We start from the raw sequence: 142,143 nt of genomic DNA, 5'->3' as shown, positions 1-142,143 counted from the left end.
GGCGCAGACAGTTTATGAAGATTTGATAAGGTAACACTAAACAGAAGCGGAAGATGGAAAAAGTCCAATGTGTCTCTCGTTCCCGACACAGAACTGCTCCAGGAGGGTCTCCCCTGCCAGGGGAGCCACCAGGGAGTTGCCAAACTGGGGCCCTCAAACTCACACTTCCTTCCTTCCTTCCTTCCTTCCTTCCTTCCTTCCTTCCTTCCTCCGTTCCTTCCTTCCTTCCTCCGTTCCTCGCTTCTTCCCATCCCTGTGGAAACCCAGGGCAAGGGGAATATCCCCTTGTCTGCCCTGGGGTGATCTGATTCCTAGGAGAACACTGATTTTGACCCTCATTCATGGTGAAGGCCGCCTAAGCCTCAAAGTAAATTAATGACCACAAAAATGTGAAATAGATTGCAGAAATTGTAGAGAGTAGTTTAGTATGTCTCATGGTGAGAAATTTAGGTTTTAGGATGTTTTAATATGTTATAGATGGGTTCAATATGGAGGATATAGGGTGTTTTCTCTTGTTCCTTTCTTCTCTATTCTTCTTCCTCTCTTGGCTTTAGGTGGTATCTTGTAATTGGGTAGAAAAATCTCCATTGCTGGTCTTTAGGGGTCAGTTATTGGGCTAGAAAGGAAAATAATTTAGGTTCCACTGCTTAATTGGGTAGTTTATTTTTTGATTAGACTTAAAAAGACCTTGCAGCACCAATTTGTTGGCCATTTTTGTGCTGTTTTCACTCATGCAAGGTCTGGGCGCAGACAGTTTGATGAAGATTTGATAAGGTAACACTAAACAGAAGCGGAAGATGGAAAAAGTCCAATGTGTCTCTCGTTCCCGACACAGAACTGCTCCAGGAGGGTCTCCGCTGCCAGGGGAGCCACCAGGGAGTTGCCAAACTTGGGGCCCTCAAACTCACACTTCCTTCCTTCCTTCCTTCCTTCCTTCCTTCCTTCCTTCCTTCCTCCGTTCCTTCCTTCCTTCCTTCCTCCGTTCCTTCCTTCCTTCCTCCGTTCCTCGCTTCTTCCCTTCCCTGTGGATACCCAGGGCAAGGGGAATATCCCCTTGTCTGCCCTGGGGTGATCTGATTCCTAGGAGAACACTGATTTTGACCCTCATTCATGGTGAAGGCCGCCTAAGCCTCAAAGTAAATTAATGACCACAAAAATGTGAAATAGATTGCAGAAATTGTAGAGAGTAGTTTAGTATGTCTCATGGTGAGAAATTTAGGTTTTAGGATGTTTTAATATGTTATAGATGGGTTCAATATGGAGGATATAGGGTGTTTTCTCTTGTTCCTTTCTTCTCTATTCTTCTTCCTCTCTTGGCTTTAGGTGGTATCTTGTAATTGGGTAGAAAAATCTCCATTGCTGGTCTTTAGGGGTCAGTTATTGGGCTAGAAAGGAAAATAATTTAGGTTCCACTGCTTAATTGGGTAGTTTATTTTTTGATTAGACTTAAAAAGACCTTGCAGCACCAATTTGTTGGCCATTTTTGTGCTGTTTTCACTCATGCAAGGTCTGGGCGCAGACAGTTTGATGAAGATTTGATAAGGTAACACTAAACAGAAGCGGAAGATGGAAAAAGTCCAATGTGTCTCTCGTTCCCGACACAGAACTGCTCCAGGAGGGTCTCCGCTGCCAGGGGAGCCACCAGGGAGTTGCCAAACTTGGGGCCCTCAAACTCACACTTCCTTCCTTCCTTCCTTCCTTCCTTCCTTCCTTCCTTCCTTCCTCCGTTCCTTCCTTCCTTCCTTCCTCCGTTCCTTCCTTCCTTCCTCCGTTCCTCGCTTCTTCCCTTCCCTGTGGATACCCAGGGCAAGGGGAATATCCCCTTGTCTGCCCTGGGGTGTTCTGATTTTTAGGAGAACACTGATTTTGACCCTCATTCATGGTGAAGTCCGCCTAAGCCTCAAAGTAAATTAATGACCACAAAAATGTGAAATAGATTGCACAAATTGTAGAGAGTAGTTTAGTATGTCACATGGTGAGAAATTTAGGTTTTAGGATGTTTTCGTATGTTATAGATGGCTTCAATATGGAGGATATAGGGTGTTTTCTCTTGTTCCTTTCTTCTCTATTCTTCTTCCTCTCTTGGCTTTAGGTGGTATCTTGTAATTGGGTAGAAAAATCTCCATTGCTGGTCTTTAGGGGTCAGATATTGGGTTGGAAAGGAAAATAATTTAGGTGCCATTACTTAATTGGGTAGTTTATTTTTTGATTAGACTTAAAAAGACCTTGCAGCACGAATTTGTTGGCCATTTTTGTGCTGTTTTCACTCATGCAAGGTCTGGGCGCAGACAGTTTGATGAAGATTTGATAAGGTAACACTAAACAGAAGCGGAAGATGGAAAAAGTCCAATGTGTCTCTCGTTCCCGACACAGAACTGCTCCAGGAGGGTCTCCCCTGCCAGGGGAGCCACCAGGGAGTTGCCAAACTTGGGGCCCTCAAACTCACACTTCCTTCCTTCCTTCCTTCCTTCCTTCCTTCCTTCCTTCCTTCCTCCGTTCCTTCCTTCCTTCCTCCGTTCCTCGCTTCTTCCCTTCCCTGTGGAAACCCAGGGCAAGGGGAATATCCCCTTGTCTGCCCTGGGGTGATCTGATTCCTAGGAGAACACTGATTTTGACCCTCATTCATGGTGAAGGCCGCCTAAGCCTCAAAGTAAATTAATGACCACAAAAATGTGAAATAGATTGCAGAAATTGTAGAGAGTAGTTTAGTATGTCTCATGGTGAGAAATTTAGGTTTTAGGATGTTTTAATATGTTATAGATGGGTTCAATATGGAGGATATAGGGTGTTTTCTCTTGTTCCTTTCTTCTCTATTCTTCTTCCTCTCTTGGCTTTAGGTGGTATCTTGTAATTGGGTAGAAAAATCTCCATTGCTGGTCTTTAGGGGTCAGTTATTGGGCTAGAAAGGAAAATAATTTAGGTTCCACTGCTTAATTGGGTAGTTTATTTTTTGATTAGACTTAAAAAGACCTTGCAGCACGAATTTGTTGGCCATTTTTGTGCTGTTTTCACTCATGCAAGGTCTGGGCGCAGACAGTTTGATGAAGATTTGATAAGGTAACACTAAACAGAAGCGGAAGATGGAAAAAGTCCAATGTGTCTCTCGTTCCCGACACAGAACTGCTCCAGGAGGGTCTCCGCTGCCAGGGGAGCCACCAGGGAGTTGCCAAACTTGGGGCCCTCAAACTCACACTTCCTTCCTTCCTTCCTTCCTTCCTCCGTTCCTTCCTTCCTTCCTTCCTTCCTTCCTCCGTTCCTTCCTTCCTTCCTTCCTCCGTTCCTTCCTTCCTTCCTCCGTTCCTCGCTTCTTCCCTTCCCTGTGGAAACCCAGGGCAAGGGGAATATCCCCTTGTCTGCCCTGGGGTGTTCTGATTTTTAGGAGAACACTGATTTTGACCCTCATTCATGGTGAAGTCCGCCTAAGCCTCAAAGTAAATTAATGACCACAAAAATGTGAAATAGATTGCACAAATTGTAGAGAGTAGTTTAGTATGTCACATGGTGAGAAATTTAGGTTTTAGGATGTTTTCGTATGTTATAGATGGCTTCAATATGGAGGATATAGGGTGTTTTCTCTTGTTCCTTTCTTCTCTATTCTTCTTCCTCTCTTGGCTTTAGGTGGTATCTTGTAATTGGGTAGAAAAATCTCCATTGCTGGTCTTTAGGGGTCAGATATTGGGTTGGAAAGGAAAATAATTTAGGTGCCATTACTTAATTGGGTAGTTTATTTTTTGATTAGACTTAAAAAGACCTTGCAGCACGAATTTGTTGGCCATTTTTGTGCTGTTTTCACTCATGCAAGGTCTGGGCGCAGACAGTTTGATGAAGATTTGATAAGGTAACACTAAACAGAAGCGGAAGATGGAAAAAGTCCAATGTGTCTCTCGTTCCCGACACAGAACTGCTCCAGGAAGGTCTCCCCTGCCACGGGAGCCACCAGGGAGTTGCCAAACTTGGGGCCCTCAAACTCACACTTCCTTCCTTCCTTCCTTCCTTCCTTCCTTCCTTCCTTCCTTCCTTCCTTCCTTCCTTCCTTCCTTCCTTCCTTCCTTCCATCCTTCCTCCGTTCCTTCCTTCCTTCCTCCGTTCCTCGCTTCTTCCCATCCCTGTGGAAACCCAGGGCAAGGGGAATATCCCCTTGTCTGCCCTGGGGTGATCTGATTCCTAGGAGAACACTGATTTTGACCCTCATTCATGGTGAAGGCCGCCTAAGCCTCAAAGTAAATTAATGACCACAAAAATGTGAAATAGATTGCAGAAATTGTAGAGAGTAGTTTAGTATGTCTCATGGTGAGAAATTTAGGTTTTAGGATGTTTTAATATGTTATAGATGGGTTCAATATGGAGGATATAGGGTGTTTTCTCTTGTTCCTTTCTTCTCTATTCTTCTTCCTCTCTTGGCTTTAGGTGGTATCTTGTAATTGGGTAGAAAAATCTGCATTGCTGGTCTTTAGGGGTCAGTTATTGGGCTAAAAAGGAAAATAATTTAGGTGCCATTACTTAATTGGGTAGTTTATTTTTTGATTAGACTTAAAAAGACCTTGCAGCACGAATTTGTTGGCCATTTTTGTGCTGTTTTCACTCATGCAAGGTCTGGGCGCAGACAGTTTGATGAAGATTTGATAAGGTAACACTAAACAGAAGCGGAAGATGGAAAAAGTCCAATGTGTCTCTCGTTCCCGACACAGAACTGCTCCAGGAGGGTCTCCGCTGCCAGGGGAGCCACCAGGGAGTTGCCAAACTTGGGGCCCTCAAACTCACACTTCCTTCCTTCCTTCCTTCCTTCCTTCCTTCCTTCCTTCCTTCCTTCCTTCCTTCCTTCCTTCCTTCCTTCTTTCCTCCGTTCCTCGCTTCTTCCCTTCCCTGTGGAAACCCAGGGCAAGGGGAATATCCCCTTGTCTGCCCTGGGGTGTTCTGATTTTTAGGAGAACACTGATTTTGACCCTCATTCATGGTGAAGTCCGCCTAAGCCTCAAAGTAAATTAATGACCACAAATTGTGAAATAGATTGCAGAAATTGTAGAGAGTAGTTTAGTATGTCTCATGGTGAGAAATTTAGGTTTTAGGATGTTTTAATATGTTATAGATGGGTTCAATATGGAGGATATAGGGTGTTTTCTCTTGTTCCTTTCTTCTCTATTCTTCTTCCTCTCTTGGCTTTAGGTGGTATCTTGTAATTGGGTAGAAAAATCTCCATTGCTGGTCTTTAGGGGTCAGATATTGGGTTGGAAAGGAAAATAATTTAGGTGCCATTACTTAATTGGGTAGTTTATTTTTTGATTAGACTTAAAAAGACCTTGCAGCACGAATTTGTTGGCCATTTTTGTGCTGTTTTCACTCATGCAAGGTCTGGGCGCAGACAGTTTGATGAAGATTTGATAAGGTAACACTAAACAGAAGCGGAAGAAGGAAAAAGTCCAATGTGTCTCTCGTTCCCGACACAGAACTGCTCCAGGAGGGTCTCCCCTGCCAGGGGAGCCACCAGGGAGTTGCCAAACTTGGGGCCCTCAAACTCACACTTCCTTCCTTCCTTCCTTCCTTCCTTCCTTCCTTCCTTCCTTCCTTCCTTCCTTCCTTCCTCTGTTCCTCGCTTCTTCCCTTCCCTGTGGAAACCCAGGGCAAGGGGAATATCCCCTTGTCTGCCCTGGGGTGATCTGATTCCTAGGAGAACACTGATTTTGACCCTCATTCATGGTGAAGGCCGCCTAAGCCTCAAAGTAAATTAATGACCACAAAAATGTGAAATAGATTGCAGAAATTGTAGAGAGTAGTTTAGTATGTCACATGGTGAGAAATTTAGGTTTTAGGATGTTTTAATATGTTATAGATGGGTTCAATATGGAGGATATAGGGTGTTTTCTCTTGTTCCTTTCTTCTCTATTCTTCTTCCTCTCTTGGCTTTAGGTGGTATCTTGTAATTGGGTAGAAAAATCTCCATTGCTGGTCTTTAGGGGTCAGATATTGGGTTGGAAAGGAAAATAATTTAGGTGCCATTACTTAATTGGGTAGTTTATTTTTTGATTAGACTTAAAAAGACCTTGCAGCACGAATTTGTTGGCCATTTTTGTGCTGTTTTCACTCATGCAAGGTCTGGGCGCAGACAGTTTGATGAAGATTTGATAAGGTAACACTAAACAGAAGCGGAAGATGGAAAAAGTCCAATGTGTCTCTCGTTCCCGACACAGAACTGCTCCAGGAGGGTCTCCCCTGCCAGGGGAGCCACCAGGGAGTTGCCAAACTTGGGGCCCTCAAACTCACACTTCCTTCCTTCCTTCCTTCCTTCCTTCCTTCCTTCCTTCCTTCCTTCCTTCCTTCCTTCCTTCCTTCCTCCGTTCCTTCCTTCCTTCCTCCGTTCCTCGCTTCTTCCCATCCCTGTGGAAACCCAGGGCAAGGGGAATATCCCCTTGTCTGCCCTGGGGTGATCTGATTCCTAGGAGAACACTGATTTTGACCCTCATTCATGGTGAAGGCCGCCAAAGCCTCAAAGTAAATTAATGACCACAAAAATGTGAAATAGATTGCAGAAATTGTAGAGAGTAGTTTAGTATGTCTCATGGTGAGAAATTTAGGTTTTAGGATGTTTTAATATGTTATAGATGGGTTCAATATGGAGGATATAGGGTGTTTTCTCTTGTTCCTTTCTTCTCTATTCTTCTTCCTCTCTTGGCTTTAGGTGGTATCTTGTAATTGGGTAGAAAAATCTGCATTGCTGGTCTTTAGGGGTCAGTTATTGGGCTAGAAAGGAAAATAATTTAGGTTCCACTGCTTAATTGGGTAGTTTATTTTTTGATTAGACTTAAAAAGACCTTGCAGCACGAATTTGTTGGCCATTTTTGTGCTGTTTTCACTCATGCAAGGTCTGGGCGCAGACAGTTTGATGAAGATTTGATAAGGTAACACTAAACAGAAGCGGAAGATGGAAAAAGTCCAATGTGTCTCTCGTTCCCGACACAGAACTGCTCCAGGAGGGTCTCCGCTGCCAGGGGAGCCACCAGGGAGTTGCCAAACTTGGGGCCCTCAAACTCACACTTCCTTCCTTCCTTCCTTCCTTCCTTCCTTCCTTCCTTCCTTCCTTCCTTCCTTCCTTCCTTCTTTCCTCCGTTCCTCGCTTCTTCCCATCCCTGTGGAAACCCAGGGCAAGGGGAATATCCCCTTGTCTGCCCTGGGGTGTTCTGATTTTTAGGAGAACACTGATTTTGACCCTCATTCATGGTGAAGTCTGCCTAAGCCTCAAAGTAAATTAATGACCACAAATTGTGAAATAGATTGCAGAAATTGTAGAGAGTAGTTTAGTATGTCTCATGGTGAGAAATTTAGGTTTTAGGATGTTTTAATATGTTATAGATGGGTTCAATATGGAGGATATAGGGTGTTTTCTCTTGTTCCTTTCTTCTCTATTCTTCTTCCTCTCTTGGCTTTAGGTGGTATCTTGTAATTGGGTAGAAAAATCTCCATTGCTGGTCTTTAGGGGTCAGATATTGGGTTGGAAAGGAAAATAATTTAGGTGCCATTACTTAATTGGGTAGTTTATTTTTTGATTAGACTTAAAAAGACCTTGCAGCACGAATTTGTTGGCCATTTTTGTGCTGTTTTCACTCATGCAAGGTCTGGGCGCAGACAGTTTGATGAAGATTTGATAAGGTAACACTAAACAGAAGCGGAAGAAGGAAAAAGTCCAATGTGTCTCTCGTTCCCGACACAGAACTGCTCCAGGAGGGTCTCCCCTGCCAGGGGAGCCACCAGGGAGTTGCCAAACTTGGGGCCCTCAAACTCACACTTCCTTCCTTCCTTCCTTCCTTCCTTCCTTCCTTCCTTCCTTCCTTCCTTCCTTCCTTCCTTCCTTCCTCCGTTCCTCGCTTCTTCCCTTCCCTGTGGAAACCCAGGGCAAGGGGAATATCCCCTTGTCTGCCCTGGGGTGATCTGATTCCTAGGAGAACACTGATTTTGACCCTCATTCATGGTGAAGGCCGCCTAAGCCTCAAAGTAAATTAATGACCACAAAAATGTGAAATAGATTGCAGAAATTGTAGAGAGTAGTTTAGTATGTCACATGGTGAGAAATTTAGGTTTTAGGATGTTTTAATATGTTATAGATGGGTTCAATATGGAGGATATAGGGTGTTTTCTCTTGTTCCTTTCTTCTCTATTCTTCTTCCTCTCTTGGCTTTAGGTGGTATCTTGTAATTGGGTAGAAAAATCTCCATTGCTGGTCTTTAGGGGTCAGATATTGGGTTGGAAAGGAAAATAATTTAGGTGCCATTACTTAATTGGGTAGTTTATTTTTTGATTAGACTTAAAAAGACCTTGCAGCACGAATTTGTTGGCCATTTTTGTGCTGTTTTCACTCATGCAAGGTCTGGGCGCAGACAGTTTGATGAAGATTTGATAAGGTAACACTAAACAGAAGCGGAAGATGGAAAAAGTCCAATGTGTCTCTCGTTCCCGACACAGAACTGCTCCAGGAGGGTCTCCCCTGCCAGGGGAGCCACCAGGGAGTTGCCAAACTTGGGGCCCTCAAACTCACACTTCCTTCCTTCCTTCCTTCCTTCCTTCCTTCCTTCCTTCCTTCCTTCCTTCCTTCCTTCTTTCCTCCGTTCCTCGCTTCTTCCCTTCCCTGTGGAAACCCAGGGCAAGGGGAATATCCCCTTGTCTGCCCTGGGGTGTTCTGATTTTTAGGAGAACACTGATTTTGACCCTCATTCATGGTGAAGTCCGCCTAAGCCTCAAAGTAAATTAATGACCACAAATTGTGAAATAGATTGCAGAAATTGTAGAGAGTAGTTTAGTATGTCACATGGTGAGAAATTTAGGTTTTAGGATGTTTTCGTATGTTATAGATGGGTTCAATATGGAGGATATAGGGTGTTTTCTCTTGTTCCTTTCTTCTCTATTCTTCTTCCTCTCTTGGCTTTAGGTGGTATCTTGTAATTGGGTAGAAAAATCTCCATTGCTGGTCTTTAGGGGTCAGATATTGGGTTGGAAAGGAAAATAATTTAGGTGCCATTACTTAATTGGGAAGTTTATTTTTTGATTAGACTTAAAAAGACCTTGCAGCACGAATTTGTTGGCCATTTTTGTGCTGTTTTCACTCATGCAAGGTCTGGGCGCAGACAGTTTATGAAGATTTGATAAGGTAACACTAAACAGAAGCGGAAGATGGAAAAAGTCCAATGTGTCTCTCGTTCCCGACACAGAACTGCTCCAGGAGGGTCTCCCCTGCCAGGGGAGCCACCAGGGAGTTGCCAAACTTGGGGCCCTCAAACTCACACTTCCTTCCTTCCTTCCTTCCTTCCTTCCTTCCTTCCTTCCTTCCTTCCTTCCTTCCTTCCTCCATTCCTTCCTTCCTTCCTCTGTTCCTCGCTTCTTCCCATCCCTGTGGAAACCCAGGGCAAGGGGAATATCCCCTTGTCTGCCCTGGGGTGATCTGATTCCTAGGAGAACACTGATTTTGACCCTCATTCATGGTGAAGGCCGCCTAAGCCTCAAAGTAAATTAATGACCACAAAAATGTGAAATAGATTGCAGAAATTGTAGAGAGTAGTTTAGTATGTCTCATGGTGAGAAATTTAGGTTTTAGGATGTTTTAATATGTTATAGATGGGTTCAATATGGAGGATATAGGGTGTTTTCTCTTGTTCCTTTCTTCTCTATTCTTCTTCCTCTCTTGGCTTTAGGTGGTATCTTGTAATTGGGTAGAAAAATCTCCATTGCTGGTCTTTAGGGGTCAGATATTGGGTTGGAAAGGAAAATAATTTAGGTGCCATTACTTAATTGGGTAGTTTATTTTTTGATTAGACTTAAAAAGACCTTGCAGCACGAATTTGTTGGCCATTTTTGTGCTGTTTTCACTCATGCAAGGTCTGGGCGCAGACAGTTTGATGAAGATTTGATAAGGTAACACTAAACAGAAGCGGAAGATGGAAAAAGTCCAATGTGTCTCTCGTTCCCGACACAGAACTGCTCCAGGAGGGTCTCCCCTGCCAGGGGAGCCACCAGGGAGTTGCCAAACTTGGGGCCCTCAAACTCACACTTCCTTCCTTCCTTCCTTCCTTCCTTCCTTCCTTCCTTCCTTCCTTCCTTCCTTCTTTCCTCCGTTCCTCGCTTCTTCCCTTCCCTGTGGAAACCCAGGGCAAGGGGAATATCCCCTTGTCTGCCCTGGGGTGTTCTGATTTTTAGGAGAACACTGATTTTGACCCTCATTCATGGTGAAGTCCGCCTAAGCCTCAAAGTAAATTAATGACCACAAATTGTGAAATAGATTGCAGAAATTGTAGAGAGTAGTTTAGTATGTCACATGGTGAGAAATTTAGGTTTTAGGATGTTTTCGTATGTTATAGATGGGTTCAATATGGAGGATATAGGGTGTTTTCTCTTGTTCCTTTCTTCTCTATTCTTCTTCCTCTCTTGGCTTTAGGTGGTATCTTGTAATTGGGTAGAAAAATCTCCATTGCTGGTCTTTAGGGGTCAGATATTGGGTTGGAAAGGAAAATAATTTAGGTGCCATTACTTAATTGGGAAGTTTATTTTTTGATTAGACTTAAAAAGACCTTGCAGCACGAATTTGTTGGCCATTTTTGTGCTGTTTTCACTCATGCAAGGTCTGGGCGCAGACAGTTTATGAAGATTTGATAAGGTAACACTAAACAGAAGCGGAAGATGGAAAAAGTCCAATGTGTCTCTCGTTCCCGACACAGAACTGCTCCAGGAGGGTCTCCCCTGCCAGGGGAGCCACCAGGGAGTTGCCAAACTTGGGGCCCTCAAACTCACACTTCCTTCCTTCCTTCCTTCCTTCCTTCCTTCCTTCCTTCCTTCCTTCCTCCATTCCTTCCTTCCTTCCTCTGTTCCTCGCTTCTTCCCATCCCTGTGGAAACCCAGGGCAAGGGGAATATCCCCTTGTCTGCCCTGGGGTGATCTGATTCCTAGGAGAACACTGATTTTGACCCTCATTCATGGTGAAGGCCGCCTAAGCCTCAAAATAAATTAATGACCACAAAAATGTGAAATAGATTGCAGAAATTGTAGAGAGTAGTTTAGTATGTCTCATGGTGAGAAATTTAGGTTTTAGGATGTTTTAATATGTTATAGATGGGTTCAATATGGAGGATATAGGGTGTTTTCTCTTGTTCCTTTCTTCTCTATTCTTCTTCCTCTCTTGGCTTTAGGTGGTATCTTGTAATTGGGTAGAAAAATCTCCATTGCTGGTCTTTAGGGGTCAGATATTGGGTTGGAAAGGAAAATAATTTAGGTGCCATTACTTAATTGGGTAGTTTATTTTTTGATTAGACTTAAAAAGACCTTGCAGCACGAATTTGTTGGCCATTTTTGTGCTGTTTTCACTCATGCAAGGTCTGGGCGCAGACAGTTTGATGAAGATTTGATAAGGTAACACTAAACAGAAGCGGAAGATGGAAAAAGTCCAATGTGTCTCTCGTTCCCGACACAGAACTGCTCCAGGAGGGTCTCCCCTGCCAGGGGAGCCACCAGGGAGTTGCCAAACTTGGGGCCCTCAAACTCACACTTCCTTCCTTCCTTCCTTCCTTCCTTCCTTCCTTCCTTCCTTCCTTCCTTCCTTCCTTCCTCCGTTCCTCGCTTCTTCCCTTCCCTGTGGAAACCCAGGGCAAGGGGAATATCCCCTTGTCTGCCCTGGGGTGTTCTGATTTTTAGGAGAACACTGATTTTGACCCTCATTCATGGTGAAGGCCGCCTAAGCCTCAAAGTAAATTAATGACCACAAATTGTGAAATAGATTGCAGAAATTGTAGAGAGTAGTTTAGTATGTCTCATGGTGAGAAATTTAGGTTTTAGGATGTTTTCGTATGTTATAGATGGGTTCAATATGGAGGATATAGGGTGTTTTCTCTTGTTCCTTTCTTCTCTATTCTTCTTCCTCTCTTGGCTTTAGGTGGTATCTTGTAATTGGGTAGAAAAATCTCCATTGCTGGTCTTTAGGGGTCAGTTATTGGGCTAGAAAGGAAAATAATTTAGGTGCCATTACTTAATTGGGTAGTTTATTTTTTGATTAGACTTAAAAAGACCTTGCAGCACGAATTTGTTGGCCATTTTTGTGCTGTTTTCACTCATGCAAGGTCTGGGCGCAGACAGTTTGATGAAGATTTGATAAGGTAACACTAAACAGAAGCGGAAGATGGAAAAAGTCCAATGTGTCTCTCGTTCCCGACACAGAACTGCTCCAGGAGGGTCTCCCCTGCCAGGGGAGCCACCAGGGAGTTGCCAAACTTGGGGCCCTCAAACTCACACTTCCTTCCTTCCTTCCTTCCTTCCTTCCTTCCTTCCTTCCTTCCTTCTTTCCTTCCTCCGTTCCTCGCTTCTTCCCTTCCCTGTGGAAACCCAGGGCAAGGGGAATATCCCCTTGTCTGCCCTGGGGTGTTCTGATTTTTAGGAGAGCACTGATTTTGACCCTCATTCATGGTGAAGTCCGCCTAAGCCTCAAAGTAAATTAATGACCACAAATTGTGAAATAGATTGCAGAAATTGTAGAGAGTAGTTTAGTATGTCACATGGTGAGAAATTTAGGTTTTAGGATGTTTTCGTATGTTATAGATGGGTTCAATATGGAGGATATAGGGTGTTTTCTCTTGTTCCTTTCTTCTCTATTCTTCTTCCTCTCTTGGCTTTAGGTGGTATCTTGTAATTGGGTAGAAAAATCTGCATTGCTGGTCTTTAGGGGTCAGATATTGGGTTGGAAAGGAAAATAATTTAGGTGCCATTACTTAATTGGGTAGTTTATTTTTTGATTAGACTTAAAAAGACCTTGCAGCACGAATTTGTTGGCCATTTTTGTGCTGTTTTCACTCATGCAAGGTCTGGGCGCAGACAGTTTATGAAGATTTGATAAGGTAACACTAAACAGAAGCGGAAGATGGAAAAAGTCCAATGTGTCTCTCGTTCCCGACACAGAACTGCTCCAGGAGGGTCTCCCCTGCCAGGGGAGCCACCAGGGAGTTGCCAAACTTGGGGCCCTCAAACTCACACTTCCTTCCTTCCTTCCTTCCTTCCTTCCTTCCTTCCTTCCTTCCTTCCTTCCTTCCTCCATTCCTTCCTTCCTTCCTCTGTTCCTCGCTTCTTCCCATCCCTGTGGAAACCCAGGGCAAGGGGAATATCCCCTTGTCTGCCCTGGGGTGATCTGATTCCTAGGAGAACACTGATTTTGACCCTCATTCATGGTGAAGGCCGCCTAAGCCTCAAAGTAAATTAATGACCACAAAAATGTGAAATAGATTGCAGAAATTGTAGAGAGTAGTTTAGTATGTCACATGGTGAGAAATTTAGGTTTTAGGATGTTTTAATATGTTATAGATGGGTTCAATATGGAGGATATAGGGTGTTTTCTCTTGTTCCTTTCTTCTCTATTCTTCTTCCTCTCTTGGCTTTAGGTGGTATCTTGTAATTGGGTAGAAAAATCTCCATTGCTGGTCTTTAGGGGTCAGATATTGGGTTGGAAAGGAAAATAATTTAGGTGCCATTACTTAATTGGGTAGTTTATTTTTTGATTAGACTTAAAAAGACCTTGCAGCACGAATTTGTTGGCCATTTTTGTGCTGTTTTCACTCATGCAAGGTCTGGGCGCAGACAGTTTGATGAAGATTTGATAAGGTAACACTAAACAGAAGTGGAAGATGGAAAAAGTCCAATGTGTCTCTCGTTCCCGACACAGAACTGCTCCAGGAGGGTCTCCCCTGCCAGGGGAGCCACCAGGGAGTTGCCAAACTTGGGGCCCTCAAACTCACACTTCCTTCCTTCCTTCCTTCCTTCCTTCCTTCCTTCCTTCCTTCCTTCCTTCCTTCCTTCCTTCCTTCCTTCCTTCCTTCCTTTCTTCCTTCCTTCCTCCGTTCCTCGCTTCTTCCCTTCCCTGTGGAAACCCAGGGCAAGGGGAATATCCCCTTGTCTGCCCTGGGGTGTTCTGATTCCTAGGAGAACACTGATTTTGACCCTCATTCATGGTGAAGTTCGCCTAAGCCTCAAAGTAAATTAATGACCACAAATTGTGAAATAGATTGCAGAAATTGTAGAGAGTAGTTTAGTATGTCACATGGTGAGAAATTTAGGTTTTAGGATGTTTTCGTATGTTATAGATGGGTTCAATATGGAGGATATAGGGTGTTTTCTCTTGTTCCTTTCTTCTCTATTCTTCTTCCTCTCTTGGCTTTAGGTGGTATCTTGTAATTGGGTAGAAAAATCTCCATTGCTGGTCTTTAGGGGTCAGATATTGGGTTGGAAAGGAAAATAATTTAGGTGCCATTACTTAATTGGGTAGTTTATTTTTTGATTAGACTTAAAAAGACCTTGCAGCACGAATTTGTTGGCCATTTTTGTGCTGTTTTCACTCATGCAAGGTCTGGGCGCAGACAGTTTGATGAAGATTTGATAAGGTAACACTAAACAGAAGCGGAAGATGGAAAAAGTCCAATGTGTCTCTCGTTCCCGACACAGAACTGCTCCAGGAGGGTCTCCCCTGCCAGGGGAGCCACCAGGGAGTTGCCAAACTTGGGGCCCTCAAACTCACACTTCCTTCCTTCCTTCCTTCCTTCCTTCCTTCCTTCCTTCCTTCCTTCCTCCGTTCCTCGCTTCTTCCCTTCCCTGTGGAAACCCAGGGCAAGGGGAATATCCCCTTGTCTGCCCTGGGGTGTTCTGATTTTTAGGAGAACACTGATTTTGACCCTCATTCATGGTGAAGTCCGCCTAAGCCTCAAAGTAAATTAATGACCACAAATTGTGAAATAGATTGCAGAAATTGTAGAGAGTAGTTTAGTATGTCTCATGGTGAGAAATTTAGGTTTTAGGATGTTTTCGTATGTTATAGATGGGTTCAATATGGAGGATATAGGGTGTTTTCTCTTGTTCCTTTCTTCTCTATTCTTCTTCCTCTCTTGGCTTTAGGTGGTATCTTGTAATTGGGTAGAAAAATCTCCATTGCTGGTCTTTAGGGGTCAGTTATTGGGCTAGAAAGGAAAATAATTTAGGTGCCATTACTTAATTGGGTAGTTTATTTTTTGATTAGACTTAAAAAGACCTTGCAGCACGAATTTGTTGGCCATTTTTGTGCTGTTTTCACTCATGCAAGGTCTGGGCGCAGACAGTTTGATGAAGATTTGATAAGGTAACACTAAACAGAAGCGGAAGATGGAAAAAGTCCAATGTGTCTCTCGTTCCCGACACAGAACTGCTCCAGGAGGGTCTCCCCTGCCAGGGGAGCCACCAGGGAGTTGCCAAACTTGGGGCCCTCAAACTCACACTTCCTTCCTTCCTTCCTTCCTTCCTTCCTTCCTTCCTTCCTTCCTTCCTTCTTTCCTTCCTCCGTTCCTCGCTTCTTCCCTTCCCTGTGGAAACCCAGGGCAAGGGGAATATCCCCTTGTCTGCCCTGGGGTGTTCTGATTTTTAGGAGAGCACTGATTTTGACCCTCATTCATGGTGAAGTCCGCCTAAGCCTCAAAGTAAATTAATGACCACAAATTGTGAAATAGATTGCAGAAATTGTAGAGAGTAGTTTAGTATGTCACATGGTGAGAAATTTAGGTTTTAGGATGTTTTCGTATGTTATAGATGGGTTCAATATGGAGGATATAGGGTGTTTTCTCTTGTTCCTTTCTTCTCTATTCTTCTTCCTCTCTTGGCTTTAGGTGGTATCTTGTAATTGGGTAGAAAAATCTGCATTGCTGGTCTTTAGGGGTCAGATATTGGGTTGGAAAGGAAAATAATTTAGGTGCCATTACTTAATTGGGTAGTTTATTTTTTGATTAGACTTAAAAAGACCTTGCAGCACGAATTTGTTGGCCATTTTTGTGCTGTTTTCACTCATGCAAGGTCTGGGCGCAGACAGTTTATGAAGATTTGATAAGGTAACACTAAACAGAAGCGGAAGATGGAAAAAGTCCAATGTGTCTCTCGTTCCCGACACAGAACTGCTCCAGGAGGGTCTCCCCTGCCAGGGGAGCCACCAGGGAGTTGCCAAACTTGGGGCCCTCAAACTCACACTTCCTTCCTTCCTTCCTTCCTTCCTTCCTTCCTTCCTTCCTTCCTTCCTTCCTTCCTCCATTCCTTCCTTCCTTCCTCTGTTCCTCGCTTCTTCCCATCCCTGTGGAAACCCAGGGCAAGGGGAATATCCCCTTGTCTGCCCTGGGGTGATCTGATTCCTAGGAGAACACTGATTTTGACCCTCATTCATGGTGAAGGCCGCCTAAGCCTCAAAATAAATTAATGACCACAAAAATGTGAAATAGATTGCAGAAATTGTAGAGAGTAGTTTAGTATGTCTCATGGTGAGAAATTTAGGTTTTAGGATGTTTTAATATGTTATAGATGGGTTCAATATGGAGGATATAGGGTGTTTTCTCTTGTTCCTTTCTTCTCTATTCTTCTTCCTCTCTTGGCTTTAGGTGGTATCTTGTAATTGGGTAGAAAAATCTCCATTGCTGGTCTTTAGGGGTCAGATATTGGGTTGGAAAGGAAAATAATTTAGGTGCCATTACTTAATTGGGTAGTTTATTTTTTGATTAGACTTAAAAAGACCTTGCAGCACGAATTTGTTGGCCATTTTTGTGCTGTTTTCACTCATGCAAGGTCTGGGCGCAGACAGTTTGATGAAGATTTGATAAGGTAACACTAAACAGAAGCGGAAGATGGAAAAAGTCCAATGTGTCTCTCGTTCCCGACACAGAACTGCTCCAGGAGGGTCTCCCCTGCCAGGGGAGCCACCAGGGAGTTGCCAAACTTGGGGCCCTCAAACTCACACTTCCTTCCTTCCTTCCTTCCTTCCTTCCTTCCTTCCTTCCTTCCTTCCTTCCTTCCTCCGTTCCTCGCTTCTTCCCTTCCCTGTGGAAACCCAGGGCAAGGGGAATATCCCCTTGTCTGCCCTGGGGTGTTCTGATTTTTAGGAGAACACTGATTTTGACCCTCATTCATGGTGAAGTCCGCCTAAGCCTCAAAGTAAATTAATGACCACAAATTGTGAAATAGATTGCAGAAATTGTAGAGAGTAGTTTAGTATGTCACATGGTGAGAAATTTAGGTTTTAGGATGTTTTCGTATGTTATAGATGGGTTCAATATGGAGGATATAGGGTGTTTTCTCTTGTTCCTTTCTTCTCTATTCTTCTTCCTCTCTTGGCTTTAGGTGGTATCTTGTAATTGGGTAGAAAAATCTCCATTGCTGGTCTTTAGGGGTCTGATATTGGGTTGGAAAGGAAAATAATTTAGGTGCCATTACTTAATTGGGTAGTTTATTTTTTGATTAGACTTAAAAAGACCTTGCAGCACGAATTTGTTGGCCATTTTTGTGCTGTTTTCACTCATGCAAGGTCTGGGCGCAGACAGTTTGATGAAGATTTGATAAGGTAACACTAAACAGAAGTGGAAGATGGAAAAAGTCCAATGTGTCTCTCGTTCCCGACACAGAACTGCTCCAGGAGGGTCTCCCCTGCCAGGGGAGCCACCAGGGAGTTGCCAAACTTGGGGCCCTCAAACTCACACTTCCTTCCTTCCTTCCTTCCTTCCTTCCTTCCTTCCTTCCTTCCTTCCTTCCTTCCTTCCTTCCTTCCTTCCTTCCTCGCTTCTTCCCTTCCCTGTGGAAACCCAGGGCAAGGGGAATATCCCCTTGTCTGCCCTGGGGTGTTCTGATTTTTAGGAGAACACTGATTTTGACCCTCATTCATGGTGAAGGCCGCCTAAGCCTCAAAGTAAATTAATGACCACAAAAATGTGAAATAGATTGCAGAAATTGTAGAGAGTAGTTTAGTATGTCTCATGGTGAGAAATTTAGGTTTTAGGATGTTTTAATATGTTATAGATGGGTTCAATATGGAGGATATAGGGTGTTTTCTCTTGTTCCTTTCTTCTCTATTCTTCTTCCTCTCTTGGCTTTAGGTGGTATCTTGTAATTGGGTAGAAAAATCTCCATTGCTGGTCTTTAGGGGTCAGATATTGGGTTGGAAAGGAAAATAATTTAGGTGCCATTACTTAATTGGGTAGTTTATTTTTTGATTAGACTTAAAAAGACCTTGCAGCACGAATTTGTTGGCCATTTTTGTGCTGTTTTCACTCATGCAAGGTCTGGGCGCAGACAGTTTGATGAAGATTTGATAAGGTAACACTAAACAGAAGCGGAAGATGGAAAAAGTCCAATGTGTCTCTCGTTCCCGACACAGAACTGCTCCAGGAGGGTCTCCCCTGCCAGGGGAGCCACCAGGGAGTTGCCAAACTTGGGGCCCTCAAACTCACACTTCCTTCCTTCCTTCCTTCCTTCCTTCCTTCCTTCCTTCCTTCCTTCCTTCCTTCCTCCGTTCCTCGCTTCTTCCCTTCCCTGTGGAAACCCAGGGCAAGGGGAATATCCCCTTGTCTGCCCTGGGGTGTTCTGATTTTTAGGAGAACACTGATTTTGACCCTCATTCATGGTGAAGTCCGCCTAAGCCTCAAAGTAAATTAATGACCACAAATTGTGAAATAGATTGCAGAAATTGTAGAGAGTAGTTTAGTATGTCACATGGTGAGAAATTTAGGTTTTAGGATGTTTTCGTATGTTATAGATGGGTTCAATATGGAGGATATAGGGTGTTTTCTCTTGTTCCTTTCTTCTCTATTCTTCTTCCTCTCTTGGCTTTAGGTGGTATCTTGTAATTGGGTAGAAAAATCTCCATTGCTGGTCTTTAGGGGTCAGTTATTGGGCTAGAAAGGAAAATAATTTAGGTGCCATTACTTAATTGGGTAGTTTATTTTTTGATTAGACTTAAAAAGACCTTGCAGCACGAATTTGTTGGCCATTTTTGTGCTGTTTTCACTCATGCAAGGTCTGGGCGCAGACAGTTTGATGAAGATTTGATAAGGTAACACTAAACAGAAGCGGAAGATGGAAAAAGTCCAATGTGTCTCTCGTTCCCGACACAGAACTGCTCCAGGAGGGTCTCCCCTGCCAGGGGAGCCACCAGGGAGTTGCCAAACTTGGGGCCCTCAAACTCACACTTCCTTCCTTCCTTCCTTCCTTCCTTCCTTCCTTCCTTCCTTCCTTCCTTCCTTCCTTCCTTCCTTCCTTCCTTCCTCCATTCCTTCCTTCCTTCCTCTGTTCCTCGCTTCTTCCCATCCCTGTGGAAACCCAGGGCAAGGGGAATATCCCCTTGTCTGCCCTGGGGTGATCTGATTCCTAGGAGAACACTGATTTTGACCCTCATTCATGGTGAAGGCCGCCTAAGCCTCAAAGTAAATTAATGACCACAAAAATGTGAAATAGATTGCAGAAATTGTAGAGAGTAGTTTAGTATGTCACATGGTGAGAAATTTAGGTTTTAGGATGTTTTAATATGTTATAGATGGCTTCAATATGGAGGATATAGGGTGTTTTCTCTTGTTCCTTTCTTCTCTATTCTTCTTCCTCTCTTGGCTTTAGGTGGTATCTTGTAATTGGGTAGAAAAATCTCCATTGCTGGTCTTTAGGGGTCAGATATTGGGTTGGAAAGGAAAATAATTTAGGTGCCATTACTTAATTGGGTAGTTTATTTTTTGATTAGACTTAAAAAGACCTTGCAGCACGAATTTGTTGGCCATTTTTGTGCTGTTTTCACTCATGCAAGGTCTGGGCGCAGACAGTTTGATGAAGATTTGATAAGGTAACACTAAACAGAAGCGGAAGATGGAAAAAGTCCAATGTGTCTCTCGTTCCCGACACAGAACTGCTCCAGGAGGGTCTCCCCTGCCAGGGGAGCCACCAGGGAGTTGCCAAACTTGGGGCCCTCAAACTCACACTTCCTTCCTTCCTTCCTTCCTTCCTTCCTTCCTTCCTTCCTTCCTTCCTTCCTTCCTCTGTTCCTTCCTTCCTTCCTCCGTTCCTCGCTTCTTCCCATCCCTGTGGAAACCCAGGGCAAGGGGAATATCCCCTTGTCTGCCCTGGGGTGATCTGATTCCTAGGAGAACACTGATTTTGACCCTCATTCATGGTGAAGGCCGCCTAAGCCTCAAAGTAAATTAATGACCACAAAAATGTGAAATAGATTGCAGAAATTGTAGAGAGTAGTTTAGTATGTCTCATGGTGAGAAATTTAGGTTTTAGGATGTTTTAATATGTTATAGATGGGTTCAATATGGAGGATATAGGGTGTTTTCTCTTGTTCCTTTCTTCTCTATTCTTCTTCCTCTCTTGGCTTTAGGTGGTATCTTGTAATTGGGTAGAAAAATCTCCATTGCTGGTCTTTAGGGGTCAGATATTGGGTTGGAAAGGAAAATAATTTAGGTGCCATTACTTAATTGGGTAGTTTATTTTTTGATTAGACTTAAAAAGACCTTGCAGCACGAATTTGTTGGCCATTTTTGTGCTGTTTTCACTCATGCAAGGTCTGGGCGCAGACAGTTTGATGAAGATTTGATAAGGTAACACTAAACAGAAGCGGAAGATGGAAAAAGTCCAATGTGTCTCTCGTTCCCGACACAGAACTGCTCCAGGAGGGTCTCCGCTGCCAGGGGAGCCACCAGGGAGTTGCCAAACTTGGGGCCCTCAAACTCACATTTCCTTCCTTCCTTCCTTCCTTCCTTCCTTCCTTCCTTCCTTCCTTCCTTCCTTCCTTCCTTCCTTCCTTCTTTCCTCCGTTCCTCGCTTCTTCCCTTCCCTGTGGAAACCCAGGGCAAGGGGAATATCCCCTTGTCTGCCCTGGGGTGTTCTGATTTTTAGGAGAACACTGATTTTGACCCTCATTCATGGTGAAGTCCGCCTAAGCCTCAAAGTAAATTAATGACCACAAATTGTGAAATAGATTGCAGAAATTGTAGAGAGTAGTTTAGTATGTCACATGGTGAGAAATTTAGGTTTTAGGATGTTTTCGTATGTTATAGATGGGTTCAATATGGAGGATATAGGGTGTTTTCTCTTGTTCCTTTCTTCTCTATTCTTCTTCCTCTCTTGGCTTTAGGTGGTATCTTGTAATTGGGTAGAAAAATCTCCATTGCTGGTCTTTAGGGGTCAGATATTGGGTTGGAAAGGAAAATAATTTAGGTGCCATTACTTAATTGGGTAGTTTATTTTTTGATTAGACTTAAAAAGACCTTGCAGCACGAATTTGTTGGCCATTTTTGTGCTGTTTTCACTCATGCAAGGTCTGGGCGCAGACAGTTTGATGAAGATTTGATAAGGTAACACTAAACAGAAGCGGAAGATGGAAAAAGTCCAATGTGTCTCTCGTTCCCGACACAGAACTGCTCCAGGAGGGTCTCCCCTGCCAGGGGAGCCACCAGGGAGTTGCCAAACTTGGGGCCCTCAAACTCACACTTCCTTCCTTCCTTCCTTCCTTCCTTCCTTCCTTCCTTCCTTCCTTCCTTCCTTCCTTCCTTCCTTCCTTCCTTCCTTCTTTCCTCCGTTCCTCGCTTCTTCCCTTCCCTGTGGAAACCCAGGGCAAGGGGAATATCCCCTTGTCTGCCCTGGGGTGTTCTGATTTTTAGGAGAACACTGATTTTGACCCTCATTCATGGTGAAGTCCGCCTAAGCCTCAAAGTAAATTAATGACCACAAATTGTGAAATAGATTGCAGAAATTGTAGAGAGTAGTTTAGTATGTCACATGGTGAGAAATTTAGGTTTTAGGATGTTTTCGTATGTTATAGATGGGTTCAATATGGAGGATATAGGGTGTTTTCTCTTGTTCCTTTCTTCTCTATTCTTCTTCCTCTCTTGGCTTTAGGTGGTATCTTGTAATTGGGTAGAAAAATCTCCATTGCTGGTCTTTAGGGGTCAGATATTGGGTTGGAAAGGAAAATAATTTAGGTGCCATTACTTAATTGGGTAGTTTATTTTTTGATTAGACTTAAAAAGACCTTGCAGCACGAATTTGTTGGCCATTTTTGTGCTGTTTTCACTCATGCAAGGTCTGGGCGCAGACAGTTTGATGAAGATTTGATAAGGTAACACTAAACAGAAGCGGAAGATGGAAAAAGTCCAATGTGTCTCTCGTTCCCGACACAGAACTGCTCCAGGAGGGTCTCCCCTGCCAGGGGAGCCACCAGGGAGTTGCCAAACTTGGGGCCCTCAAACTCACACTTCCTTCCTTCCTTCCTTCCTTCCTTCCTTCCTTCCTTCCTTCCTTCCTTCCTTCCTTCCTTCCTTCCTTCCTTCCTTCCTCCATTCCTTCCTTCCTTCCTCTGTTCCTCGCTTCTTCCCTTCCCTGTGGAAACCCAGGGCAAGGGGAATATCCCCTTGTCTGCCCTGGGGTGATCTGATTCCTAGGAGAACACTGATTTTGACCCTCATTCATGGTGAAGGCCGCCTAAGCCTCAAAGTAAATTAATGACCACAAAAATGTGAAATAGATTGCAGAAATTGTAGAGAGTAGTTTAGTATGTCACATGGTGAGAAATTTAGGTTTTAGGATGTTTTAATATGTTATAGATGGGTTCAATATGGAGGATATAGGGTGTTTTCTCTTGTTCCTTTCTTCTCTATTCTTCTTCCTCTCTTGGCTTTAGGTGGTATCTTGTAATTGGGTAGAAAAATCTCCATTGCTGGTCTTTAGGGGTCAGATATTGGGTTGGAAAGGAAAATAATTTAGGTGCCATTACTTAATTGGGTAGTTTATTTTTTGATTAGACTTAAAAAGACCTTGCAGCACGAATTTGTTGGCCATTTTTGTGCTGTTTTCACTCATGCAAGGTCTGGGCGCAGACAGTTTGATGAAGATTTGATAAGGTAACACTAAACAGAAGCGGAAGATGGAAACAGTCCAATGTGTCTCTCGTTCCCGACACAGAACTGCTCCAGGAGGGTCTCCCCTGCCAGGGGAGCCACCAGGGAGTTGCCAAACTTGGGGCCCTCAAACTCACACTTCCTTCCTTCCTTCCTTCCTTCCTTCCTTCCTTCCTTCCTTCCTTCCTTCCTTCCTTCCTTCTTCCGTTCCTTCCTTCCTTCCTCCGTTCCTCGCTTCTTCCCATCCCTGTGGAAACCCAGGGCAAGGGGAATATCCCCTTGTCTGCCCTGGGGTGATCTGATTCCTAGGAGAACACTGATTTTGACCCTCATTCATGGTGAAGGCCGCCTAAGCCTCAAAGTAAATTAATGACCACAAAAATGTGAAATAGATTGCAGAAATTGTAGAGAGTAGTTTAGTATGTCTCATGGTGAGAAATTTAGGTTTTAGGATGTTTTAATATGTTATAGATGGGTTCAATATGGAGGATATAGGGTGTTTTCTCTTGTTCCTTTCTTCTCTATTCTTCTTCCTCTCTTGGCTTTAGGTGGTATCTTGTAATTGGGTAGAAAAATCTCCATTGCTGGTCTTTAGGGGTCAGTTATTGGGCTAGAAAGGAAAATAATTTAGGTTCCACTGCTTAATTGGGTAGTTTATTTTTTGATTAGACTTAAAAAGACCTTGCAGCACGAATTTGTTGGCCATTTTTGTGCTGTTTTCACTCATGCAAGGTCTGGGCGCAGACAGTTTGATGAAGATTTGATAAGGTAACACTAAACAGAAGCGGAAGATGGAAAAAGTCCAATGTGTCTCTCGTTCCCGACACAGAACTGCTCCAGGAGGGTCTCCCCTGCCAGGGGAGCCACCAGGGAGTTGCCAAACTTGGGGCCCTCAAACTCACACTTCCTTCCTTCCTTCCTTCCTTCCTTCCTTCCTTCCTTCCTTCCTTCCTCCGTTCCTTCCTTCCTTCCTTCCTCCGTTCCTTCCTTCCTTCCTCCGTTCCTCGCTTCTTCCCTTCCCTGTGGATACCCAGGGCAAGGGGAATATCCCCTTGTCTGCCCTGGGGTGTTCTGATTTTTAGGAGAACACTGATTTTGACCCTCATTCATGGTGAAGTCCGCCTAAGCCTCAAAGTAAATTAATGACCACAAAAATGTGAAATAGATTGCACAAATTGTAGAGAGTAGTTTAGTATGTCACATGGTGAGAAATTTAGGTTTTAGGATGTTTTCGTATGTTATAGATGGCTTCAATATGGAGGATATAGGGTGTTTTCTCTTGTTCCTTTCTTCTCTATTCTTCTTCCTCTCTTGGCTTTAGGTGGTATCTTGTAATTGGGTAGAAAAATCTCCATTGCTGGTCTTTAGGGGTCAGATATTGGGTTGGAAAAGAAAATAATTTAGGTGCCATTACTTAATTGGGTAGTTTATTTTTTGATTAGACTTAAAAAGACCTTGCAGCACGAATTTGTTGGCCATTTTTGTGCTGTTTTCACTCATGCAAGGTCTGGGCGCAGACAGTTTGATGAAGATTTGATAAGGTAACACTAAACAGAAGCGGAAGATGGAAAAAGTCCAATGTGTCTCTCGTTCCCGACACAGAACTGCTCCAGGAGGGTCTCCCCTGCCAGGGGAGCCACCAGGGAGTTGCCAAACTTGGGGCCCTCAAACTCACACTTCCTTCCTTCCTTCCTTCCTTCCTTCCTTCCTTCCTTCCTTCCTTCCTTCCTCCGTTCCTTCCTTCCTTCCTCCGTTCCTCGCTTCTTCCCTTCCCTGTGGAAACCCAGGGCAAGGGGAATATCCCCTTGTCTGCCCTGGGGTGATCTGATTCCTAGGAGAACACTGATTTTGACCCTCATTCATGGTGAAGGCCGCCTAAGCCTCAAAGTAAATTAATGACCACAAAAATGTGAAATAGATTGCAGAAATTGTAGAGAGTAGTTTAGTATGTCTCATGGTGAGAAATTTAGGTTTTAGGATGTTTTAATATGTTATAGATGGGTTCAATATGGAGGATATAGGGTGTTTTCTCTTGTTCCTTTCTTCTCTATTCTTCTTCCTCTCTTGGCTTTAGGTGGTATCTTGTAATTGGGTAGAAAAATCTGCATTGCTGGTCTTTAGGGGTCAGTTATTGGGCTAGAAAGGAAAATAATTTAGGTTCCACTGCTTAATTGGGTAGTTTATTTTTTGATTAGACTTAAAAAGACCTTGCAGCACGAATTTGTTGGCCATTTTTGTGCTGTTTTCACTCATGCAAGGTCTGGGCGCAGACAGTTTGATGAAGATTTGATAAGGTAACACTAAACAGAAGCGGAAGATGGAAAAAGTCCAATGTGTCTCTCGTTCCCGACACAGAACTGCTCCAGGAGGGTCTCCGCTGCCAGGGGAGCCACCAGGGAGTTGCCAAACTTGGGGCCCTCAAACTCACACTTCCTTCCTTCCTTCCTTCCTTCCTTCCTTCCTTCCTTCCTTCCTTCTTTCCTCCGTTCCTCGCTTCTTCCCTTCCCTGTGGAAACCCAGGGCAAGGGGAATATCCCCTTGTCTGCCCTGGGGTGTTCTGATTTTTAGGAGAACACTGATTTTGACCCTCATTCATGGTGAAGTCCGCCTAAGCCTCAAAGTAAATTAATGACCACAAATTGTGAAATAGATTGCAGAAATTGTAGAGAGTAGTTTAGTATGTCTCATGGTGAGAAATTTAGGTTTTAGGATGTTTTAATATGTTATAGATGGGTTCAATATGGAGGATATAGGGTGTTTTCTCTTGTTCCTTTCTTCTCTATTCTTCTTCCTCTCTTGGCTTTAGGTGGTATCTTGTAATTGGGTAGAAAAATCTCCATTGCTGGTCTTTAGGGGTCAGATATTGGGTTGGAAAGGAAAATAATTTAGGTGCCATTACTTAATTGGGTAGTTTATTTTTTGATTAGACTTAAAAAGACCTTGCAGCACGAATTTGTTGGCCATTTTTGTGCTGTTTTCACTCATGCAAGGTCTGGGCGCAGACAGTTTGATGAAGATTTGATAAGGTAACACTAAACAGAAGCGGAAGAAGGAAAAAGTCCAATGTGTCTCTCGTTCCCGACACAGAACTGCTCCAGGAGGGTCTCCCCTGCCAGGGGAGCCACCAGGGAGTTGCCAAACTTGGGGCCCTCAAACTCACACTTCCTTCCGTCCTTCCTTCCTTCCTTCCTTCCTTCCTTCCTTCCTTCCTTCCTTCCTTCCTTCCTTCCTCTGTTCCTCGCTTCTTCCCTTCCCTGTGGAAACCCAGGGCAAGGGGAATATCCCCTTGTCTGCCCTGGGGTGATCTGATTCCTAGGAGAACACTGATTTTGACCCTCATTCATGGTGAAGGCCGCCTAAGCCTCAAAGTAAATTAATGACCACAAAAATGTGAAATAGATTGCAGAAATTGTAGAGAGTAGTTTAGTATGTCACATGGTGAGAAATTTAGGTTTTAGGATGTTTTAATATGTTATAGATGGGTTCAATATGGAGGATATAGGGTGTTTTCTCTTGTTCCTTTCTTCTCTATTCTTCTTCCTCTCTTGGCTTTAGGTGGTATCTTGTAATTGGGTAGAAAAATCTCCATTGCTGGTCTTTAGGGGTCAGATATTGGGTTGGAAAGGAAAATAATTTAGGTGCCATTACTTAATTGGGTAGTTTATTTTTTGATTAGACTTAAAAAGACCTTGCAGCACGAATTTGTTGGCCATTTTTGTGCTGTTTTCACTCATGCAAGGTCTGGGCGCAGACAGTTTGATGAAGATTTGATAAGGTAACACTAAACAGAAGCGGAAGATGGAAAAAGTCCAATGTGTCTCTCGTTCCCGACACAGAACTGCTCCAGGAGGGTCTCCCCTGCCAGGGGAGCCACCAGGGAGTTGCCAAACTTGGGGCCCTCAAACTCACACTTCCTTCCTTCCTTCCTTCCTTCCTTCCTTCCTTCCTTCCTTCCTTCCTTCCTTCCTTCCTTCCTTCCTTCCTCCGTTCCTTCCTTCCTTCCTCCGTTCCTCGCTTCTTCCCATCCCTGTGGAAACCCAGGGCAAGGGGAATATCCCCTTGTCTGCCCTGGGGTGATCTGATTCCTAGGAGAACACTGATTTTGACCCTCATTCATGGTGAAGGCCGCCAAAGCCTCAAAGTAAATTAATGACCACAAAAATGTGAAATAGATTGCAGAAATTGTAGAGAGTAGTTTAGTATGTCTCATGGTGAGAAATTTAGGTTTTAGGATGTTTTAATATGTTATAGATGGGTTCAATATGGAGGATATAGGGTGTTTTCTCTTGTTCCTTTCTTCTCTATTCTTCTTCCTCTCTTGGCTTTAGGTGGTATCTTGTAATTGGGTAGAAAAATCTCCATTGCTGGTCTTTAGGGGTCAGATATTGGGTTGGAAAGGAAAATAATTTAGGTGCCATTACTTAATTGGGTAGTTTATTTTTTGATTAGACTTAAAAAGACCTTGCAGCACGAATTTGTTGGCCATTTTTGTGCTGTTTTCACTCATGCAAGGTCTGGGCGCAGACAGTTTGATGAAGATTTGATAAGGTAACACTAAACAGAAGCGGAAGAAGGAAAAAGTCCAATGTGTCTCTCGTTCCCGACACAGAACTGCTCCAGGAGGGTCTCCCCTGCCAGGGGAGCCACCAGGGAGTTGCCAAACTTGGGGCCCTCAAACTCACACTTCCTTCCTTCCTTCCTTCCTTCCTTCCTTCCTTCCTTCCTTCCTTCCTTCCTTCCTTCCTTCCTTCCTCCGTTCCTCGCTTCTTCCCTTCCCTGTGGAAACCCAGGGCAAGGGGAATATCCCCTTGTCTGCCCTGGGGTGATCTGATTCCTAGGAGAACACTGATTTTGACCCTCATTCATGGTGAAGGCCGCCTAAGCCTCAAAGTAAATTAATGACCACAAAAATGTGAAATAGATTGCAGAAATTGTAGAGAGTAGTTTAGTATGTCACATGGTGAGAAATTTAGGTTTTAGGATGTTTTAATATGTTATAGATGGGTTCAATATGGAGGATATAGGGTGTTTTCTCTTGTTCCTTTCTTCTCTATTCTTCTTCCTCTCTTGGCTTTAGGTGGTATCTTGTAATTGGGTAGAAAAATCTCCATTGCTGGACTTTAGGGGTCAGATATTGGGTTGGAAAGGAAAATAATTTAGGTGCCATTACTTAATTGGGTAGTTTATTTTTTGATTAGACTTAAAAAGACCTTGCAGCACGAATTTGTTGGCCATTTTTGTGCTGTTTTCACTCATGCAAGGTCTGGGCGCAGACAGTTTGATGAAGATTTGATAAGGTAACACTAAACAGAAGCGGAAGATGGAAAAAGTCCAATGTGTCTCTCGTTCCCGACACAGAACTGCTCCAGGAGGGTCTCCCCTGCCACGGGAGCCACCAGGGAGTTGCCAAACTTGGGGCCCTCAAACTCACACTTCCTTCCTTCCTTCCTTCCTTCCTTCCTCCATTCCTTCCTTCCTTCCTCTGTTCCTCGCTTCTTCCCATCCCTGTGGAAACCCAGGGCAAGGGGAATATCCCCTTGTCTGCCCTGGGGTGATCTGATTCCTAGGAGAACACTGATTTTGACCCTCATTCATGGTGAAGGCCGCCTAAGCCTCAAAGTAAATTAATGACCACAAAAATGTGAAATAGATTGCAGAAATTGTAGAGAGTAGTTTAGTATGTCTCATGGTGAGAAATTTAGGTTTTAGGATGTTTTAATATGTTATAGATGGGTTCAATATGGAGGATATAGGGTGTTTTCTCTTGTTCCTTTCTTCTCTATTCTTCTTCCTCTCTTGGCTTTAGGTGGTATCTTGTAATTGGGTAGAAAAATCTCCATTGCTGGTCTTTAGGGGTCAGTTATTGGGCTAGAAAGGAAAATAATTTAGGTTCCACTGCTTAATTGGGTAGTTTATTTTTTGATTAGACTTAAAAAGACCTTGCAGCACGAATTTGTTGGCCATTTTTGTGCTGTTTTCACTCATGCAAGGTCTGGGCGCAGACAGTTTGATGAAGATTTGATAAGGTAACACTAAACAGAAGCGGAAGATGGAAAAAGTCCAATGTGTCTCTCGTTCCCGACACAGAACTGCTCCAGGAGGGTCTCCCCTGCCAGGGGAGCCACCAGGGAGTTGCCAAACTTGGGGCCCTCAAACTCACACTTCCTTCCTTCCTTCCTTCCTTCCTTCCTTCCTTCCTTCCTTCCTTCCTCCGTTCCTTCCTTCCTTCCTCCGTTCCTCGCTTCTTCCCTTCCCTGTGGATACCCAGGGCAAGGGGAATATCCCCTTGTCTGCCCTGGGGTGTTCTGATTTTTAGGAGAACACTGATTTTGACCCTCATTCATGGTGAAGTCCGCCTAAGCCTCAAAGTAAATTAATGACCACAAAAATGTGAAATAGATTGCACAAATTGTAGAGAGTAGTTTAGTATGTCACATGGTGAGAAATTTAGGTTTTAGGATGTTTTCGTATGTTATAGATGGCTTCAATATGGAGGATATAGGGTGTTTTCTCTTGTTCCTTTCTTCTCTATTCTTCTTCCTCTCTTGGCTTTAGGTGGTATCTTGTAATTGGGTAGAAAAATCTCCATTGCTGGTCTTTAGGGGTCAGATATTGGGTTGGAAAAGAAAATAATTTAGGTGCCATTACTTAATTGGGTAGTTTATTTTTTGATTAGACTTAAAAAGACCTTGCAGCACGAATTTGTTGGCCATTTTTGTGCTGTTTTCACTCATGCAAGGTCTGGGCGCAGACAGTTTGATGAAGATTTGATAAGGTAACACTAAACAGAAGCGGAAGATGGAAAAAGTCCAATGTGTCTCTCGTTCCCGACACAGAACTGCTCCAGGAGGGTCTCCCCTGCCAGGGGAGCCACCAGGGAGTTGCCAAACTTGGGGCCCTCAAACTCACACTTCCTTCCTTCCTTCCTTCCTTCCTTCCTTCCTTCCTTCCTTCCTTCCTTCCTTCCTTCCTCCGTTCCTTCCTTCCTTCCTCCGTTCCTCGCTTCTTCCCTTCCCTGTGGAAACCCAGGGCAAGGGGAATATCCCCTTGTCTGCCCTGGGGTGATCTGATTCCTAGGAGAACACTGATTTTGACCCTCATTCATGGTGAAGGCCGCCTAAGCCTCAAAGTAAATTAATGACCACAAAAATGTGAAATAGATTGCAGAAATTGTAGAGAGTAGTTTAGTATGTCTCATGGTGAGAAATTTAGGTTTTAGGATGTTTTAATATGTTATAGATGGGTTCAATATGGAGGATATAGGGTGTTTTCTCTTGTTCCTTTCTTCTCTATTCTTCTTCCTCTCTTGGCTTTAGGTGGTATCTTGTAATTGGGTAGAAAAATCTCCATTGCTGGTCTTTAGGGGTCAGTTATTGGGCTAGAAAGGAAAATAATTTAGGTTCCACTGCTTAATTGGGTAGTTTATTTTTTGATTAGACTTAAAAAGACCTTGCAGCACGAATTTGTTGGCCATTTTTGTGCTGTTTTCACTCATGCAAGGTCTGGGCGCAGACAGTTTGATGAAGATTTGATAAGGTAACACTAAACAGAAGCGGAAGATGGAAAAAGTCCAATGTGTCTCTCGTTCCCGACACAGAACTGCTCCAGGAGGGTCTCCGCTGCCAGGGGAGCCACCAGGGAGTTGCCAAACTTGGGGCCCTCAAACTCACACTTCCTTCCTTCCTTCCTTCCTTCCTCCGTTCCTTCCTTCCTTCCTTCCTTCCTTCCTCCGTTCCTTCCTTCCTTCCTTCCTCCGTTCCTTCCTTCCTTCCTCCGTTCCTCGCTTCTTCCCTTCCCTGTGGAAACCCAGGGCAAGGGGAATATCCCCTTGTCTGCCCTGGGGTGTTCTGATTTTTAGGAGAACACTGATTTTGACCCTCATTCATGGTGAAGTCCGCCTAAGCCTCAAAGTAAATTAATGACCACAAAAATGTGAAATAGATTGCACAAATTGTAGAGAGTAGTTTAGTATGTCACATGGTGAGAAATTTAGGTTTTAGGATGTTTTCGTATGTTATAGATGGCTTCAATATGGAGGATATAGGGTGTTTTCTCTTGTTCCTTTCTTCTCTATTCTTCTTCCTCTCTTGGCTTTAGGTGGTATCTTGTAATTGGGTAGAAAAATCTCCATTGCTGGTCTTTAGGGGTCAGATATTGGGTTGGAAAGGAAAATAATTTAGGTGCCATTACTTAATTGGGTAGTTTATTTTTTGATTAGACTTAAAAAGACCTTGCAGCACGAATTTGTTGGCCATTTTTGTGCTGTTTTCACTCATGCAAGGTCTGGGCGCAGACAGTTTGATGAAGATTTGATAAGGTAACACTAAACAGAAGCGGAAGATGGAAAAAGTCCAATGTGTCTCTCGTTCCCGACACAGAACTGCTCCAGGAAGGTCTCCCCTGCCACGGGAGCCACCAGGGAGTTGCCAAACTTGGGGCCCTCAAACTCACACTTCCTTCCTTCCTTCCTTCCTTCCTTCCTTCCTTCCTTCCTTCCTTCCTTCCTTCCTTCCTTCCTTCCTTCCTTCCTTCCTTCCTTCCTTCCTTCCATCCTTCCTCCGTTCCTTCCTTCCTTCCTCCGTTCCTCGCTTCTTCCCATCCCTGTGGAAACCCAGGGCAAGGGGAATATCCCCTTGTCTGCCCTGGGGTGATCTGATTCCTAGGAGAACACTGATTTTGACCCTCATTCATGGTGAAGGCCGCCTAAGCCTCAAAGTAAATTAATGACCACAAAAATGTGAAATAGATTGCAGAAATTGTAGAGAGTAGTTTAGTATGTCTCATGGTGAGAAATTTAGGTTTTAGGATGTTTTAATATGTTATAGATGGGTTCAATATGGAGGATATAGGGTGTTTTCTCTTGTTCCTTTCTTCTCTATTCTTCTTCCTCTCTTGGCTTTAGGTGGTATCTTGTAATTGGGTAGAAAAATCTGCATTGCTGGTCTTTAGGGGTCAGTTATTGGGCTAAAAAGGAAAATAATTTAGGTGCCATTACTTAATTGGGTAGTTTATTTTTTGATTAGACTTAAAAAGACCTTGCAGCACGAATTTGTTGGCCATTTTTGTGCTGTTTTCACTCATGCAAGGTCTGGGCGCAGACAGTTTGATGAAGATTTGATAAGGTAACACTAAACAGAAGCGGAAGATGGAAAAAGTCCAATGTGTCTCTCGTTCCCGACACAGAACTGCTCCAGGAGGGTCTCCGCTGCCAGGGGAGCCACCAGGGAGTTGCCAAACTTGGGGCCCTCAAACTCACACTTCCTTCCTTCCTTCCTTCCTTCCTTCCTTCCTTCTTTCCTCCGTTCCTCGCTTCTTCCCTTCCCTGTGGAAACCCAGGGCAAGGGGAATATCCCCTTGTCTGCCCTGGGGTGTTCTGATTTTTAGGAGAACACTGATTTTGACCCTCATTCATGGTGAAGTCCGCCTAAGCCTCAAAGTAAATTAATGACCACAAATTGTGAAATAGATTGCAGAAATTGTAGAGAGTAGTTTAGTATGTCTCATGGTGAGAAATTTAGGTTTTAGGATGTTTTAATATGTTATAGATGGGTTCAATATGGAGGATATAGGGTGTTTTCTCTTGTTCCTTTCTTCTCTATTCTTCTTCCTCTCTTGGCTTTAGGTGGTATCTTGTAATTGGGTAGAAAAATCTCCATTGCTGGTCTTTAGGGGTCAGATATTGGGTTAGAAAGGAAAATAATTTAGGTGCCATTACTTAATTGGGTAGTTTATTTTTTGATTAGACTTAAAAAGACCTTGCAGCACGAATTTGTTGGCCATTTTTGTGCTGTTTTCACTCATGCAAGGTCTGGGCGCAGACAGTTTGATGAAGATTTGATAAGGTAACACTAAACAGAAGCGGAAGAAGGAAAAAGTCCAATGTGTCTCTCGTTCCCGACACAGAACTGCTCCAGGAGGGTCTCCCCTGCCAGGGGAGCCACCAGGGAGTTGCCAAACTTGGGGCCCTCAAACTCACACTTCCTTCCGTCCTTCCTTCCTTCCTTCCTTCCTTCCTTCCTTCCTTCCTTCCTTCCTTCCTTCCTCTGTTCCTCGCTTCTTCCCTTCCCTGTGGAAACCCAGGGCAAGGGGAATATCCCCTTGTCTGCCCTGGGGTGATCTGATTCCTAGGAGAACACTGATTTTGACCCTCATTCATGGTGAAGGCCGCCTAAGCCTCAAAGTAAATTAATGACCACAAAAATGTGAAATAGATTGCAGAAATTGTAGAGAGTAGTTTAGTATGTCACATGGTGAGAAATTTAGGTTTTAGGATGTTTTAATATGTTATAGATGGGTTCAATATGGAGGATATAGGGTGTTTTCTCTTGTTCCTTTCTTCTCTATTCTTCTTCCTCTCTTGGCTTTAGGTGGTATCTTGTAATTGGGTAGAAAAATCTCCATTGCTGGTCTTTAGGGGTCAGATATTGGGTTGGAAAGGAAAATAATTTAGGTGCCATTACTTAATTGGGTAGTTTATTTTTTGATTAGACTTAAAAAGACCTTGCAGCACGAATTTGTTGGCCATTTTTGTGCTGTTTTCACTCATGCAAGGTCTGGGCGCAGACAGTTTGATGAAGATTTGATAAGGTAACACTAAACAGAAGCGGAAGATGGAAAAAGTCCAATGTGTCTCTCGTTCCCGACACAGAACTGCTCCAGGAGGGTCTCCCCTGCCAGGGGAGCCACCAGGGAGTTGCCAAACTTGGGGCCCTCAAACTCACACTTCCTTCCTTCCTTCCTTCCTTCCTTCCTTCCTTCCTTCCTTCCTTCCTTCCTTCCTTCCTTCCTTCCTTCCTTCCTTCCTTCCTTCCTTCCTTCCTTCCTTCCTTCCTTCCTCCGTTCCTTCCTTCCTTCCTCCGTTCCTCGCTTCTTCCCATCCCTGTGGAAACCCAGGGCAAGGGGAATATCCCCTTGTCTGCCCTGGGGTGATCTGATTCCTAGGAGAACACTGATTTTGACCCTCATTCATGGTGAAGGCCGCCAAAGCCTCAAAGTAAATTAATGACCACAAAAATGTGAAATAGATTGCAGAAATTGTAGAGAGTAGTTTAGTATGTCTCATGGTGAGAAATTTAGGTTTTAGGATGTTTTAATATGTTATAGATGGGTTCAATATGGAGGATATAGGGTGTTTTCTCTTGTTCCTTTCTTCTCTATTCTTCTTCCTCTCTTGGCTTTAGGTGGTATCTTGTAATTGGGTAGAAAAATCTCCATTGCTGGTCTTTAGGGGTCAGATATTGGGTTGGAAAGGAAAATAATTTAGGTGCCATTACTTAATTGGGTAGTTTATTTTTTGATTAGACTTAAAAAGACCTTGCAGCACGAATTTGTTGGCCATTTTTGTGCTGTTTTCACTCATGCAAGGTCTGGGCGCAGACAGTTTGATGAAGATTTGATAAGGTAACACTAAACAGAAGCGGAAGAAGGAAAAAGTCCAATGTGTCTCTCGTTCCCGACACAGAACTGCTCCAGGAGGGTCTCCCCTGCCAGGGGAGCCACCAGGGAGTTGCCAAACTTGGGGCCCTCAAACTCACACTTCCTTCCTTCCTTCCTTCCTTCCTTCCTTCCTTCCTTCCTTCCTTCCTTCCTTCCTTCCTCCGTTCCTCGCTTCTTCCCTTCCCTGTGGAAACCCAGGGCAAGGGGAATATCCCCTTGTCTGCCCTGGGGTGATCTGATTCCTAGGAGAACACTGATTTTGACCCTCATTCATGGTGAAGGCCGCCTAAGCCTCAAAGTAAATTAATGACCACAAAAATGTGAAATAGATTGCAGAAATTGTAGAGAGTAGTTTAGTATGTCACATGGTGAGAAATTTAGGTTTTAGGATGTTTTAATATGTTATAGATGGGTTCAATATGGAGGATATAGGGTGTTTTCTCTTGTTCCTTTCTTCTCTATTCTTCTTCCTCTCTTGGCTTTAGGTGGTATCTTGTAATTGGGTAGAAAAATCTGCATTGCTGGTCTTTAGGGGTCAGATATTGGGTTGGAAAGGAAAATAATTTAGGTGCCATTACTTAATTGGGTAGTTTATTTTTTGATTAGACTTAAAAAGACCTTGCAGCACGAATTTGTTGGCCATTTTTGTGCTGTTTTCACTCATGCAAGGTCTGGGCGCAGACAGTTTGATGAAGATTTGATAAGGTAACACTAAACAGAAGCGGAAGATGGAAAAAGTCCAATGTGTCTCTCGTTCCCGACACAGAACTGCTCCAGGAGGGTCTCCCCTGCCACGGGAGCCACCAGGGAGTTGCCAAACTTGGGGCCCTCAAACTCACACTTCCTTCCTTCCTTCCTTCCTTCCTTCCTTCCTTCCTTCCTTCCTTCCTTCCTTCCTTCCTTCCTTCCTTCCTTCCTTCCTTCCTTCCTCTGTTCCTTCCTTCCTTCCTCCGTTCCTCGCTTCTTCCCATCCCTGTGGAAACCCAGGGCAAGGGGAATATCCCCTTGTCTGCCCTGGGGTGATCTGATTCCTAGGAGAACACTGATTTTGACCCTCATTCATGGTGAAGGCCGCCTAAGCCTCAAAGTAAATTAATGACCACAAAAATGTGAAATAGATTGCAGAAATTGTAGAGAGTAGTTTAGTATGTCTCATGGTGAGAAATTTAGGTTTTAGGATGTTTTAATATGTTATAGATGGGTTCAATATGGAGGATATAGGGTGTTTTCTCTTGTTCCTTTCTTCTCTATTCTTCTTCCTCTCTTGGCTTTAGGTGGTATCTTGTAATTGGGTAGAAAAATCTGCATTGCTGGTCTTTAGGGGTCAGTTATTGGGCTAGAAAGGAAAATAATTTAGGTGCCATTACTTAATTGGGTAGTTTATTTTTTGATTAGACTTAAAAAGACCTTGCAGCAAGAATTTGTTGGCCATTTTTGTGCTGTTTTCACTCATGCAAGGTCTGGGCGCAGACAGTTTGATGAAGATTTGATAAGGTAACACTAAACAGAAGCGGAAGATGGAAAAAGTCCAATATGTCTCTCGTTCCCGACACAGAACTGCTCCAGGAGGGTCTCCGCTGCCAGGGGAGCCACCAGGGAGTTGCCAAACTTGGGGCCCTCAAACTCACACTTCCTTCCTTCCTTCTTTCCTTCCTTCCTTCCTTCCTTCCTTCCTTCCTTCCTTCCTTCCTTCCTTCCTTCCTTCCTTCCTTCCTTCCTTCCTTCCTTCTTTCCTCCGTTCCTCGCTTCTTCCCTTCCCTGTGGAAACCCAGGGCAAGGGGAATATCCCCTTGTCTGCCCTGGGGTGTTCTGATTTTTAGGAGAACACTGATTTTGACCCTCATTCATGGTGAAGTCCGCCTAAGCCTCAAAGTAAATTAATGACCACAAATTGTGAAATAGATTGCAGAAATTGTAGAGAGTAGTTTAGTATGTCACATGGTGAGAAATTTAGGTTTTAGGATGTTTTCGTATGTTATAGATGGGTTCAATATGGAGGATATAGGGTGTTTTCTCTTGTTCCTTTCTTCTCTATTCTTCTTCCTCTCTTGGCTTTAGGTGGTATCTTGTAATTGGGTAGAAAAATCTGCATTGCTGGTCTTTAGGGGTCAGTTATTGGGCTAGAAAGGAAAATAATTTAGGTGCCATTACTTAATTGGGTAGTTTATTTTTTGATTAGACTTAAAAAGACCTTGCAGCACGAATTTGTTGGCCATTTTTGTGCTGTTTTCACTCATGCAAGGTCTGGGCGCAGACAGTTTGATGAAGATTTGATAAGGTAACACTAAACAGAAGCGGAAGATGGAAAAAGTCCAATATGTCTCTCGTTCCCGACACAGAACTGCTCCAGGAGGGTCTCCGCTGCCAGGGGAGCCACCAGGGAGTTGCCAAACTTGGGGCCCTCAAACTCACATTTCCTTCCTTCCTTCCTTCCTTCCTTCCTTCCTTCCTTCCTTCCTTCCTTCCTTCCTTCCTTCCTTCCTTCCTTCCTTCTTTCCTCCGTTCCTCGCTTCTTCCCTTCCCTGTGGAAACCCAGGGCAAGGGGAATATCCCCTTGTCTGCCCTGGGGTGTTCTGATTTTTAGGAGAACACTGATTTTGACCCTCATTCATGGTGAAGTCCGCCTAAGCCTCAAAGTAAATTAATGACCACAAATTGTGAAATAGATTGCAGAAATTGTAGAGAGTAGTTTAGTATGTCACATGGTGAGAAATTTAGGTTTTAGGATGTTTTCGTATGTTATAGATGGGTTCAATATGGAGGATATAGGGTGTTTTCTCTTGTTCCTTTCTTCTCTATTCTTCTTCCTCTCTTGGCTTTAGGTGGTATCTTGTAATTGGGTAGAAAAATCTCCATTGCTGGTCTTTAGGGGTCAGATATTGGGTTGGAAAGGAAAATAATTTAGGTGCCATTACTTAATTGGGTAGTTTATTTTTTGATTAGACTTAAAAAGACCTTGCAGCACGAATTTGTTGGCCATTTTTGTGCTGTTTTCACTCATGCAAGGTCTGGGCGCAGACAGTTTGATGAAGATTTGATAAGGTAACACTAAACAGAAGCGGAAGATGGAAAAAGTCCAATGTGTCTCTCGTTCCCGACACAGAACTGCTCCAGGAGGGTCTCCCCTGCCAGGGGAGCCACCAGGGAGTTGCCAAACTTGGGGCCCTCAAACTCACACTTCCTTCCTTCCTTCCTTCCTTCCTTCCTTCCTTCCTTCCTTCCTTCCTTCCTTCCTTCCTTCCTTCCTCCATTCCTTCCTTCCTTCCTCTGTTCCTCGCTTCTTCCCTTCCCTGTGGAAACCCAGGGCAAGGGGAATATCCCCTTGTCTGCCCTGGGGTGATCTGATTCCTAGGAGAACACTGATTTTGACCCTCATTCATGGTGAAGGCCGCCTAAGCCTCAAAGTAAATTAATGACCACAAAAATGTGAAATAGATTGCAGAAATTGTAGAGAGTAGTTTAGTATGTCACATGGTGAGAAATTTAGGTTTTAGGATGTTTTAATATGTTATAGATGGGTTCAATATGGAGGATATAGGGTGTTTTCTCTTGTTCCTTTCTTCTCTATTCTTCTTCCTCTCTTGGCTTTAGGTGGTATCTTGTAATTGGGTAGAAAAATCTGCATTGCTGGTCTTTAGGGGTCAGATATTGGGTTGGAAAGGAAAATAATTTAGGTGCCATTACTTAATTGGGTAGTTTATTTTTTGATTAGACTTAAAAAGACCTTGCAGCACGAATTTGTTGGCCATTTTTGTGCTGTTTTCACTCATGCAAGGTCTGGGCGCAGACAGTTTGATGAAGATTTGATAAGGTAACACTAAACAGAAGCGGAAGATGGAAAAAGTCCAATGTGTCTCTCGTTCCCGACACAGAACTGCTCCAGGAGGGTCTCCCCTGCCAGGGGAGCCACCAGGGAGTTGCCAAACTTGGGGCCCTCAAACTCACACTTCCTTCCTTCCTTCCTTCCTTCCTTCCTTCCTTCCTTCCTTCCTTCTTCCATTCCTTCCTTCCTTCCTCCGTTCCTCGCTTCTTCCCATCCCTGTGGAAACCCAGGGCAAGGGGAATATCCCCTTGTCTGCCCTGGGGTGATCTGATTCCTAGGAGAACACTGATTTTGACCCTCATTCATGGTGAAGGCCGCCTAAGCCTCAAAGTAAATTAATGACCACAAAAATGTGAAATAGATTGCAGAAATTGTAGAGAGTAGTTTAGTATGTCTCATGGTGAGAAATTTAGGTTTTAGGATGTTTTAATATGTTATAGATGGGTTCAATATGGAGGATATAGGGTGTTTTCTCTTGTTCCTTTCTTCTCTATTCTTCTTCCTCTCTTGGCTTTAGGTGGTATCTTGTAATTGGGTAGAAAAATCTCCATTGCTGGTCTTTAGGGGTCAGTTATTGGGCTAGAAAGGAAAATAATTTAGGTTCCACTGCTTAATTGGGTAGTTTATTTTTTGATTAGACTTAAAAAGACCTTGCAGCACGAATTTGTTGGCCATTTTTGTGCTGTTTTCACTCATGCAAGGTCTGGGCGCAGACAGTTTGATGAAGATTTGATAAGGTAACACTAAACAGAAGCGGAAGATGGAAAAAGTCCAATGTGTCTCTCGTTCCCGACACAGAACTGCTCCAGGAGGGTCTCCCCTGCCAGGGGAGCCACCAGGGAGTTGCCAAACTTGGGGCCCTCAAACTCACACTTCCTTCCTTCCTTCCTTCCTTCCTTCCTTCCTTCCTTCCTTCCTTCCTTCCTTCCTTCCTCCGTTCCTTCCTTCCTTCCTTCCTCCGTTCCTTCCTTCCTTCCTCCGTTCCTCGCTTCTTCCCTTCCCTGTGGATACCCAGGGCAAGGGGAATATCCCCTTGTCTGCCCTGGGGTGTTCTGATTTTTAGGAGAACACTGATTTTGACCCTCATTCATGGTGAAGTCCGCCTAAGCCTCAAAGTAAATTAATGACCACAAAAATGTGAAATAGATTGCACAAATTGTAGAGAGTAGTTTAGTATGTCACATGGTGAGAAATTTAGGTTTTAGGATGTTTTCGTATGTTATAGATGGCTTCAATATGGAGGATATAGGGTGTTTTCTCTTGTTCCTTTCTTCTCTATTCTTCTTCCTCTCTTGGCTTTAGGTGGTATCTTGTAATTGGGTAGAAAAATCTCCATTGCTGGTCTTTAGGGGTCAGATATTGGGTTGGAAAAGAAAATAATTTAGGTGCCATTACTTAATTGGGTAGTTTATTTTTTGATTAGACTTAAAAAGACCTTGCAGCACGAATTTGTTGGCCATTTTTGTGCTGTTTTCACTCATGCAAGGTCTGGGCGCAGACAGTTTGATGAAGATTTGATAAGGTAACACTAAACAGAAGCGGAAGATGGAAAAAGTCCAATGTGTCTCTCGTTCCCGACACAGAACTGCTCCAGGAGGGTCTCCCCTGCCAGGGGAGCCACCAGGGAGTTGCCAAACTTGGGGCCCTCAAACTCACACTTCCTTCCTTCCTTCCTTCCTTCCTTCCTTCCTTCCTCCGTTCCTTCCTTCCTTCCTCCGTTCCTCGCTTCTTCCCTTCCCTGTGGAAACCCAGGGCAAGGGGAATATCCCCTTGTCTGCCCTGGGGTGATCTGATTCCTAGGAGAACACTGATTTTGACCCTCATTCATGGTGAAGGCCGCCTAAGCCTCAAAGTAAATTAATGACCACAAAAATGTGAAATAGATTGCAGAAATTGTAGAGAGTAGTTTAGTATGTCTCATGGTGAGAAATTTAGGTTTTAGGATGTTTTAATATGTTATAGATGGGTTCAATATGGAGGATATAGGGTGTTTTCTCTTGTTCCTTTCTTCTCTATTCTTCTTCCTCTCTTGGCTTTAGGTGGTATCTTGTAATTGGGTAGAAAAATCTCCATTGCTGGTCTTTAGGGGTCAGTTATTGGGCTAGAAAGGAAAATAATTTAGGTTCCACTGCTTAATTGGGTAGTTTATTTTTTGATTAGACTTAAAAAGACCTTGCAGCACGAATTTGTTGGCCATTTTTGTGCTGTTTTCACTCATGCAAGGTCTGGGCGCAGACAGTTTGATGAAGATTTGATAAGGTAACACTAAACAGAAGCGGAAGATGGAAAAAGTCCAATGTGTCTCTCGTTCCCGACACAGAACTGCTCCAGGAGGGTCTCCGCTGCCAGGGGAGCCACCAGGGAGTTGCCAAACTTGGGGCCCTCAAACTCACACTTCCTTCCTTCCTTCCTTCCTTCCTCCGTTCCTTCCTTCCTTCCTTCCTTCCTTTCTCCGTTCCTTCCTTCCTTCCTTCCTCCGTTCCTTCCTTCCTTCCTCCGTTCCTCGCTTCTTCCCTTCCCTGTGGAAACCCAGGGCAAGGGGAATATCCCCTTGTCTGCCCTGGGGTGTTCTGATTTTTAGGAGAACACTGATTTTGACCCTCATTCATGGTGAAGTCCGCCTAAGCCTCAAAGTAAATTAATGACCACAAAAATGTGAAATAGATTGCACAAATTGTAGAGAGTAGTTTAGTATGTCTCATGGTGAGAAATTTAGGTTTTAGGATGTTTTCGTATGTTATAGATGGGTTCAATATGGAGGATATAGGGTGTTTTCTCTTGTTCCTTTCTTCTCTATTCTTCTTCCTCTCTTGGCTTTAGGTGGTATCTTGTAATTGGGTAGAAAAATCTCCATTGCTGGTCTTTAGGGGTCAGATATTGGGTTGGAAAGGAAAATAATTTAGGTGCCATTACTTAATTGGGTAGTTTATTTTTTGATTAGACTTAAAAAGACCTTGCAGCACGAATTTGTTGGCCATTTTTGTGCTGTTTTCACTCATGCAAGGTCTGGGCGCAGACAGTTTGATGAAGATTTGATAAGGTAACACTAAACAGAAGCGGAAGATGGAAAAAGTCCAATGTGTCTCTCGTTCCCGACACAGAACTGCTCCAGGAAGGTCTCCCCTGCCACGGGAGCCACCAGGGAGTTGCCAAACTTGGGGCCCTCAAACTCACACTTCCTTCCTTCCTTCCTTCCTTCCTTCCTTCCTTCCTTCCTTCCTTCCTTCCTTCCTTCCTTCCTTCCTTCCTTCCATCCTTCCTCCGTTCCTTCCTTCCTTCCTCCGTTCCTCGCTTCTTCCCATCCCTGTGGAAACCCAGGGCAAGGGGAATATCCCCTTGTCTGCCCTGGGGTGATCTGATTCCTAGGAGAACACTGATTTTGACCCTCATTCATGGTGAAGGCCGCCTAAGCCTCAAAGTAAATTAATGACCACAAAAATGTGAAATAGATTGCAGAAATTGTAGAGAGTAGTTTAGTATGTCTCATGGTGAGAAATTTAGGTTTTAGGATGTTTTAATATGTTATAGATGGGTTCAATATGGAGGATATAGGGTGTTTTCTCTTGTTCCTTTCTTCTCTATTCTTCTTCCTCTCTTGGCTTTAGGTGGTATCTTGTAATTGGGTAGAAAAATCTGCATTGCTGGTCTTTAGGGGTCAGTTATTGGGCTAAAAAGGAAAATAATTTAGGTGCCATTACTTAATTGGGTAGTTTATTTTTTGATTAGACTTAAAAAGACCTTGCAGCACGAATTTGTTGGCCATTTTTGTGCTGTTTTCACTCATGCAAGGTCTGGGCGCAGACAGTTTGATGAAGATTTGATAAGGTAACACTAAACAGAAGCGGAAGATGGAAAAAGTCCAATGTGTCTCTCGTTCCCGACACAGAACTGCTCCAGGAGGGTCTCCGCTGCCAGGGGAGCCACCAGGGAGTTGCCAAACTTGGGGCCCTCAAACTCACACTTCCTTCCTTCCTTCCTTCCTTCCTTCCTTCCTTCCTTCTTTCCTCCGTTCCTCGCTTCTTCCCTTCCCTGTGGAAACCCAGGGCAAGGGGAATATCCCCTTGTCTGCCCTGGGGTGTTCTGATTTTTAGGAGAACACTGATTTTGACCCTCATTCATGGTGAAGTCCGCCTAAGCCTCAAAGTAAATTAATGACCACAAATTGTGAAATAGATTGCAGAAATTGTAGAGAGTAGTTTAGTATGTCTCATGGTGAGAAATTTAGGTTTTAGGATGTTTTAATATGTTATAGATGGGTTCAATATGGAGGATATAGGGTGTTTTCTCTTGTTCCTTTCTTCTCTATTCTTCTTCCTCTCTTGGCTTTAGGTGGTATCTTGTAATTGGGTAGAAAAATCTCCATTGCTGGTCTTTAGGGGTCAGATATTGGGTTGGAAAGGAAAATAATTTAGGTGCCATTACTTAATTGGGTAGTTTATTTTTTGATTAGACTTAAAAAGACCTTGCAGCACGAATTTGTTGGCCATTTTTGTGCTGTTTTCACTCATGCAAGGTCTGGGCGCACACAGTTTGATGAAGATTTGATAAGGTAACACTAAACAGAAGCGGAAGAAGGAAAAAGTCCAATGTGTCTCTCGTTCCCGACACAGAACTGCTCCAGGAGGGTCTCCCCTGCCAGGGGAGCCACCAGGGAGTTGCCAAACTTGGGGCCCTCAAACTCACACTTCCTTCCGTCCTTCCTTCCTTCCTTCCTTCCTTCCTTCCTTCCTTCCTTCCTTCCTTCCTCTGTTCCTCGCTTCTTCCCTTCCCTGTGGAAACCCAGGGCAAGGGGAATATCCCCTTGTCTGCCCTGGGGTGATCTGATTCCTAGGAGAACACTGATTTTGACCCTCATTCATGGTGAAGGCCGCCTAAGCCTCAAAGTAAATTAATGACCACAAAAATGTGAAATAGATTGCAGAAATTGTAGAGAGTAGTTTAGTATGTCACATGGTGAGAAATTTAGGTTTTAGGATGTTTTAATATGTTATAGATGGGTTCAATATGGAGGATATAGGGTGTTTTCTCTTGTTCCTTTCTTCTCTATTCTTCTTCCTCTCTTGGCTTTAGGTGGTATCTTGTAATTGGGTAGAAAAATCTCCATTGCTGGTCTTTAGGGGTCAGATATTGGGTTGGAAAGGAAAATAATTTAGGTGCCATTACTTAATTGGGTAGTTTATTTTTTGATTAGACTTAAAAAGACCTTGCAGCACGAATTTGTTGGCCATTTTTGTGCTGTTTTCACTCATGCAAGGTCTGGGCGCAGACAGTTTGATGAAGATTTGATAAGGTAACACTAAACAGAAGCGGAAGATGGAAAAAGTCCAATGTGTCTCTCGTTCCCGACACAGAACTGCTCCAGGAGGGTCTCCCCTGCCAGGGGAGCCACCAGGGAGTTGCCAAACTTGGGGCCCTCAAACTCACACTTCCTTCCTTCCTTCCTTCCTTCCTTCCTTCCTTCCTTCCTTCCTTCCTTCCTTCCTTCCTTCCTTCCTTCCTTCCTCCGTTCCTTCCTTCCTTCCTCCGTTCCTCGCTTCTTCCCATCCCTGTGGAAACCCAGGGCAAGGGGAATATCCCCTTGTCTGCCCTGGGGTGATCTGATTCCTAGGAGAACACTGATTTTGACCCTCATTCATGGTGAAGGCCGCCAAAGCCTCAAAGTAAATTAATGACCACAAAAATGTGAAATAGATTGCAGAAATTGTAGAGAGTAGTTTAGTATGTCTCATGGTGAGAAATTTAGGTTTTAGGATGTTTTAATATGTTATAGATGGGTTCAATATGGAGGATATAGGGTGTTTTCTCTTGTTCCTTTCTTCTCTATTCTTCTTCCTCTCTTGGCTTTAGGTGGTATCTTGTAATTGGGTAGAAAAATCTCCATTGCTGGTCTTTAGGGGTCAGATATTGGGTTGGAAAGGAAAATAATTTAGGTGCCATTACTTAATTGGGTAGTTTATTTTTTGATTAGACTTAAAAAGACCTTGCAGCACGAATTTGTTGGCCATTTTTGTGCTGTTTTCACTCATGCAAGGTCTGGGCGCAGACAGTTTGATGAAGATTTGATAAGGTAACACTAAACAGAAGCGGAAGAAGGAAAAAGTCCAATGTGTCTCTCGTTCCCGACACAGAACTGCTCCAGGAGGGTCTCCCCTGCCAGGGGAGCCACCAGGGAGTTGCCAAACTTGGGGCCCTCAAACTCACACTTCCTTCCTTCCTTCCTTCCTTCCTTCCTTCCTTCCTTCCTTCCTTCCTTCCTTCCTTCCTTCCTCCGTTCCTCGCTTCTTCCCTTCCCTGTGGAAACCCAGGGCAAGGGGAATATCCCCTTGTCTGCCCTGGGGTGATCTGATTCCTAGGAGAACACTGATTTTGACCCTCATTCATGGTGAAGGCCGCCTAAGCCTCAAAGTAAATTAATGACCACAAAAATGTGAAATAGATTGCAGAAATTGTAGAGAGTAGTTTAGTATGTCACATGGTGAGAAATTTAGGTTTTAGGATGTTTTAATATGTTATAGATGGGTTCAATATGGAGGATATAGGGTGTTTTCTCTTGTTCCTTTCTTCTCTATTCTTCTTCCTCTCTTGGCTTTAGGTGGTATCTTGTAATTGGGTAGAAAAATCTCCATTGCTGGTCTTTAGGGGTCAGATATTGGGTTGGAAAGGAAAATAATTTAGGTGCCATTACTTAATTGGGTAGTTTATTTTTTGATTAGACTTAAAAAGACCTTGCAGCACGAATTTGTTGGCCATTTTTGTGCTGTTTTCACTCATGCAAGGTCTGGGCGCAGACAGTTTGATGAAGATTTGATAAGGTAACACTAAACAGAAGCGGAAGATGGAAAAAGTCCAATGTGTCTCTCGTTCCCGACACAGAACTGCTCCAGGAGGGTCTCCCCTGCCAGGGGAGCCACCAGGGAGTTGCCAAACTTGGGGCCCTCAAACTCACACTTCCTTCCTTCCTTCCTTCCTTCCTTCCTTCCTTCCTTCCTTCCTTCCTTCTTTCCTCCGTTCCTCGCTTCTTCCCTTCCCTGTGGAAACCCAGGGCAAGGGGAATATCCCCTTGTCTGCCCTGGGGTGTTCTGATTTTTAGGAGAACACTGATTTTGACCCTCATTCATGGTGAAGTCCGCCTAAGCCTCAAAGTAAATTAATGACCACAAATTGTGAAATAGATTGCAGAAATTGTAGAGAGTAGTTTAGTATGTCACATGGTGAGAAATTTAGGTTTTAGGATGTTTTCGTATGTTATAGATGGGTTCAATATGGAGGATATAGGGTGTTTTCTCTTGTTCCTTTCTTCTCTATTCTTCTTCCTCTCTTGGCTTTAGGTGGTATCTTGTAATTGGGTAGAAAAATCTCCATTGCTGGTCTTTAGGGGTCAGATATTGGGTTGGAAAGGAAAATAATTTAGGTGCCATTACTTAATTGGGAAGTTTATTTTTTGATTAGACTTAAAAAGACCTTGCAGCACGAATTTGTTGGCCATTTTTGTGCTGTTTTCACTCATGCAAGGTCTGGGCGCAGACAGTTTATGAAGATTTGATAAGGTAACACTAAACAGAAGCGGAAGATGGAAAAAGTCCAATGTGTCTCTCGTTCCCGACACAGAACTGCTCCAGGAGGGTCTCCCCTGCCAGGGGAGCCACCAGGGAGTTGCCAAACTTGGGGCCCTCAAACTCACACTTCCTTCCTTCCTTCCTTCCTTCCTTCCTTCCTTCCTTCCTTCCTCCATTCCTTCCTTCCTTCCTCTGTTCCTCGCTTCTTCCCATCCCTGTGGAAACCCAGGGCAAGGGGAATATCCCCTTGTCTGCCCTGGGGTGATCTGATTCCTAGGAGAACACTGATTTTGACCCTCATTCATGGTGAAGGCCGCCTAAGCCTCAAAGTAAATTAATGACCACAAAAATGTGAAATAGATTGCAGAAATTGTAGAGAGTAGTTTAGTATGTCTCATGGTGAGAAATTTAGGTTTTAGGATGTTTTAATATGTTATAGATGGGTTCAATATGGAGGATATAGGGTGTTTTCTCTTGTTCCTTTCTTCTCTATTCTTCTTCCTCTCTTGGCTTTAGGTGGTATCTTGTAATTGGGTAGAAAAATCTCCATTGCTGGTCTTTAGGGGTCAGATATTGGGTTGGAAAGGAAAATAATTTAGGTGCCATTACTTAATTGGGTAGTTTATTTTTTGATTAGACTTAAAAAGACCTTGCAGCACGAATTTGTTGGCCATTTTTGTGCTGTTTTCACTCATGCAAGGTCTGGGCGCAGACAGTTTGATGAAGATTTGATAAGGTAACACTAAACACAAGCGGAAGATGGAAAAAGTCCAATGTGTCTCTCGTTCCCGACACAGAACTGCTCCAGGAGGGTCTCCCCTGCCAGGGGAGCCACCAGGGAGTTGCCAAACTTGGGGCCCTCAAACTCACACTTCCTTCCTTCCTTCCTTCCTTCCTTCCTTCCTTCCTTCCTTCCTTCCTTCCTTCCTTCCTCCGTTCCTCGCTTCTTCCCTTCCCTGTGGAAACCCAGGGCAAGGGGAATATCCCCTTGTCTGCCCTGGGGTGTTCTGATTTTTAGGAGAACACTGATTTTGACCCTCATTCATGGTGAAGTCCGCCTAAGCCTCAAAGTAAATTAATGACCACAAATTGTGAAATAGATTGCAGAAATTGTAGAGAGTAGTTTAGTATGTCTCATGGTGAGAAATTTAGGTTTTAGGATGTTTTCGTATGTTATAGATGGGTTCAATATGGAGGATATAGGGTGTTTTCTCTTGTTCCTTTCTTCTCTATTCTTCTTCCTCTCTTGGCTTTAGGTGGTATCTTGTAATTGGGTAGAAAAATCTCCATTGCTGGTCTTTAGGGGTCAGTTATTGGGCTAGAAAGGAAAATAATTTAGGTGCCATTACTTAATTGGGTAGTTTATTTTTTGATTAGACTTAAAAAGACCTTGCAGCACGAATTTGTTGGCCATTTTTGTGCTGTTTTCACTCATGCAAGGTCTGGGCGCAGACAGTTTGATGAAGATTTGATAAGGTAACACTAAACAGAAGCGGAAGATGGAAAAAGTCCAATGTGTCTCTCGTTCCCGACACAGAACTGCTCCAGGAGGGTCTCCCCTGCCAGGGGAGCCACCAGGGAGTTGCCAAACTTGGGGCCCTCAAACTCACACTTCCTTCCTTCCTTCCTTCCTTCCTTCCTTCCTTCCTTCCTTCCTTCCTTCTTTCCTTCCTCCGTTCCTCGCTTCTTCCCTTCCCTGTGGAAACCCAGGGCAAGGGGAATATCCCCTTGTCTGCCCTGGGGTGTTCTGATTTTTAGGAGAGCACTGATTTTGACCCTCATTCATGGTGAAGTCCGCCTAAGCCTCAAAGTAAATTAATGACCACAAATTGTGAAATAGATTGCAGAAATTGTAGAGAGTAGTTTAGTATGTCACATGGTGAGAAATTTAGGTTTTAGGATGTTTTCGTATGTTATAGATGGGTTCAATATGGAGGATATAGGGTGTTTTCTCTTGTTCCTTTCTTCTCTATTCTTCTTCCTCTCTTGGCTTTAGGTGGTATCTTGTAATTGGGTAGAAAAATCTGCATTGCTGGTCTTTAGGGGTCAGATATTGGGTTGGAAAGGAAAATAATTTAGGTGCCATTACTTAATTGGGTAGTTTATTTTTTGATTAGACTTAAAAAGACCTTGCAGCACGAATTTGTTGGCCATTTTTGTGCTGTTTTCACTCATGCAAGGTCTGGGCGCAGACAGTTTATGAAGATTTGATAAGGTAACACTAAACAGAAGCGGAAGATGGAAAAAGTCCAATGTGTCTCTCGTTCCCGACACAGAACTGCTCCAGGAGGGTCTCCCCTGCCAGGGGAGCCACCAGGGAGTTGCCAAACTTGGGGCCCTCAAACTCACACTTCCTTCCTTCCTTCCTTCCTTCCTTCCTTCCTTCCTTCCTTCCTTCCTTCCTCCATTCCTTCCTTCCTTCCTCTGTTCCTCGCTTCTTCCCATCCCTGTGGAAACCCAGGGCAAGGGGAATATCCCCTTGTCTGCCCTGGGGTGATCTGATTCCTAGGAGAACACTGATTTTGACCCTCATTCATGGTGAAGGCCGCCTAAGCCTCAAAGTAAATTAATGACCACAAAAATGTGAAATAGATTGCAGAAATTGTAGAGAGTAGTTTAGTATGTCACATGGTGAGAAATTTAGGTTTTAGGATGTTTTAATATGTTATAGATGGGTTCAATATGGAGGATATAGGGTGTTTTCTCTTGTTCCTTTCTTCTCTATTCTTCTTCCTCTCTTGGCTTTAGGTGGTATCTTGTAATTGGGTAGAAAAATCTCCATTGCTGGTCTTTAGGGGTCAGATATTGGGTTGGAAAGGAAAATAATTTAGGTGCCATTACTTAATTGGGTAGTTTATTTTTTGATTAGACTTAAAAAGACCTTGCAGCACGAATTTGTTGGCCATTTTTGTGCTGTTTTCACTCATGCAAGGTCTGGGCGCAGACAGTTTGATGAAGATTTGATAAGGTAACACTAAACAGAAGTGGAAGATGGAAAAAGTCCAATGTGTCTCTCGTTCCCGACACAGAACTGCTCCAGGAGGGTCTCCCCTGCCAGGGGAGCCACCAGGGAGTTGCCAAACTTGGGGCCCTCAAACTCACACTTCCTTCCTTCCTTCCTTCCTTCCTTCCTTCCTTCCTTCCTTCCTTCCTTCCTTCCTTCCTCGCTTCTTCCCTTCCCTGTGGAAACCCAGGGCAAGGGGAATATCCCCTTGTCTGCCCTGGGGTGTTCTGATTTTTAGGAGAACACTGATTTTGACCCTCATTCATGGTGAAGGCCGCCTAAGCCTCAAAGTAAATTAATGACCACAAAAATGTGAAATAGATTGCAGAAATTGTAGAGAGTAGTTTAGTATGTCACATGGTGAGAAATTTAGGTTTTAGGATGTTTTAATATGTTATAGATGGGTTCAATATGGAGGATATAGGGTGTTTTCTCTTGTTCCTTTCTTCTCTATTCTTCTTCCTCTCTTGGCTTTAGGTGGTATCTTGTAATTGGGTAGAAAAATCTCCATTGCTGGTCTTTAGGGGTCAGATATTGGGTTGGAAAGGAAAATAATTTAGGTGCCATTACTTAATTGGGTAGTTTATTTTTTGATTAGACTTAAAAAGACCTTGCAGCACGAATTTGTTGGCCATTTTTGTGCTGTTTTCACTCATGCAAGGTCTGGGCGCAGACAGTTTGATGAAGATTTGATAAGGTAACACTAAACAGAAGTGGAAGATGGAAAAAGTCCAATGTGTCTCTCGTTCCCGACACAGAACTGCTCCAGGAGGGTCTCCCCTGCCAGGGGAGCCACCAGGGAGTTGCCAAACTTGGGGCCCTCAAACTCACACTTCCTTCCTTCCTTCCTTCCTTCCTTCCTTCCTTCCTTCCTTCCTTCCTTCCTTCCTTCCTTCCTTCCTTCCTTCCTCGCTTCTTCCCTTCCCTGTGGAAACCCAGGGCAAGGGGAATATCCCCTTGTCTGCCCTGGGGTGTTCTGATTTTTAGGAGAACACTGATTTTGACCCTCATTCATGGTGAAGGCCGCCTAAGCCTCAAAGTAAATTAATGACCACAAAAATGTGAAATAGATTGCAGAAATTGTAGAGAGTAGTTTAGTATGTCTCATGGTGAGAAATTTAGGTTTTAGGATGTTGTAATATGTTATAGATGGGTTCAATATGGAGGATATAGGGTGTTTTCTCTTGTTCCTTTCTTCTCTATTCTTCTTCCTCTCTTGGCTTTAGGTGGTATCTTGTAATTGGGTAGAAAAATCTCCATTGCTGGTCTTTAGGGGTCAGATATTGGGTTGGAAAGGAAAATAATTTAGGTGCCATTACTTAATTGGGTAGTTTATTTTTTGATTAGACTTAAAAAGACCTTGCAGCACGAATTTGTTGGCCATTTTTGTGCTGTTTTCACTCATGCAAGGTCTGGGCGCAGACAGTTTGATGAAGATTTGATAAGGTAACACTAAACAGAAGCGGAAGATGGAAAAAGTCCAATGTGTCTCTCGTTCCCGACACAGAACTGCTCCAGGAGGGTCTCCCCTGCCAGGGGAGCCACCAGGGAGTTGCCAAACTTGGGGCCCTCAAACTCACACTTCCTTCCTTCCTTCCTTCCTTCCTTCCTTCCTTCCTTCCTTCCTTCCTTCCTTCCTTCCTTCCTTCCTCCGTTCCTTCCTTCCTTCCTCCGTTCCTCGCTTCTTCCCATCCCTGTGGAAACCCAGGGCAAGGGGAATATCCCCTTGTCTGCCCTGGGGTGATCTGATTCCTAGGAGAACACTGATTTTGACCCTCATTCATGGTGAAGGCCGCCTAAGCCTCAAAGTAAATTAATGACCACAAAAATGTGAAATAGATTGCAGAAATTGTAGAGAGTAGTTTAGTATGTCACATGGTGAGAAATTTAGGTTTTAGGATGTTTTAATATGTTATAGATGGGTTCAATATGGAGGATATAGGGTGTTTTCTCTTGTTCCTTTCTTCTCTATTCTTCTTCCTCTCTTGGCTTTAGGTGGTATCTTGTAATTGGGTAGAAAAATCTCCATTGCTGGTCTTTAGGGGTCAGATATTGGGTTGGAAAGGAAAATAATTTAGGTGCCATTACTTAATTGGGTAGTTTATTTTTTGATTAGACTTAAAAAGACCTTGCAGCACGAATTTGTTGGCCATTTTTGTGCTGTTTTCACTCATGCAAGGTCTGGGCGCAGACAGTTTGATGAATATTTGATAAGGTAACACTAAACAGAAGCGGAAGATGGAAAAAGTCCAATGTGTCTCTCGTTCCCGACACAGAACTGCTCCAGGAGGGTCTCCCCTGCCAGGGGAGCCACCAGGGAGTTGCCAAACTTGGGGCCCTCAAACTCACACTTCCTTCCTTCCTTCCTTCCTTCCTTCCTTCCTTCCTTCCTTCCTTCCTTCCTTCCTTCCTTCCTTCCTCCGTTCCTTCCTTCCTTCCTCCGTTCCTCGCTTCTTCCCATCCCTGTGGAAACCCAGGGCAAGGGGAATATCCCCTTGTCTGCCCTGGGGTGATCTGATTCCTAGGAGAACACTGATTTTGACCCTCATTCATGGTGAAGGCCGCCTAAGCCTCAAAGTAAATTAATGACCACAAATTGTGAAATAGATTGCAGAAATTGTAGAGAGTAGTTTAGTATGTCACATGGTGAGAAATTTAGGTTTTAGGATGTTTTCGTATGTTATAGATGGGTTCAATATGGAGGATATAGGGTGTTTTCTCTTGTTCCTTTCTTCTCTATTCTTCTTCCTCTCTTGGCTTTAGGTGGTATCTTGTAATTGGGTAGAAAAATCTCCATTGCTGGTCTTTAGGGGTCAGATATTGGGTTGGAAAGGAAAATAATTTAGGTGCCATTACTTAATTGGGTAGTTTATTTTTTGATTAGACTTAAAAAGACCTTGCAGCACGAATTTGTTGGCCATTTTTGTGCTGTTTTCACTCATGCAAGGTCTGGGCGCAGACAGTTTGATGAAGATTTGATAAGGTAACACTAAACAGAAGTGGAAGATGGAAAAAGTCCAATGTGTCTCTCGTTCCCGACACAGAACTGCTCCAGGAGGGTCTCCCCTGCCAGGGGAGCCACCAGGGAGTTGCCAAACTTGGGGCCCTCAAACTCACACTTCCTTCCTTCCTTCCTTCCTTCCTTCCTTCCTTCCTTCCTTCCTTCCTTCCTTCCTTCCTTCCTTCCTTCCTTCCTCGCTTCTTCCCTTCCCTGTGGAAACCCAGGGCAAGGGGAATATCCCCTTGTCTGCCCTGGGGTGTTCTGATTTTTAGGAGAACACTGATTTTGACCCTCATTCATGGTGAAGGCCGCCTAAGCCTCAAAGTAAATTAATGACCACAAAAATGTGAAATAGATTGCAGAAATTGTAGAGAGTAGTTTAGTATGTCTCATGGTGAGAAATTTAGGTTTTAGGATGTTGTAATATGTTATAGATGGGTTCAATATGGAGGATATAGGGTGTTTTCTCTTGTTCCTTTCTTCTCTATTCTTCTTCCTCTCTTGGCTTTAGGTGGTATCTTGTAATTGGGTAGAAAAATCTCCATTGCTGGTCTTTAGGGGTCAGATATTGGGTTGGAAAGGAAAATAATTTAGGTGCCATTACTTAATTGGGTAGTTTATTTTTTGATTAGACTTAAAAAGACCTTGCAGCACGAATTTGTTGGCCATTTTTGTGCTGTTTTCACTCATGCAAGGTCTGGGCGCAGACAGTTTGATGAAGATTTGATAAGGTAACACTAAACAGAAGCGGAAGATGGAAAAAGTCCAATGTGTCTCTCGTTCCCGACACAGAACTGCTCCAGGAGGGTCTCCCCTGCCAGGGGAGCCACCAGGGAGTTGCCAAACTTGGGGCCCTCAAACTCACACTTCCTTCCTTCCTTCCTTCCTTCCTTCCTTCCTTCCTTCCTTCCTTCCTTCCTTCCTTCCTTCCTTCCTTCCTCCGTTCCTTCCTTCCTTCCTCCGTTCCTCGCTTCTTCCCATCCCTGTGGAAACCCAGGGCAAGGGGAATATCCCCTTGTCTGCCCTGGGGTGATCTGATTCCTAGGAGAACACTGATTTTGACCCTCATTCATGGTGAAGGCCGCCTAAGCCTCAAAGTAAATTAATGACCACAAATTGTGAAATAGATTGCAGAAATTGTAGAGAGTAGTTTAGTATGTCACATGGTGAGAAATTTAGGTTTTAGGATGTTTTCGTATGTTATAGATGGGTTCAATATGGAGGATATAGGGTGTTTTCTCTTGTTCCTTTCTTCTCTATTCTTCTTCCTCTCTTGGCTTTAGGTGGTATCTTGTAATTGGGTAGAAAAATCTCCATTGCTGGTCTTTAGGGGTCAGATATTGGGTTGGAAAGGAAAATAATTTAGGTGCCATTACTTAATTGGGAAGTTTATTTTTTGATTAGACTTAAAAAGACCTTGCAGCACGAATTTGTTGGCCATTTTTGTGCTGTTTTCACTCATGCAAGGTCTGGGCGCAGACAGTTTGATGAAGATTTGATAAGGTAACACTAAACAGAAGTGGAAGATGGAAAAAGTCCAATGTGTCTCTCGTTCCCGACACAGAACTGCTCCAGGAGGGTCTCCCCTGCCAGGGGAGCCACCAGGGAGTTGCCAAACTTGGGGCCCTCAAACTCACACTTCCTTCCTTCCTTCCTTCCTTCCTTCCTTCCTTCCTTCCTTCCTTCCTTCCTTCCTTCCTTCCTCGCTTCTTCCCTTCCCTGTGGAAACCCAGGGCAAGGGGAATATCCCCTTGTCTGCCCTGGGGTGTTCTGATTTTTAGGAGAACACTGATTTTGACCCTCATTCATGGTGAAGGCCGCCTAAGCCTCAAAGTAAATTAATGACCACAAAAATGTGAAATAGATTGCAGAAATTGTAGAGAGTAGTTTAGTATGTCTCATGGTGAGAAATTTAGGTTTTAGGATGTTTTAATATGTTATAGATGGGTTCAATATGGAGGATATAGGGTGTTTTCTCTTGTTCCTTTCTTCTCTATTCTTCTTCCTCTCTTGGCTTTAGGTGGTATCTTGTAATTGGGTAGAAAAATCTCCATTGCTGGTCTTTAGGGGTCAGATATTGGGTTGGAAAGGAAAATAATTTAGGTGCCATTACTTAATTGGGTAGTTTATTTTTTGATTAGACTTAAAAAGACCTTGCAGCACGAATTTGTTGGCCATTTTTGTGCTGTTTTCACTCATGCAAGGTCTGGGCGCAGACAGTTTGATGAAGATTTGATAAGGTAACACTAAACAGAAGCGGAAGATGGAAAAAGTCCAATGTGTCTCTCGTTCCCGACACAGAACTGCTCCAGGAGGGTCTCCCCTGCCAGGGGAGCCACCAGGGAGTTGCCAAACTTGGGGCCCTCAAACTCACACTTCCTTCCTTCCTTCCTTCCTTCCTTCCTTCCTTCCTTCCTTCCTTCCTTCCTCCATTCCTTCCTTCCTTCCTCTGTTCCTCGCTTCTTCCCATCCCTGTGGAAACCCAGGGCAAGGGGAATATCCCCTTGTCTGCCCTGGGGTGATCTGATTCCTAGGAGAACACTGATTTTGACCCTCATTCATGGTGAAGGCCGCCTAAGCCTCAAAGTAAATTAATGACCACAAAAATGTGAAATAGATTGCAGAAATTGTAGAGAGTAGTTTAGTATGTCACATGGTGAGAAATTTAGGTTTTAGGATGTTTTAATATGTTATAGATGGGTTCAATATGGAGGATATAGGGTGTTTTCTCTTGTTCCTTTCTTCTCTATTCTTCTTCCTCTCTTGGCTTTAGGTGGTATCTTGTAATTGGGTAGAAAAATCTCCATTGCTGGTCTTTAGGGGTCAGATATTGGGTTGGAAAGGAAAATAATTTAGGTGCCATTACTTAATTGGGTAGTTTATTTTTTGATTAGACTTAAAAAGACCTTGCAGCACGAATTTGTTGGCCATTTTTGTGCTGTTTTCACTCATGCAAGGTCTGGGCGCAGACAGTTTGATGAAGATTTGATAAGGTAACACTAAACAGAAGTGGAAGATGGAAAAAGTCCAATGTGTCTCTCGTTCCCGACACAGAACTGCTCCAGGAGGGTCTCCCCTGCCAGGGGAGCCACCAGGGAGTTGCCAAACTTGGGGCCCTCAAACTCACACTTCCTTCCTTCCTTCCTTCCTTCCTTCCTTCCTTCCTTCCTTCCTTCCTTCCTTCCTTCCTTCCTTCCTTCCTTCCTCGCTTCTTCCCTTCCCTGTGGAAACCCAGGGCAAGGGGAATATCCCCTTGTCTGCCCTGGGGTGTTCTGATTTTTAGGAGAACACTGATTTTGACCCTCATTCATGGTGAAGGCCGCCTAAGCCTCAAAGTAAATTAATGACCACAAAAATGTGAAATAGATTGCAGAAATTGTAGAGAGTAGTTTAGTATGTCTCATGGTGAGAAATTTAGGTTTTAGGATGTTGTAATATGTTATAGATGGGTTCAATATGGAGGATATAGGGTGTTTTCTCTTGTTCCTTTCTTCTCTATTCTTCTTCCTCTCTTGGCTTTAGGTGGTATCTTGTAATTGGGTAGAAAAATCTCCATTGCTGGTCTTTAGGGGTCAGATATTGGGTTGGAAAGGAAAATAATTTAGGTGCCATTACTTAATTGGGTAGTTTATTTTTTGATTAGACTTAAAAAGACCTTGCAGCACGAATTTGTTGGCCATTTTTGTGCTGTTTTCACTCATGCAAGGTCTGGGCGCAGACAGTTTGATGAAGATTTGATAAGGTAACACTAAACAGAAGCGGAAGATGGAAAAAGTCCAATGTGTCTCTCGTTCCCGACACAGAACTGCTCCAGGAGGGTCTCCCCTGCCAGGGGAGCCACCAGGGAGTTGCCAAACTTGGGGCCCTCAAACTCACACTTCCTTCCTTCCTTCCTTCCTTCCTTCCTTCCTTCCTTCCTTCCTTCCTTCCTTCCTTCCTTCCTTCCTCCGTTCCTTCCTTCCTTCCTCCGTTCCTCGCTTCTTCCCATCCCTGTGGAAACCCAGGGCAAGGGGAATATCCCCTTGTCTGCCCTGGGGTGATCTGATTCCTAGGAGAACACTGATTTTGACCCTCATTCATGGTGAAGGCCGCCTAAGCCTCAAAGTAAATTAATGACCACAAATTGTGAAATAGATTGCAGAAATTGTAGAGAGTAGTTTAGTATGTCACATGGTGAGAAATTTAGGTTTTAGGATGTTTTCGTATGTTATAGATGGGTTCAATATGGAGGATATAGGGTGTTTTCTCTTGTTCCTTTCTTCTCTATTCTTCTTCCTCTCTTGGCTTTAGGTGGTATCTTGTAATTGGGTAGAAAAATCTCCATTGCTGGTCTTTAGGGGTCAGATATTGGGTTGGAAAGGAAAATAATTTAGGTGCCATTACTTAATTGGGAAGTTTATTTTTTGATTAGACTTAAAAAGACCTTGCAGCACGAATTTGTTGGCCATTTTTGTGCTGTTTTCACTCATGCAAGGTCTGGGCGCAGACAGTTTGATGAAGATTTGATAAGGTAACACTAAACAGAAGTGGAAGATGGAAAAAGTCCAATGTGTCTCTCGTTCCCGACACAGAACTGCTCCAGGAGGGTCTCCCCTGCCAGGGGAGCCACCAGGGAGTTGCCAAACTTGGGGCCCTCAAACTCACACTTCCTTCCTTCCTTCCTTCCTTCCTTCCTTCCTTCCTTCCTTCCTTCCTTCCTTCCTTCCTTCCTTCCTCGCTTCTTCCCTTCCCTGTGGAAACCCAGGGCAAGGGGAATATCCCCTTGTCTGCCCTGGGGTGTTCTGATTTTTAGGAGAACACTGATTTTGACCCTCATTCATGGTGAAGGCCGCCTAAGCCTCAAAGTAAATTAATGACCACAAAAATGTGAAATAGATTGCAGAAATTGTAGAGAGTAGTTTAGTATGTCTCATGGTGAGAAATTTAGGTTTTAGGATGTTTTAATATGTTATAGATGGGTTCAATATGGAGGATATAGGGTGTTTTCTCTTGTTCCTTTCTTCTCTATTCTTCTTCCTCTCTTGGCTTTAGGTGGTATCTTGTAATTGGGTAGAAAAATCTCCATTGCTGGTCTTTAGGGGTCAGATATTGGGTTGGAAAGGAAAATAATTTAGGTGCCATTACTTAATTGGGTAGTTTATTTTTTGATTAGACTTAAAAAGACCTTGCAGCACGAATTTGTTGGCCATTTTTGTGCTGTTTTCACTCATGCAAGGTCTGGGCGCAGACAGTTTGATGAAGATTTGATAAGGTAACACTAAACAGAAGCGGAAGATGGAAAAAGTCCAATGTGTCTCTCGTTCCCGACACAGAACTGCTCCAGGAGGGTCTCCCCTGCCAGGGGAGCCACCAGGGAGTTGCCAAACTTGGGGCCCTCAAACTCACACTTCCTTCCTTCCTTCCTTCCTTCCTTCCTTCCTTCCTTCCTTCCTTCCTCCATTCCTTCCTTCCTTCCTCTGTTCCTCGCTTCTTCCCATCCCTGTGGAAACCCAGGGCAAGGGGAATATCCCCTTGTCTGCCCTGGGGTGATCTGATTCCTAGGAGAACACTGATTTTGACCCTCATTCATGGTGAAGGCCGCCTAAGCCTCAAAGTAAATTAATGACCACAAAAATGTGAAATAGATTGCAGAAATTGTAGAGAGTAGTTTAGTATGTCACATGGTGAGAAATTTAGGTTTTAGGATGTTTTAATATGTTATAGATGGGTTCAATATGGAGGATATAGGGTGTTTTCTCTTGTTCCTTTCTTCTCTATTCTTCTTCCTCTCTTGGCTTTAGGTGGTATCTTGTAATTGGGTAGAAAAATCTCCATTGCTGGTCTTTAGGGGTCAGATATTGGGTTGGAAAGGAAAATAATTTAGGTGCCATTACTTAATTGGGTAGTTTATTTTTTGATTAGACTTAAAAAGACCTTGCAGCACGAATTTGTTGGCCATTTTTGTGCTGTTTTCACTCATGCAAGGTCTGGGCGCAGACAGTTTGATGAAGATTTGATAAGGTAACACTAAACAGAAGTGGAAGATGGAAAAAGTCCAATGTGTCTCTCGTTCCCGACACAGAACTGCTCCAGGAGGGTCTCCCCTGCCAGGGGAGCCACCAGGGAGTTGCCAAACTTGGGGCCCTCAAACTCACACTTCCTTCCTTCCTTCCTTCCTTCCTTCCTTCCTTCCTTCCTTCCTTCCTTCCTTCCTTCCTTCCTTCCTTCCTTCCTTCCTCGCTTCTTCCCTTCCCTGTGGAAACCCAGGGCAAGGGGAATATCCCCTTGTCTGCCCTGGGGTGTTCTGATTTTTAGGAGAACACTGATTTTGACCCTCATTCATGGTGAAGGCCGCCTAAGCCTCAAAGTAAATTAATGACCACAAAAATGTGAAATAGATTGCAGAAATTGTAGAGAGTAGTTTAGTATGTCTCATGGTGAGAAATTTAGGTTTTAGGATGTTGTAATATGTTATAGATGGGTTCAATATGGAGGATATAGGGTGTTTTCTCTTGTTCCTTTCTTCTCTATTCTTCTTCCTCTCTTGGCTTTAGGTGGTATCTTGTAATTGGGTAGAAAAATCTCCATTGCTGGTCTTTAGGGGTCAGATATTGGGTTGGAAAGGAAAATAATTTAGGTGCCATTACTTAATTGGGTAGTTTATTTTTTGATTAGACTTAAAAAGACCTTGCAGCACGAATTTGTTGGCCATTTTTGTGCTGTTTTCACTCATGCAAGGTCTGGGCGCAGACAGTTTGATGAAGATTTGATAAGGTAACACTAAACAGAAGCGGAAGATGGAAAAAGTCCAATGTGTCTCTCGTTCCCGACACAGAACTGCTCCAGGAGGGTCTCCCCTGCCAGGGGAGCCACCAGGGAGTTGCCAAACTTGGGGCCCTCAAACTCACACTTCCTTCCTTCCTTCCTTCCTTCCTTCCTTCCTTCCTTCCTTCCTTCCTTCCTTCCTTCCTTCCTTCCTTCCTTCCTCCGTTCCTTCCTTCCTTCCTCCGTTCCTCGCTTCTTCCCATCCCTGTGGAAACCCAGGGCAAGGGGAATATCCCCTTGTCTGCCCTGGGGTGATCTGATTCCTAGGAGAACACTGATTTTGACCCTCATTCATGGTGAAGGCCGCCTAAGCCTCAAAGTAAATTAATGACCACAAAAATGTGAAATAGATTGCAGAAATTGTAGAGAGTAGTTTAGTATGTCACATGGTGAGAAATTTAGGTTTTAGGATGTTTTAATATGTTATAGATGGGTTCAATATGGAGGATATAGGGTGTTTTCTCTTGTTCCTTTCTTCTCTATTCTTCTTCCTCTCTTGGCTTTAGGTGGTATCTTGTAATTGGGTAGAAAAATCTCCATTGCTGGTCTTTAGGGGTCAGATATTGGGTTGGAAAGGAAAATAATTTAGGTGCCATTACTTAATTGGGTAGTTTATTTTTTGATTAGACTTAAAAAGACCTTGCAGCACGAATTTGTTGGCCATTTTTGTGCTGTTTTCACTCATGCAAGGTCTGGGCGCAGACAGTTTGATGAAGATTTGATAAGGTAACACTAAACAGAAGCGGAAGATGGAAAAAGTCCAATGTGTCTCTCGTTCCCGACACAGAACTGCTCCAGGAGGGTCTCCCCTGCCAGGGGAGCCACCAGGGAGTTGCCAAACTTGGGGCCCTCAAACTCACACTTCCTTCCTTCCTTCCTTCCTTCCTTCCTTCCTTCCTTCCTTCCTTCCTCCGTTCCTTCCTTCCTTCCTCCGTTCCTCGCTTCTTCCCATCCCTGTGGAAACCCAGGGCAAGGGGAATATCCCCTTGTCTGCCCTGGGGTGATCTGATTCCTAGGAGAACACTGATTTTGACCCTCATTCATGGTGAAGGCCGCCTAAGCCTCAAAGTAAATTAATGACCACAAATTGTGAAATAGATTGCAGAAATTGTAGAGAGTAGTTTAGTATGTCACATGGTGAGAAATTTAGGTTTTAGGATGTTTTAATATGTTATAGATGGGTTCAATATGGAGGATATAGGGTGTTTTCTCTTGTTCCTTTCTTCTCTATTCTTCTTCCTCTCTTGGCTTTAGGTGGTATCTTGTAATTGGGTAGAAAAATCTCCATTGCTGGTCTTTAGGGGTCAGATATTGGGTTGGAAAGGAAAATAATTTAGGTGCCATTACTTAATTGGGAAGTTTATTTTTTGATTAGACTTAAAAAGACCTTGCAGCACGAATTTGTTGGCCATTTTTGTGCTGTTTTCACTCATGCAAGGTCTGGGCGCAGACAGTTTGATGAAGATTTGATAAGGTAACACTAAACAGAAGCGGAAGATGGAAAAAGTCCAATGTGTCTCTCGTTCCCGACACAGAACTGCTCCAGGAGGGTCTCCCCTGCCAGGGGAGCCACCAGGGAGTTGCCAAACTTGGGGCCCTCAAACTCACACTTCCTTCCTTCCTTCCTTCCTTCCTTCCTTCCTTCCTTCCTTCCTTCCTTCCTTCCTTCCTTCCTTCTTTCCTTCCTCCGTTCCTCGCTTCTTCCCTTCCCTGTGGAAACCCAGGGCAAGGGGAATATCCCCTTGTCTGCCCTGGGGTGTTCTGATTTTTAGGAGAACACTGATTTTGACCCTCATTCATGGTGAAGTCCGCCTAAGCCTCAAAGTAAATTAATGACCACAAATTGTGAAATAGATTGCAGAAATTGTAGAGAGTAGTTTCCTTCCTTCCTTCCTTCCTCCGTTCCTCGCTTCTTCCCTTCCCTGTGGAAACCCAGGGCAAGGGGAATATCCCCTTGTCTGCCCTGGGGTGTTCTGATTTTTAGGAGAACACTGATTTTGACCCTCATTCATGGTGAAGTCCGCCTAAGCCTCAAAGTAAATTAATGACCACAAATTGTGAAATAGATTGCAGAAATTGTAGAGAGTAGTTTAGTATGTCTCATGGTGAGAAATTTAGGTTTTAGGATGTTTTCGTATGTTATAGATGGGTTCAATATGGAGGATATAGGGTGTTTTCTCTTGTTCCTTTCTTCTCTATTCTTCTTCCTCTCTTGGCTTTAGGTGGTATCTTGTAATTGGGTAGAAAAATCTCCATTGCTGGTCTTTAGGGGTCAGTTATTGGGTTAGAAAGGAAAATAATTTAGGTGCCATTACTTAATTGGGTAGTTTATTTTTTGATTAGACTTAAAAAGACCTTGCAGCACGAATTTGTTGGCCATTTTTGTGCTGTTTTCACTCATGCAAGGTCTGGGCGCAGACAGTTTGATGAAGATTTGATAAGGTAACACTAAACAGAAGCGGAAGATGGAAAAAGTCCAATGTGTCTCTCGTTCCCGACACAGAACTGCTCCAGGAGGGTCTCCCCTGCCAGGGGAGCCACCAGGGAGTTGCCAAACTTGGGGCCCTCAAACTCACACTTCCTTCCTTCCTTCCTTCCTTCCTTCCTTCCTTCCTTCCTTCCTTCCTTCTTTCCTTCCTCCGTTCCTCGCTTCTTCCCTTCCCTGTGGAAACCCAGGGCAAGGGGAATATCCCCTTGTCTGCCCTGGGGTGTTCTGATTTTTAGGAGAGCACTGATTTTGACCCTCATTCATGGTGAAGTCCGCCTAAGCCTCAAAGTAAATTAATGACCACAAATTGTGAAATAGATTGCAGAAATTGTAGAGAGTAGTTTAGTATGTCACATGGTGAGAAATTTAGGTTTTAGGATGTTTTCGTATGTTATAGATGGGTTCAATATGGAGGATATAGGGTGTTTTCTCTTGTTCCTTTCTTCTCTATTCTTCTTCCTCTCTTGGCTTTAGGTGGTATCTTGTAATTGGGTAGAAAAATCTGCATTGCTGGTCTTTAGGGGTCAGATATTGGGTTGGAAAGGAAAATAATTTAGGTGCCATTACTTAATTGGGTAGTTTATTTTTTGATTAGACTTAAAAAGACCTTGCAGCACGAATTTGTTGGCCATTTTTGTGCTGTTTTCACTCATGCAAGGTCTGGGCGCAGACAGTTTATGAAGATTTGATAAGGTAACACTAAACAGAAGCGGAAGATGGAAAAAGTCCAATGTGTCTCTCGTTCCCGACACAGAACTGCTCCAGGAGGGTCTCCCCTGCCAGGGGAGCCACCAGGGAGTTGCCAAACTTGGGGCCCTCAAACTCACACTTCCTTCCTTCCTTCCTTCCTTCCTTCCTTCCTTCCTTCCTTCCTTCCTTCCTTCCTTCCTTCCTCCATTCCTTCCTTCCTTCCTCTGTTCCTCGCTTCTTCCCATCCCTGTGGAAACCCAGGGCAAGGGGAATATCCCCTTGTCTGCCCTGGGGTGATCTGATTCCTAGGAGAACACTGATTTTGACCCTCATTCATGGTGAAGGCCGCCTAAGCCTCAAAGTAAATTAATGACCACAAAAATGTGAAATAGATTGCAGAAATTGTAGAGAGTAGTTTAGTATGTCACATGGTGAGAAATTTAGGTTTTAGGATGTTTTAATATGTTATAGATGGGTTCAATATGGAGGATATAGGGTGTTTTCTCTTGTTCCTTTCTTCTCTATTCTTCTTCCTCTCTTGGCTTTAGGTGGTATCTTGTAATTGGGTAGAAAAATCTCCATTGCTGGTCTTTAGGGGTCAGATATTGGGTTGGAAAGGAAAATAATTTAGGTGCCATTACTTAATTGGGAAGTTTATTTTTTGATTAGACTTAAAAAGACCTTGCAGCACGAATTTGTTGGCCATTTTTGTGCTGTTTTCACTCATGCAAGGTCTGGGCGCAGACAGTTTGATGAAGATTTGATAAGGTAACACTAAACAGAAGCGGAAGATGGAAAAAGTCCAATGTGTCTCTCGTTCCCGACACAGAACTGCTCCAGGAGGGTCTCCCCTGCCAGGGGAGCCACCAGGGAGTTGCCAAACTTGGGGCCCTCAAACTCACACTTCCTTCCTTCCTTCCTTCCTTCCTTCCTTCCTTCCTTCCTTCCTTCCTTCCTTCCTTCCTTCCTTCCTTCCTTCTTTCCTTCCTCCGTTCCTCGCTTCTTCCCTTCCCTGTGGAAACCCAGGGCAAGGGGAATATCCCCTTGTCTGCCCTGGGGTGTTCTGATTTTTAGGAGAACACTGATTTTGACCCTCATTCATGGTGAAGTCCGCCTAAGCCTCAAAGTAAATTAATGACCACAAATTGTGAAATAGATTGCAGAAATTGTAGAGAGTAGTTTCCTTCCTTCCTTCCTTCCTCCGTTCCTCGCTTCTTCCCTTCCCTGTGGAAACCCAGGGCAAGGGGAATATCCCCTTGTCTGCCCTGGGGTGTTCTGATTTTTAGGAGAACACTGATTTTGACCCTCATTCATGGTGAAGTCCGCCTAAGCCTCAAAGTAAATTAATGACCACAAATTGTGAAATAGATTGCAGAAATTGTAGAGAGTAGTTTAGTATGTCTCATGGTGAGAAATTTAGGTTTTAGGATGTTTTCGTATGTTATAGATGGGTTCAATATGGAGGATATAGGGTGTTTTCTCTTGTTCCTTTCTTCTCTATTCTTCTTCCTCTCTTGGCTTTAGGTGGTATCTTGTAATTGGGTAGAAAAATCTCCATTGCTGGTCTTTAGGGGTCAGTTATTGGGTTAGAAAGGAAAATAATTTAGGTGCCATTACTTAATTGGGTAGTTTATTTTTTGATTAGACTTAAAAAGACCTTGCAGCACGAATTTGTTGGCCATTTTTGTGCTGTTTTCACTCATGCAAGGTCTGGGCGCAGACAGTTTGATGAAGATTTGATAAGGTAACACTAAACAGAAGCGGAAGATGGAAAAAGTCCAATGTGTCTCTCGTTCCCGACACAGAACTGCTCCAGGAGGGTCTCCCCTGCCAGGGGAGCCACCAGGGAGTTGCCAAACTTGGGGCCCTCAAACTCACACTTCCTTCCTTCCTTCCTTCCTTCCTTCCTTCCTTCCTTCCTTCCTTCCTTCCTTCCTTCCTTCTTTCCTTCCTCCGTTCCTCGCTTCTTCCCTTCCCTGTGGAAACCCAGGGCAAGGGGAATATCCCCTTGTCTGCCCTGGGGTGTTCTGATTTTTAGGAGAGCACTGATTTTGACCCTCATTCATGGTGAAGTCCGCCTAAGCCTCAAAGTAAATTAATGACCACAAATTGTGAAATAGATTGCAGAAATTGTAGAGAGTAGTTTAGTATGTCACATGGTGAGAAATTTAGGTTTTAGGATGTTTTCGTATGTTATAGATGGGTTCAATATGGAGGATATAGGGTGTTTTCTCTTGTTCCTTTCTTCTCTATTCTTCTTCCTCTCTTGGCTTTAGGTGGTATCTTGTAATTGGGTAGAAAAATCTGCATTGCTGGTCTTTAGGGGTCAGATATTGGGTTGGAAAGGAAAATAATTTAGGTGCCATTACTTAATTGGGTAGTTTATTTTTTGATTAGACTTAAAAAGACCTTGCAGCACGAATTTGTTGGCCATTTTTGTGCTGTTTTCACTCATGCAAGGTCTGGGCGCAGACAGTTTATGAAGATTTGATAAGGTAACACTAAACAGAAGCGGAAGATGGAAAAAGTCCAATGTGTCTCTCGTTCCCGACACAGAACTGCTCCAGGAGGGTCTCCCCTGCCAGGGGAGCCACCAGGGAGTTGCCAAACTTGGGGCCCTCAAACTCACACTTCCTTCCTTCCTTCCTTCCTTCCTTCCTTCCTTCCTTCCTTCCTTCCTTCCTTCCTTCCTCCATTCCTTCCTTCCTTCCTCTGTTCCTCGCTTCTTCCCATCCCTGTGGAAACCCAGGGCAAGGGGAATATCCCCTTGTCTGCCCTGGGGTGATCTGATTCCTAGGAGAACACTGATTTTGACCCTCATTCATGGTGAAGGCCGCCTAAGCCTCAAAGTAAATTAATGACCACAAAAATGTGAAATAGATTGCAGAAATTGTAGAGAGTAGTTTAGTATGTCACATGGTGAGAAATTTAGGTTTTAGGATGTTTTAATATGTTATAGATGGGTTCAATATGGAGGATATAGGGTGTTTTCTCTTGTTCCTTTCTTCTCTATTCTTCTTCCTCTCTTGGCTTTAGGTGGTATCTTGTAATTGGGTAGAAAAATCTCCATTGCTGGTCTTTAGGGGTCAGATATTGGGTTGGAAAGGAAAATAATTTAGGTGCCATTACTTAATTGGGTAGTTTATTTTTTGATTAGACTTAAAAAGACCTTGCAGCACGAATTTGTTGGCCATTTTTGTGCTGTTTTCACTCATGCAAGGTCTGGGCGCAGACAGTTTGATGAAGATTTGATAAGGTAACACTAAACAGAAGTGGAAGATGGAAAAAGTCCAATGTGTCTCTCGTTCCCGACACAGAACTGCTCCAGGAGGGTCTCCCCTGCCAGGGGAGCCACCAGGGAGTTGCCAAACTTGGGGCCCTCAAACTCACACTTCCTTCCTTCCTTCCTTCCTTCCTTCCTTCCTTCCTTCCTTCCTTCCTTCCTTCCTTCCTTCCTTCCTTCCTTCCTTCCTTCCTCGCTTCTTCCCTTCCCTGTGGAAACCCAGGGCAAGGGGAATATCCCCTTGTCTGCCCTGGGGTGTTCTGATTTTTAGGAGAACACTGATTTTGACCCTCATTCATGGTGAAGGCCGCCTAAGCCTCAAAGTAAATTAATGACCACAAAAATGTGAAATAGATTGCAGAAATTGTAGAGAGTAGTTTAGTATGTCTCATGGTGAGAAATTTAGGTTTTAGGATGTTTTAATATGTTATAGATGGGTTCAATATGGAGGATATAGGGTGTTTTCTCTTGTTCCTTTCTTCTCTATTCTTCTTCCTCTCTTGGCTTTAGGTGGTATCTTGTAATTGGGTAGAAAAATCTCCATTGCTGGTCTTTAGGGGTCAGATATTGGGTTGGAAAGGAAAATAATTTAGGTGCCATTACTTAATTGGGTAGTTTATTTTTTGATTAGACTTAAAAAGACCTTGCAGCACGAATTTGTTGGCCATTTTTGTGCTGTTTTCACTCATGCAAGGTCTGGGCGCAGACAGTTTGATGAAGATTTGATAAGGTAACACTAAACAGAAGCGGAAGATGGAAAAAGTCCAATGTGTCTCTCGTTCCCGACACAGAACTGCTCCAGGAGGGTCTCCCCTGCCAGGGGAGCCACCAGGGAGTTGCCAAACTTGGGGCCCTCAAACTCACACTTCCTTCCTTCCTTCCTTCCTTCCTTCCTTCCTTCCTTCCTTCCTTCCTTCCTTCCTCCGTTCCTCGCTTCTTCCCTTCCCTGTGGAAACCCAGGGCAAGGGGAATATCCCCTTGTCTGCCCTGGGGTGTTCTGATTTTTAGGAGAACACTGATTTTGACCCTCATTCATGGTGAAGTCCGCCTAAGCCTCAAAGTAAATTAATGACCACAAATTGTGAAATAGATTGCAGAAATTGTAGAGAGTAGTTTAGTATGTCACATGGTGAGAAATTTAGGTTTTAGGATGTTTTCGTATGTTATAGATGGGTTCAATATGGAGGATATAGGGTGTTTTCTCTTGTTCCTTTCTTCTCTATTCTTCTTCCTCTCTTGGCTTTAGGTGGTATCTTGTAATTGGGTAGAAAAATCTCCATTGCTGGTCTTTAGGGGTCAGATATTGGGTTGGAAAGGAAAATAATTTAGGTGCCATTACTTAATTGGGTAGTTTATTTTTTGATTAGACTTAAAAAGACCTTGCAGCACGAATTTGTTGGCCATTTTTGTGCTGTTTTCACTCATGCAAGGTCTGGGCGCAGACAGTTTGATGAAGATTTGATAAGGTAACACTAAACAGAAGCGGAAGATGGAAAAAGTCCAATGTGTCTCTCGTTCCCGACACAGAACTGCTCCAGGAGGGTCTCCCCTGCCAGGGGAGCCACCAGGGAGTTGCCAAACTTGGGGCCCTCAAACTCACACTTCCTTCCTTCCTTCCTTCCTTCCTTCCTTCCTTCCTTCCTTCCTTCCTCCGTTCCTTCCTTCCTTCCTCTGTTCCTCGCTTCTTCCCATCCCTGTGGAAACCCAGGGCAAGGGGAATATCCCCTTGTCTGCCCTGGGGTGATCTGATTCCTAGGAGAACACTGATTTTGACCCTCATTCATGGTGAAGGCCGCCTAAGCCTCAAAGTAAATTAATGACCACAAAAATGTGAAATAGATTGCAGAAATTGTAGAGAGTAGTTTAGTATGTCACATGGTGAGAAATTTAGGTTTTAGGATGTTTTAATATGTTATAGATGGGTTCAATATGGAGGATATAGGGTGTTTTCTCTTGTTCCTTTCTTCTCTATTCTTCTTCCTCTCTTGGCTTTAGGTGGTATCTTGTAATTGGGTAGAAAAATCTCCATTGCTGGTCTTTAGGGGTCAGATATTGGGTTGGAAAGGAAAATAATTTAGGTGCCATTACTTAATTGGGTAGTTTATTTTTTGATTAGACTTAAAAAGACCTTGCAGCACGAATTTGTTGGCCATTTTTGTGCTGTTTTCACTCATGCAAGGTCTGGGCGCAGACAGTTTGATGAAGATTTGATAAGGTAACACTAAACAGAAGCGGAAGATGGAAAAAGTCCAATGTGTCTCTCGTTCCCGACACAGAACTGCTCCAGGAGGGTCTCCCCTGCCAGGGGAGCCACCAGGGAGTTGCCAAACTTGGGGCCCTCAAACTCACACTTCCTTCCTTCCTTCCTTCCTTCCTTCCTTCCTTCCTTCCTTCCTTCCTTCCTTCCTTCCTCCGTTCCTTCCTTCCTTCCTCCGTTCCTCGCTTCTTCCCATCCCTGTGGAAACCCAGGGCAAGGGGAATATCCCCTTGTCTGCCCTGGGGTGATCTGATTCCTAGGAGAACACTGATTTTGACCCTCATTCATGGTGAAGGCCGCCTAAGCCTCAAAGTAAATTAATGACCACAAAAATGTGAAATAGATTGCAGAAATTGTAGAGAGTAGTTTAGAATGTCTCATGCTGAGAAATTTAGGTTTTAGGATGTTTTAATATGTTATAGATGGGTTCAATATGGAGGATATAGGGTGTTTTCTCTTGTTCCTTTCTTCTCTATTCTTCTTCCTCTCTTGGCTTTAGGTGGTATCTTGTAATTGGGTAGAAAAATCTCCATTGCTGGTCTTTAGGGGTCAGATATTGGGTTGGAAAGGAAAATAATTTAGGTGCCATTACTTAATTGGGTAGTTTATTTTTTTATTAGACTTAAAAAGACCTTGCAGCACGAATTTGTTGGCCATTTTTGTGCTGTTTTCACTCATGCAAGGTCTGGGCGCAGACAGTTTGATGAAGATTTGATAAGGTAACACTAAACAGAAGCGGAAGATGGAAAAAGTCCAATGTGTCTCTCGTTCCCGACACAGAACTGCTCCAGGAGGGTCTCCCCTGCCAGGGGAGCCACCAGGGAGTTGCCAAACTTGGGGCCCTCAAACTCACACTTCCTTCCTTCCTTCCTTCCTTCCTTCCTTCCTTCCTTCCTTCCTTCCTTCCTCCGTTCCTTCCTTCCTTCCTCCGTTCCTCGCTTCTTCCCATCCCTGTGGAAACCCAGGGCAAGGGGAATATCCCCTTGTCTGCCCTGGGGTGATCTGATTCCTAGGAGAACACTGATTTTGACCCTCATTCATGGTGAAGGCCGCCTAAGCCTCAAAGTAAATTAATGACCACAAAAATGTGAAATAGATTGCAGAAATTGTAGAGAGTAGTTTAGAATGTCTCATGCTGAGAAATTTAGGTTTTAGGATGTTTTAATATGTTATAGATGGGTTCAATATGGAGGATATAGGGTGTTTTCTCTTGTTCCTTTCTTCTCTATTCTTCTTCCTCTCTTGGCTTTAGGTGGTATCTTGTAATTGGGTAGAAAAATCTCCATTGCTGGTCTTTAGGGGTCAGATATTGGGTTGGAAAGGAAAATAATTTAGGTGCCATTACTTAATTGGGTAGTTTATTTTTTGATTAGACTTAAAAAGACCTTGCAGCACGAATTTGTTGGCCATTTTTGTGCTGTTTTCACTCATGCAAGGTCTGGGCGCAGACAGTTTGATGAAGATTTGATAAGGTAACACTAAACAGAAGCGGAAGATGGAAAAAGTCCAATGTGTCTCTCGTTCCCGACACAGAACTGCTCCAGGAGGGTCTCCCCTGCCAGGGGAGCCACCAGGGAGTTGCCAAACTTGGGGCCCTCAAACTCACACTTCCTTCCTTCCTTCCTTCCTTCCTTCCTTCCTTCCTTCCTTCCTTCCTTCCTTCCTTCCTTCCTTCCTTCCTCCGTTCCTTCCTTCCTTCCTCCGTTCCTTCCTTCCTTCCTCCGTTCCTCGCTTCTTCCCATCCCTGTGGAAACCCAGGGCAAGGGGAATATCCCCTTGTCTGCCCTGGGGTGATCTGATTCCTAGGAGAACACTGATTTTGACCCTCATTCATGGTGAAGGCCGCCTAAGCCTCAAAGTAAATTAATGACCACAAAAATGTGAAATAGATTGCAGAAATTGTAGAGAGTAGTTTAGTATGTCTCATGGTGAGAAATTTAGGTTTTAGGATGTTTTAATATGTTATAGATGGGTTCAATATGGAGGATATAGGGTGTTTTCTCTTGTTCCTTTCTTCTCTATTCTTCTTCCTCTCTTGGCTTTAGGTGGTATCTTGTAATTGGGTAGAAAAATCTCCATTGCTGGTCTTTAGGGGTCAGATATTGGGTTGGAAAGGAAAATAATTTAGGTGCCATTACTTAATTGGGTAGTTTATTTTTTGATTAGACTTAAAAAGACCTTGCAGCACGAATTTGTTGGCCATTTTTGTGCTGTTTTCACTCATGCAAGGTCTGGGCGCAGACAGTTTGATGAAGATTTGATAAGGTAACACTAAACAGAAGCGGAAGATGGAAAAAGTCCAATGTGTCTCTCGTTCCCGACACAGAACTGCTCCAGGAGGGTCTCCCCTGCCAGGGGAGCCACCAGGGAGTTGCCAAACTTGGGGCCCTCAAACTCACAATTCCTTCCTTCCTTCCTTCCTTCCTTCCTTCCTTCCTTCCTTCCTTCCTTCCTTCCTTCCTTCCTTCCTCCGTTCCTCGCTTCTTCCCTTCCCTGTGGAAACCCAGGGCAAGGGGAATATCCCCTTGTCTGCCCTGGGGTGTTCTGATTTTTAGGAGAACACTGATTTTGACCCTCATTCATGGTGAAGGCCGCCTAAGCCTCAAAGTAAATTAATGACCACAAAAATGTGAAATAGATTGCAGAAATTGTAGAGAGTAGTTTAGAATGTCTCATGCTGAGAAATTTAGGTTTTAGGATGTTTTAATATGTTATAGATGGGTTCAATATGGAGGATATAGGGTGTTTTCTCTTGTTCCTTTCTTCTCTATTCTTCTTCCTCTCTTGGCTTTAGGTGGTATCTTGTAATTGGGTAGAAAAATCTCCATTGCTGGTCTTTAGGGGTCAGATATTGGGTTGGAAAGGAAAATAATTTAGGTGCCATTACTTAATTGGGTAGTTTATTTTTTGATTAGACTTAAAAAGACCTTGCAGCACGAATTTGTTGGCCATTTTTGTGCTGTTTTCACTCATGCAAGGTCTGGGCGCAGACAGTTTGATGAAGATTTGATAAGGTAACACTAAACAGAAGCGGAAGATGGAAAAAGTCCAATGTGTCTCTCGTTCCCGACACAGAACTGCTCCAGGAGGGTCTCCCCTGCCAGGGGAGCCACCAGGGAGTTGCCAAACTTGGGGCCCTCAAACTCACACTTCCTTCCTTCCTTCCTTCCTTCCTTCCTTCCTTCCTTCCTTCCTTCCTTCCTTCCTTCCTTCCTTCCTTCCTCCGTTCCTTCCTTCCTTCCTCCGTTCCTCGCTTCTTCCCATCCCTGTGGAAACCCAGGGCAAGGGGAATATCCCCTTGTCTGCCCTGGGGTGATCTGATTCCTAGGAGAACACTGATTTTGACCCTCATTCATGGTGAAGGCCGCCTAAGCCTCAAAGTAAATTAATGACCACAAAAATGTGAAATAGATTGCAGAAATTGTAGAGAGTAGTTTAGTATGTCTCATGGTGAGAAATTTAGGTTTTAGGATGTTTTAATATGTTATAGATGGGTTCAATATGGAGGATATAGGGTGTTTTCTCTTGTTCCTTTCTTCTCTATTCTTCTTCCTCTCTTGGCTTTAGGTGGTATCTTGTAATTGGGTAGAAAAATCTCCATTGCTGGTCTTTAGGGGTCAGATATTGGGTTGGAAAGGAAAATAATTTAGGTGCCATTACTTAATTGGGTAGTTTATTTTTTGATTAGACTTAAAAAGACCTTGCAGCACGAATTTGTTGGCCATTTTTGTGCTGTTTTCACTCATGCAAGGTCTGGGCGCAGACAGTTTGATGAAGATTTGATAAGGTAACACTAAACAGAAGCGGAAGATGGAAAAAGTCCAATGTGTCTCTCGTTCCCGACACAGAACTGCTCCAGGAGGGTCTCCCCTGCCAGGGGAGCCACCAGGGAGTTGCCAAACTTGGGGCCCTCAAACTCACAATTCCTTCCTTCCTTCCTTCCTTCCTTCCTTCCTTCCTTCCTTCCTTCCTTCCTTCCTTCCTTCCTTCCTCCGTTCCTCGCTTCTTCCCTTCCCTGTGGAAACCCAGGGCAAGGGGAATATCCCCTTGTCTGCCCTGGGGTGTTCTGATTTTTAGGAGAACACTGATTTTGACCCTCATTCATGGTGAAGTCCGCCTAAGCCTCAAAGTAAATTAATGACCACAAATTGTGAAATAGATTGCAGAAATTATAGAGAGTAGTTTAGTATGTCTCATGGTGAGAAATTTAGGTTTTAGGATGTTTTCGTATGTTATAGATGGGTTCAATATGGAGGATATAGGGTGTTTTCTCTTGTTCCTTTCTTCTCTATTCTTCTTCCTCTCTTGGCTTTAGGTGGTATCTTGTAATTGGGTAGAAAAATCTCCATTGCTGGTCTTTAGGGGTCAGTTATTGGGCTAGAAAGGAAAATAATTTAGGTGCCATTACTTAATTGGGTAGTTTATTTTTTGATTAGACTTAAAAAGACCTTGCAGCACGAATTTGTTGGCCATTTTTGTGCTGTTTTCACTCATGCAAGGTCTGGGCGCAGACAGTTTGATGAAGATTTGATAAGGTAACACTAAACAGAAGCGGAAGATGGAAAAAGTCCAATGTGTCTCTCGTTCCCGACACAGAACTGCTCCAGGAGGGTCTCCCCTGCCAGGGGAGCCACCAGGGAGTTGCCAAACTTGGGGCCCTCAAACTCACACTTCCTTCCTTCCTTCCTTCCTTCCTTCCTTCCTTCCTTCCTTCCTTCCTTCCTTCCTTCCTTCCTTCCTTCCTTCCTCGCTTCTTCCCTTCCCTGTGGAAACCCAGGGCAAGGGGAATATCCCCTTGTCTGCCCTGGGGTGTTCTGATTTTTAGGAGAACACTGATTTTGACCCTCATTCATGGTGAAGGCCGCCTAAGCCTCAAAGTAAATTAATGACCACAAAAATGTGAAATAGATTGCAGAAATTGTAGAGAGTAGTTTAGTATGTCTCATGGTGAGAAATTTAGGTTTTAGGATGTTTTAATATGTTATAGATGGGTTCAATATGGAGGATATAGGGTGTTTTCTCTTGTTCCTTTCTTCTCTATTCTTCTTCCTCTCTTGGCTTTAGGTGGTATCTTGTAATTGGGTAGAAAAATCTCCATTGCTGGTCTTTAGGGGTCAGATATTGGGCTAGAAAGGAAAATAATTTAGGTGCCATTACTTAATTGGGTAGTTTATTTTTTGATTAGACTTAAAAAGACCTTGCAGCACGAATTTGTTGGCCATTTTTGTGCTGTTTTCACTCATGCAAGGTCTGGGCGCAGACAGTTTGATGAAGATTTGATAAGGTAACACTAAACAGAAGCGGAAGATGGAAAAAGTCCAATGTGTCTCTCGTTCCCGACACAGAACTGCTCCAGGAGGGTCTCCCCTGCCAGGGGAGCCACCAGGGAGTTGCCAAACTTGGGGCCCTCAAACTCACACTTCCTTCCTTCCTTCCTTCCTTCCTTCCTTCCTTCCTTCCTTCCTTCCTTCCTTCCTTCCTTCCTTCTTTCCTTCCTCCGTTCCTCGCTTCTTCCCTTCCCTGTGGAAACCCAGGGCAAGGGGAATATCCCCTTGTCTGCCCTGGGGTGTTCTGATTTTTAGGAGAACACTGATTTTGACCCTCATTCATGGTGAAGTCCGCCTAAGCCTCAAAGTAAATTAATGACCACAAATTGTGAAATAGATTGCAGAAATTGTAGAGAGTAGTTTAGTATGTCACATGGTGAGAAATTTAGGTTTTAGGATGTTTTCGTATGTTATAGATGGGTTCAATATGGAGGATATAGGGTGTTTTCTCTTGTTCCTTTCTTCTCTATTCTTCTTCCTCTCTTGGCTTTAGGTGGTATCTTGTAATTGGGTAGAAAAATCTCCATTGCTGGTCTTTAGGGGTCAGATATTGGGTTGGAAAGGAAAATAATTTAGGTGCCATTACTTAATTGGGTAGTTTATTTTTTGATTAGACTTAAAAAGACCTTGCAGCACGAATTTGTTGGCCATTTTTGTGCTGTTTTCACTCATGCAAGGTCTGGGCGCAGACAGTTTATGAAGATTTGATAAGGTAACACTAAACAGAAGCGGAATATGGAAAAAGTCCAATGTGTCTCTCGTTCCCGACACAGAACTGCTCCAGGAGGGTCTCCCCTGCCAGGGGAGCCACCAGGGAGTTGCCAAACTTGGGGCCCTCAAACTCACACTTCCTTCCTTCCTTCCTTCCTTCCTTCCTTCCTTCCTTCCTTCCTTCCTTCCTTCCTTCCTTCCTTCCTCCATTCCTTCCTTCCTTCCTCTGTTCCTCGCTTCTTCCCATCCCTGTGGAAACCCAGGGCAAGGGGAATATCCCCTTGTCTGCCCTGGGGTGATCTGATTCCTAGGAGAACACTGATTTTGACCCTCATTCATGGTGAAGGCCGCCTAAGCCTCAAAGTAAATTAATGACCACAAAAATGTGAAATAGATTGCAGAAATTGTAGAGAGTAGTTTAGTATGTCACATGGTGAGAAATTTAGGTTTTAGGATGTTTTAATATGTTATAGATGGGTTCAATATGGAGGATTTAGGGTGTTTTCTCTTGTTCCTTTCTTCTCTATTCTTCTTCCTCTCTTGGCTTTAGGTGGTATCTTGTAATTGGGTAGAAAAATCTCCATTGCTGGTCTTTAGGGGTCAGATATTGGGTTGGAAAGGAAAATAATTTAGGTGCCATTACTTAATTGGGTAGTTTATTTTTTGATTAGACTTAAAAAGACCTTGCAGCACGAATTTGTTGGCCATTTTTGTGCTGTTTTCACTCATGCAAGGTCTGGGCGCAGACAGTTTGATGAAGATTTGATAAGGTAACACTAAACAGAAGCGGAAGATGGAAAAAGTCCAATGTGTCTCTCGTTCCCGACACAGAACTGCTCCAGGAGGGTCTCCCCTGCCAGGGGAGCCACCAGGGAGTTGCCAAACTTGGGGCCCTCAAACTCACACTTCCTTCCTTCCTTCCTTCCTTCCTTCCTTCCTTCCTTCCTTCCTTCCTTCCTTCTTTCCTTCCTCCGTTCCTCGCTTCTTCCCTTCCCTGTGGAAACCCAGGGCAAGGGGAATATCCCCTTGTCTGCCCTGGGGTGTTCTGATTTTTAGGAGAACACTGATTTTGACCCTCATTCATGGTGAAGTCCGCCTAAGCCTCAAAGTAAATTAATGACCACAAATTGTGAAATAGATTGCAGAAATTGTAGAGAGTAGTTTAGTATGTCACATGGTGAGAAATTTAGGTTTTAGGATGTTTTCGTATGTTATAGATGGGTTCAATATGGAGGATATAGGGTGTTTTCTCTTGTTCCTTTCTTCTCTATTCTTCTTCCTCTCTTGGCTTTAGGTGGTATCTTGTAATTGGGTAGAAAAATCTCCATTGCTGGTCTTTAGGGGTCAGATATTGGGTTGGAAAGGAAAATAATTTAGGTGCCATTACTTAATTGGGTAGTTTATTTTTTGATTAGACTTAAAAAGACCTTGCAGCACGAATTTGTTGGCCATTTTTGTGCTGTTTTCACTCATGCAAGGTCTGGGCGCAGACAGTTTATGAAGATTTGATAAGGTAACACTAAACAGAAGCGGAATATGGAAAAAGTCCAATGTGTCTCTCGTTCCCGACACAGAACTGCTCCAGGAGGGTCTCCCCTGCCAGGGGAGCCACCAGGGAGTTGCCAAACTTGGGGCCCTCAAACTCACACTTCCTTCCTTCCTTCCTTCCTTCCTTCCTTCCTTCCTTCCTTCCTTCCTTCCTTCCTTCCTCCATTCCTTCCTTCCTTCCTCTGTTCCTCGCTTCTTCCCATCCCTGTGGAAACCCAGGGCAAGGGGAATATCCCCTTGTCTGCCCTGGGGTGATCTGATTCCTAGGAGAACACTGATTTTGACCCTCATTCATGGTGAAGGCCGCCTAAGCCTCAAAGTAAATTAATGACCACAAAAATGTGAAATAGATTGCAGAAATTGTAGAGAGTAGTTTAGTATGTCACATGGTGAGAAATTTAGGTTTTAGGATGTTTTAATATGTTATAGATGGGTTCAATATGGAGGATTTAGGGTGTTTTCTCTTGTTCCTTTCTTCTCTATTCTTCTTCCTCTCTTGGCTTTAGGTGGTATCTTGTAATTGGGTAGAAAAATCTCCATTGCTGGTCTTTAGGGGTCAGATATTGGGTTGGAAAGGAAAATAATTTAGGTGCCATGACTTAATTGGGTAGTTTATTTTTTGATTAGACTTAAAAAGACCTTGCAGCACGAATTTGTTGGCCATTTTTGTGCTGTTTTCAGTCATGCAAGGTCTGGGCGCAGACAGTTTGATGAAGATTTGATAAGGTAACACTAAACAGAAGCGGAAGATGGAAAAAGTCCAATGTGTCTCTCGTTCCCGACACAGAACTGCTCCAGGAGGGTCTCCCCTGCCAGGGGAGCCACCAGGGAGTTGCCAAACTTGGGGCCCTCAAACTCACACTTCCTTCCTTCCTTCCTTCCTTCCTTCCTTCCTTCCTTCCTTCCTTCCTTCCTTCCTTCCTTCCTTCCTTCCTTCCTCCGTTCCTTCCTTCCTTCCTCCGTTCCTCGCTTCTTCCCATCCCTGTGGAAACCCAGGGCAAGGGGAATATCCCCTTGTCTGCCCTGGGGTGATCTGATTCCTAGGAGAACACTGATTTTGACCCTCATTCATGGTGAAGGCCGCCTAAGCCTCAAAGTAAATTAATGACCACAAAAATGTGAAATAGATTGCAGAAATTGTAGAGAGTAGTTTAGTATGTCACATGGTGAGAAATTTAGGTTTTAGGATGTTTTAATATGTTATAGATGGGTTCAATATGGAGGATTTAGGGTGTTTTCTCTTGTTCCTTTCTTCTCTATTCTTCTTCCTCTCTTGGCTTTAGGTGGTATCTTGTAATTGGGTAGAAAAATCTCCATTGCTGGTCTTTAGGGGTCAGATATTGGGTTGGAAAGGAAAATAATTTAGGTGCCATTACTTAATTGGGTAGTTTATTTTTTGATTAGACTTAAAAAGACCTTGCAGCACGAATTTGTTGGCCATTTTTGTGCTGTTTTCAGTCATGCAAGGTCTGGGCGCAGACAGTTTGATGAAGATTTGATAAGGTAACACTAAACAGAAGCGGAAGATGGAAAAAGTCCAATGTGTCTCTCGTTCCCGACACAGAACTGCTCCAGGAGGGTCTCCCCTGCCAGGGGAGCCACCAGGGAGTTGCCAAACTTGGGGCCCTCAAACTCACACTTCCTTCCTTCCTTCCTTCCTTCCTTCCTTCCTTCCTTCCTTCCTTCCTTCCTTCCTTCCTTCCTTCCTCCGTTCCTTCCTTCCTTCCTCCGTTCCTCGCTTCTTCCCATCCCTGTGGAATCCCAGGGCAAGGGGAATATCCCCTTGTCTGCCCTGGGGTGATCTGATTCCTAGGAGAACACTGATTTTGACCCTCATTCATGGTGAAGGCCGCCTAAGCCTCAAAGTAAATTAATGACCACAAAAATGTGAAATAGATTGCAGAAATTGTAGAGAGTAGTTTAGAATGTCTCATGCTGAGAAATTTAGGTTTTAGGATGTTTTAATATGTTATAGATGGGTTCAATATGGAGGATATAGGGTGTTTTCTCTTGTTCCTTTCTTCTCTATTCTTCTTCCTCTCTTGGCTTTAGGTGGTATCTTGTAATTGGGTAGAAAAATCTCCATTGCTGGTCTTTAGGGGTCAGATATTGGGTTGGAAAGGAAAATAATTTAGGTGCCATTACTTAATTGGGTAGTTTATTTTTTGATTAGACTTAAAAAGACCTTGCAGCACGAATTTGTTGGCCATTTTTGTGCTGTTTTCACTCATGCAAGGTCTGGGCGCAGACAGTTTGATGAAGATTTGATAAGGTAACACTAAACAGAAGCGGAAGATGGAAAAAGTCCAATGTGTCTCTCGTTCCCGACACAGAACTGCTCCAGGAGGGTCTCCCCTGCCAGGGGAGCCACCAGGGAGTTGCCAAACTTGGGGCCCTCAAACTCACACTTCCTTCCTTCCTTCCTTCCTTCCTTCCTTCCTTCCTTCCTTCCTTCCTTCCTTCCTTCCTTCCTTCCTTCCTTCCTTCCTCCGTTCCTTCCTTCCTTCCTCCGTTCCTCGCTTCTTCCCATCCCTGTGGAAACCCAGGGCAAGGGGAATATCCCCTTGTCTGCCCTGGGGTGATCTGATTCCTAGGAGAACACTGATTTTGACCCTCATTCATGGTGAAGGCCGCCTAAGCCTCAAAGTAAATTAATGACCACAAAAATGTGAAATAGATTGCAGAAATTGTAGAGAGTAGTTTAGAATGTCTCATGCTGAGAAATTTAGGTTTTAGGATGTTTTAATATGTTATAGATGGGTTCAATATGGAGGATATAGGGTGTTTTCTCTTGTTCCTTTCTTCTCTATTCTTCTTCCTCTCTTGGCTTTAGGTGGTATCTTGTAATTGGGTAGAAAAATCTCCATTGCTGGTTTTAGGGGTCAGATATTGGGTTGGAAAGGAAAATAATTTAGGTGCCATTACTTAATTGGGTAGTTTATTTTTTTATTAGACTTAAAAAGACCTTGCAGCACGAATTTGTTGGCCATTTTTGTGCTGTTTTCACTCATGCAAGGTCTGGGCGCAGACAGTTTGATGAAGATTTGATAAGGTAACACTAAACAGAAGCGGAAGATGGAAAAAGTCCAATGTGTCTCTCGTTCCCGACACAGAACTGCTCCAGGAGGGTCTCCCCTGCCAGGGGAGCCACCAGGGAGTTGCCAAACTTGGGGCCCTCAAACTCACACTTCCTTCCTTCCTTCCTTCCTTCCTTCCTTCCTTCCTTCCTTCCTTCCTTCCTTCCTTCCTTCCTTCTTTCCTCCGTTCCTCGCTTCTTCCCTTCCCTGTGGAAACCCAGGGCAAGGGGAATATCCCCTTGTCTGCCCTGGGGTGTTCTGATTTTTAGGAGAACACTGATTTTGACCCTCATTCATGGTGAAGGCCGCCTAAGCCTCAAAGTAAATTAATGACCACAAAAATGTGAAATAGATTGCAGAAATTGTAGAGAGTAGTTTAGAATGTCTCATGCTGAGAAATTTAGGTTTTAGGATGTTTTAATATGTTATAGATGGGTTCAATATGGAGGATATAGGGTGTTTTCTCTTGTTCCTTTCTTCTCTATTCTTCTTCCTCTCTTGGCTTTAGGTGGTATCTTGTAATTGGGTAGAAAAATCTCCATTGCTGGTCTTTAGGGGTCAGATATTGGGTTGGAAAGGAAAATAATTTAGGTGCCATTACTTAATTGGGTAGTTTATTTTTTGATTAGACTTAAAAAGACCTTGCAGCACGAATTTGTTGGCCATTTTTGTGCTGTTTTCACTCATGCAAGGTCTGGGCGCAGACAGTTTGATGAAGATTTGATAAGGTAACACTAAACAGAAGCGGAAGATGGAAAAAGTCCAATGTGTCTCTCGTTCCCGACACAGAACTGCTCCAGGAGGGTCTCCCCTGCCAGGGGAGCCACCAGGGAGTTGCCAAACTTGGGGCCCTCAAACTCACACTTCCTTCCTTCCTTCCTTCCTTCCTTCCTTCCTTCCTTCCTTCCTTCCTTCCTTCCTTCCTTCCTTCCTTCCTCCGTTCCTTCCTTCCTTCCTCCGTTCCTTCCTTCCTTCCTCCGTTCCTCGCTTCTTCCCATCCCTGTGGAAACCCAGGGCAAGGGGAATATCCCCTTGTCTGCCCTGGGGTGATCTGATTCCTAGGAGAACACTGATTTTGACCCTCATTCATGGTGAAGGCCGCCTAAGCCTCAAAGTAAATTAATGACCACAAAAATGTGAAATAGATTGCAGAAATTGTAGAGAGTAGTTTAGTATGTCTCATGGTGAGAAATTTAGGTTTTAGGATGTTTTAATATGTTATAGATGGGTTCAATATGGAGGATATAGGGTGTTTTCTCTTGTTCCTTTCTTCTCTATTCTTCTTCCTCTCTTGGCTTTAGGTGGTATCTTGTAATTGGGTAGAAAAATCTCCATTGCTGGTCTTTAGGGGTCAGATATTGGGTTGGAAAGGAAAATAATTTAGGTGCCATTACTTAATTGGGTAGTTTATTTTTTGATTAGACTTAAAAAGACCTTGCAGCACGAATTTGTTGGCCATTTTTGTGCTGTTTTCACTCATGCAAGGTCTGGGCGCAGACAGTTTGATGAAGATTTGATAAGGTAACACTAAACAGAAGCGGAAGATGGAAAAAGTCCAATGTGTCTCTCGTTCCCGACACAGAACTGCTCCAGGAGGGTCTCCCCTGCCAGGGGAGCCACCAGGGAGTTGCCAAACTTGGGGCCCTCAAACTCACAATTCCTTCCTTCCTTCCTTCCTTCCTTCCTTCCTTCCTTCCTTCCTTCCTTCCTTCCTTCCTTCCTTCCTTCCTCCGTTCCTCGCTTCTTCCCTTCCCTGTGGAAACCCAGGGCAAGGGGAATATCCCCTTGTCTGCCCTGGGGTGTTCTGATTTTTAGGAGAACACTGATTTTGACCCTCATTCATGGTGAAGGCCGCCTAAGCCTCAAAGTAAATTAATGACCACAAAAATGTGAAATAGATTGCAGAAATTGTAGAGAGTAGTTTAGAATGTCTCATGCTGAGAAATTTAGGTTTTAGGATGTTTTAATATGTTATAGATGGGTTCAATATGGAGGATATAGGGTGTTTTCTCTTGTTCCTTTCTTCTCTATTCTTCTTCCTCTCTTGGCTTTAGGTGGTATCTTGTAATTGGGTAGAAAAATCTCCATTGCTGGTCTTTAGGGGTCAGATATTGGGTTGGAAAGGAAAATAATTTAGGTGCCATTACTTAATTGGGTAGTTTATTTTTTGATTAGACTTAAAAAGACCTTGCAGCACGAATTTGTTGGCCATTTTTGTGCTGTTTTCACTCATGCAAGGTCTGGGCGCAGACAGTTTGATGAAGATTTGATAAGGTAACACTAAACAGAAGCGGAAGATGGAAAAAGTCCAATGTGTCTCTCGTTCCCGACACAGAACTGCTCCAGGAGGGTCTCCCCTGCCAGGGGAGCCACCAGGGAGTTGCCAAACTTGGGGCCCTCAAACTCACAATTCCTTCCTTCCTTCCTTCCTTCCTTCCTTCCTTCCTTCCTTCCTTCCTTCCTTCCTTCCTTCCTTCCTCCGTTCCTCGCTTCTTCCCTTCCCTGTGGAAACCCAGGGCAAGGGGAATATCCCCTTGTCTGCCCTGGGGTGTTCTGATTTTTAGGAGAACACTGATTTTGACCCTCATTCATGGTGAAGTCCGCCTAAGCCTCAAAGTAAATTAATGACCACAAATTGTGAAATAGATTGCAGAAATTATAGAGAGTAGTTTAGTATGTCTCATGGTGAGAAATTTAGGTTTTAGGATGTTTTCGTATGTTATAGATGGGTTCAATATGGAGGATATAGGGTGTTTTCTCTTGTTCCTTTCTTCTCTATTCTTCTTCCTCTCTTGGCTTTAGGTGGTATCTTGTAATTGGGTAGAAAAATCTCCATTGCTGGTCTTTAGGGGTCAGTTATTGGGCTAGAAAGGAAAATAATTTAGGTGCCATTACTTAATTGGGTAGTTTATTTTTTGATTAGACTTAAAAAGACCTTGCAGCACGAATTTGTTGGCCATTTTTGTGCTGTTTTCACTCATGCAAGGTCTGGGCGAAGACAGTTTGATGAAGATTTGATAAGGTAACACTAAACAGAAGCGGAAGATGGAAAAAGTCCAATGTGTCTCTCGTTCCCGACACAGAACTGCTCCAGGAGGGTCTCCCCTGCCAGGGGAGCCACCAGGGAGTTGCCAAACTTGGGGCCCTCAAACTCACACTTCCTTCCTTCCTTCCTTCCTTCCTTCCTTCCTTCCTTCCTTCCTTCCTTCCTTCCTTCCTTCCTTCTTTCCTTCCTCCGTTCCTCGCTTCTTCCCTTCCCTGTGGAAACCCAGGGCAAGGGGAATATCCCCTTGTCTGCCCTGGGGTGTTCTGATTTTTAGGAGAACACTGATTTTGACCCTCATTCATGGTGAAGTCCGCCTAAGCCTCAAAGTAAATTAATGACCACAAATTGTGAAATAGATTGCAGAAATTGTAGAGAGTAGTTTAGTATGTCTCATGCTGAGAAATTTAGGTTTTAGGATGTTTTAATATGTTATAGATGGGTTCAATATGGAGGATATAGGGTGTTTTCTCTTGTTCCTTTCTTCTCTATTCTTCTTCCTCTCTTGGCTTTAGGTGGTATCTTGTAATTGGGTAGAAAAATCTCCATTGCTGGTCTTTAGGGGTCAGATATTGGGTTGGAAAGGAAAATAATTTAGGTGCCATGACTTAATTGGGTAGTTTATTTTTTGATTAGACTTAAAAAGACCTTGCAGCACGAATTTGTTGGCCATTTTTGTGCTGTTTTCACTCATGCAAGGTCTGGGCGCAGACAGTTTGATGAAGATTTGATAAGGTAACACTAAACAGAAGCGGAAGATGGAAAAAGTCCAATGTGTCTCTCGTTCCCGACACAGAACTGCTCCAGGAGGGTCTCCCCTGCCAGGGGAGCCACCAGGGAGTTGCCAAACTTGGGGCCCTCAAACTCACACTTCCTTCCTTCCTTCCTTCCTTCCTTCCTTCCTTCCTTCCTTCCTTCCTTCCTTCCTTCCTTCCTTCCTCCATTCCTTCCTTCCTTCCTCTGTTCCTCGCTTCTTCCCATCCCTGTGGAAACCCAGGGCAAGGGGAATATCCCCTTGTCTGCCCTGGGGTGATCTGATTCCTAGGAGAACACTGATTTTGACCCTCATTCATGGTGAAGGCCGCCTAAGCCTCAAAGTAAATTAATGACCACAAAAATGTGAAATAGATTGCAGAAATTGTAGAGAGTAGTTTAGAATGTCTCATGCTGAGAAATTTAGGTTTTAGGATGTTTTAATATGTTATAGATGGGTTCAATATGGAGGATATAGGGTGTTTTCTCTTGTTCCTTTCTTCTCTATTCTTCTTCCTCTCTTGGCTTTAGGTGGTATCTTGTAATTGGGTAGAAAAATCTCCATTGCTGGTCTTTAGGGGTCAGATATTGGGTTGGAAAGGAAAATAATTTAGGTGCCATTACTTAATTGGGTAGTTTATTTTTTGATTAGACTTAAAAAGACCTTGCAGCACGAATTTGTTGGCCATTTTTGTGCTGTTTTCACTCATGCAAGGTCTGGGCGCAGACAGTTTGATGAAGATTTGATAAGGTAACACTAAACAGAAGCGGAAGATGGAAAAAGTCCAATGTGTCTCTCGTTCCCGACACAGAACTGCTCCAGGAGGGTCTCCCCTGCCAGGGGAGCCACCAGGGAGTTGCCAAACTTGGGGCCCTCAAACTCACACTTCCTTCCTTCCTTCCTTCCTTCCTTCCTTCCTTCCTTCCTTCCTTCCTTCCTTCCTTCCTTCCTTCCTTCTTTCCTTCCTCCGTTCCTCGCTTCTTCCCTTCCCTGTGGAAACCCAGGGCAAGGGGAATATCCCCTTGTCTGCCCTGGGGTGTTCTGATTTTTAGGAGAACACTGATTTTGACCCTCATTCATGGTGAAGTCCGCCTAAGCCTCAAAGTAAATTAATGACCACAAATTGTGAAATAGATTGCAGAAATTGTAGAGAGTAGTTTAGTATGTCACATGGTGAGAAATTTAGGTTTTAGGATGTTTTCGTATGTTATAGATGGGTTCAATATGGAGGATATAGGGTGTTTTCTCTTGTTCCTTTCTTCTCTATTCTTCTTCCTCTCTTGGCTTTAGGTGGTATCTTGTAATTGGGTAGAAAAATCTCCATTGCTGGTCTTTAGGGGTCAGATATTGGGTTGGAAAGGAAAATAATTTAGGTGCCATTACTTAATTGGGTAGTTTATTTTTTGATTAGACTTAAAAAGACCTTGCAGCACGAATTTGTTGGCCATTTTTGTGCTGTTTTCACTCATGCAAGGTCTGGGCGCAGACAGTTTATGAAGATTTGATAAGGTAACACTAAACAGAAGCGGAATATGGAAAAAGTCCAATGTGTCTCTCGTTCCCGACACAGAACTGCTCCAGGAGGGTCTCCCCTGCCAGGGGAGCCACCAGGGAGTTGCCAAACTTGGGGCCCTCAAACTCACACTTCCTTCCTTCCTTCCTTCCTTCCTTCCTTCCTTCCTTCCTTCCTTCCTTCCTTCCTTCCTTCCTCCATTCCTTCCTTCCTTCCTCTGTTCCTCGCTTCTTCCCATCCCTGTGGAAACCCAGGGCAAGGGGAATATCCCCTTGTCTGCCCTGGGGTGATCTGATTCCTAGGAGAACACTGATTTTGACCCTCATTCATGGTGAAGGCCGCCTAAGCCTCAAAGTAAATTAATGACCACAAAAATGTGAAATAGATTGCAGAAATTGTAGAGAGTAGTTTAGTATGTCACATGGTGAGAAATTTAGGTTTTAGGATGTTTTAATATGTTATAGATGGGTTCAATATGGAGGATTTAGGGTGTTTTCTCTTGTTCCTTTCTTCTCTATTCTTCTTCCTCTCTTGGCTTTAGGTGGTATCTTGTAATTGGGTAGAAAAATCTCCATTGCTGGTCTTTAGGGGTCAGATATTGGGTTGGAAAGGAAAATAATTTAGGTGCCATGACTTAATTGGGTAGTTTATTTTTTGATTAGACTTAAAAAGACCTTGCAGCACGAATTTGTTGGCCATTTTTGTGCTGTTTTCAGTCATGCAAGGTCTGGGCGCAGACAGTTTGATGAAGATTTGATAAGGTAACACTAAACAGAAGCGGAAGATGGAAAAAGTCCAATGTGTCTCTCGTTCCCGACACAGAACTGCTCCAGGAGGGTCTCCCCTGCCAGGGGAGCCACCAGGGAGTTGCCAAACTTGGGGCCCTCAAACTCACACTTCCTTCCTTCCTTCCTTCCTTCCTTCCTTCCTTCCTTCCTTCCTTCCTTCCTTCCTTCCTCCGTTCCTTCCTTCCTTCCTCCGTTCCTCGCTTCTTCCCATCCCTGTGGAAACCCAGGGCAAGGGGAATATCCCCTTGTCTGCCCTGGGGTGATCTGATTCCTAGGAGAACACTGATTTTGACCCTCATTCATGGTGAAGGCCGCCTAAGCCTCAAAGTAAATTAATGACCACAAAAATGTGAAATAGATTGCAGAAATTGTAGAGAGTAGTTTAGTATGTCACATGGTGAGAAATTTAGGTTTTAGGATGTTTTAATATGTTATAGATGGGTTCAATATGGAGGATTTAGGGTGTTTTCTCTTGTTCCTTTCTTCTCTATTCTTCTTCCTCTCTTGGCTTTAGGTGGTATCTTGTAATTGGGTAGAAAAATCTCCATTGCTGGTCTTTAGGGGTCAGATATTGGGTTGGAAAGGAAAATAATTTAGGTGCCATGACTTAATTGGGTAGTTTATTTTTTGATTAGACTTAAAAAGACCTTGCAGCACGAATTTGTTGGCCATTTTTGTGCTGTTTTCAGTCATGCAAGGTCTGGGCGCAGACAGTTTGATGAAGATTTGATAAGGTAACACTAAACAGAAGCGGAAGATGGAAAAAGTCCAATGTGTCTCTCGTTCCCGACACAGAACTGCTCCAGGAGGGTCTCCCCTGCCAGGGGAGCCACCAGGGAGTTGCCAAACTTGGGGCCCTCAAACTCACACTTCCTTCCTTCCTTCCTTCCTTCCTTCCTTCCTTCCTTCCTTCCTTCCTTCCTTCCTTCCTTCCTTCCTCCGTTCCTCGCTTCTTCCCATCCCTGTGGAAACCCAGGGCAAGGGGAATATCCCCTTGTCTGCCCTGGGGTGATCTGATTCCTAGGAGAACACTGATTTTGACCCTCATTCATGGTGAAGGCCGCCTAAGCCTCAAAGTAAATTAATGACCACAAAAATGTGAAATAGATTGCAGAAATTGTAGAGAGTAGTTTAGAATGTCTCATGCTGAGAAATTTAGGTTTTAGGATGTTTTAATATGTTATAGATGGGTTCAATATGGAGGATATAGGGTGTTTTCTCTTGTTCCTTTCTTCTCTATTCTTCTTCCTCTCTTGGCTTTAGGTGGTATCTTGTAATTGGGTAGAAAAATCTCCATTGCTGGTCTTTAGGGGTCAGATATTGGGTTGGAAAGGAAAATAATTTAGGTGCCATTACTTAATTGGGTAGTTTATTTTTTGATTAGACTTAAAAAGACCTTGCAGCACGAATTTGTTGGCCATTTTTGTGCTGTTTTCACTCATGCAAGGTCTGGGCGCAGACAGTTTGATGAAGATTTGATAAGGTAACACTAAACAGAAGCGGAAGATGGAAAAAGTCCAATGTGTCTCTCGTTCCCGACACAGAACTGCTCCAGGAGGGTCTCCCCTGCCAGGGGAGCCACCAGGGAGTTGCCAAACTTGGGGCCCTCAAACTCACACTTCCTTCCTTCCTTCCTTCCTTCCTTCCTTCCTTCCTTCCTTCCTTCCTTCCTTCCTTCCTCCGTTCCTTCCTTCCTTCCTCCGTTCCTCGCTTCTTCCCATCCCTGTGGAAACCCAGGGCAAGGGGAATATCCCCTTGTCTGCCCTGGGGTGATCTGATTCCTAGGAGAACACTGATTTTGACCCTCATTCATGGTGAAGGCCGCCTAAGCCTCAAAGTAAATTAATGACCACAAAAATGTGAAATAGATTGCAGAAATTGTAGAGAGTAGTTTAGAATGTCTCATGCTGAGAAATTTAGGTTTTAGGATGTTTTAATATGTTATAGATGGGTTCAATATGGAGGATATAGGGTGTTTTCTCTTGTTCCTTTCTTCTCTATTCTTCTTCCTCTCTTGGCTTTAGGTGGTATCTTGTAATTGGGTAGAAAAATCTCCATTGCTGGTTTTAGGGGTCAGATATTGGGTTGGAAAGGAAAATAATTTAGGTGCCATTACTTAATTGGGTAGTTTATTTTTTTATTAGACTTAAAAAGACCTTGCAGCACGAATTTGTTGGCCATTTTTGTGCTGTTTTCACTCATGCAAGGTCTGGGCGCAGACAGTTTGATGAAGATTTGATAAGGTAACACTAAACAGAAGCGGAAGATGGAAAAAGTCCAATGTGTCTCTCGTTCCCGACACAGAACTGCTCCAGGAGGGTCTCCCCTGCCAGGGGAGCCACCAGGGAGTTGCCAAACTTGGGGCCCTCAAACTCACACTTCCTTCCTTCCTTCCTTCCTTCCTTCCTTCCTTCCTTCCTTCCTTCCTTCCTTCCTTCCTTCCTTCCTTCTTTCCTCCGTTCCTCGCTTCTTCCCTTCCCTGTGGAAACCCAGGGCAAGGGGAATATCCCCTTGTCTGCCCTGGGGTGTTCTGATTTTTAGGAGAACACTGATTTTGACCCTCATTCATGGTGAAGGCCGCCTAAGCCTCAAAGTAAATTAATGACCACAAAAATGTGAAATAGATTGCAGAAATTGTAGAGAGTAGTTTAGAATGTCTCATGCTGAGAAATTTAGGTTTTAGGATGTTTTAATATGTTATAGATGGGTTCAATATGGAGGATATAGGGTGTTTTCTCTTGTTCCTTTCTTCTCTATTCTTCTTCCTCTCTTGGCTTTAGGTGGTATCTTGTAATTGGGTAGAAAAATCTCCATTGCTGGTTTTAGGGGTCAGATATTGGGTTGGAAAGGAAAATAATTTAGGTGCCATTACTTAATTGGGTAGTTTATTTTTTGATTAGACTTAAAAAGACCTTGCAGCACGAATTTGTTGGCCATTTTTGTGCTGTTTTCACTCATGCAAGGTCTGGGCGCAGACAGTTTGATGAAGATTTGATAAGGTAACACTAAACAGAAGCGGAAGATGGAAAAAGTCCAATGTGTCTCTCGTTCCCGACACAGAACTGCTCCAGGAGGGTCTCCCCTGCCAGGGGAGCCACCAGGGAGTTGCCAAACTTGGGGCCCTCAAACTCACACTTCCTTCCTTCCTTCCTTCCTTCCTTCCTTCCTTCCTTCCTTCCTTCCTTCCTTCCTTCCTTCCTCCGTTCCTCACTTCTTCCGTTCCCTGTGGAAACCTAGGGCAAGGGGAATATCCCCTTGTCTGCCCTGGGGTGTTCTGATTTTTAGGAGAACACTGATTTTGACCCTCATTCGTGGTGAAGTCCGCCTAAGCCTCAAAGTAAATTAATGACCACAAATTGTGAAATAGATTGCAGAAATTGTAGAGAGTAGTTTAGTATGTCACATGGTGAGAAATTTAGGTTTTAGGATGTTTTCGTATGTTATAGATGGGTTCAATATGGAGGATATAGGGTGTTTTCTCTTGTTCCTTTCTTCTCTATTCTTCTTCCTCTCTTGGCTTTAGGTGGTATCTTGTAATTGGGTAGAAAAATCTCCATTGCTGGTCTTTAGGGGTCAGATATTGGGTTGGTAAGGAAAATAATTTAGGTGCCATTACTTAATTGGGAAGTTTATTTTTTGATTAGACTTAAAAAGACCTTGCAGCACGAATTTGTTGGCCATTTTTGTGCTGTTTTCACTCATGCAAGGTCTGGGCGCAGACAGTTTGATGAAGATTTGATAAGGTAACACTAAACAGAAGTGGAAGATGGAAAAAGTCCAATGTGTCTCTCGTTCCCGACACAGAACTGCTCCAGGAGGGTCTCCCCTGCCAGGGGAGCCACCAGGGAGTTGCCAAACTTGGGGCCCTCAAACTCACACTTCCTTCCTTCCTTCCTTCCTTCCTTCCTTCCTTCCTTCCTTCCTTCCTTCCTTCCTTCTTTCCTTCCTTCCTCGCTTCTTCCCTTCCCTGTGGAAACCCAGGGCAAGGGGAATATCCCCTTGTCTGCCCTGGGGTGTTCTGATTTTTAGGAGAACACTGATTTTGACCCTCATTCATGGTGAAGGCCGCCTAAGCCTCAAAGTAAATTAATGACCACAAAAATGTGAAATAGATTGCAGAAATTGTAGAGAGTAGTTTAGTATGTCTCATGGTGAGAAATTTAGGTTTTAGGATGTTTTAATATGTTATAGATGGGTTCAATATGGAGGATATAGGGTGCTTTCTCTTGTTCCTTTCTTCTCTATTCTTCTTCCTCTCTTGGCTTTAGGTGGTATCTTGTAATTGGGTAGAAAAATCTCCATTGCTGGTCTTTAGGGGTCAGATATTGGGTTGGAAAGGAAAATAATTTAGGTGCCATTACTTAATTGGGTAGTTTATTTTTTGATTAGACTTAAAAAGACCTTGCAGCACGAATTTGTTGGCCATTTTTGTGCTGTTTTCACTCATGCAAGGTCTGGGCGCAGACAGTTTGATGAAGATTTGATAAGGTAACACTAAACAGAAGCGGAAGATGGAAAAAGTCCAATGTGTCTCTCGTTCCCGACACAGAACTGCTCCAGGAGGGTCTCCCCTGCCAGGGGAGCCACCAGGGAGTTGCCAAACTTGGGGCCCTCAAACTCACACTTCCTTCCTTCCTTCCTTCCTTCCTTCCTTCCTTCCTTCCTTCCTTCCTTCCTTCCTTCCTCCGTTCCTCGCTTCTTCCATTCCCTGTGGAAACCCAGGGCAAGGGGAATATCCCCTTGTCTGCCCTGGGGTGTTCTGATTTTTAGGAGAACACTGATTTTGACCCTCATTCATGGTGAAGTCCGCCTAAGCCTCAAAGTAAATTAATGACCACAAATTGTGAAATAGATTGCAGAAATTGTAGAGAGTAGTTTAGTATGTCACATGGTGAGAAATTTAGGTTTTAGGATGTTTTCGTATGTTATAGATGGGTTCAATATGGAGGATATAGGGTGTTTTCTCTTGTTCCTTTCTTCTCTATTCTTCTTCCTCTCTTGGCTTTAGGTGGTATCTTGTAATTGGGTAGAAAAATCTCCATTGCTGGTCTTTAGGGGTCAGATATTGGGTTGGAAAGGAAAATAATTTAGGTGCCATTACTTAATTGGGTAGTTTATTTTTTGATTAGACTTAAAAAGACCTTGCAGCACGAATTTGTTGGCCATTTTTGTGCTGTTTTCACTCATGCAAGGTCTGGGCGCAGACAGTTTATGAAGATTTGATAAGGTAACACTAAACAGAAGCGGAAGATGGAAAAAGTCCAATGTGTCTCTCGTTCCCGACACAGAACTGCTCCAGGAGGGTCTCCCCTGCCAGGGGAGCCACCAGGGAGTTGCCAAACTTGGGGCCCTCAAACTCACACTTCCTTCCTTCCTTCCTTCCTTCCTTCCTTCCTTCCTTCCTTCCTTCCTTCCTTCCTTCCTTCCTTCCTTCCTTCCTTCCTCCGTTCCTTCCTTCCTTCCTCCGTTCCTCGCTTCTTCCCATCCCTGTGGAAACCCAGGGCAAGGGGAATATCCCCTTGTCTGCCCTGGGGTGATCTGATTCCTAGGAGAACACTGATTTTGACCCTCATTCATGGTGAAGGCCGCCTAAGCCTCAAAGTAAATTAATGACCACAAAAATGTGAAATAGATTGCAGAAATTGTAGAGAGTAGTTTAGAATGTCTCATGCTGAGAAATTTAGGTTTTAGGATGTTTTAATATGTTATAGATGGGTTCAATATGGAGGATTTAGGGTGTTTTCTCTTGTTCCTTTCTTCTCTATTCTTCTTCCTCTCTTGGCTTTAGGTGGTATCTTGTAATTGGGTAGAAAAATCTCCATTGCTGGTTTTAGGGGTCAGATATTGGGTTGGAAAGGAAAATAATTTAGGTGCCATTACTTAATTGGGTAGTTTATTTTTTTATTAGACTTAAAAAGACCTTGCAGCACGAATTTGTTGGCCATTTTTGTGCTGTTTTCACTCATGCAAGGTCTGGGCGCAGACAGTTTGATGAAGATTTGATAAGGTAACACTAAACAGAAGCGGAAGATGGAAAAAGTCCAATGTGTCTCTCGTTCCCGACACAGAACTGCTCCAGGAGGGTCTCCCCTGCCAGGGGAGCCACCAGGGAGTTGCCAAACTTGGGGCCCTCAAACTCACACTTCCTTCCTTCCTTCCTTCCTTCCTTCCTTCCTTCCTTCCTTCCTTCCTTCCTTCCTCCGTTCCTCGCTTCTTCCCATCCCTGTGGAAACCCAGGGCAAGGGGAATATCCCCTTGTCTGCCCTGGGGTGATCTGATTCCTAGGAGAACACTGATTTTGACCCTCATTCATGGTGAAGGCCGCCTAAGCCTCAAAGTAAATTAATGACCACAAAAATGTGAAATAGATTGCAGAAATTGTAGAGAGTAGTTTAGTATGTCTCATGGTGAGAAATTTAGGTTTTAGGATGTTTTAATATGTTATAGATGGGTTCAATATGGAGGATATAGGGTGTTTTCTCTTGTTCCTTTCTTCTCTATTCTTCTTCCTCTCTTGGCTTTAGGTGGTATCTTGTAATTGGGTAGAAAAATCTCCATTGCTGGTCTTTAGGGGTCAGATATTGGGTTGGAAAGGAAAATAATTTAGGTGCCATTACTTAATTGGGTAGTTTATTTTTTGATTAGACTTAAAAAGACCTTGCAGCACGAATTTGTTGGCCATTTTTGTGCTGTTTTCACTCATGCAAGGTCTGGGCGCAGACAGTTTGATGAAGATTTGATAAGGTAACACTAAACAGAAGCGGAAGATGGAAAAAGTCCAATGTGTCTCTCGTTCCCGACACAGAACTGCTCCAGGAGGGTCTCCCCTGCCAGGGGAGCCACCAGGGAGTTGCCAAACTTGAGGCCCTCAAACTCACACTTCCTTCCTTCCTTCCTTCCTTCCTTCCTTCCTTCCTTCCTTCCTTCCTTCCTTCCTTCCATCCTTCCTCCGTTCCTTCCTTCCTTCCTCCGTTCCTCGCTTCTTCCCTTCCCTGTGGAAACCCAGGGCAAGGGGAATATCCCCTTGTCTGCCCTGGGGTGTTCTGATTTTTAGGAGAACACTGATTTTGACCCTCATTCATGGTGAAGTCCGCCTAAGCCTCAAAGTAAATTAATGACCACAAATTGTGAAATAGATTGCAGAAATTGTAGAGAGTAGTTTAGTATGTCACATGGTGAGAAATTTAGGTTTTAGGATGTTTTCGTATGTTATAGATGGGTTCAATATGGAGGATATAGGGTGTTTTCTCTTGTTCCTTTCTTCTCTATTCTTCTTCCTCTCTTGGCTTTAGGTGGTATCTTGTAATTGGGTAGAAAAATCTCCATTGCTGGTCTTTAGGGGTCAGATATTGGGTTGGTAACGAAAATAATTTAGGTGCCATTACTTAATTGGGAAGTTTATTTTTTGATTAGACTTAAAAAGACCTTGCAGCACGAATTTGTTGGCCATTTTTGTGCTGTTTTCACTCATGCAAGGTCTGGGCGCAGACAGTTTGATGAAGATTTGATAAGGTAACACTAAACAGAAGCGGAAGATGGAAAAAGTCCAATGTGTCTCTCGTTCCCGACACAGAACTGCTCCAGGAGGGTCTCCCCTGCCACGGGAGCCACCAGGGAGTTGCCAAACTTGGGGCCCTCAAATTCACACTTCCTTCCTTCCTTCCTTCCTTCCTTCCTTCCTTCCTTCCTTCCTTCCTTCCTTCCTTCCTTCCTCCGTTCCTTCCTTCCTTCCTCCGTTCCTCGCTTCTTCCCATCCCTGTGGAAACCCAGGGCAAGGGGAATATCCCCTTGTCTGCCCTGGGGTGATCTGATTCCTAGGAGAACACTGATTTTGACCCTCATTCATGGTGAAGGCCGCCTAAGCCTCAAAGTAAATTAATGACCACAAAAATGTGAAATAGATTGCAGAAATTGTAGAGAGTAGTTTAGTATGTCTCATGGTGAGAAATTTAGGTTTTAGGATGTTTTAATATGTTACAGATGGGTTCAATATGGAGGATATAGGGTGTTTTCTCTTGTTCCTTTCTTCTCTATTCTTCTTCCTCTCTTGGCTTTAGGTGGTATCTTGTAATTGGGTAGAAAAATCTGCATTGCTGGTCTTTAGGGGTCAGTTATTGGGCTAGAAAGGAAAATAATTTAGGTTCCACTGCTTAATTGGGTAGTTTATTTTTTGATTAGACTTAAAAAGACCTTGCAGCACGAATTTGTTGGCCATTTTTGTGCTGTTTTCACTCATGCAAGGTCTGGGCGCAGACAGTTTGATGAAGATTTGATAAGGTAACACTAAACAGAAGCGGAAGATGGAAAAAGTCCAATGTGTCTCTCGTTCCTGACACAGAACTGCTCCAGGAGGGTCTCCCCTGCCAGGGGAGCCACCAGGGAGTTGCCAAACTTGGGGCCCTCAAACTCACACTTCCTTCCTTCCTTCCTTCCTTCCTTCCTTCCTTCCTTCCTTCCTTCCTTCCTTCCTTCCTCCGTTCCTCGCTTCTTCCCTTCCCTGTGGAAACCCAGGGCAAGGGGAATATCCCCTTGTCTGCCCTGGGGTGTTCTGATTTTTAGGAGAACACTGATTTTGACCCTCATTCATGGTGAAGTCCGCCTAAGCCTCAAAGTAAATTAATGACCACAAATTGTGAAATAGATTGCAGAAATTGTAGAGAGTAGTTTAGTATGTCACATGGTGAGAAATTTAGGTTTTAGGATGTTTTCGTATGTTATAGATGGGTTCAATATGGAGGATATAGGGTGTTTTCTCTTGTTCCTTTCTTCTCTATTCTTCTTCCTCTCTTGGCTTTAGGTGGTATCTTGTAATTGGGTAGAAAAATCTCCATTGCTGGTCTTTAGGGGTCAGATATTGGGTTGGTAAGGAAAATAATTTAGGTGCCATTACTTAATTGGGTAGTTTATTTTTTGATTAAACTTAAAAAGACCTTGCAGCACGAATTTGTTGGCCATTTTTGTGCTGTTTTCACTCATGCAAGGTCTGGGCGCAGACAGTTTGATGAAGATTTGATAAGGTAACACTAAACAGAAGCGGAAGATGGAAAAAGTCCAATGTGTCTCTCGTTCCCGACACAGAACTGCTCCAGGAGGGTCTCCGCTGCCAGGGGAGCCACCAGGGAGTTGCCAAACTTGGGGCCCTCAAACTCACACTTCCTTCCTTCCTTCCTTCCTTCCTTCCTTCCTTCCTTCCTTCCTTCCTTCCTTCCTTCCTTCCTTCCTTCCTTCCTTCCTCCGTTCCTTCCTTCCTTCCTCCGTTCCTCGCTTCTTCCCATCCCTGTGGAAACCCAGGGCAAGGGGAATATCCCCTTGTCTGCCCTGGGGTGATCTGATTCCTAGGAGAACACTGATTTTGACCCTCATTCATGGTGAAGGCCGCCTAAGCCTCAAAGTAAATTAATGACCACAAAAATGTGAAATAGATTGCAGAAATTGTAGAGAGTAGTTTAGTATGTCACATGGTGAGAAATTTAGGTTTTAGGATGTTTTAATATGTTATAGATGGGTTCAATATGGAGGATTTAGGGTGTTTTCTCTTGTTCCTTTCTTCTCTATTCTTCTTCCTCTCTTGGCTTTAGGTGGTATCTTGTAATTGGGTAGAAAAATCTCCATTGCTGGTCTTTAGGGGTCAGATATTGGGTTGGAAAGGAAAATAATTTAGGTGCCATTACTTAATTGGGTAGTTTATTTTTTGATTAGACTTAAAAAGACCTTGCAGCACGAATTTGTTGGCCATTTTTGTGCTGTTTTCACTCATGCAAGGTCTGGGCGCAGACAGTTTGATGAAGATTTGATAAGGTAACACTAAACAGAAGCGGAAGATGGAAAAAGTCCAATGTGTCTCTCGTTCCCGACACAGAACTGCTCCAGGAGGGTCTCCCCTGCCAGGGGAGCCACCAGGGAGTTGCCAAACTTGGGGCCCTCAAACTCACACTTCCTTCCTTCCTTCCTTCCTTCCTTCCTTCCTTCCTTCCTTCCTTCCTTCCTTCCTCCGTTCCTCGCTTCTTCCCTTCCCTGTGGAAACCCAGGGCAAGGGGAATATCCCCTTGTCTGCCCTGGGGTGTTCTGATTTTTAGGAGAACACTGATTTTGACCCTCATTCATGGTGAAGTCCGCCTAAGCCTCAAAGTAAATTAATGACCACAAATTGTGAAATAGATTGCAGAAATTGTAGAGAGTAGTTTAGTATGTCACATGGTGAGAAATTTAGGTTTTAGGATGTTTTCGTATGTTATAGATGGGTTCAATATGGAGGATATAGGGTGTTTTCTCTTGTTCCTTTCTTCTCTATTCTTCTTCCTCTCTTGGCTTTAGGTGGTATCTTGTAATTGGGTAGAAAAATCTCCATTGCTGGTCTTTAGGGGTCAGATATTGGGTTGGTAACGAAAATAATTTAGGTGCCATTACTTAATTGGGTAGTTTATTTTTTTATTAGACTTAAAAAGACCTTGCAGCACGAATTTGTTGGCCATTTTTGTGCTGTTTTCACTCATGCAAGGTCTGGGCGCAGACAGTTTGATGAAGATTTGATAAGGTAACACTAAACAGAAGCGGAAGATGGAAAAAGTCCAATGTGTCTCTCGTTCCCGACACAGAACTGCTCCAGGAGGGTCTCCGCTGCCAGGGGAGCCACCAGGGAGTTGCCAAACTTGGGGCCCTCAAACTCACACTTCCTTCCTTCCTTCCTTCCTTCCTTCCTTCCTTCCTTCCTTCCTTCCTTCCTTCCTTCCTTCCTTCCTTCCTTCCTCCGTTCCTTCCTTCCTTCCTCCGTTCCTCGCTTCTTCCCATCCCTGTGGAAACCCAGGGCAAGGGGAATATCCCCTTGTCTGCCCTGGGGTGATCTGATTCCTAGGAGAACACTGATTTTGACCCTCATTCATGGTGAAGGCCGCCTAAGCCTCAAAGTAAATTAATGACCACAAAAATGTGAAATAGATTGCAGAAATTGTAGAGAGTAGTTTAGTATGTCTCATGGTGAGAAATTTAGGTTTTAGGATGTTTTAATATGTTATAGATGGGTTCAATATGGAGGATATAGGGTGTTTTCTCTTGTTCCTTTCTTCTCTATTCTTCTTCCTCTCTTGGCTTTAGGTGGTATCTTGTAATTGGGTAGAAAAATCTCCATTGCTGGTCTTTAGGGGTCAGTTATTGGGCTAGAAAGGAAAATAATTTAGGTTCCACTGCTTAATTGGGTAGTTTATTTTTTGATTAGACTTAAAAAGACCTTGCAGCACGAATTTGTTGGCCATTTTTGTGCTGTTTTCACTCATGCAAGGTCTGGGCGCAGACAGTTTGATGAAGATTTGATAAGGTAACACTAAACAGAAGCGGAAGATGGTAAAAGTCCAATGTGTCTCTCGTTCCCGACACAGAACTGCTCCAGGAGGGTCTCCGCTGCCAGGGGAGCCACCAGGGAGTTGCCAAACTTGGGGCCCTCAAACTCACACTTCCTTCCTTCCTTCCTTCCTTCCTTCCTTCCTTCCTTCCTTCCTTCCTTCCTTCCTTCCTTCCTTCCTTCCTTCCTTCCTCCGTTCCTTCCTTCCTTCCTCCGTTCCTCGCTTCTTCCCATCCCTGTGGAAACCCAGGGCAAGGGGAATATCCCCTTGTCTGCCCTGGGGTGATCTGATTCCTAGGAGAACACTGATTTTGACCCTCATTCATGGTGAAGGCCGCCTAAGCCTCAAAGTAAATTAATGACCACAAAAATGTGAAATAGATTGCAGAAATTGTAGAGAGTAGTTTAGTATGTCTCATGGTGAGAAATTTAGGTTTTAGGATGTTTTAATATGTTATAGATGGGTTCAATATGGAGGATATAGGGTGTTTTCTCTTGTTCCTTTCTTCTCTATTCTTCTTCCTCTCTTGGCTTTAGGTGGTATCTTGTAATTGGGTAGAAAAATCTCCATTGCTGGTCTTTAGGGGTCAGATATTGGGTTGGAAAGGAAAATAATTTAGGTGCCATTACTTAATTGGGTAGTTTATTTTTTGATTAGACTTAAAAAGACCTTGCAGCACGAATTTGTTGGCCATTTTTGTGCTGTTTTCACTCATGCAAGGTCTGGGCGCAGACAGTTTGATGAAGATTCGATAAGGTAACACTAAACAGAAGCGGAAGATGGAAAAAGTCCAATGTGTCTCTCGTTCCCGACACAGAACTGCTCCAGGAGGGTCTCCCCTGCCAGGGGAGCCACCAGGGAGTTGCCAAACTTGGGGCCCTCAAACTCACACTTCCTTCCTTCCTTCCTTCTTCCTTCCTTCCTACCTTCCTTCCTTCCTTCCTTCCTTCCTTCCTTCCTCCGTTCCTTCCTTCCTTCCTCTGTTCCTCGCTTCTTCCCATCCCTGTGGAAACCCAGGGCAAGGGGAATATCCCCTTGTCTGCCCTGGGGTGATCTGATTCCTAGGAGAACACTGATTTTGACCCTCATTCATGGTGAAGGCCGCCTAAGCCTCAAAGTAAATTAATGACCACAAAAATGTGAAATAGATTGCAGAAATTGTAGAGAGTAGTTTAGTATGTCTCATGGTGAGAAATTTAGGTTTTAGGATGTTTTAATATGTTACAGATGGGTTCAATATGGAGGATATAGGGTGTTTTCTCTTGTTCCTTTCTTCTCTATTCTTCTTCCTCTCTTGGCTTTAGGTGGTATCTTGTAATTGGGTAGAAAAATCTGCATTGCTGGTCTTTAGGGGTCAGTTATTGGGCTAGAAAGGAAAATAATTTAGGTTCCACTGCTTAATTGGGTAGTTTATTTTTTGATTAGACTTAAAAAGACCTTGCAGCACGAATTTGTTGGCCATTTTTGTGCTGTTTTCACTCATGCAAGGTCTGGGCGCAGACAGTTTGATGAAGATTTGATAAGGTAACACTAAACAGAAGCGGAAGATGGAAAAAGTCCAATGTGTCTCTCGTTCCCGACACAGAACTGCTCCAGGAGGGTCTCCCCTGCCACGGGAGCCACCAGGGAGTTGCCAAACTTGGGGCCCTCAAATTCACACTTCCTTCCTTCCTTCCTTCCTTCCTTCCTTCCTTCCTTCCTTCCTTCCTTCCTTCCTTCCTCCGTTCCTCGCTTCTTCCCTTCCCTGTGGAAACCCAGGGCAAGGGGAATATCCCCTTGTCTGCCCTGGGGTGTTCTGATTTTTAGGAGAACACTGATTTTGACCCTCATTCATGGTGAAGGCCGCCTAAGCCTCAAAGTAAATTAATGACCACAAATTGTGAAATAGATTGCAGAAATTGTAGAGAGTAGTTTAGTATGTCACATGGTGAGAAATTTAGGTTTTAGGATGTTTTCGTATGTTATAGATGGGTTCAATATGGAGGATATAGGGTGTTTTCTCTTGTTCCTTTCTTCTCTATTCTTCTTCCTCTCTTGGCTTTAGGTGGTATCTTGTAATTGGGTAGAAAAATCTCCATTGCTGGTCTTTAGGGGTCAGATATTGGGTTGGAAAGGAAAATAATTTAGGTGCCATTACTTAATTGGGTAGTTTATTTTTTGATTAGACTTAAAAAGACCTTGCAGCACGAATTTGTTGGCCATTTTTGTGCTGTTTTCACTCATGCAAGGTCTGGGCGCAGACAGTTTGATGAAGATTTGATAAGGTAACACAAAACAGAAGCGGAAGATGGAAAAAGTCCAATGTGTCTCTCGTTCCCGACACAGAACTGCTCCAGGAGGGTCTCCCCTGCCAGGGGAGCCACCAGGGAGTTGCCAAACTTGGGGCCCTCAAACTCACACTTCCTTCCTTCCTTCCTTCCTTCCTTCCTTCCTTCCTTCCTTCCTTCCTTCCTTCCTTCCTCCGTTCCTTCCTTCCTTCCTCCGTTCCTCGCTTCTTCCCATCCCTGTGGAAACCCAGGGCAAGGGGAATATCCCCTTGTCTGCCCTGGGGTGATCTGATTCCTAGGAGAACACTGATTTTGACCCTCATTCATGGTGAAGGCCGCCTAAGCCTCAAAGTAAATTAATGACCACAAAAATGTGAAATAGATTGCAGAAATTGTAGAGAGTAGTTTAGTATGTCTCATGGTGAGAAATTTAGGTTTTAGGATGTTTTAATATGTTATAGATGGGTTCAATATGGAGGATATAGGGTGTTTTCTCTTGTTCCTTTCTTCTCTATTCTTCTTCCTCTCTTGGCTTTAGGTGGTATCTTGTAATTGGGTAGAAAAATCTGCATTGCTGGTCTTTAGGGGTCAGATATTGGGTTGGAAAGGAAAATAATTTAGGTGCCATTACTTAATTGGGTAGTTTATTTTTTGATTAGACTTAAAAAGACCTTGCAGCACGAATTTGTTGGCCATTTTTGTGCTGTTTTCACTCATGCAAGGTCTGGGCGCAGACAGTTTGATGAAGATTTGATAAGGTAACACTAAACAGAAGCGGAAGATGGAAAAAGTCCAATGTGTCTCTCGTTCCCGACACAGAACTGCTCCAGGAGGGTCTCCCCTGCCAGGGGAGCCACCAGGGAGTTGCCAAACTTGGGGCCCTCAAACTCACACTTCCTTCCTTCCTTCCTTCCTTCCTTCCTTCCTTCCTTCCTTCCTTCCTTCCTTCCTCCGTTCCTTCCTTCCTTCCTCCGTTCCTCGCTTCTTCCCATCCCTGTGGAAACCCAGGGCAAGGGGAATATCCCCTTGTCTGCCCTGGGGTGATCTGATTCCTAGGAGAACACTGATTTTGACCCTCATTCATGGTGAAGGCCGCCTAAGCCTCAAAGTAAATTAATGACCACAAAAATGTGAAATAGATTGCACGAAATTGTAGAGAGTAGTTTAGTATGTCTCATGGTGAGAAATTTAGGTTTTAGGATGTTTTAATATGTTATAGATGGGTTCAATATGGAGGATATAGGGTGTTTTCTCTTGTTCCTTTCTTCTCTATTCTTCTTCCTCTCTTGGCTTTAGGTGGTATCTTGTAATTGGGTAGAAAAATCTGCATTGCTGGTCTTTAGGGGTCAGTTATTGGGCTAGAAAGGAAAATAATTTAGGTTCCACTGCTTAATTGGGTAGTTTATTTTTTGATTAGACTTAAAAAGACCTTGCAGCACGAATTTGTTGGCCATTTTTGTGCTGTTTTCACTCATGCAAGGTCTGGGCGCAGACAGTTTGATGAAGATTTGATAAGGTAACACTAAACAGAAGCGGAAGATGGAAAAAGTCCAATGTGTCTCTCGTTCCCGACACAGAACTGCTCCAGGAGGGTCTCCGCTGCCAGGGGAGCCACCAGGGAGTTGCCAAACTTGGGGCCCTCAAACTCACACTTCCTTCCTTCCTTCCTTCCTTCCTTCCTTCCTTCCTTCCTTCCTTCCTTCCTTCCTTCCTCCGTTCCTTCCTTCCTTCCTCCGTTCCTCTCTTCTTCCCATCCCTGTGGAAACCCAGGGCAAGGGGAATATCCCCTTGTCTGCCCTGGGGTGATCTGATTCCTAGGAGAACACTGATTTTGACCCTCATTCATGGTGAAGGCCGCCTAAGCCTCAAAGTAAATTAATGACCACAAAAATGTGAAATAGATTGCAGAAATTGTAGAGAGTAGTTTAGTATGTCTCATGGTGAGAAATTTAGGTTTTAGGATGTTTTAATATGTTATAGATGGGTTCAATATGGAGGATATAGGGTGTTTTCTCTTGTTCCTTTCTTCTCTATTCTTCTTCCTCTCTTGGCTTTAGGTGGTATCTTGTAATTGGGTAGAAAAATCTCCATTGCTGGTCTTTAGGGGTCAGATATTGGGTTGGAAAGGAAAATAATTTAGGTGCCATGACTTAATTGGGTAGTTTATTTTTTGATTAGACTTAAAAAGACCTTGCAGCACGAATTTGTTGGCCATTTTTGTGCTGTTTTCACTCATGCAAGGTCTGGGCGCAGACAGTTTGATGAAGATTTGATAAGGTAACACTAAACAGAAGCGGAAGATGGAAAAAGTCCAATGTGTCTCTCGTTCCCGACACAGAACTGCTCCAGGAGGGTCTCCCCTGCCAGGGGAGCCACCAGGGAGTTGCCAAACTTGGGGCCCTCAAACTCACACTTCCTTCCTTCCTTCCTTCCTTCCTTCCTTCCTTCCTTCCTTCCTTCCTTCCTTCCTTCCTTCCTTCCTTCCTTCCTCCGTTCCTTCCTTCCTTCCTCCGTTCCTCGCTTCTTCCCATCCCTGTGGAAACCCAGGGCAAGGGGAATATCCCCTTGTCTGCCCTGGGGTGATCTGATTCCTAGGAGAACACTGATTTTGACCCTCATTCATGGTGAAGGCCGCCTAAGCCTCAAAGTAAATTAATGACCACAAAAATGTGAAATAGATTGCAGAAATTGTAGAGAGTAGTTTAGAATGTCTCATGCTGAGAAATTTAGGTTTTAGGATGTTTTAATATGTTATAGATGGGTTCAATATGGAGGATATAGGGTGTTTTCTCTTGTTCCTTTCTTCTCTATTCTTCTTCCTCTCTTGGCTTTAGGTGGTATCTTGTAATTGGGTAGAAAAATCTCCATTGCTGGTCTTTAGGGGTCAGATATTGGGTTGGAAAGGAAAATAATTTAGGTGCCATTACTTAATTGGGTAGTTTATTTTTTTATTAGACTTAAAAAGACCTTGCAGCACGAATTTGTTGGCCATTTTTGTGCTGTTTTCACTCATGCAAGGTCTGGGCGCAGACAGTTTGATGAAGATTTGATAAGGTAACACTAAACAGAAGCGGAAGATGGAAAAAGTCCAATGTGTCTCTCGTTCCCGACACAGAACTGCTCCAGGAGGGTCTCCCCTGCCAGGGGAGCCACCAGGGAGTTGCCAAACTTGGGGCCCTCAAACTCACACTTCCTTCCTTCCTTCCTTCCTTCCTTCCTTCCTTCCTTCCTTCCTTCCTTCCTTCCTTCCTTCCTTCCTTCCTTCCTCCGTTCCTCGCTTCTTCCCATCCCTGTGGAAACCCAGGGCAAGGGGAATATCCCCTTGTCTGCCCTGGGGTGATCTGATTCCTAGGAGAACACTGATTTTGACCCTCATTCATGGTGAAGGCCGCCTAAGCCTCAAAGTAAATTAATGACCACAAAAATGTGAAATAGATTGCAGAAATTGTAGAGAGTAGTTTAGTATGTCTCATGGTGAGAAATTTAGGTTTTAGGATGTTTTAATATGTTATAGATGGGTTCAATATGGAGGATATAGGGTGTTTTCTCTTGTTCCTTTCTTCTCTATTCTTCTTCCTCTCTTGGCTTTAGGTGGTATCTTGTAATTGGGTAGAAAAATCTCCATTGCTGGTCTTTAGGGGTCAGATATTGGGTTGGAAAGGAAAATAATTTAGGTGCCATTACTTAATTGGGTAGTTTATTTTTTGATTAGACTTAAAAAGACCTTGCAGCACGAATTTGTTGGCCATTTTTGTGCTGTTTTCACTCATGCAAGGTCTGGGCGCAGACAGTTTGATGAAGATTTGATAAGGTAACACTAAACAGAAGCGGAAGATGGAAAAAGTCCAATGTGTCTCTCGTTCCCGACACAGAACTGCTCCAGGAGGGTCTCCCCTGCCAGGGGAGCCACCAGGGAGTTGCCAAACTTGGGGCCCTCAAACTCACACTTCCTTCCTTCCTTCCTTCCTTCCTTCCTTCCTTCCTTCCTTCCTTCCTTCCTTCCTCCGTTCCTCGCTTCTTCCCATCCCTGTGGAAACCCAGGGCAAGGGGAATATCCCCTTGTCTGCCCTGGGGTGATCTGATTCCTAGGAGAACACTGATTTTGACCCTCATTCATGGTGAAGGCCGCCTAAGCCTCAAAGTAAATTAATGACCACAAAAATGTGAAATAGATTGCAGAAATTGTAGAGAGTAGTTTAGAATGTCTCATGCTGAGAAATTTAGGTTTTAGGATGTTTTAATATGTTATAGATGGGTTCAATATGGAGGATATAGGGTGTTTTCTCTTGTTCCTTTCTTCTCTATTCTTCTTCCTCTCTTGGCTTTAGGTGGTATCTTGTAATTGGGTAGAAAAATCTCCATTGCTGGTCTTTAGGGGTCAGATATTGGGTTGGAAAGGAAAATAATTTAGGTGCCATTACTTAATTGGGTAGTTTATTTTTTGATTAGACTTAAAAAGACCTTGCAGCACGAATTTGTTGGCCATTTTTGTGCTGTTTTCACTCATGCAAGGTCTGGGCGCAGACAGTTTGATGAAGATTTGATAAGGTAACACTAAACAGAAGCGGAAGATGGAAAAAGTCCAATGTGTCTCTCGTTCCCGACACAGAACTGCTCCAGGAGGGTCTCCCCTGCCAGGGGAGCCACCAGGGAGTTGCCAAACTTGGGGCCCTCAAACTCACACTTCCTTCCTTCCTTCCTTCCTTCCTTCCTTCCTTCCTTCCTTCCTTCCTTCCTTCCTTCCTTCCTTCCTTCCTTCCATCCTTCCTCCGTTCCTTCCTTCCTTCCTCCGTTCCTCGCTTCTTCCCTTCCCTGTGGAAACCCAGGGCAAGGGGAATATCCCCTTGTCTGCCCTGGGGTGTTCTGATTTTTAGGAGAACACTGATTTTGACCCTCATTCATGGTGAAGTCCGCCTAAGCCTCAAAGTAAATTAATGACCACAAATTGTGAAATAGATTGCAGAAATTGTAGAGAGTAGTTTAGTATGTCACATGGTGAGAAATTTAGGTTTTAGGATGTTTTCGTATGTTATAGATGGGTTCAATATGGAGGATATAGGGTGTTTTCTCTTGTTCCTTTCTTCTCTATTCTTCTTCCTCTCTTGGCTTTAGGTGGTATCTTGTAATTGGGTAGAAAAATCTCCATTGCTGGTCTTTAGGGGTCAGATATTGGGTTGGTAACGAAAATAATTTAGGTGCCATTACTTAATTGGGAAGTTTATTTTTTGATTAGACTTAAAAAGACCTTGCAGCACGAATTTGTTGGCCATTTTTGTGCTGTTTTCACTCATGCAAGGTCTGGGCGCAGACAGTTTGATGAAGATTTGATAAGGTAACACTAAACAGAAGCGGAAGATGGAAAAAGTCCAATGTGTCTCTCGTTCCCGACACAGACCTGCTCCAGGAGGGTCTCCCCTGCCACGGGAGCCACCAGGGAGTTGCCAAACTTGGGGCCCTCAAATTCACACTTCCTTCCTTCCTTCCTTCCTTCCTTCCTTCCTTCCTTCCTTCCTTCCTTCCTTCCTCCGTTCCTTCCTTCCTTCCTCCGTTCCTCGCTTCTTCCCATCCCTGTGGAAACCCAGGGCAAGGGGAATATCCCCTTGTCTGCCCTGGGGTGATCTGATTCCTAGGAGAACACTGATTTTGACCCTCATTCATGGTGAAGGCCGCCTAAGCCTCAAAGTAAATTAATGACCACAAAAATGTGAAATAGATTGCAGAAATTGTAGAGAGTAGTTTAGTATGTCTCATGGTGAGAAATTTAGGTTTTAGGATGTTTTAATATGTTATAGATGGGTTCAATATGGAGGATATAGGGTGTTTTCTCTTGTTCCTTTCTTCTCTATTCTTCTTCCTCTCTTGGCTTTAGGTGGTATCTTGTAATTGGGTAGAAAAATCTCCATTGCTGGTCTTTAGGGGTCAGTTATTGGGCTAGAAAGGAAAATAATTTAGGTTCCACTGCTTAATTGGGTAGTTTATTTTTTGATTAGACTTAAAAAGACCTTGCAGCACGAATTTGTTGGCCATTTTTGTGCTGTTTTCACTCATGCAAGGTCTGGGCGCAGACAGTTTGATGAAGATTTGATAAGGTAACACTAAACAGAAGCGGAAGATGGAAAAAGTCCAATGTGTCTCTCGTTCCCGACACAGAACTGCTCCAGGAGGGTCTCCGCTGCCAGGGGAGCCACCAGGGAGTTGCCAAACTTGGGGCCCTCAAACTCACACTTCCTTCCTTCCTTCCTTCCTTCCTTCCTTCCTTCCTTCCTTCCTTCCTTCCTTCCTTCCTTCCTTCCTCCGTTCCTTCCTTCCTTCCTCCGTTCCTCGCTTCTTCCCATCCCTGTGGAAACCCAGGGCAAGGGGAATATCCCCTTGTCTGCCCTGGGGTGATCTGATTCCTAGGAGAACACTGATTTTGACCCTCATTCATGGTGAAGGCCGCCTAAGCCTCAAAGTAAATTAATGACCACAAAAATGTGAAATAGATTGCAGAAATTGTAGAGAGTAGTTTAGTATGTCTCATGGTGAGAAATTTAGGTTTTAGGATGTTTTAATATGTTATAGATGGGTTCAATATGGAGGATATAGGGTGTTTTCTCTTGTTCCTTTCTTCTCTATTCTTCTTCCTCTCTTGGCTTTAGGTGGTATCTTGTAATTGGGTAGAAAAATCTCCATTGCTGGTCTTTAGGGGTCAGATATTGGGTTGGAAAGGAAAATAATTTAGGTGCCATTACTTAATTGGGTAGTTTATTTTTTGATTAGACTTAAAAAGACCTTGCAGCACGAATTTGTTGGCCATTTTTGTGCTGTTTTCACTCATGCAAGGTCTGGGCGCAGACAGTTTGATGAAGATTTGATAAGGTAACACTAAACAGAAGCGGAAGATGGAAAAAGTCCAATGTGTCTCTCGTTCCCGACACAGAACTGCTCCAGGAGGGTCTCCCCTGCCAGGGGAGCCACCAGGGAGTTGCCAAACTTGGGGCCCTCAAACTCACACTTCCTTCCTTCCTTCCTTCCTTCCTTCCTTCCTTCCTTCCTTCCTTCCTTCCTTCCTTCCTCCGTTCCTCGCTTCTTCCCATCCCTGTGGAAACCCAGGGCAAGGGGAATATCCCCTTGTCTGCCCTGGGGTGATCTGATTCCTAGGAGAACACTGATTTTGACCCTCATTCATGGTGAAGGCCGCCTAAGCCTCAAAGTAAATTAATGACCACAAAAATGTGAAATAGATTGCAGAAATTGTAGAGAGTAGTTTAGTATGTCTCATGGTGAGAAATTTAGGTTTTAGGATGTTTTAATATGTTATAGATGGGTTCAATATGGAGGATATAGGGTGTTTTCTCTTGTTCCTTTCTTCTCTATTCTTCTTCCTCTCTTGGCTTTAGGTGGTATCTTGTAATTGGGTAGAAAAATCTCCATTGCTGGTCTTTAGGGGTCAGATATTGGGTTGGAAAGGAAAATAATTTAGGTGCCATTACTTAATTGGGTAGTTTATTTTTTGATTAGACTTAAAAAGACCTTGCAGCACGAATTTGTTGGCCATTTTTGTGCTGTTTTCACTCATGCAAGGTCTGGGCGCAGACAGTTTGATGAAGATTTGATAAGGTAACACTAAACAGAAGCGGAAGATGGAAAAAGTCCAATGTGTCTCTCGTTCCCGACACAGAACTGCTCCAGGAGGGTCTCCCCTGCCAGGGGAGCCACCAGGGAGTTGCCAAACTTGGGGCCCTCAAACTCACACTTCCTTCCTTCCTTCCTTCCTTCCTTCCTTCCTTCCTTCCTTCCTTCCTTCCTTCCTTCCTTCCATCCTTCCTCCGTTCCTTCCTTCCTTCCTCCGTTCCTCGCTTCTTCCCTTCCCTGTGGAAACCCAGGGCAAGGGGAATATCCCCTTGTCTGCCCTGGGGTGTTCTGATTTTTAGGAGAACACTGATTTTGACCCTCATTCATGGTGAAGTCCGCCTAAGCCTCAAAGTAAATTAATGACCACAAATTGTGAAATAGATTGCAGAAATTGTAGAGAGTAGTTTAGTATGTCACATGGTGAGAAATTTAGGTTTTAGGATGTTTTCGTATGTTATAGATGGGTTCAATATGGAGGATATAGGGTGTTTTCTCTTGTTCCTTTCTTCTCTATTCTTCTTCCTCTCTTGGCTTTAGGTGGTATCTTGTAATTGGGTAGAAAAATCTCCATTGCTGGTCTTTAGGGGTCAGATATTGGGTTGGTAACGAAAATAATTTAGGTGCCATTACTTAATTGGGAAGTTTATTTTTTGATTAGACTTAAAAAGACCTTGCAGCACGAATTTGTTGGCCATTTTTGTGCTGTTTTCACTCATGCAAGGTCTGGGCGCAGACAGTTTGATGAAGATTTGATAAGGTAACACTAAACAGAAGCGGAAGATGGAAAAAGTCCAATGTGTCTCTCGTTCCCGACACAGAACTGCTCCAGGAGGGTCTCCCCTGCCACGGGAGCCACCAGGGAGTTGCCAAACTTGGGGCCCTCAAATTCACACTTCCTTCCTTCCTTCCTTCCTTCCTTCCTTCCTTCCTTCCTTCCTTCCTTCCTTCCTTCCTTGCTTCCTTCCTCCGTTCCTCGCTTCTTCCCATCCCTGTGGAAACCCAGGGCAAGGGGAATATCCCCTTGTCTGCCCTGGGGTGATCTGATTCCTAGGAGAACACTGATTTTGACCCTCATTCATGGTGAAGGCCGCCTAAGCCTCAAAGTAAATTAATGACCACAAAAATGTGAAATAGATTGCAGAAATTGTAGAGAGTAGTTTAGTATGTCTCATGGTGAGAAATTTAGGTTTTAGGATGTTTTAATATGTTATAGATGGGTTCAATATGGAGGATATAGGGTGTTTTCTCTTGTTCCTTTCTTCTCTATTCTTCTTCCTCTCTTGGCTTTAGGTGGTATCTTGTAATTGGGTAGAAAAATCTCCATTGCTGGTCTTTAGGGGTCAGTTATTGGGCTAGAAAGGAAAATAATTTAGGTTCCACTGCTTAATTGGGTAGTTTATTTTTTGATTAGACTTAAAAAGACCTTGCAGCACGAATTTGTTGGCCATTTTTGTGCTGTTTTCACTCATGCAAGGTCTGGGCGCAGACAGTTTGATGAAGATTTGATAAGGTAACACTAAACAGAAGCGGAAGATGGAAAAAGTCCAATGTGTCTCTCGTTCCCGACACAGAACTGCTCCAGGAGGGTCTCCGCTGCCAGGGGAGCCACCAGGGAGTTGCCAAACTTGGGGCCCTCAAACTCACACTTCCTTCCTTCCTTCCTTCCTTCCTTCCTTCCTTCCTTCCTTCCTTCCTTCCTTCCTTCCTTCCTCTGTTCCTTCCTTCCTTCCTCCGTTCCTCGCTTCTTCCCATCCCTGTGGAAACCCAGGGCAAGGGGAATATCCCCTTGTCTGCCCTGGGGTGATCTGATTCCTAGGAGAACACTGATTTTGACCCTCATTCATGGTGAAGGCCGCCTAAGCCTCAAAGTAAATTAATGACCACAAAAATGTGAAATAGATTGCAGAAATTGTAGAGAGTAGTTTAGTATGTCTCATGGTGAGAAATTTAGGTTTTAGGATGTTTTAATATGTTATAGATGGGTTCAATATGGAGGATATAGGGTGTTTTCTCTTGTTCCTTTCTTCTCTATTCTTCTTCCTCTCTTGGCTTTAGGTGGTATCTTGTAATTGGGTAGAAAAATCTCCATTGCTGGTCTTTAGGGGTCAGATATTGGGTTGGAAAGGAAAATAATTTAGGTGCCATTACTTAATTGGGTAGTTTATTTTTTGATTAGACTTAAAAAGACCTTGCAGCACGAATTTGTTGGCCATTTTTGTGCTGTTTTCACTCATGCAAGGTCTGGGCGCAGACAGTTTGATGAAGATTCGATAAGGTAACACTAAACAGAAGCGGAAGATGGAAAAAGTCCAATGTGTCTCTCGTTCCCGACACAGAACTGCTCCAGGAGGGTCTCCCCTGCCAGGGGAGCCACCAGGGAGTTGCCAAACTTGGGGCCCTCAAACTCACACTTCCTTCCTTCCTTCCTTCTTCCTTCCTTCCTACCTTCCTTCCTTCCTTCCTTCCTTCCTTCCTTCCTTCCTCCGTTCCTTTCTTCCTTCCTCTGTTCCTCGCTTCTTCCCATCCCTGTGGAAACCCAGGGCAAGGGGAATATCCCCTTGTCTGCCCTGGGGTGATCTGATTCCTAGGAGAACACTGATTTTGACCCTCATTCATGGTGAAGGCCGCCTAAGCCTCAAAGTAAATTAATGACCACAAAAATGTGAAATAGATTGCAGAAATTGTAGAGAGTAGTTTAGTATGTCTCATGGTGAGAAATTTAGGTTTTAGGATGTTTTAATATGTTACAGATGGGTTCAATATGGAGGATATAGGGTGTTTTCTCTTGTTCCTTTCTTCTCTATTCTTCTTCCTCTCTTGGCTTTAGGTGGTATCTTGTAATTGGGTAGAAAAATCTCCATTGCTGGTCTTTAGGGGTCAGTTATTGGGCTAGAAAGGAAAATAATTTAGGTTCCACTGCTTAATTGGGTAGTTTATTTTTTGATTAGACTTAAAAAGACCTTGCAGCACGAATTTGTTGGCCATTTTTGTGCTGTTTTCACTCATGCAAGGTCTGGGCGCAGACAGTTTGATGAAGATTTGATAAGGTAACACTAAACAGAAGCGGAAGATGGAAAAAGTCCAATGTGTCTCTCGTTCCCGACACAGAACTGCTCCAGGAGGGTCTCCCCTGCCACGGGAGCCACCAGGGAGTTGCCAAACTTGGGGCCCTCAAATTCACACTTCCTTCCTTCCTTCCTTCCTTCCTTCCTTCCTTCCTTCCTTCCTTCCTTCCTTCCTTCCTTCCTTCCTTCCTTCCTCCGTTCCTCGCTTCTTCCCTTCCCTGTGGAAACCCAGGGCAAGGGGAATATCCCCTTGTCTGCCCTGGGGTGTTCTGATTTTTAGGAGAACACTGATTTTGACCCTCATTCATGGTGAAGGCCGCCTAAGCCTCAAAGTAAATTAATGACCACAAATTGTGAAATAGATTGCAGAAATTGTAGAGAGTAGTTTAGTATGTCACATGGTGAGAAATTTAGGTTTTAGGATGTTTTCGTATGTTATAGATGGGTTCAATATGGAGGATATAGGGTGTTTTCTCTTGTTCCTTTCTTCTCTATTCTTCTTCCTCTCTTGGCTTTAGGTGGTATCTTGTAATTGGGTAGAAAAATCTCCATTGCTGGTCTTTAGGGGTCAGATATTGGGTTGGAAAGGAAAATAATTTAGGTGCCATTACTTAATTGGGTAGTTTATTTTTTGATTAGACTTAAAAAGACCTTGCAGCACGAATTTGTTGGCCATTTTTGTGCTGTTTTCACTCATGCAAGGTCTGGGCGCAGACAGTTTGATGAAGATTTGATAAGGTAACACAAAACAGAAGCGGAAGATGGAAAAAGTCCAATGTGTCTCTCGTTCCCGACACAGAACTGCTCCAGGAGGGTCTCCCCTGCCAGGGGAGCCACCAGGGAGTTGCCAAACTTGGGGCCCTCAAACTCACACTTCCTTCCTTCCTTCCTTCCTTCCTTCCTTCCTTCCTTCCTTCCTTCCTTCCTTCCTTCCTTCCTCCGTTCCTTCCTTCCTTCCTCCGTTCCTCGCTTCTTCCCATCCCTGTGGAAACCCAGGGCAAGGGGAATATCCCCTTGTCTGCCCTGGGGTGATCTGATTCCTAGGAGAACACTGATTTTGACCCTCATTCATGGTGAAGGCCGCCTAAGCCTCAAAGTAAATTAATGACCACAAAAATGTGAAATAGATTGCAGAAATTGTAGAGAGTAGTTTAGTATGTCTCATGGTGAGAAATTTAGGTTTTAGGATGTTTTAATATGTTATAGATGGGTTCAATATGGAGGATATAGGGTGTTTTCTCTTGTTCCTTTCTTCTCTATTCTTCTTCCTCTCTTGGTTTTAGGTGGTATCTTGTAATTGGGTAGAAAAATCTGCATTGCTGGTCTTTAGGGGTCAGTTATTGTTCTAGAAAGGAAAATAATTTAGGTTCCACTGCTTAATTGGGTAGTTTATTTTTTGATTAGACTTAAAAAGACCTTGCAGCACGAATTTGTTGGCCATTTTTGTGCTGTTTTCACTCATGCAAGGTCTGGGCGCAGACAGTTTGATGAAGATTTGATAAGGTAACACTAAACAGAAGCGGAAGATGGAAAAAGTCCAATGTGTCTCTGGTTCCCGACACAGAACTGCTCCAGGAGGGTCTCCGCTGCCAGGGGAGCCACCAGGGAGTTGCCAAACTTGGGGCCCTCAAACTCACACTTCCTTCCTTCCTTCCTTCCTTCCTTCCTTCCTTCCTTCCTTCCTTCCTTCCTTCCTTCCTTCCTCCGTTCCTTCCTTCCTTCCTCCGTTCCTCGCTTCTTCCCATCCCTGTGGAAACCCAGGGCAAGGGGAATATCCCCTTGTCTGCCCTGGGGTGATCTGATTCCTAGGAGAACACTGATTTTGACCCTCATTCATGGTGAAGGCCGCCTAAGCCTCAAAGTAAATTAATGACCACAAAAATGTGAAATAGATTGCAGAAATTGTAGAGAGTAGTTTAGTATGTCTCATGGTGAGAAATTTAGGTTTTAGGATGTTTTAATATGTTATAGATGGGTTCAATATGGAGGATATAGGGTGTTTTCTCTTGTTCCTTTCTTCTCTATTCTTCTTCCTCTCTTGGCTTTAGGTGGTATCTTGTAATTGGGTAGAAAAATCTGCATTGCTGGTCTTTAGGGGTCAGATATTGGGTTGGAAAGGAAAATAATTTAGGTGCCATTACTTAATTGGGTAGTTTATTTTTTGATTAGACTTAAAAAGACCTTGCAGCACGAATTTGTTGGCCATTTTTGTGCTGTTTTCACTCATGCAAGGTCTGGGCGCAGACAGTTTGATGAAGATTTGATAAGGTAACACTAAACAGAAGCGGAAGATGGAAAAAGTCCAATGTGTCTCTCGTTCCCGACACAGAACTGCTCCAGGAGGGTCTCCGCTGCCAGGGGAGCCACCAGGGAGTTGCCAAACTTGGGGCCCTCAAACTCACACTTCCTTCCTTCCTTCCTTCCTTCCTTCCTTCCTTCCTTCCTTCCTTCCTTCCTTCCTTCCTCCGTTCCTTCCTTCCTTCCTCCGTTCCTCGCTTCTTCCCATCCCTGTGGAAACCCAGGGCAAGGGGAATATCCCCTTGTCTGCCCTGGGGTGATCTGATTCCTAGGAGAACACTGATTTTGACCCTCATTCATGGTGAAGGCCGCCTAAGCCTCAAAGTAAATTAATGACCACAAAAATGTGAAATAGATTGCAGAAATTGTAGAGAGTAGTTTAGTATGTCTCATGGTGAGAAATTTAGGTTTTAGGATGTTTTAATATGTTATAGATGGGTTCAATATGGAGGATATAGGGTGTTTTCTCTTGTTCCTTTCTTCTCTATTCTTCTTCCTCTCTTGGCTTTAGGTGGTATCTTGTAATTGGGTAGAAAAATCTGCATTGCTGGTCTTTAGGGGTCAGTTATTGGGCTAGAAAGGAAAATAATTTAGGTTCCACTGCTTAATTGGGTAGTTTATTTTTTGATTAGACTTAAAAAGACCTTGCAGCACGAATTTGTTGGCCATTTTTGTGCTGTTTTCACTCATGCAAGGTCTGGGCGCAGACAGTTTGATGAAGATTTGATAAGGTAACACTAAACAGAAGCGGAAGATGGAAAAAGTCCAATGTGTCTCTCGTTCCCGACACAGAACTGCTCCAGGAGGGTCTCCGCTGCCAGGGGAGCCACCAGGGAGTTGCCAAACTTGGGGCCCTCAAACTCACACTTCCTTCCTTCTTTCCTTCCTTCCTTCCTTCCTTCCTTCCTTCCTTCCTTCCTTCCTTCCTTCCTTCCTTCCTTCCTTCCTTCCTTCCTTCCTTCCTTCCTTTTTTCCTTCCTCCGTTCCTCGCTTCTTCCATTCCCTGTGGAAACCCAGGGCAAGGGGAATATCCCCTTGTCTGCCCTGGGGTGATCTGATTCCTAGGAGAACACTGATTTTGACCCTCATTCATGGTGAAGGCCGCCTAAGCCTCAAAGTAAATTAATGACCACAAAAATGTGAAATAGATTGCAGAAATTGTAGAGAGTAGTTTAGTATGTCTCATGGTGAGAAATTTAGGTTTTAGGATGTTTTAATATGTTATAGATGGGTTCAATATGGAGGATATAGGGTGTTTTCTCTTGTTCCTTTCTTCTCTATTCTTCTTCCTCTCTTGGCTTTAGGTGGTATCTTGTAATTGGGTAGAAAAATCTGCATTGCTGGTCTTTAGGGGTCAGTTATTGTTCTAGAAAGGAAAATAATTTAGGTTCCACTGCTTAATTGGGTAGTTTATTTTTTGATTAGACTTAAAAAGACCTTGCAGCACGAATTTGTTGGCCATTTTTGTGCTGTTTTCACTCATGCAAGGTCTGGGCGCAGACAGTTTGATGAAGATTTGATAAGGTAACACTAAACAGAAGCGGAAGATGGAAAAAGTCCAATGTGTCTCTGGTTCCCGACACAGAACTGCTCCAGGAGGGTCTCCGCTGCCAGGGGAGCCACCAGGGAGTTGCCAAACTTGGGGCCCTCAAACTCACACTTCCTTCCTTCCTTCCTTCCTTCCTTCCTTCCTTCCTTCCTTCCTTCCTCCGTTCCTTCCTTCCTTCCTCCGTTCCTCGCTTCTTCCCATCCCTGTGGAAACCCAGGGCAAGGGGAATATCCCCTTGTCTGCCCTGGGGTGATCTGATTCCTAGGAGAACACTGATTTTGACCCTCATTCATGGTGAAGGCCGCCTAAGCCTCAAAGTAAATTAATGACCACAAAAATGTGAAATAGATTGCAGAAATTGTAGAGAGTAGTTTAGTATGTCTCATGGTGAGAAATTTAGGTTTTAGGATGTTTTAATATGTTATAGATGGGTTCAATATGGAGGATATAGGGTGTTTTCTCTTGTTCCTTTCTTCTCTATTCTTCTTCCTCTCTTGGCTTTAGGTGGTATCTTGTAATTGGGTAGAAAAATCTGCATTGCTGGTCTTTAGGGGTCAGATATTGGGTTGGAAAGGAAAATAATTTAGGTGCCATTACTTAATTGGGTAGTTTATTTTTTGATTAGACTTAAAAAGACCTTGCAGCACGAATTTGTTGGCCATTTTTGTGCTGTTTTCACTCATGCAAGGTCTGGGCGCAGACAGTTTGATGAAGATTTGATAAGGTAACACTAAACAGAAGCGGAAGATGGAAAAAGTCCAATGTGTCTCTCGTTCCCGACACAGAACTGCTCCAGGAGGGTCTCCGCTGCCAGGGGAGCCACCAGGGAGTTGCCAAACTTGGGGCCCTCAAACTCACACTTCCTTCCTTCCTTCCTTCCTTCCTTCCTTCCTTCCTTCCTTCCTTCCTTCCTTCCTTCCTTCCTTCCTCCGTTCCTTCCTTCCTTCCTCCGTTCCTCGCTTCTTCCCATCCCTGTGGAAACCCAGGGCAAGGGGAATATCCCCTTGTCTGCCCTGGGGTGATCTGATTCCTAGGAGAACACTGATTTTGACCCTCATTCATGGTGAAGGCCGCCTAAGCCTCAAAGTAAATTAATGACCACAAAAATGTGAAATAGATTGCAGAAATTGTAGAGAGTAGTTTAGTATGTCTCATGGTGAGAAATTTAGGTTTTAGGATGTTTTAATATGTTATAGATGGGTTCAATATGGAGGATATAGGGTGTTTTCTCTTGTTCCTTTCTTCTCTATTCTTCTTCCTCTCTTGGCTTTAGGTGGTATCTTGTAATTGGGTAGAAAAATCTGCATTGCTGGTCTTTAGGGGTCAATTATTGGGCTAGAAAGGAAAATAATTTAGGTTCCACTGCTTAATTGGGTAGTTTATTTTTTGATTAGACTTAAAAAGACCTTGCAGCACGAATTTGTTGGCCATTTTTGTGCTGTTTTCACTCATGCAAGGTCTGGGCGCAGACAGTTTGATGAAGATTTGATAAGGTAACACTAAACAGAAGCGGAAGATGGAAAAAGTCCAATGTGTCTCTCGTTCCCGACACAGAACTGCTCCAGGAGGGTCTCCGCTGCCAGGGGAGCCACCAGGGAGTTGCCAAACTTGGGGCCCTCAAACTCACACTTCCTTCCTTCTTTCCTTCCTTCCTTCCTTCCTTCCTTCCTTCCTTCCTTCCTTCCTTCCTTCCTTCCTTCCTTTTTTCCTTCCTCCGTTCCTCGCTTCTTCCATTCCCTGTGGAAACCCAGGGCAAGGGGAATATCCCCTTGTCTGCCCTGGGGTGATCTGATTCCTAGGAGAACACTGATTTTGACCCTCATTCATGGTGAAGGCCGCCTAAGCCTCAAAGTAAATTAATGACCACAAAAATGTGAAATAGATTGCAGAAATTGTAGAGAGTAGTTTAGTATGTCTCATGGTGAGAAATTTAGGTTTTAGGATGTTTTAATATGTTATAGATGGGTTCAATATGGAGGATATAGGGTGTTTTCTCTTGTTCCTTTCTTCTCTATTCTTCTTCCTCTCTTGGCTTTAGGTGGTATCTTGTAATTGGGTAGAAAAATCTGCATTGCTGGTCTTTAGGGGTCAGATATTGGGTTGGAAAGGAAAATAATTTAGGTGCCATTACTTAATTGGGTAGTTTATTTTTTGATTAGACTTAAAAAGACCTTGCAGCACGAATTTGTTGGCCATTTTTGTGCTGTTTTCACTCATGCAAGGTCTGGGCGCAGACAGTTTGATGAAGATTTGATAAGGTAACACTAAACAGAAGCGGAAGATGGAAAAAGTCCAATGTGTCTCTCGTTCCCGACACAGAACTGCTCCAGGAGGGTCTCCGCTGCCAGGGGAGCCACCAGGGAGTTGCCAAACTTGGGGCCCTCAAACTCACACTTCCTTCCTTCCTTCCTTCCTTCCTTCCTTCCTTCCTTCCTTCCTTCCTTCCTTCCTCCGTTCCTTCCTTCCTTCCTCCGTTCCTCGCTTCTTCCCATCCCTGTGGAAACCCAGGGCAAGGGGAATATCCCCTTGTCTGCCCTGGGGTGATCTGATTCCTAGGAGAACACTGATTTTGACCCTCATTCATGGTGAAGGCCGCCTAAGCCTCAAAGTAAATTAATGACCACAAAAATGTGAAATAGATTGCAGAAATTGTAGAGAGTAGTTTAGTATGTCTCATGGTGAGAAATTTAGGTTTTAGGATGTTTTAATATGTTATAGATGGGTTCAATATGGAGGATATAGGGTGTTTTCTCTTGTTCCTTTCTTCTCTATTCTTCTTCCTCTCTTGGCTTTAGGTGGTATCTTGTAATTGGGTAGAAAAATCTGCATTGCTGGTCTTTAGGGGTCAGTTATTGGGCTAGAAAGGAAAATAATTTAGGTTCCACTGCTTAATTGGGTAGTTTATTTTTTGATTAGACTTAAAAAGACCTTGCAGCACGAATTTGTTGGCCATTTTTGTGCTGTTTTCACTCATGCAAGGTCTGGGCGCAGACAGTTTGATGAAGATTTGATAAGGTAACACTAAACAGAAGCGGAAGATGGAAAAAGTCCAATGTGTCTCTCGTTCCCGACACAGAACTGCTCCAGGAGGGTCTCCGCTGCCAGGGGAGCCACCAGGGAGTTGCCAAACTTGGGGCCCTCAAACTCACACTTCCTTCCTTCTTTCCTTCCTTCCTTCCTTCCTTCCTTCCTTCCTTCCTTCCTTCCTTCCTTCCTTCCTTCCTTCCTTCCTTCCTTCCTTCCTTCCTTTTTTCCTTCCTCCGTTCCTCGCTTCTTCCATTCCCTGTGGAAACCCAGGGCAAGGGGAATATCCCCTTGTCTGCCCTGGGGTGATCTGATTCCTAGGAGAACACTGATTTTGACCCTCATTCATGGTGAAGGCCGCCTAAGCCTCAAAGTAAATTAATGACCACAAAAATGTGAAATAGATTGCAGAAATTGTAGAGAGTAGTTTAGTATGTCTCATGGTGAGAAATTTAGGTTTTAGGATGTTTTAATATGTTATAGATGGGTTCAATATGGAGGATATAGGGTGTTTTCTCTTGTTCCTTTCTTCTCTATTCTTCTTCCTCTCTTGGCTTTAGGTGGTATCTTGTAATTGGGTAGAAAAATCTGCATTGCTGGTCTTTAGGGGTCAGTTATTGTTCTAGAAAGGAAAATAATTTAGGTTCCACTGCTTAATTGGGTAGTTTATTTTTTGATTAGACTTAAAAAGACCTTGCAGCACGAATTTGTTGGCCATTTTTGTGCTGTTTTCACTCATGCAAGGTCTGGGCGCAGACAGTTTGATGAAGATTTGATAAGGTAACACTAAACAGAAGCGGAAGATGGAAAAAGTCCAATGTGTCTCTGGTTCCCGACACAGAACTGCTCCAGGAGGGTCTCCGCTGCCAGGGGAGCCACCAGGGAGTTGCCAAACTTGGGGCCCTCAAACTCACACTTCCTTCCTTCCTTCCTTCCTTCCTTCCTTCCTTCCTTCCTTCCTTCCTCCGTTCCTTCCTTCCTTCCTCCGTTCCTCGCTTCTTCCCATCCCTGTGGAAACCCAGGGCAAGGGGAATATCCCCTTGTCTGCCCTGGGGTGATCTGATTCCTAGGAGAACACTGATTTTGACCCTCATTCATGGTGAAGGCCGCCTAAGCCTCAAAGTAAATTAATGACCACAAAAATGTGAAATAGATTGCAGAAATTGTAGAGAGTAGTTTAGTATGTCTCATGGTGAGAAATTTAGGTTTTAGGATGTTTTAATATGTTATAGATGGGTTCAATATGGAGGATATAGGGTGTTTTCTCTTGTTCCTTTCTTCTCTATTCTTCTTCCTCTCTTGGCTTTAGGTGGTATCTTGTAATTGGGTAGAAAAATCTGCATTGCTGGTCTTTAGGGGTCAGATATTGGGTTGGAAAGGAAAATAATTTAGGTGCCATTACTTAATTGGGTAGTTTATTTTTTGATTAGACTTAAAAAGACCTTGCAGCACGAATTTGTTGGCCATTTTTGTGCTGTTTTCACTCATGCAAGGTCTGGGCGCAGACAGTTTGATGAAGATTTGATAAGGTAACACTAAACAGAAGCGGAAGATGGAAAAAGTCCAATGTGTCTCTCGTTCCCGACACAGAACTGCTCCAGGAGGGTCTCCGCTGCCAGGGGAGCCACCAGGGAGTTGCCAAACTTGGGGCCCTCAAACTCACACTTCCTTCCTTCCTTCCTTCCTTCCTTCCTTCCTTCCTTCCTTCCTTCCTTCCTTCCTTCCTTCCTTCCTCCGTTCCTTCCTTCCTTCCTCCGTTCCTCGCTTCTTCCCATCCCTGTGGAAACCCAGGGCAAGGGGAATATCCCCTTGTCTGCCCTGGGGTGATCTGATTCCTAGGAGAACACTGATTTTGACCCTCATTCATGGTGAAGGCCGCCTAAGCCTCAAAGTAAATTAATGACCACAAAAATGTGAAATAGATTGCAGAAATTGTAGAGAGTAGTTTAGTATGTCTCATGGTGAGAAATTTAGGTTTTAGGATGTTTTAATATGTTATAGATGGGTTCAATATGGAGGATATAGGGTGTTTTCTCTTGTTCCTTTCTTCTCTATTCTTCTTCCTCTCTTGGCTTTAGGTGGTATCTTGTAATTGGGTAGAAAAATCTGCATTGCTGGTCTTTAGGGGTCAATTATTGGGCTAGAAAGGAAAATAATTTAGGTTCCACTGCTTAATTGGGTAGTTTATTTTTTGATTAGACTTAAAAAGACCTTGCAGCACGAATTTGTTGGCCATTTTTGTGCTGTTTTCACTCATGCAAGGTCTGGGCGCAGACAGTTTGATGAAGATTTGATAAGGTAACACTAAACAGAAGCGGAAGATGGAAAAAGTCCAATGTGTCTCTCGTTCCCGACACAGAACTGCTCCAGGAGGGTCTCCGCTGCCAGGGGAGCCACCAGGGAGTTGCCAAACTTGGGGCCCTCAAACTCACACTTCCTTCCTTCTTTCCTTCCTTCCTTCCTTCCTTCCTTCCTTCCTTCCTTCCTTCCTTCCTTCCTTCCTTCCTTTTTTCCTTCCTCCGTTCCTCGCTTCTTCCATTCCCTGTGGAAACCCAGGGCAAGGGGAATATCCCCTTGTCTGCCCTGGGGTGATCTGATTCCTAGGAGAACACTGATTTTGACCCTCATTCATGGTGAAGGCCGCCTAAGCCTCAAAGTAAATTAATGACCACAAAAATGTGAAATAGATTGCAGAAATTGTAGAGAGTAGTTTAGTATGTCTCATGGTGAGAAATTTAGGTTTTAGGATGTTTTAATATGTTATAGATGGGTTCAATATGGAGGATATAGGGTGTTTTCTCTTGTTCCTTTCTTCTCTATTCTTCTTCCTCTCTTGGCTTTAGGTGGTATCTTGTAATTGGGTAGAAAAATCTGCATTGCTGGTCTTTAGGGGTCAGATATTGGGTTGGAAAGGAAAATAATTTAGGTGCCATTACTTAATTGGGTAGTTTATTTTTTGATTAGACTTAAAAAGACCTTGCAGCACGAATTTGTTGGCCATTTTTGTGCTGTTTTCACTCATGCAAGGTCTGGGCGCAGACAGTTTGATGAAGATTTGATAAGGTAACACTAAACAGAAGCGGAAGATGGAAAAAGTCCAATGTGTCTCTCGTTCCCGACACAGAACTGCTCCAGGAGGGTCTCCGCTGCCAGGGGAGCCACCAGGGAGTTGCCAAACTTGGGGCCCTCAAACTCACACTTCCTTCCTTCCTTCCTTCCTTCCTTCCTTCCTTCCTTCCTTCCTTCCTTCCTTCCTCCGTTCCTTCCTTCCTTCCTCCGTTCCTCGCTTCTTCCCATCCCTGTGGAAACCCAGGGCAAGGGGAATATCCCCTTGTCTGCCCTGGGGTGATCTGATTCCTAGGAGAACACTGATTTTGACCCTCATTCATGGTGAAGGCCGCCTAAGCCTCAAAGTAAATTAATGACCACAAAAATGTGAAATAGATTGCAGAAATTGTAGAGAGTAGTTTAGTATGTCTCATGGTGAGAAATTTAGGTTTTAGGATGTTTTAATATGTTATAGATGGGTTCAATATGGAGGATATAGGGTGTTTTCTCTTGTTCCTTTCTTCTCTATTCTTCTTCCTCTCTTGGCTTTAGGTGGTATCTTGTAATTGGGTAGAAAAATCTGCATTGCTGGTCTTTAGGGGTCAGTTATTGGGCTAGAAAGGAAAATAATTTAGGTTCCACTGCTTAATTGGGTAGTTTATTTTTTGATTAGACTTAAAAAGACCTTGCAGCACGAATTTGTTGGCCATTTTTGTGCTGTTTTCACTCATGCAAGGTCTGGGCGCAGACAGTTTGATGAAGATTCGATAAGGTAACACTAAACAGAAGCGGAAGATGGAAAAAGTCCAATGTGTCTCTCGTTCCCGACACAGAACTGCTCCAGGAGGGTCTCCGCTGCCAGGGGAGCCACCAGGGAGTTGCCAAACTTGGGGCCCTCAAACTCACACTTCCTTCCTTCTTTCCTTCCTTCCTTCCTTCCTTCCTTCCTTCCTTCCTTCCTTCCTTCCTTCCTTCCTTCCTTCCTTCCTTCCTTCCTTTTTTCCTTCCTCCGTTCCTCGCTTCTTCCATTCCCTGTGGAAACCCAGGGCAAGGGGAATATCCCCTTGTCTGCCCTGGGGTGATCTGATTCCTAGGAGAACACTGATTTTGACCCTCATTCATGGTGAAGGCCGCCTAAGCCTCAAAGTAAATTAATGACCACAAAAATGTGAAATAGATTGCAGAAATTGTAGAGAGTAGTTTAGTATGTCTCATGGTGAGAAATTTAGGTTTTAGGATGTTTTAATATGTTATAGATGGGTTCAATATGGAGGATATAGGGTGTTTTCTCTTGTTCCTTTCTTCTCTATTCTTCTTCCTCTCTTGGCTTTAGGTGGTATCTTGTAATTGGGTAGAAAAATCTGCATTGCTGGTCTTTAGGGGTCAGTTATTGGGCTAGAAAGGAAAATAATTTAGGTTCCACTGCTTAATTGGGAAGTTTATTTTTTGATTAGACTTAAAAAGACCTTGCAGCACGAATTTGTTGGCCATTTTTGTGCTGTTTTCACTCATGCACGGTCTGGGCGCAGACTGTTTGATGAAGATTTGATAAGGTAACACTAAACAGAAGCGGATGATGGAAAAAGTCCAATGTGTCTCTCGTTCCCGACACAGAACTGCTCCAGGAGGGTCTCCCCTGCCAGGGGAGCCACCAGGGAGTTGCCAAACTTGGGGCCCTCAAACTCACACTTCCTTCCTTCCTTCCTTCCTTCCTTCCTTCCTACCTTCCTTCCTTCCTTCCTTCCTTCCTTCCTTCCTTCCTTCCTCCGTTCCTTCCTTCCTTCCTCCGTTCCTCGCTTCTTCCCATCCCTGTGGAAACCCAGGGCAAGGGGAATATCCCCTTGTCTGCCCTGGGGTGATCTGATTCCTAGGAGAACACTGATTTTGACCCTCATTCATGGTGAAGGCCGCCTAAGCCTCAAAGTAAATTAATGACCACAAAAATGTGAAATAGATTGCAGAAATTGTAGAGAGTAGTTTAGTATGTCTCATGGTGAGAAATTTAGGTTTTAGGATGTTTTAATATGTTATAGATGGGTTCAATATGGAGGATATAGGGTGTTTTCTCTTGTTCCTTTCTTCTCTATTCTTCTTCCTCTCTTGGCTTTAGGTGGTATCTTGTAATTGGGTAGAAAAATCTCCATTGCTGGTCTTTAGGGGTCAGATATTGGGTTGGAAAGGAAAATAATTTAGGTGCCATTACTTAATTGGGTAGTTTATTTTTTGATTAGACTTAAAAAGACCTTGCAGCACGAATTTGTTGGCCATTTTTGTGCTGTTTTCACTCATGCAAGGTCTGGGCGCAGACAGTTTGATGAAGATTTGATAAGGTAACACTAAACAGAAGCGGAAGATGGAAAAAGTCCAATGTGTCTCTCGTTCCCGACACAGAACTGCTCCAGGAGGGTCTCCCCTGCCAGGGGAGCCACCAGGGAGTTGCCAAACTTGGGGCCCTCAAACTCACACTTCCTTCCTTCCTTCCTTCCTTCCTTCCTTCCTTCCTTCCTTCCTTCCTTCCTTCCTTCCTTCCTTCCTTCCTTCCTTCCTCCGTTCCTTCCTTCCTTCCTCCGTTCCTCGCTTCTTCCCATCCCTGTGGAAACCCAGGGCAAGGGGAATATCCCCTTGTCTGCCCTGGGGTGATCTGATTCCTAGGAGAACACTGATTTTGACCCTCATTCATGGTGAAGGCCGCCTAAGCCTCAAAGTAAATTAATGACCACAAAAATGTGAAATAGATTGCAGAAATTGTAGAGAGTAGTTTAGAATGTCTCATGCTGAGAAATTTAGGTTTTAGGATGTTTTAATATGTTATAGATGGGTTCAATATGGAGGATATAGGGTGTTTTCTCTTGTTCCTTTCTTCTCTATTCTTCTTCCTCTCTTGGCTTTAGGTGGTATCTTGTAATTGGGTAGAAAAATCTCCATTGCTGGTCTTTAGGGGTCAGATATTGGGTTGGAAAGGAAAATAATTTAGGTGCCATTACTTAATTGGGTAGTTTATTTTTTGATTAGACTTAAAAAGACCTTGCAGCACGAATTTGTTGGCCATTTTTGTGCTGTTTTCACTCATGCAAGGTCTGGGCGCAGACAGTTTGATGAAGATTTGATAAGGTAACACTAAACAGAAGCGGAAGATGGAAAAAGTCCAATGTGTCTCTCGTTCCCGACACAGAACTGCTCCAGGAGGGTCTCCCCTGCCAGGGGAGCCACCAGGGAGTTGCCAAACTTGGGGCCCTCAAACTCACACTTCCTTCCTTCCTTCCTTCCTTCCTTCCTTCCTTCCTTCCTTCCTTCCTTCCTTCCTCCGTTCCTCGCTTCTTCCCATCCCTGTGGAAACCCAGGGCAAGGGGAATATCCCCTTGTCTGCCCTGGGGTGATCTGATTCCTAGGAGAACACTGATTTTGACCCTCATTCATGGTGAAGGCCGCCTAAGCCTCAAAGTAAATTAATGACCACAAAAATGTGAAATAGATTGCAGAAATTGTAGAGAGTAGTTTAGTATGTCTCATGGTGAGAAATTTAGGTTTTAGGATGTTTTAATATGTTATAGATGGGTTCAATATGGAGGATATAGGGTGTTTTCTCTTGTTCCTTTCTTCTCTATTCTTCTTCCTCTCTTGGCTTTAGGTGGTATCTTGTAATTGGGTAGAAAAATCTCCATTGCTGGTCTTTAGGGGTCAGATATTGGGTTGGAAAGGAAAATAATTTAGGTTCCACTGCTTAATTGGGTAGTTTATTTTTTGATTAGACTTAAAAAGACCTTGCAGCACGAATTTGTTGGCCATTTTTGTGCTGTTTTCACTCATGCAAGGTCTGGGCGCAGACAGTTTGATGAAGATTTGATAAGGTAACACTAAACAGAAGCGGAAGATGGAAAAAGTCCAATGTGTCTCTCGTTCCCGACACAGAACTGCTCCAGGAGGGTCTCCCCTGCCAGGGGAGCCACCAGGGAGTTGCCAAACTTGGGGCCCTCAAACTCACACTTCCTTCCTTCCTTCCTTCCTTCCTTCCTTCCTTCCTTCCTTCCTTCCTTCCTTCCTTCCTTCCATCCTTCCTCCGTTCCTTCCTTCCTTCCTCCGTTCCTCGCTTCTTCCCTTCCCTGTGGAAACCCAGGGCAAGGGGAATATCCCCTTGTCTGCCCTGGGGTGTTCTGATTTTTAGGAGAACACTGATTTTGACCCTCATTCATGGTGAAGTCCGCCTAAGCCTCAAAGTAAATTAATGACCACAAATTGTGAAATAGATTGCAGAAATTGTAGAGAGTAGTTTAGTATGTCACATGGTGAGAAATTTAGGTTTTAGGATGTTTTCGTATGTTATAGATGGGTTCAATATGGAGGATATAGGGTGTTTTCTCTTGTTCCTTTCTTCTCTATTCTTCTTCCTCTCTTGGCTTTAGGTGGTATCTTGTAATTGGGTAGAAAAATCTCCATTGCTGGTCTTTAGGGGTCAGATATTGGGTTGGTAACGAAAATAATTTAGGTGCCATTACTTAATTGGGAAGTTTATTTTTTGATTAGACTTAAAAAGACCTTGCAGCACGAATTTGTTGGCCATTTTTGTGCTGTTTTCACTCATGCAAGGTCTGGGCGCAGACAGTTTGATGAAGATTTGATAAGGTAACACTAAACAGAAGCGGAAGATGGAAAAAGTCCAATGTGTCTCTCGTTCCCGACACAGAACTGCTCCAGGAGGGTCTCCCCTGCCACGGGAGCCACCAGGGAGTTGCCAAACTTGGGGCCCTCAAATTCACACTTCCTTCCTTCCTTCCTTCCTTCCTTCCTTCCTTCCTTCCTTCCTTCCTTCCTTCCTTCCTTCCTTCCTTCCTCCGTTCCTTCCTTCCTTCCTCCGTTCCTCGCTTCTTCCCATCCCTGTGGAAACCCAGGGCAAGGGGAATATCCCCTTGTCTGCCCTGGGGTGATCTGATTCCTAGGAGAACACTGATTTTGACCCTCATTCATGGTGAAGGCCGCCTAAGCCTCAAAGTAAATTAATGACCACAAAAATGTGAAATAGATTGCAGAAATTGTAGAGAGTAGTTTAGTATGTCTCATGGTGAGAAATTTAGGTTTTAGGATGTTTTAATATGTTATAGATGGGTTCAATATGGAGGATATAGGGTGTTTTCTCTTGTTCCTTTCTTCTCTATTCTTCTTCCTCTCTTGGCTTTAGGTGGTATCTTGTAATTGGGTAGAAAAATCTCCATTGCTGGTCTTTAGGGGTCAGTTATTGGGCTAGAAAGGAAAATAATTTAGGTTCCACTGCTTAATTGGGTAGTTTATTTTTTGATTAGACTTAAAAAGACCTTGCAGCACGAATTTGTTGGCCATTTTTGTGCTGTTTTCACTCATGCAAGGTCTGGGCGCAGACAGTTTGATGAAGATTTGATAAGGTAACACTAAACAGAAGCGGAAGATGGAAAAAGTCCAATGTGTCTCTCGTTCCCGACACAGAACTGCTCCAGGAGGGTCTCCGCTGCCAGGGGAGCCACCAGGGAGTTGCCAAACTTGGGGCCCTCAAACTCACACTTCCTTCCTTCCTTCCTTCCTTCCTTCCTTCCTTCCTTCCTTCCTTCCTTCCTTCCTTCCTTCCTTCCTTCCTTCCTTCCTCCGTTCCTTCCTTCCTTCCTCCGTTCCTCGCTTCTTCCCATCCCTGTGGAAACCCAGGGCAAGGGGAATATCCCCTTGTCTGCCCTGGGGTGATCTGATTCCTAGGAGAACACTGATTTTGACCCTCATTCATGGTGAAGGCCGCCTAAGCCTCAAAGTAAATTAATGACCACAAAAATGTGAAATAGATTGCAGAAATTGTAGAGAGTAGTTTAGTATGTCTCATGGTGAGAAATTTAGGTTTTAGGATGTTTTAATATGTTATAGATGGGTTCAATATGGAGGATATAGGGTGTTTTCTCTTGTTCCTTTCTTCTCTATTCTTCTTCCTCTCTTGGCTTTAGGTGGTATCTTGTAATTGGGTAGAAAAATCTCCATTGCTGGTCTTTAGGGGTCAGTTATTGGGCTAGAAAGGAAAATAATTTAGGTTCCACTGCTTAATTGGGTAGTTTATTTTTTGATTAGACTTAAAAAGACCTTGCAGCACGAATTTGTTGGCCATTTTTGTGCTGTTTTCACTCATGCAAGGTCTGGGCGCAGACAGTTTGATGAAGATTTGATAAGGTAACACTAAACAGAAGCGGAAGATGGAAAAAGTCCAATGTGTCTCTCGTTCCCGACACAGAACTGCTCCAGGAGGGTCTCCGCTGCCAGGGGAGCCACCAGGGAGTTGCCAAACTTGGGGCCCTCAAACTCACACTTCCTTCCTTCCTTCCTTCCTTCCTTCCTTCCTTCCTTCCTTCCTTCCTTCCTTCCTTCCTTCCTTCCTTCCTTCCTTCCTCCGTTCCTTCCTTCCTTCCTCCGTTCCTCGCTTCTTCCCATCCCTGTGGAAACCCAGGGCAAGGGGAATATCCCCTTGTCTGCCCTGGGGTGATCTGATTCCTAGGAGAACACTGATTTTGACCCTCATTCATGGTGAAGGCCGCCTAAGCCTCAAAGTAAATTAATGACCACAAAAATGTGAAATAGATTGCAGAAATTGTAGAGAGTAGTTTAGTATGTCTCATGGTGAGAAATTTAGGTTTTAGGATGTTTTAATATGTTATAGATGGGTTCAATATGGAGGATATAGGGTGTTTTCTCTTGTTCCTTTCTTCTCTATTCTTCTTCCTCTCTTGGCTTTAGGTGGTATCTTGTAATTGGGTAGAAAAATCTCCATTGCTGGTCTTTAGGGGTCAGATATTGGGTTGGAAAGGAAAATAATTTAGGTGCCATTACTTAATTGGGTAGTTTATTTTTTGATTAGACTTAAAAAGACCTTGCAGCACGAATTTGTTGGCCATTTTTGTGCTGTTTTCACTCATGCAAGGTCTGGGCGCAGACAGTTTGATGAAGATTTGATAAGGTAACACTAAACAGAAGCGGAAGATGGAAAAAGTCCAATGTGTCTCTCGTTCCCGACACAGAACTGCTCCAGGAGGGTCTCCCCTGCCAGGGGAGCCACCAGGGAGTTGCCAAACTTGGGGCCCTCAAACTCACACTTCCTTCCTTCCTTCCTTCCTTCCTTCCTTCCTTCCTTCCTTCCTTCCTTCCTTCCTTCCTTCCATCCTTCCTCCGTTCCTTCCTTCCTTCCTCCGTTCCTCGCTTCTTCCCTTCCCTGTGGAAACCCAGGGCAAGGGGAATATCCCCTTGTCTGCCCTGGGGTGTTCTGATTTTTAGGAGAACACTGATTTTGACCCTCATTCATGGTGAAGTCCGCCTAAGCCTCAAAGTAAATTAATGACCACAAATTGTGAAATAGATTGCAGAAATTGTAGAGAGTAGTTTAGTATGTCACATGGTGAGAAATTTAGGTTTTAGGATGTTTTCGTATGTTATAGATGGGTTCAATATGGAGGATATAGGGTGTTTTCTCTTGTTCCTTTCTTCTCTATTCTTCTTCCTCTCTTGGCTTTAGGTGGTATCTTGTAATTGGGTAGAAAAATCTCCATTGCTGGTCTTTAGGGGTCAGATATTGGGTTGGTAACGAAAATAATTTAGGTGCCATTACTTAATTGGGAAGTTTATTTTTTGATTAGACTTAAAAAGACCTTGCAGCACGAATTTGTTGGCCATTTTTGTGCTGTTTTCACTCATGCAAGGTCTGGGCGCAGACAGTTTGATGAAGATTTGATAAGGTAACACTAAACAGAAGCGGAAGATGGAAAAAGTCCAATGTGTCTCTCGTTCCCGACACAGAACTGCTCCAGGAGGGTCTCCCCTGCCACGGGAGCCACCAGGGAGTTGCCAAACTTGGGGCCCTCAAATTCACACTTCCTTCCTTCCTTCCTTCCTTCCTTCCTTCCTTCCTTCCTTCCTTCCTTCCTTCCTTCCTTCCTTCCTTCCTTCCTTCCTTCCTTCCTTCCTTCCTTCCTCCGTTCCTCGCTTCTTCCCATCCCTGTGGAAACCCAGGGCAAGGGGAATATCCCCTTGTCTGCCCTGGGGTGATCTGATTCCTAGGAGAACACTGATTTTGACCCTCATTCATGGTGAAGGCCGCCTAAGCCTCAAAGTAAATTAATGACCACAAAAATGTGAAATAGATTGCAGAAATTGTAGAGAGTAGTTTAGTATGTCTCATGGTGAGAAATTTAGGTTTTAGGATGTTTTAATATGTTATAGATGGGTTCAATATGGAGGATATAGGGTGTTTTCTCTTGTTCCTTTCTTCTCTATTCTTCTTCCTCTCTTGGCTTTAGGTGGTATCTTGTAATTGGGTAGAAAAATCTCCATTGCTGGTCTTTAGGGGTCAGTTATTGGGCTAGAAAGGAAAATAATTTAGGTTCCACTGCTTAATTGGGTAGTTTATTTTTTGATTAGACTTAAAAAGACCTTGCAGCACGAATTTGTTGGCCATTTTTGTGCTGTTTTCACTCATGCAAGGTCTGGGCGCAGACAGTTTGATGAAGATTTGATAAGGTAACACTAAACAGAAGCGGAAGATGGAAAAAGTCCAATGTGTCTCTCGTTCCCGACACAGAACTGCTCCAGGAGGGTCTCCGCTGCCAGGGGAGCCACCAGGGAGTTGCCAAACTTGGGGCCCTCAAACTCACACTTCCTTCCTTCCTTCCTTCCTTCCTTCCTTCCTTCCTTCCTTCCTTCCTTCCTTCCTTCCTTCCTTCCTCTGTTCCTTCCTTCCTTCCTCCGTTCCTCGCTTCTTCCCATCCCTGTGGAAACCCAGGGCAAGGGGAATATCCCCTTGTCTGCCCTGGGGTGATCTGATTCCTAGGAGAACACTGATTTTGACCCTCATTCATGGTGAAGGCCGCCTAAGCCTCAAAGTAAATTAATGACCACAAAAATGTGAAATAGATTGCAGAAATTGTAGAGAGTAGTTTAGTATGTCTCATGGTGAGAAATTTAGGTTTTAGGATGTTTTAATATGTTATAGATGGGTTCAATATGGAGGATATAGGGTGTTTTCTCTTGTTCCTTTCTTCTCTATTCTTCTTCCTCTCTTGGCTTTAGGTGGTATCTTGTAATTGGGTAGAAAAATCTCCATTGCTGGTCTTTAGGGGTCAGATATTGGGTTGGAAAGGAAAATAATTTAGGTGCCATTACTTAATTGGGTAGTTTATTTTTTGATTAGACTTAAAAAGACCTTGCAGCACGAATTTGTTGGCCATTTTTGTGCTGTTTTCACTCATGCAAGGTCTGGGCGCAGACAGTTTGATGAAGATTCGATAAGGTAACACTAAACAGAAGCGGAAGATGGAAAAAGTCCAATGTGTCTCTCGTTCCCGACACAGAACTGCTCCAGGAGGGTCTCCCCTGCCAGGGGAGCCACCAGGGAGTTGCCAAACTTGGGGCCCTCAAACTCACACTTCCTTCCTTCCTTCCTTCTTCCTTCCTTCCTACCTTCCTTCCTTCCTTCCTTCCTTCCTTCCTTCCTTCCTCCGTTCCTTTCTTCCTTCCTCTGTTCCTCGCTTCTTCCCATCCCTGTGGAAACCCAGGGCAAGGGGAATATCCCCTTGTCTGCCCTGGGGTGATCTGATTCCTAGGAGAACACTGATTTTGACCCTCATTCATGGTGAAGGCCGCCTAAGCCTCAAAGTAAATTAATGACCACAAAAATGTGAAATAGATTGCAGAAATTGTAGAGAGTAGTTTAGTATGTCTCATGGTGAGAAATTTAGGTTTTAGGATGTTTTAATATGTTACAGATGGGTTCAATATGGAGGATATAGGGTGTTTTCTCTTGTTCCTTTCTTCTCTATTCTTCTTCCTCTCTTGGCTTTAGGTGGTATCTTGTAATTGGGTAGAAAAATCTGCATTGCTGGTCTTTAGGGGTCAGTTATTGGGCTAGAAAGGAAAATAATTTAGGTTCCACTGCTTAATTGGGTAGTTTATTTTTTGATTAGACTTAAAAAGACCTTGCAGCACGAATTTGTTGGCCATTTTTGTGCTGTTTTCACTCATGCAAGGTCTGGGCGCAGACAGTTTGATGAAGATTTGATAAGGTAACACTAAACAGAAGCGGAAGATGGAAAAAGTCCAATGTGTCTCTCGTTCCCGACACAGAACTGCTCCAGGAGGGTCTCCCCTGCCACGGGAGCCACCAGGGAGTTGCCAAACTTGGGGCCCTCAAATTCACACTTCCTTCCTTCCTTCCTTCCTTCCTTCCTTCCTTCCTTCCTTCCTTCCTTCCTTCCTTCCTTCCTTCCTCCGTTCCTCGCTTCTTCCCTTCCCTGTGGAAACCCAGGGCAAGGGGAATATCCCCTTGTCTGCCCTGGGGTGTTCTGATTTTTAGGAGAACACTGATTTTGACCCTCATTCATGGTGAAGGCCGCCTAAGCCTCAAAGTAAATTAATGACCACAAATTGTGAAATAGATTGCAGAAATTGTAGAGAGTAGTTTAGTATGTCACATGGTGAGAAATTTAGGTTTTAGGATGTTTTCGTATGTTATAGATGGGTTCAATATGGAGGATATAGGGTGTTTTCTCTTGTTCCTTTCTTCTCTATTCTTCTTCCTCTCTTGGCTTTAGGTGGTATCTTGTAATTGGGTAGAAAAATCTCCATTGCTGGTCTTTAGGGGTCAGATATTGGGTTGGAAAGGAAAATAATTTAGGTGCCATTACTTAATTGGGTAGTTTATTTTTTGATTAGACTTAAAAAGACCTTGCAGCACGAATTTGTTGGCCATTTTTGTGCTGTTTTCACTCATGCAAGGTCTGGGCGCAGACAGTTTGATGAAGATTTGATAAGGTAACACAAAACAGAAGCGGAAGATGGAAAAAGTCCAATGTGTCTCTCGTTCCCGACACAGAACTGCTCCAGGAGGGTCTCCCCTGCCAGGGGAGCCACCAGGGAGTTGCCAAACTTGGGGCCCTCAAACTCACACTTCCTTCCTTCCTTCCTTCCTTCCTTCCTTCCTTCCTTCCTTCCTTCCTTCCTTCCTTCCTTCCTTCCTCCGTTCCTTCCTTCCTTCCTCCGTTCCTCGCTTCTTCCCATCCCTGTGGAAACCCAGGGCAAGGGGAATATCCCCTTGTCTGCCCTGGGGTGATCTGATTCCTAGGAGAACACTGATTTTGACCCTCATTCATGGTGAAGGCCGCCTAAGCCTCAAAGTAAATTAATGACCACAAAAATGTGAAATAGATTGCAGAAATTGTAGAGAGTAGTTTAGTATGTCTCATGGTGAGAAATTTAGGTTTTAGGATGTTTTAATATGTTATAGATGGGTTCAATATGGAGGATATAGGGTGTTTTCTCTTGTTCCTTTCTTCTCTATTCTTCTTCCTCTCTTGGTTTTAGGTGGTATCTTGTAATTGGGTAGAAAAATCTGCATTGCTGGTCTTTAGGGGTCAGTTATTGTTCTAGAAAGGAAAATAATTTAGGTTCCACTGCTTAATTGGGTAGTTTATTTTTTGATTAGACTTAAAAAGACCTTGCAGCACGAATTTGTTGGCCATTTTTGTGCTGTTTTCACTCATGCAAGGTCTGGGCGCAGACAGTTTGATGAAGATTTGATAAGGTAACACTAAACAGAAGCGGAAGATGGAAAAAGTCCAATGTGTCTCTGGTTCCCGACACAGAACTGCTCCAGGAGGGTCTCCGCTGCCAGGGGAGCCACCAGGGAGTTGCCAAACTTGGGGCCCTCAAACTCACACTTCCTTCCTTCCTTCCTTCCTTCCTTCCTTCCTTCCTTCCTTCCTTCCTTCCTTCCTTCCTTCCTTCCTTCCTTCCTTCCTCCGTTCCTTCCTTCCTTCCTCCGTTCCTCGCTTCTTCCCATCCCTGTGGAAACCCAGGGCAAGGGGAATATCCCCTTGTCTGCCCTGGGGTGATCTGATTCCTAGGAGAACACTGATTTTGACCCTCATTCATGGTGAAGGCCGCCTAAGCCTCAAAGTAAATTAATGACCACAAAAATGTGAAATAGATTGCAGAAATTGTAGAGAGTAGTTTAGTATGTCTCATGGTGAGAAATTTAGGTTTTAGGATGTTTTAATATGTTATAGATGGGTTCAATATGGAGGATATAGGGTGTTTTCTCTTGTTCCTTTCTTCTCTATTCTTCTTCCTCTCTTGGCTTTAGGTGGTATCTTGTAATTGGGTAGAAAAATCTGCATTGCTGGTCTTTAGGGGTCAGATATTGGGTTGGAAAGGAAAATAATTTAGGTGCCATTACTTAATTGGGTAGTTTATTTTTTGATTAGACTTAAAAAGACCTTGCAGCACGAATTTGTTGGCCATTTTTGTGCTGTTTTCACTCATGCAAGGTCTGGGCGCAGACAGTTTGATGAAGATTTGATAAGGTAACACTAAACAGAAGCGGAAGATGGAAAAAGTCCAATGTGTCTCTCGTTCCCGACACAGAACTGCTCCAGGAGGGTCTCCGCTGCCAGGGGAGCCACCAGGGAGTTGCCAAACTTGGGGCCCTCAAACTCACACTTCCTTCCTTCCTTCCTTCCTTCCTTCCTTCCTTCCTTCCTTCCTTCCTTCCTTCCTTCCTCCGTTCCTTCCTTCCTTCCTCCGTTCCTCGCTTCTTCCCATCCCTGTGGAAACCCAGGGCAAGGGGAATATCCCCTTGTCTGCCCTGGGGTGATCTGATTCCTAGGAGAACACTGATTTTGACCCTCATTCATGGTGAAGGCCGCCTAAGCCTCAAAGTAAATTAATGACCACAAAAATGTGAAATAGATTGCAGAAATTGTAGAGAGTAGTTTAGTATGTCTCATGGTGAGAAATTTAGGTTTTAGGATGTTTTAATATGTTATAGATGGGTTCAATATGGAGGATATAGGGTGTTTTCTCTTGTTCCTTTCTTCTCTATTCTTCTTCCTCTCTTGGCTTTAGGTGGTATCTTGTAATTGGGTAGAAAAATCTGCATTGCTGGTCTTTAGGGGTCAGTTATTGGGCTAGAAAGGAAAATAATTTAGGTTCCACTGCTTAATTGGGTAGTTTATTTTTTGATTAGACTTAAAAAGACCTTGCAGCACGAATTTGTTGGCCATTTTTGTGCTGTTTTCACTCATGCAAGGTCTGGGCGCAGACAGTTTGATGAAGATTTGATAAGGTAACACTAAACAGAAGCGGAAGATGGAAAAAGTCCAATGTGTCTCTCGTTCCCGACACAGAACTGCTCCAGGAGGGTCTCCGCTGCCAGGGGAGCCACCAGGGAGTTGCCAAACTTGGGGCCCTCAAACTCACACTTCCTTCCTTCTTTCCTTCCTTCCTTCCTTCCTTCCTTCCTTCCTTCCTTCCTTCCTTCCTTCCTTCCTTCCTTCCTTCCTTCCTTCCTTCCTTCCTTCCTTTTTTCCTTCCTCCGTTCCTCGCTTCTTCCATTCCCTGTGGAAACCCAGGGCAAGGGGAATATCCCCTTGTCTGCCCTGGGGTGATCTGATTCCTAGGAGAACACTGATTTTGACCCTCATTCATGGTGAAGGCCGCCTAAGCCTCAAAGTAAATTAATGACCACAAAAATGTGAAATAGATTGCAGAAATTGTAGAGAGTAGTTTAGTATGTCTCATGGTGAGAAATTTAGGTTTTAGGATGTTTTAATATGTTATAGATGGGTTCAATATGGAGGATATAGGGTGTTTTCTCTTGTTCCTTTCTTCTCTATTCTTCTTCCTCTCTTGGCTTTAGGTGGTATCTTGTAATTGGGTAGAAAAATCTGCATTGCTGGTCTTTAGGGGTCAGTTATTGTTCTAGAAAGGAAAATAATTTAGGTTCCACTGCTTAATTGGGTAGTTTATTTTTTGATTAGACTTAAAAAGACCTTGCAGCACGAATTTGTTGGCCATTTTTGTGCTGTTTTCACTCATGCAAGGTCTGGGCGCAGACAGTTTGATGAAGATTTGATAAGGTAACACTAAACAGAAGCGGAAGATGGAAAAAGTCCAATGTGTCTCTGGTTCCCGACACAGAACTGCTCCAGGAGGGTCTCCGCTGCCAGGGGAGCCACCAGGGAGTTGCCAAACTTGGGGCCCTCAAACTCACACTTCCTTCCTTCCTTCCTTCCTTCCTTCCTTCCTTCCTTCCTTCCTTCCTCCGTTCCTTCCTTCCTTCCTCCGTTCCTCGCTTCTTCCCATCCCTGTGGAAACCCAGGGCAAGGGGAATATCCCCTTGTCTGCCCTGGGGTGATCTGATTCCTAGGAGAACACTGATTTTGACCCTCATTCATGGTGAAGGCCGCCTAAGCCTCAAAGTAAATTAATGACCACAAAAATGTGAAATAGATTGCAGAAATTGTAGAGAGTAGTTTAGTATGTCTCATGGTGAGAAATTTAGGTTTTAGGATGTTTTAATATGTTATAGATGGGTTCAATATGGAGGATATAGGGTGTTTTCTCTTGTTCCTTTCTTCTCTATTCTTCTTCCTCTCTTGGCTTTAGGTGGTATCTTGTAATTGGGTAGAAAAATCTGCATTGCTGGTCTTTAGGGGTCAGATATTGGGTTGGAAAGGAAAATAATTTAGGTGCCATTACTTAATTGGGTAGTTTATTTTTTGATTAGACTTAAAAAGACCTTGCAGCACGAATTTGTTGGCCATTTTTGTGCTGTTTTCACTCATGCAAGGTCTGGGCGCAGACAGTTTGATGAAGATTTGATAAGGTAACACTAAACAGAAGCGGAAGATGGAAAAAGTCCAATGTGTCTCTCGTTCCCGACACAGAACTGCTCCAGGAGGGTCTCCGCTGCCAGGGGAGCCACCAGGGAGTTGCCAAACTTGGGGCCCTCAAACTCACACTTCCTTCCTTCCTTCCTTCCTTCCTTCCTTCCTTCCTTCCTTCCTTCCTTCCTTCCTTCCTTCCTCCGTTCCTTCCTTCCTTCCTCCGTTCCTCGCTTCTTCCCATCCCTGTGGAAACCCAGGGCAAGGGGAATATCCCCTTGTCTGCCCTGGGGTGATCTGATTCCTAGGAGAACACTGATTTTGACCCTCATTCATGGTGAAGGCCGCCTAAGCCTCAAAGTAAATTAATGACCACAAAAATGTGAAATAGATTGCAGAAATTGTAGAGAGTAGTTTAGTATGTCTCATGGTGAGAAATTTAGGTTTTAGGATGTTTTAATATGTTATAGATGGGTTCAATATGGAGGATATAGGGTGTTTTCTCTTGTTCCTTTCTTCTCTATTCTTCTTCCTCTCTTGGCTTTAGGTGGTATCTTGTAATTGGGTAGAAAAATCTGCATTGCTGGTCTTTAGGGGTCAGTTATTGGGCTAGAAAGGAAAATAATTTAGGTTCCACTGCTTAATTGGGTAGTTTATTTTTTGATTAGACTTAAAAAGACCTTGCAGCACGAATTTGTTGGCCATTTTTGTGCTGTTTTCACTCATGCAAGGTCTGGGCGCAGACAGTTTGATGAAGATTTGATAAGGTAACACTAAACAGAAGCGGAAGATGGAAAAAGTCCAATGTGTCTCTCGTTCCCGACACAGAACTGCTCCAGGAGGGTCTCCGCTGCCAGGGGAGCCACCAGGGAGTTGCCAAACTTGGGGCCCTCAAACTCACACTTCCTTCCTTCTTTCCTTCCTTCCTTCCTTCCTTCCTTCCTTCCTTCCTTCCTTCCTTCCTTCCTTCCTTCCTTCCTTCCTTTTTTCCTTCCTCCGTTCCTCGCTTCTTCCATTCCCTGTGGAAACCCAGGGCAAGGGGAATATCCCCTTGTCTGCCCTGGGGTGATCTGATTCCTAGGAGAACACTGATTTTGACCCTCATTCATGGTGAAGGCCGCCTAAGCCTCAAAGTAAATTAATGACCACAAAAATGTGAAATAGATTGCAGAAATTGTAGAGAGTAGTTTAGTATGTCTCATGGTGAGAAATTTAGGTTTTAGGATGTTTTAATATGTTATAGATGGGTTCAATATGGAGGATATAGGGTGTTTTCTCTTGTTCCTTTCTTCTCTATTCTTCTTCCTCTCTTGGCTTTAGGTGGTATCTTGTAATTGGGTAGAAAAATCTGCATTGCTGGTCTTTAGGGGTCAGATATTGGGTTGGAAAGGAAAATAATTTAGGTGCCATTACTTAATTGGGTAGTTTATTTTTTGATTAGACTTAAAAAGACCTTGCAGCACGAATTTGTTGGCCATTTTTGTGCTGTTTTCACTCATGCAAGGTCTGGGCGCAGACAGTTTGATGAAGATTTGATAAGGTAACACTAAACAGAAGCGGAAGATGGAAAAAGTCCAATGTGTCTCTCGTTCCCGACACAGAACTGCTCCAGGAGGGTCTCCGCTGCCAGGGGAGCCACCAGGGAGTTGCCAAACTTGGGGCCCTCAAACTCACACTTCCTTCCGTCCTTCCTTCCTTCCTTCCTTCCTTCCTTCCTTCCTTCCTTCCTTCCTCCGTTCCTTCCTTCCTTCCTCCGTTCCTCGCTTCTTCCCATCCCTGTGGAAACCCAGGGCAAGGGGAATATCCCCTTGTCTGCCCTGGGGTGATCTGATTCCTAGGAGAACACTGATTTTGACCCTCATTCATGGTGAAGGCCGCCTAAGCCTCAAAGTAAATTAATGACCACAAAAATGTGAAATAGATTGCAGAAATTGTAGAGAGTAGTTTAGTATGTCTCATGGTGAGAAATTTAGGTTTTAGGATGTTTTAATATGTTATAGATGGGTTCAATATGGAGGATATAGGGTGTTTTCTCTTGTTCCTTTCTTCTCTATTCTTCTTCCTCTCTTGGCTTTAGGTGGTATCTTGTAATTGGGTAGAAAAATCTGCATTGCTGGTCTTTAGGGGTCAGTTATTGGGCTAGAAAGGAAAATAATTTAGGTTCCACTGCTTAATTGGGTAGTTTATTTTTTGATTAGACTTAAAAAGACCTTGCAGCACGAATTTGTTGGCCATTTTTGTGCTGTTTTCACTCATGCAAGGTCTGGGCGCAGACAGTTTGATGAAGATTTGATAAGGTAACACTAAACAGAAGCGGAAGATGGAAAAAGTCCAATGTGTCTCTCGTTCCCGACACAGAACTGCTCCAGGAGGGTCTCCGCTGCCAGGGGAGCCACCAGGGAGTTGCCAAACTTGGGGCCCTCAAACTCACACTTCCTTCCTTCTTTCCTTCCTTCCTTCCTTCCTTCCTTCCTTCCTTCCTTCCTTCCTTCCTTTTTTCCTTCCTCCGTTCCTCGCTTCTTCCATTCCCTGTGGAAACCCAGGGCAAGGGGAATATCCCCTTGTCTGCCCTGGGGTGATCTGATTCCTAGGAGAACACTGATTTTGACCCTCATTCATGGTGAAGGCCGCCTAAGCCTCAAAGTAAATTAATGACCACAAAAATGTGAAATAGATTGCAGAAATTGTAGAGAGTAGTTTAGTATGTCTCATGGTGAGAAATTTAGGTTTTAGGATGTTTTAATATGTTATAGATGGGTTCAATATGGAGGATATAGGGTGTTTTCTCTTGTTCCTTTCTTCTCTATTCTTCTTCCTCTCTTGGCTTTAGGTGGTATCTTGTAATTGGGTAGAAAAATCTGCATTGCTGGTCTTTAGGGGTCAGTTATTGGGCTAGAAAGGAAAATAATTTAGGTTCCACTGCTTAATTGGGAAGTTTATTTTTTGATTAGACTTAAAAAGACCTTGCAGCACGAATTTGTTGGCCATTTTTGTGCTGTTTTCACTCATGCACGGTCTGGGCGCAGACTGTTTGATGAAGATTTGATAAGGTAACACTAAACAGAAGCGGATGATGGAAAAAGTCCAATGTGTCTCCCGTTCCCGACACAGAACTGCTCCAGGAGGGTCTCCCCTGCCAGGGGAGCCACCAGGGAGTTGCCAAACTTGGGGCCCTCAAACTCACACTTCCTTCCTTCCTTCCTTCCTTCCTTCCTTCCTACCTTCCTTCCTTCCTTCCTTCCTTCCTTCCTTCCTTCCTTCCTTCCTCCGTTCCTTCCTTCCTTCCTCCGTTCCTCGCTTCTTCCCATCCCTGTGGAAACCCAGGGCAAGGGGAATATCCCCTTGTCTGCCCTGGGGTGATCTGATTCCTAGGAGAACACTGATTTTGACCCTCATTCATGGTGAAGGCCGCCTAAGCCTCAAAGTAAATTAATGACCACAAAAATGTGAAATAGATTGCAGAAATTGTAGAGAGTAGTTTAGTATGTCTCATGGTGAGAAATTTAGGTTTTAGGATGTTTTAATATGTTATAGATGGGTTCAATATGGAGGATATAGGGTGTTTTCTCTTGTTCCTTTCTTCTCTATTCTTCTTCCTCTCTTGGCTTTAGGTGGTATCTTGTAATTGGGTAGAAAAATCTCCATTGCTGGTCTTTAGGGGTCAGATATTGGGTTGGAAAGGAAAATAATTTAGGTGCCATTACTTAATTGGGTAGTTTATTTTTTGATTAGACTTAAAAAGACCTTGCAGCACGAATTTGTTGGCCATTTTTGTGCTGTTTTCACTCATGCAAGGTCTGGGCGCAGACAGTTTGATGAAGATTTGATAAGGTAACACTAAACAGAAGCGGAAGATGGAAAAAGTCCAATGTGTCTCTCGTTCCCGACACAGAACTGCTCCAGGAGGGTCTCCCCTGCCAGGGGAGCCACCAGGGAGTTGCCAAACTTGGGGCCCTCAAACTCACACTTCCTTCCTTCCTTCCTTCCTTCCTTCCTTCCTTCCTTCCTTCCTTCCTTCCTTCCTTCCTTCCTTCCTTCCTCCGTTCCTTCCTTCCTTCCTCCGTTCCTCGCTTCTTCCCATCCCTGTGGAAACCCAGGGCAAGGGGAATATCCCCTTGTCTGCCCTGGGGTGATCTGATTCCTAGGAGAACACTGATTTTGACCCTCATTCATGGTGAAGGCCGCCTAAGCCTCAAAGTAAATTAATGACCACAAAAATGTGAAATAGATTGCAGAAATTGTAGAGAGTAGTTTAGTATGTCTCATGGTGAGAAATTTAGGTTTTAGGATGTTTTAATATGTTATAGATGGGTTCAATATGGAGGATATAGGGTGTTTTCTCTTGTTCCTTTCTTCTCTATTCTTCTTCCTCTCTTGGCTTTAGGTGGTATCTTGTAATTGGGTAGAAAAATCTGCATTGCTGGTCTTTAGGGGTCAGTTATTGGGCTAGAAAGGAAAATAATTTAGGTTCCACTGCTTAATTGGGAAGTTTATTTTTTGATTAGACTTAAAAAGACCTTGCAGCACGAATTTGTTGGCCATTTTTGTGCTGTTTTCACTCATGCACGGTCTGGGCGCAGACTGTTTGATGAAGATTTGATAAGGTAACACTAAACAGAAGCGGATGATGGAAAAAGTCCAATGTGTCTCCCGTTCCCGACACAGAACTGCTCCAGGAGGGTCTCCCCTGCCAGGGGAGCCACCAGGGAGTTGCCAAACTTGGGGCCCTCAAACTCACACTTCCTTCCTTCCTTCCTTCCTTCCTTCCTTCCTACCTTCCTTCCTTCCTTCCTTCCTTCCTTCCTTCCTTCCTTCCTTCCTCCGTTCCTTCCTTCCTTCCTCCGTTCCTCGCTTCTTCCCATCCCTGTGGAAACCCAGGGCAAGGGGAATATCCCCTTGTCTGCCCTGGGGTGATCTGATTCCTAGGAGAACACTGATTTTGACCCTCATTCATGGTGAAGGCCGCCTAAGCCTCAAAGTAAATTAATGACCACAAAAATGTGAAATAGATTGCAGAAATTGTAGAGAGTAGTTTAGTATGTCTCATGGTGAGAAATTTAGGTTTTAGGATGTTTTAATATGTTATAGATGGGTTCAATATGGAGGATATAGGGTGTTTTCTCTTGTTCCTTTCTTCTCTATTCTTCTTCCTCTCTTGGCTTTAGGTGGTATCTTGTAATTGGGTAGAAAAATCTCCATTGCTGGTCTTTAGGGGTCAGATATTGGGTTGGAAAGGAAAATAATTTAGGTGCCATTACTTAATTGGGTAGTTTATTTTTTGATTAGACTTAAAAAGACCTTGCAGCACGAATTTGTTGGCCATTTTTGTGCTGTTTTCACTCATGCAAGGTCTGGGCGCAGACAGTTTGATGAAGATTTGATAAGGTAACACTAAACAGAAGCGGAAGATGGAAAAAGTCCAATGTGTCTCTCGTTCCCGACACAGAACTGCTCCAGGAGGGTCTCCCCTGCCAGGGGAGCCACCAGGGAGTTGCCAAACTTGGGGCCCTCAAACTCACACTTCCTTCCTTCCTTCCTTCCTTCCTTCCTTCCTTCCTTCCTTCCTTCCTTCCTTCCTTCCTTCCTTCCTTCCTCCGTTCCTTCCTTCCTTCCTCCGTTCCTCGCTTCTTCCCATCCCTGTGGAAACCCAGGGCAAGGGGAATATCCCCTTGTCTGCCCTGGGGTGATCTGATTCCTAGGAGAACACTGATTTTGACCCTCATTCATGGTGAAGGCCGCCTAAGCCTCAAAGTAAATTAATGACCACAAAAATGTGAAATAGATTGCAGAAATTGTAGAGAGTAGTTTAGAATGTCTCATGCTGAGAAATTTAGGTTTTAGGATGTTTTAATATGTTATAGATGGGTTCAATATGGAGGATATAGGGTGTTTTCTCTTGTTCCTTTCTTCTCTATTCTTCTTCCTCTCTTGGCTTTAGGTGGTATCTTGTAATTGGGTAGAAAAATCTCCATTGCTGGTCTTTAGGGGTCAGATATTGGGTTGGAAAGGAAAATAATTTAGGTGCCATTACTTAATTGGGTAGTTTATTTTTTTATTAGACTTAAAAAGACCTTGCAGCACGAATTTGTTGGCCATTTTTGTGCTGTTTTCACTCATGCAAGGTCTGGGCGCAGACAGTTTGATGAAGATTTGATAAGGTAACACTAAACAGAAGCGGAAGATGGAAAAAGTCCAATGTGTCTCTCGTTCCCGACACAGAACTGCTCCAGGAGGGTCTCCCCTGCCAGGGGAGCCACCAGGGAGTTGCCAAACTTGGGGCCCTCAAACTCACACTTCCTTCCTTCCTTCCTTCCTTCCTTCCTTCCTTCCTTCCTTCCTTCCTTCCTTCCTCCGTTCCTCGCTTCTTCCCATCCCTGTGGAAACCCAGGGCAAGGGGAATATCCCCTTGTCTGCCCTGGGGTGATCTGATTCCTAGGAGAACACTGATTTTGACCCTCATTCATGGTGAAGGCCGCCTAAGCCTCAAAGTAAATTAATGACCACAAAAATGTGAAATAGATTGCAGAAATTGTAGAGAGTAGTTTAGTATGTCTCATGGTGAGAAATTTAGGTTTTAGGATGTTTTAATATGTTATAGATGGGTTCAATATGGAGGATATAGGGTGTTTTCTCTTGTTCCTTTCTTCTCTATTCTTCTTCCTCTCTTGGCTTTAGGTGGTATCTTGTAATTGGGTAGAAAAATCTCCATTGCTGGTCTTTAGGGGTCAGATATTGGGTTGGAAAGGAAAATAATTTAGGTGCCATTACTTAATTGGGTAGTTTATTTTTTGATTAGACTTAAAAAGACCTTGCAGCACGAATTTGTTGGCCATTTTTGTGCTGTTTTCACTCATGCAAGGTCTGGGCGCAGACAGTTTGATGAAGATTTGATAAGGTAACACTAAACAGAAGCGGAAGATGGAAAAAGTCCAATGTGTCTCTCGTTCCCGACACAGAACTGCTCCAGGAGGGTCTCCCCTGCCAGGGGAGCCACCAGGGAGTTGCCAAACTTGGGGCCCTCAAACTCACACTTCCTTCCTTCCTTCCTTCCTTCCTTCCTTCCTTCCTTCCTTCCTTCCTTCCTTCCTTCCTTCCTTCCATCCTTCCTCCGTTCCTTCCTTCCTTCCTCCGTTCCTCGCTTCTTCCCTTCCCTGTGGAAACCCAGGGCAAGGGGAATATCCCCTTGTCTGCCCTGGGGTGTTCTGATTTTTAGGAGAACACTGATTTTGACCCTCATTCATGGTGAAGTCCGCCTAAGCCTCAAAGTAAATTAATGACCACAAATTGTGAAATAGATTGCAGAAATTGTAGAGAGTAGTTTAGTATGTCACATGGTGAGAAATTTAGGTTTTAGGATGTTTTCGTATGTTATAGATGGGTTCAATATGGAGGATATAGGGTGTTTTCTCTTGTTCCTTTCTTCTCTATTCTTCTTCCTCTCTTGGCTTTAGGTGGTATCTTGTAATTGGGTAGAAAAATCTCCATTGCTGGTCTTTAGGGGTCAGATATTGGGTTGGTAACGAAAATAATTTAGGTGCCATTACTTAATTGGGAAGTTTATTTTTTGATTAGACTTAAAAAGACCTTGCAGCACGAATTTGTTGGCCATTTTTGTGCTGTTTTCACTCATGCAAGGTCTGGGCGCAGACAGTTTGATGAAGATTTGATAAGGTAACACTAAACAGAAGCGGAAGATGGAAAAAGTCCAATGTGTCTCTCGTTCCCGACACAGAACTGCTCCAGGAGGGTCTCCCCTGCCACGGGAGCCACCAGGGAGTTGCCAAACTTGGGGCCCTCAAATTCACACTTCCTTCCTTCCTTCCTTCCTTCCTTCCTTCCTTCCTTCCTTCCTTCCTTCCTTCCTTCCTTCCTCCGTTCCTTCCTTCCTTCCTCCGTTCCTCGCTTCTTCCCATCCCTGTGGAAACCCAGGGCAAGGGGAATATCCCCTTGTCTGCCCTGGGGTGATCTGATTCCTAGGAGAACACTGATTTTGACCCTCATTCATGGTGAAGGCCGCCTAAGCCTCAAAGTAAATTAATGACCACAAAAATGTGAAATAGATTGCAGAAATTGTAGAGAGTAGTTTAGTATGTCTCATGGTGAGAAATTTAGGTTTTAGGATGTTTTAATATGTTATAGATGGGTTCAATATGGAGGATATAGGGTGTTTTCTCTTGTTCCTTTCTTCTCTATTCTTCTTCCTCTCTTGGCTTTAGGTGGTATCTTGTAATTGGGTAGAAAAATCTCCATTGCTGGTCTTTAGGGGTCAGTTATTGGGCTAGAAAGGAAAATAATTTAGGTTCCACTGCTTAATTGGGTAGTTTATTTTTTGATTAGACTTAAAAAGACCTTGCAGCACGAATTTGTTGGCCATTTTTGTGCTGTTTTCACTCATGCAAGGTCTGGGCGCAGACAGTTTGATGAAGATTTGATAAGGTAACACTAAACAGAAGCGGAAGATGGAAAAAGTCCAATGTGTCTCTCGTTCCCGACACAGAACTGCTCCAGGAGGGTCTCCGCTGCCAGGGGAGCCACCAGGGAGTTGCCAAACTTGGGGCCCTCAAACTCACACTTCCTTCCTTCCTTCCTTCCTTCCTTCCTTCCTTCCTTCCTTCCTTCCTTCCTTCCTTCCTTCCTTCCTTCCTTCCTTCCTTCCTTCCTTCCTCCGTTCCTTCCTTCCTTCCTCCGTTCCTCGCTTCTTCCCATCCCTGTGGAAACCCAGGGCAAGGGGAATATCCCCTTGTCTGCCCTGGGGTGATCTGATTCCTAGGAGAACACTGATTTTGACCCTCATTCATGGTGAAGGCCGCCTAAGCCTCAAAGTAAATTAATGACCACAAAAATGTGAAATAGATTGCAGAAATTGTAGAGAGTAGTTTAGTATGTCTCATGGTGAGAAATTTAGGTTTTAGGATGTTTTAATATGTTATAGATGGGTTCAATATGGAGGATATAGGGTGTTTTCTCTTGTTCCTTTCTTCTCTATTCTTCTTCCTCTCTTGGCTTTAGGTGGTATCTTGTAATTGGGTAGAAAAATCTCCATTGCTGGTCTTTAGGGGTCAGATATTGGGTTGGAAAGGAAAATAATTTAGGTGCCATTACTTAATTGGGTAGTTTATTTTTTGATTAGACTTAAAAAGACCTTGCAGCACGAATTTGTTGGCCATTTTTGTGCTGTTTTCACTCATGCAAGGTCTGGGCGCAGACAGTTTGATGAAGATTTGATAAGGTAACACTAAACAGAAGCGGAAGATGGAAAAAGTCCAATGTGTCTCTCGTTCCCGACACAGAACTGCTCCAGGAGGGTCTCCCCTGCCAGGGGAGCCACCAGGGAGTTGCCAAACTTGGGGCCCTCAAACTCACACTTCCTTCCTTCCTTCCTTCTTCCTTCCTTCCTACCTTCCTTCCTTCCTTCCTTCCTTCCTTCCTTCCTTCCTCCGTTCCTTCCTTCCTTCCTCTGTTCCTCGCTTCTTCCCATCCCTGTGGAAACCCAGGGCAAGGGGAATATCCCCTTGTCTGCCCTG

The sequence above is a fragment of the Lonchura striata genome, chromosome W (genome assembly GCF_050655825.1).
Source record: "Lonchura striata isolate lonStrDom1 chromosome W, ASM5065582v1, whole genome shotgun sequence".
Lineage (NCBI taxonomy): Eukaryota > Metazoa > Chordata > Aves > Passeriformes > Estrildidae > Lonchura > Lonchura striata.
The sequence above is the reverse complement of the archived record's forward strand: the minus strand, read 5'-3'. Positions refer to the sequence as shown.